Raw genomic sequence first — 112,705 nt, 5'->3', positions numbered from 1 at the left:
TAGAGAACATGGACATGTTACCAACAATTCTCATAATTTGTCATCCCTATTTATATATAATAATTATTTTTTATAGAAAAATACTTATTGTAGGGGAAGTACTCATTTCTTCATACAAGTTGTTATATTCCTTTTTGAATAAGTTAAGTCCCCAAAAGAAAAATATTTATTCCTTAAATATGAATCCTCCTAAAGAAGAAATTGTTGGGGTTATGGGGCCCTAACAATTCTTCTGCGCAGTTGTAGGTGTAACATCTTTTTGTGTAATTTTATTGAGGTGGCAGTGAGGTTTCCTAGGGCGTAACTGCCCGGCCCATTGGCACAATTACAAATGTATGCAGCCCCTCATATCCACCCGCCACTTAGTGTAGGGCTCTGCGATTCCATGGTATAAGGAAATAAAGTTGCACCTTGGCTATCGGCTTAAACTTTTAGCCTAATGGGATTGATCCTAACAAAAACTATATTAGAAAATCTTTATTGAAAAAAGTTTGACATATGTTTTTAATAAAAATAACAATATTTGAAGGATAAATAAGATAAAATATTTATTTTTATGAAATGAAAAGCTACAAGTTGCAAATAATATAAAATATAGGCGTAATTTACATCATTATAGTTTAATTGTCCTTAAGAATAAAATATTTTAGGAAATCTTTATTGGAAAAATGAGACAAATTGCCTAATTAAAAATAACAATATTTGATAGATAAATATTTATTTTTATGGAACAAAAACCTATAAATTACAAATAAGATAAAATATGTGTAATTTGCATCATTATAATAACAGCACAACTCAACTAGGTTGGCATCCACTTAACTATCTATTAGTTGCATATAACAACTGTTTTAAACACTAAAAGCATTAGTAAATTTTAATATTCGTTGTTGTTGTCATCGTATTAACTTTAACAAGAATATAATCATTGTCACCGTCAATTTTAATTCATAAGTTATATTTATTTTATCCAATATCAATATTTGTTATTGTTGTTGAAATTATTTAAAGGGATATTATCATTTTCCCACCAAAGATATTCTGACACATCATGTTAGTACCACGATTTGGTAAAACCATTAATTTACCACCAAATGTTTAAACTGTTAGCATTTTCCTACCATTCCGTTAAAACTCAGTTAATATGTAACCGAAAATTCATAAAAGGTCAATTTTACCCCTGGAGCGTAAAAGACGATTTTGCCCTTCAAGAAGGAAGAACAGCAAATGATGATTTAATTACAAAATTCATAAAAGGTTAATTACATGGTCTTTTAAAAGGTCAATTTTGCAAAATTCATAAAGGGTAATTTTTGCCCTTTAAGAAGGAAGAACAACAAATGATGATTTAATTACAAAATTCATAAAAGGTTAATTAGATGGTCTTTTATGCCCCAGGGGTAAAATTGACATTTTATGAATTTTCTGTTACATATTAACTGAGTTTTAACGGAATGATGGGAAAATGCTACCAGTTTAAACGTTTGGTGGTAAACTGATGGTTTTACCAAACTGTGGTACTGACATGATGTGTCAGAATACCTTTGGTGGGAAAATGATAATATTCCTTATTTAAATCATAATTAATTTAGTGACTTTTTTAATATAATTAAATTTAGTAGCTTTAACTCTAATAACAATTCGTCAAATTACAATTAAAATTGGATTTGTATAACTAATTCGTGTTTTATATTTTAAAACTATAAATTATGCTATTAAATTAGAATTAAATTTATGATATTAATAAATAATATGACGTTTCTTCTACACTTATTGAGGTTATGTTATGTTTTTTGTTTTATTTAAAGCAATTAATATTTTTTAAATTAAAGAATTAATTAAAAGCACTGTAGTTTAATTTAGTTCTATATATTATTATTATTATGCTAACTAACAATCAAATTTGTCTAGCCAAATGAATATGGGTCATTAGCTTACAATTAGACATGGCAAAAATTCCACAATTTCTTAGTCAAGGAAATGACAGAGATGAGTAGGAATCCCTATACCTCCCCATTTTCTTATTTCCCCACTTTAATTTTTAATTTATTTTTCTATAACTATTAATGAATAGATAATAAAATTAAAATTGTAAAATATTAAATATTAGAGTAAATAACAAATATTAAAATATTTATACAAATAATATAATTATATAAATACTAGACTTAATATAATTATATAAAAATATTTTTCTAAAACTTTAATGTAGTTTAGACTTAATCACTGCCCACAATCCCACAAACCACAATCCACAATCCACAAATCAAAATTTAAGACACTCTCTCATAGTCTCACTTATCCTTGGCAGATTATTCATGCCGTACCAGGTACCAATTCATCTTTATATCATCATAACGTAGTAGCATGTCACATTGTCAATGGCCAAACTTGTCACGACGTCAGCCAGCAATCCTGCTTGCAATGTTCGTTGAGCTATAGTCGGTGGCCAAGAGATATCATTACTCATGGACAATACTCATGTCAATATTGTATAAAAATTATATTATTTGAATATTATACATACCAAAAATTTGATGGAATAGAATAAATAAAATCTATTCATGATCATTCTCATTTTATTTGTATATTTTTACGTTAATATGATTAAATTCATTTCAAAAATTAAAAAAATCAATTATTCAGAGATCGGAGATCTCCTGTTATTATTCGGGAGGGCAAATTCCTCTCAAGTAATTCTAATAGAGACAAAAAGGAGATTGAAATATATGCAGGATGGGTACGGGGAGATGCCATCCGCTGCCCTCCCTCCCTTCCCCGTTGCCAGCTAGCAAGCCTAGCATACTTGAAAAAAAAATTTTGAAATTAAGGCTCACGGGTTGGCCCAAAAACAGCCCACGTGGGACTGTGGGCCGGCATGACCATGCCCATGGACCGGCCTATGCCTAAAAAATAATTGTCACGCCGGATTCTTCTTAACGGGCCGTGCCTAAGGGCCCAAAACATATCTTGGAGGTGTTCACCCAAAACTATTCGGGAGGTATTCGCCAATTTGACTTGCGTAATTATGACCCGATTCGTTGCTTCAGCGAGGCAGAGTTTATCACCGATAATAACATTACTAAATAGCTTGATGGTAGTTCCTTTTCCCTACCTCCCTTATGTTCGGTCAAGGAAATTTATAAACTGAGCTAATTGGCACCCACTACCATTGTGAACTTAAGGTATGATGGTCTTATTCATTTTAAAAAAGAAAAAAAAATGATCTTCAATTAAGAAGAGATAATAAATAAAGCAAGGCCATAATTAACTGCGCCCATTGCCCATTCATGATATATACGTATCACATGGACATGGTCGCCTAGAAAACTCTATGTGGACACAAGAATAGCAAGCCAGGATAGATAGGATTGCCGATAAATAAATATCAGTCTGCATACAGCTTTCTGCTTCGTTCAGCTTTTTGCCATCTTTTATCATTTTTCTGTAAGTCTCTCGTTCTTACTCAAATCTTTCATAAGTTGGTTATTCCATTTCACTAAAATTACGTGCATTTTTGCTTCGTTCTTGTTGGATATCTTAATTATTTAAACTTTTTTAGCTTTGTTGAATTCAATTCATGGTCTCAAAATCGCATTAGACAGGACCTTTGAACCGGAAAGGATCATAATAATTTTCATCCTTCTGAAAGTTTGATGACAGTTTTATTCTATTTCACTAATGCGAATTTCTTCTGGACTAATTTAATTATGAGTTTGAGTGAACTGAACAGCTAGGTTTAGTGAGACAGGTACACTGATTCATCTAATATATTTATATATGTCAAGAAATATATCTTCTTTCTCATTACGAATTTGTATCCCAAGTAACTTACAATTTATACAAGGTTAGGAATACTCCCCTACTACAAAAAATCATCACTGGGGAGATTTGGTTTCCTTGTTAATTGCAGTTTAGTTTGTTTGCGAGTTTCTAGTGTGATAGAAACAGCAGATCTATTAAGGAATTGGATATTATTGGCATTTTTGCGTGTGCAGAAAATACTAAAGTAACAATTTTTCACATACTGGATTTTTTTTTCTCATCATCCTTTGAAGCCCTGGTTTTTCTTCAGTATAGGAGTTTTCCATGTAAATTAATTGGTTTTATTCCCTATCTATATTTTTTGCTTATTATTGTTTGATATTTTTGAATTTTTGCTTGTGAGATCTTGGATAGGATTAAAAATTGCCGACAATATACTTGTAATCTATCATAGATGGATATATATTTTGCTAGGTTTATTGTTTTTATACAAAATCCTTATGTCATTTCTATCTAAAATTTTTTTTTTCTGTACTTAGTCCAGAATCACAAGAAATTTTAATGTTTAAATGGGTGATGATTTAATCTGATGTTTATTTGATTAGGAATCAGTTCATTGATATCTGCATAATGGGAAAATCTGCAGCTGATGACAAGATCCTAAGCTACAACGATGTTGTTCTTAGGAGATCAGATTTGGACATCCTGAGTGGCCCATATTTTCTGAATGACAGAATCATCGAGTTTTATTTTAGCTATCTTTCATCATGCCTTGTTTCACAAGACATCCTACTGGTTCCGCCTTCAATTGCTTTCTGGATATTAAATTGCCCAGATGCTACATATCTGAAGGAGTTCATAGAACCGCTTAAATTGCCGGAGAAGAAACTGGTGATCTTTCCTGTTAATGACAATGATGACATGAGTCTTGCTGAAGGGGGAAGTCACTGGAGCTTAATTGTGTATGAGAGAAATGGTAATGTGTTTGTGCATCATGATAGCAATCACAGGATGAATAAAATAAAAGCAAGAAAACTTTTTTCAGCTGTGGTGGGATTTATGGGTGATTCAACTTCAGCATCTAACGGCAAGTATTTGGATTGTGTTGATTCACCACAACAAACCAATGGTTATGATTGTGGAGTATATGTTATTGCCATTGCAAGAGCTATATGTTGCTGGTATGAGAGTAGTGAACACAAAGATGCCGAGGGTATGTGGTTTTCTTTTGTGAAGGAGCAGGTTACTTCTGCTGTTGTCTCTCAGATGAGAAAGGAGATTCTACAGTTGATTAAAGGCCTCATGGAAAAGAAATAGGATGTATGACCTATCTGTCGCCTTTTATTTGAACTCATACGAGACCTGAAATTGATGTCTCTTTTTTACAGACACCTGGCCAATTAACATTCTTAGATTGTGCATCTCAACATTCACCGATGACTACCTTTTGTTTTATCAACAACCTGAACAATCTTGCATGAAATAGAGATAGTAAGTTTACAAGAAAATAGTTTCATTCCTTACTTGCTTTCAGGCTTTCAGTAGTCACATTGTTGTGCAAATTGTTCTAAAGACACCAGAGTGCTTTCTGTGTTTTTGACCTTTGCTCTATCAGAATGTTGTGAGAGAGTGAAGCTTCTTGCTCTTGGATGTGTATGGAACTTCTATTTTAATATTTTCTAGAGTTCTCTTTACTTTTCATGTTTCAGGTTTGCATATTCGGAGTTTTCTTTTACAGTTGTTCTCAGTTGCAAGAGTATTGGTATGTTATCTGTATTATTTGATACCTTGCTTAGGACGTTGCTAGTTTCTTAGCAGAGAATATTGCTGACAGAAACTTGCTCATAACAGTTCATGTGCGTTTTGATTTTAACACTACACATCCAAGCAGTTCAGACACCTAGAAAACTTCTCATCAATTGGTGTAACAATGAGTACCGGCTTGATCTTTCACAAGATCGTGCATTTCCAGCCAGGAATTAGGATTGACCACACATTTCATAGCGAAATACATTTCGGAAAGTTCATATAGTTACCAAATTTTGAAGGTTTCTTACTGCCTTGAAGAATTAAAGGATAAATTTTTCAGATTTTGGAAATCCAAAACTGAGGATTATGTATTTCTGATCAATTCCGGACTTCCTGTGACTGTAAAACACAAAACCTCATAGAATACACTTCATTCCATTAGCAAGAGTTGCCATCCTCGTCCATTTAATGATGGTTACAAAGGTGCGCAAAAAATCAGAACTACACTCGTGAAAGATTTCCACCAGTTTACTAAGGTGCTAATTGCATAATATCCACCAGGTTTGTCTCTTTTCTTTTGTGCGATTCAGGAATAGTACCCAATCCATAAGTCTATGGAGTTTTAGATATCAAGAAACAAATAAACTGCACTCGTGAAAGATTTCCTTCATACACGATGAGAACAAAGAATACACAAAATAAGAATATAACAAATAAGAGAGTAGAAAAGAAACCCTTGTCCAACTCAAATTCCTATAAGTAAAACAAGGCTACAAAATTGCATCAAATCTGGCAATAAGCGAGAATCTGTACTAGCAGGAGCATCCAAGCACCAGATGAGTGATTGCATCACCTCAATACCTTTTAGAAACTCATACCATAACGAAAATATGAAGAACTGTGCATGGCAATGGTTTAAAGTTTTATATCACATTATTGACTCTTCTTAGGGCCCTGCATCAGCATTACAAGAAGACAGAGAAAGTATTAGAAATTAAACCACAAGTTGAATTCATGGAACAAAAATATCAGTAATCCAATTTGATGGAAACAATCAGGTAACTTTTGATCCAGGAAGAAAGTCTAGCATAACCCTTTCCTTTTCTAATGCTGCCAAAACATACGTGGGGATGCAACCTTTTGTACATTTAATGTATATCTACATAGATACCTAGACTCAAAAACAAGTTCTGAACTCCGAAAAGTAATAGTAATGAGTAAATATACCCATGATGGATAAGAACAAAGTCTCTGCAACCACTTTCATGAAACACGATACAGAATGCATCCAGCTTTATAAAAGCAGCTCTAAAATATTCAGAAGACCAACTTCAATCTCTTTCCATCATGTTCATTGTAATGATTAATTTTTTTAACTGTAAGGATCCCAGTTAAGCATCTCTCATCAAATTTTAAAGATATTTTAATCGGTGCTCCAAAATAAAAAATTCTTCATCCTAATAATTTTCAGAACTTTATTTTGATTCCTGGATTTTGATTAAATTTGACGTGGCATTCCCACTCTAAACTACCTGATAAAAGTACTTAACCAATACATAACATACACTGCAAAACCTCCTTATTTACAAAGCCAATTAGAACCTGCTACCAGATTGAACTGCGATGTAGACAGGAGTTTGCCACATGGGTCTGAACAAATCCAAATTTGCCACCTCAGGATGTTGTGGAGACTGTTTGCCAATGTTTGATGAATAATTTTTATTGCTACTGTCATCAAACCCATTCAGAAAAAAGGAGTAATGCTATGCTTTCTCGGTAAGGATACTGAGTAGCCCAATTAATGTGACATCTTATGTCTCAACAATTGATTGGGTTTGTAAAAATAATTAGCAATAAAATCAATTATGCCAATGCTTGGCAAGAAATGATTGGTGACATATCAATTGGGATACAAACAAAGTATGACAGTAAGCATAGCATTACTGTTCACAGAAATGAAACCTGTAATATTAAGCACTTGCTAACATTCTCAAAAATTGGATTCTTACCATAATTACAAGCTTTCATATCATGGTACTATGGTAGTGTCGATAGGATAGCTCCCCAAAACTCGTAGGAAAGTAGCAAACTCCTGCCAAGTGTATCAATTCCTTTATCCATAATTAAAATTCATTGTCTTAAGAGGGATAAAAAGTTTTCGAACGAAAGAAAAACAAAAGAAACCTTCAAATGCCTCAGAGCATTTTGTGCCTTCTGATCAGCCATTGATGCTTCAAAATCCACATAGAAAAGATAATCAAAGTATCTGCAAAAGAATAAGACAACATCATTAAGCTGGGGTGGGGGGAGGGGGGAGGCAAACTGTTCATACAGCACTGATGTCAAAATTGAAAATATGACAATTGAAGGAACAAAATATATAGGTGCCATGGAAATAAAATGCAGCTAAAATATTGGTAAAATTACTTTCCAAACCCGCTGTTGTCATCAGATGATCGCAATGGCTGATTCCTCAAAGGACGGCTTTCAATCTGGTTGAGGAAAACATAGAAATGCTATCAGCATATCCAAGCTACAGATATTCAAATGCAATTTCAAAGAAGACAAAGAAATAATAAATAACAAAGAGACGTGTAATCCAAGATGAAAAAAAACAAACCTTTGTAAGGTTGATTTGCCTTAAAGCAAATACAGCAAGTGCCTTGAAAAGCACTCCAGGACCCTCCTCTAATGAGAAAACTATACTTGTCTATGAAATCAAAAACCACATTAATTACACAAGCTCCGTTGGTAATATGTAAGCATATTGATTTGAAATGATAGCATATTGAGTAGAAATGTAAGCACTTGTATTATCCGGTCTAACCTTGAATGGTCTATCCGTGCCTGGAATAATGGGCTCCCTAGCTAGCATTAGAAATCGAGTAACATTATCACAATCATCCTATAAAATGAGCTCATTTGAGTTACCCAATGCATTATCCCACCAGCAAGCTAAGATAATCAATAGAATTTAAAATTCTGAACACATACCTGAATATCCTCAGCAAGTATATTTAAACCATAGATCGCTGCAGCAGAAGAGCTAGCAACAGCTCCCGCATCTTTTAGTTGCTCGAATGATACATACTAAATGTAACAACAATTTCAGCTACAACTATAAACAAGCAATTAAATTTGAAATATCTATGTCTTCAAATGATTATAGAATATAATTGACTCTGACTAGGTTGACCAAGAGGACAACCAGGCTGTGACTAACAAAAGTGGTTCCACCCATCCCCTAAACAGACAAATATGTCCACATAAGATACTTTTTTGGAAGGCAGGAAAGGTAGAATACACCATCTATAATCATTGTATCTCATTATTTTCAGCTCCACAATTAAAAAAAGGTAGAAGACTAGTAACTGAACTGTCAAATCTAGGCCTACCTTTGCTGCACCTGCAGTATCGTCCACCGCTTCCCTGACTAACCCTAATTTCGTTAGTGTGTTCTCACATTGAGCAAGAGCCTGAAAAGTTGCGAAATAATTAAAGACATAACCCCAAAACAAAAAAATAAAACATCAGTCAAAGAGTACAGTACAACAAACCTGAGGATGGCTTAGAACCCTTTTCAAGTCCTCAACTTTAACACCAGGATTGGCTAGTAGGCAGTGTCGGACAGCAAATTTAACTTCCCCTACTATGTGCAACCTGTGCCGGAGTAAGAGATCATAATTTCTGTGGATGCTGCCACCCAAAGAATTCTCAATGGGTAAAACTGCTCTGTCTACAAGCCACCTCTCGACAGCCTGCAATTTAGACCAGAGATTTAAAAAATAAAAAAGACAGAAAAGTTTACACTATCTGAAACCATATTTATTTTCATTCATTCAAACATAGATTCTTTTAATTATATGAAAGAACTTATAACCAGTGCTCTTGACTGTTACAAACATTTCAGCCACTCTTAAAACATCTATTTTATTCATATCATATATGCTTGTTATTAAAAAAAAAAAAAAAAAAAAGGCATTTCAAATGCTTTCCTAATTTCACCAAAATTTAAACTAATTCAGCCTAATTTAATAAGTAAATAAATGGCAACACAGAAACCAAACAATTACTTCAAAAGCAGTGTCAAATTGCTCGCAAGGAACCGCTTCGCAATTTGGGTATGCTTTCTCTGCTGCTGACTCGCTGTAAGCTCCACGAACTCCCTTCAATTATAATTATCAATCAAATATTTACAAAATCTCATCAAATCATAAAATTTTCAAAATTATACATAAGTGGCTGCGGTTTTGCGGAAATGAAACAAATACCTGGTACGCAACTCGAAGGCGGGACCCGTTGGATACAAAATTTGAAAACTGAGCCGAAGACAAAGGCCCTGAAACACAAACCAAACCTATACAATAATTAAAAAAAGAAAGAGAGCGAGAGAGAATAAAATCAAATAAAAGCGAATAAAGGAGAAGGACAAGATGGATATTTCTCATACGGGGAAGCGAATTCAACGAATCATTCGAAGCGGCGTCCTCTTCATCATCATCGAGAATGCTCTGCGGGTGAAGCGCCGGAGCGGTTTTGTTATTGTTACCGCCGATTTTCTCATCGTTTCGGTTAATAGAGGCCTTAACGGCAACGTTAAACCGCCGTGGGATGTTAAGCGGACGGAATCTGACGATGCATTTTGGTGTTTGATCCGACTGAGAGGGTTTAGCAGTGATCTGTCGCGAAAGTGGGGTCAGCTGTGATCGCGCAACGGAGGCCGCCATTAATCAACGCGTGAGACAGCGAGACTCAGCCACGGGTGACTTGCCAGACGAAAATATATATGTGTGTATATATAATAAGGCCGGGCGCTGTTTGAAAACAAAGGAATGTAGGGTACAGTGTGAGTGGGTCCATTTTTATTTTATTTTTTCAGAATAGATTTTTTGGGACTGTAGTGTCTGCGATGAATAATAAATAATACGAGGTTGTTGAATTTTATCTTTTCCTATAATTCGTTTCTTTTACCGTTTCTGTGCGCTTGGTGGCTTTTTGTATCACCAACTTTACCCGAACCGCCCCCAGCAAATCTTGGTTACCAACTTTGGGAAAGAGAACGAAAAAAATATGAACATGCGTGCGTTTTTTCTTTTTCTTTAAATTTTGTTACACCAAACAAAAATTACACTGTGATTAAGAATAAATCTAGAAACAGGTTAAGACCAATTTATCAATTTATAAAGGACTCAGGAACTTAATCTAGATGGACTTAGCACAAATACAATTAAAAAAATTTTAGGAGACGACAATAAAAGGAAATAACGATGCTGACACGTCAGTAGTAGTTGTGTCGAAGTTTTTTCATCATGATCAAATGAGAATAAGAAAAGATTTTTTTTTTTAATTAGTGATAAAAGGTAATGATAAAAAGTGGGATATCAAATTTTTTTAAGGAAAAATGAGAGACATTAAATATAATGGATACAAATAATAACTAACATAAAGAAATTAAAAATAAGAATGATTTGTTTAAGTAATGTAAACCAAAAGTTAATTGACTAGAGTATAAAAATCATTAGAAGTAATAAGGGGAAAAATAGAAATTAACCGTATATATTTAATAGCTCCATCCATCCAATAAATCATGAATATTGAACCAATTTTTTTTTAAATATGTTGAACCAATTTTTTAAAAGCCTAGAAGACTCAAATGTAATTTAAACAGGCTATCATCGAAAATATTTTTTTTTTAAACATTAATGCTATCGGCACCCCTCTATCATCCTTTTCAAATCCCTTTCTATTTACATCCTATTTAATTTTTAAAATAACCTTTATTGTTCTTCTTCCTCAGTAAACCTAGTGAGCTACTTTCTCTCACCCATTTCAACCTTTTTTAACTTCTCTGGTCTAGTATTTATCTGTTGCTTTTCTTCTTCAATAAACTACATTCTCCCTCTCCCATTTCATTTCGGAAAGAAATAAAATATTACATAAAATTTGACTGTCCTTTAGCATGCTCATAAAGTTAATAGTCTATGGAAACTTCACAAAATCATCTTTTTTGAAAAACAAATTATAAATAAGTGAATGAAACTTATTTAAATCAAATTCTTAAATTTTTAATTGACTTCTTGTTTGTTTGCAAACTTTGTAGATTTTGATGGAGAAAGACACTGAGAGCAAACTGTATGCGGAGTTTAATTAGATAAGTTTTAATTTTTAATGTAATTTAGGATATAGAGAATAAAATTATAAATACATAAAAATAAGGGTTTTATTAAAAAAAAAAAAGAGGGATGCCAATAATATCATTCTTTTTTAAAAATTGAAAAACTTAGAAGATATTACAAATTAAGATTAGGTCATTCTTCAAACAATTTAAAAGTTCATCCTCTTTCGAATCTTCATTAGATTTGTCATGAAGATCATGATAAAATATCTTCAAAGTACCTCTATAACAAATATCTCACCGACAACATTGTATATGTATCCAATTTTAGCTCTATGAGATATTTCATCAACTCTTTCAAGCATTTCCAAAAAAGAAAGGGGGGGGGGGGGTCCTAACAATTATTTAAAAAAAACATTGGGGGTAAAAATGGATAGTCGATGACATGAAACCATCCAAATATGGACCTCCTCGTCATCTTCGATTTCGAATAGTAATTGCAAACCCAACTCATAATGGTTAAAAAAAAAATTATTTTTTTTATCAAACCAAACTCATCCTATCAATATTTTTGTAGCCATAACTACCTAAACTGTGTAATATGTTAATCAAGTCGTATCAATTAAAATTTATTCAAAAAAAAAGTTAATCTTATCAACTATTTATTTTCTTTAATTTATCATTCTACACAAATATAAGAATTGCATTGTATAATCAGTCTAATGGTTGGTCGACAGAATAACGAAAGATTAGTTTGAATCTAAATATATCAAATTTACAGCATAAAAATCTACAAAAATTTATTTCATAAATTTACGCCTATTAGAGATGAGATCAACATGTCTTATCATTTGAAGTGATGAGATCTTTAAATATCAAAATTGTCTTTAAATATTGAGGCATAAATCTATCAAGATCATCATGCCCATCCGTTGTGCAGTTAGCTGGGCCTGAAAACAAGTGAATAGTCTAGACATTCATGAAACACCGAAAGGCCGAAGCTTGCTTGAGCCTTGAAGCCTACGTGAGCCTAAAAAGACAAAAGCAAAGCAACGCTGAGACCCTGGGACCTTACGTGGTCCTGGACTCCGAATCCAGCCAACTTTGGACCTAACTATGCCCTATATGATAATGATTGATTAACGAATGACCTCGCAAAAATCTTATCGTGTATGCCAAAGTTGTTGGGCTTAGGCTGCAAGTTTAGGAGCAATTACTATGTCAGTCCGTGAGAGTAAGCGGCAATAATTTAGAAATGATTTTGGAGATTTGGTTTTGGTCATTTTCAAGGGCTAATACTAGACATTGACGCCGAAAAAGTAGCACAAAAATAGACGGTCTAAAACGGTGCCAAACTTGTCTACGAATCATGTCATGTCCCTAGGCGAGGACGATGTTGAAGTTTGTTGCTTGAGTTAAAAGGATCGAATTTGGATGATGTTGAATTACAAAGACGGTACGGATATTTTAGAGTGATTTTTTTTATATATAAAAAAAAAGCTTAAGAAATTAAAGATGTGATTGACATGGAATTGGAGGAATAGGTACTAATAATAGCAATTAACAAAGACTAGTCTTAATAGTATACATAATTAAAAGTAAAAATGCTATTCTCGAATAACATTAATTTTTTTTTTTTCCAAATGGATCAAATGCTTCTCGAACTATAAAATCATTATAAAAACTACCTTCAAGGATTTTACAATACATGGTTATTGATATTTACAATTAGAACATCGTTAAAAAATTTTATAATAGTCGATGCACACAATTAAGATATGTAAAGTTTAAATGGGTCATATCTAATTTCAAATATTTCGTAGTAAATAAATTCCCACCATGGGAGAAGTTGAGGAAATGATTTTCAATCAAGCTACTGAGTGGATTCTATTTAAAAATAGTTTTAATATTATTAAAAGTACACCCAAGCACATCACAAGTTAAACTTGTTCCTAGGCCAATATTTAGCTTTATGCTTGTGACATTCAGTCGTTCATGGAGGGTGTAATTCAGCGATAGAATTAAAGCCAAGTGTACTGACTCCATGCACGATCTGTAAAACAACAGTTCTCTAAATATTATCCAAAATCTAGTAGATTGGGGCAAAGTCTTAATCACGAAGAATACTATTCTCTCTCGTGGACCTGATTTTAATCACTTATTGTGGAACATGTAATTGACGTGGCTCCATGTGCAATGTCACTGTTTGCTACTTTTTTGTCACTGGAATTCTCGTGTAGCTGAGACCAGGTGAAGCAAAGAATCTTTGTTTTTACTTTTTATATTAAAAAAAAAAGGTTTTAAAATTTTAATTGTAATGATTGGACTTCACATTTAACCTATATATGACAATAATCTATGTCTTAGAAATTGTTGATATATGGTGTGATAAATACACACACGCGCCCGTTAATATTATAAGTTAAGCCCAAAGCAAAATTCTTGGTTGCCCATTTTCAAATTTGAAATTCTGATTCAAAATGGCGGTGATACGATTTGATCCATGTGCCATAAAGTTGCAAATGAGCTAGGCTATCATTTTATATTTTTTTCTAGATGAAGATCTAGAACAACTGTGATTGAAGATTGCTGCATAGAATATTCATCATAGTTCCATTATGAAGATAGGTGTAACAAAAATTTATTTATTGCCAAAAGCGTACAAAATAGTTAAGACTAGGTATAATCCTTTTTGTTCCCTCCCCCTCAAAAAAAAAAAAAAATCAGCAAATTATTCAAATTGAGTAAATTCTTATGTATTGCATGTAGAGGCGAGTATCATGGGCGGACCCAACTAAGGATTAAGAGGGGCTTCAATCCTTTATGAGCCATTAATTTTTCTTTTAAATGTACCTTAAGTCCCTTCTAAAAGAGTTAAATAAAAAGAATTTGAATACATTTTTTATATAACAAAAAGAAAAATTTGATGGTTTTCAAGACTTGATTCAATGGTAAGAGTGTTATTTGATGGTTTTAAAGACTTGGTTCAAATCTTAATAGCCACGTTATTTTATTTTTTTGAATATTTTGTGTAAACTACTTAGAAAAATGATACTTTCATGCTTTTAAAATAAATAATTTTTTTATTATTTAGAATTTAAAATAAAGTAATGGAAATTGAGTTTATGAGACTTAAAATGCATTCAAGTGAACATTAAAAAAAAAAAAGCGTCCCAAATTAAATAAAAATTTTTAAACTAAACCCCCCTCATTTAAGTGCCTAGGTCCACTACTGACAGGTATAGATTAGGTTCGACCAGGTTTATAAAAATTCAATCCAACCTAGTATTGATTGGGTTGAGGGAAAAATCATCTCAGCCTAACCCTTAGATCATCGAGTTAAGATGGGTTGGGTTGATTGAAATAAAAAATTCAAAATTTAAACATAGACAACGATTGAAAAATAACTATTTGATAATTAAAAGTAATTTCAATGAAAAAACATATTAATTCTCTTTCATGACATTAAATGTTGTCCATTATATATTTGTGCCAAACATCTATTAATAAATAGGGCAACAAAAATAAAGATTGTACAAAAAAATTATATAATGTGATATTTGAAAATCTATCAACTTACTTTTAGTGAAATTTTGGGTTTGATTTATAAATTTTGAATCTAAGGAATTCAATCAATATCAGGTTTACTAAAGAGAAATTGAAAAAAAAAAGTCTCTTTTATAAAAGAATAAAAAGTGTTAGGTTGACAGATAATATTAATTTTACTATGACTCTTATTGTTCTTGGGTTAAGATTGGGTTTGGTTAGGTTCATGTTAATGAATTCAACCCAATCATTAATTGGGTTAAAAAAAATTAATCCAATCAATCAATCTAAATTTAATTGAATTGGGTTGGATTGGATTTGCACACTGTAATTAAATGTAGATAATTGATATGAATATAGATTACGTTATTACGTAAACGTTATTAATCACAAGCTAGAAACAATAAAAAGCCACAAATTCTCATGCACTATGAAAACAAATAAAACTACATTAAAATTTATGATTTTTAGTTGTTTTTTGACTAAATATCATCAATCAACTCTCTCTCTCTCTCTCTCTCTCTCTCTTTCTCTCTACACACACACACACGTGCGCGCGCGCACACGCACACACTCACATATTTATAATAAGAACATTCTTACGCTTGGTAATGGACATGGTTAACTCACATAATTAGTATAATAAAATTATTTAAAAATCAATTGACAAAACCTTTAAAAATTTAACTTTAAAGAGTTTTATTTATTTATTTAACGCACGCATACTAGTCAACCTCAAACATAAGACTTGAGTCCTTCAAAAACCGCTTTACCACTAGAGCTAAACATTGTCTCACTCAAAGAATGTAAACATTAAAACTTAAGTTTATTAAGAGAATTAGTTTAGGGCATTCAAATGAAATAACAATAATAATATTATTATAATAATATAGTGGTGAGACGAGAGAGAGGAAATCGTTGCGTCTATATCTCTCTCAATGTGGATACCTGCGGTCATTCACGTTGAAAGTCCCCCCTTCAAATACGTTACCGAACGCAAAATTGGAATCTAGCATTTTTGAATAACGGCCGATTCATGATTATTACTTATTAGTTTATAATACGACCACTTCACCGTTTCGTGTTCCTTGTCCTAATTCCGGGGCCTGGACAAAACCAATCCATTACCAAACCCCACAATAGCCAAGGACCATGACGTCTTTGGCCCTCCCCCACCCCATACTCCCTCTCGTGCCTCGCGTGATAACCACACCCCATAATTTCTCCCACGTGCCGATTACCCACTTGGCCATTTCTTTTTTCAGTAGTTAATAATTAATTAATTTACACTCTTTTTATGTTTTATCGTTATCCATGTATAACCACTCCGGATAACGAACTACCATCAATCACGTGTTTTTAAGTTATTATTTTGACAATGGATTTATGATTTTTGGTAATAAATGTTGAGACACAAGGAATTTACTCGATCCCACTTGTATTTCTGAATATTAGAATATTGACTTAATTCAATTCCTATTTTCGCCGAAATTCATTTTTTATTTATTAGAGTTTGACACAAGCTAACAAGACTTTTTGACACAAAATGGGACAATATTTTCAACATCTAATCTTTATTTTATTAATAAATCCTTTAAATTACCTTCATTAAATCCAACATTGAATAGGATGATACGACTTTAGGAAGCAAAAAAATAATTTGAAATCTAAAATTAATAGGTCCTCATTACTTTTTTATTTTAATTTTAAAAATTAGATTCTACTCACCTATTTCATGGGTTCAAATCCAAGTTCCTTTTCTTTTATGAGTGCGAGCATTTAAAAATGCAGGCTTTGAGTTCATTATATGAATTTCAGAACAAGATAAGTTCATCAAACTCATCAAAATATTGAAATCACTTAAATCGGATTGAATCCAAGTGACAACTTGTAACCATATAAGCTTATTTTGTTCTTTTTCTATACCTTTTATAAGGGTTATTTGTAAACTAATAATAATAATAATAAATATAAGCTAATGGATGAAAGATTAAGACTTAATGGATGAAAGATTAAGACTTAAGAGCGACGCCATTCGGACAAAGCCCAGGTGGTGGACCCTTGCTCTCATAAATATGAGAGCATCAATTCAAATTTTTATGAATTCAAATTCACTCTTAATAAAATATGATTGAGTGAAATTAATTTGTAGTTATAGGTAGAGCAGACATTTCTCAAATTGTAATCTCAATAATTTGTTAACAGATGTAAATATCTAATGTAATATTAATTGTAAAAAGGAAAAAAAGAAACTTAAGAGAGATCGTTGTAACTCAGTGAGAACGCTCGTACGGCAACATTCCTTAATTTTGCAAATAAATAAATAAAATGAAATGTGAAACTGGGGATGATACTTTGCTTCACGAAGGAGGAGAATGGGGAGTACGGGGCCCACAATCAGCCGACTACAGAAGCTGGAGCCCACCTGGTTGTGGGAGATTTTGACAGTGTCGTTAAATGTTAATAATCCAAATCTCGTCTAAATTTGCTGTTGTGTGTTAATGTTCCATCTTTCCTCGTAAACTGAAATATTCGTCTCTTAGCCGCATTTTACAAGCCACGTGTTCGGTCAGACAATCTGGCATCTACCTGCGGGTCCCGCCTCCCACCGACCAATCACTTAGCTCTGTCCCTTCTTGCTCGCTTGTCTCTGCATGGCCCGGCCCCCACCCTCCCCAGCGAGTCCTCGCCATCAGCTCTCTATTTCCTCGTCAAGCTACGCGCCTACGGCTTCCCCTTTCACCTGTTGGGTTCGTATTTTGTTGTTTCTTCATTTTTCTTTTAGGTACTTATTTTATCTTCCCTTGTTTTTATTTTTTATTATCATATTCACACCTAGGATGGATATATAATATTTCAATTAATTTGAAAATAGTATATAAAACTTAGTTTTATCCTTTTATCTGAATGAGAAAACATTAGAATAGTGATATGTTTCTATAAAAAATAGCACAAGAACTCTAAAGACAAAAATATGTTTTATCACTTATAGCAATATATATATATATATTATCTTTTAGTGATCAGTGTCTTTTTCCGCACGTATCACTACCCAAACATAACATGTCATTACCCACTAGTGATCATGAGATAATGTTGCATGTTTTAGGATATCACCTAGTTATCCTAAAAGTATTTGAGTTTGGAATCGAGGTAAGGTGACTTTGAAATTAAGATATTATGATTTTGTTAATCAATAACCGTGGTTGAATATAATAATTAATTGTAACTTGAAATTAATATATTATGATTTTGTTAATCAATAGCCGTGGTTGAATATAATAATTAATTGTAACTTGTGACTATAAAAGAGATTGTGATTTACTAAACTAAATCCGACATATAATAGTGATCAGTATATATATATATATATATATATATATATATATTAAACTAATTAAAATTACGACACGACAATTCCATTAGGATCCTCGGATCATATCCTAACTTAGTTAGAAAATTGCTATCGTCACTAAGGAAATGACATAAAGCTCGGGACTCGATAAATGAAAACTTTGTTGGGCAAAAAATTGATGGTTAAGTTCTTATAAAATATCTATCATGACTGATGACACGACAATTCCATTCAACATTTTCTTTTTTCTAATAGAAGCCTTTACTAGGAGCATGCAGAGGCACGCCATTACCCTACCAACCTTAACTCAGTGAATAAAGCTTGCCATTCTTAGCAATGCATTGAGTCTGCTCAGTGCCAAATTGTTATAGATCATCAAACGAAACTAATCCTCTGAAAAGGAAAATAAATAAATAAATAAAACAAAACTGAGCCATCGAGATTCTCTTTGAGACTTGAGAATGGGAATGCTGATTCTTTTCTTAACAAGAGATGCTACCTTGTGTCTCGGGCACAGTTTCCTACATCATTTCTCACTTTTGCTTTTTTAATTATTCAGTGTTTTTCTTTATTTGACTGGACTGGTTTCTCATTTGACCGGTCAACTAAATTAACTTGACCCATCGCTAATCCCTATCTAGTATCCACTATCCACACTCTGTGACCCCACCACCACCAATTAAAGTGCTGTGTTTCCACATTCTTGTCACTAACAAAATTTCCTAATTCTACCTTCGTTTGTCGCTCCTTTGATTTTTCTTTTATAGCAATATATGCTTCTGTTTTATTGTAAATCATCCCAAAGGATTTCATATCAGTTGATCAAGGAAATCTCGAGTATTGCTTATGACTTGTATATCTCCTCTAGGACATTTGTGTCATGTATACTTCTTAACTATTTAATCACAAAAAATTAAAAATTAAATGATAGAAAAAAAAATTATTAGGTGCAATCAATACATACTTTTTTTATATATTGAATTCACGTAACATGTGTATTTTTATTGGTTGAGAGCGTTGAAATAATGCAATTAGAAAGAAGAAACTTTTTCCTATACATAAACATTGTAATTCATCATTGAGAGTAATTAACAATCTTTTTGATTGTCTAATTAACTTGGACGTTACACTGTCTTAAGATGAACATTTTATTTATTTTTTTGTTTAGTTATTGTTGGATAGGATCTAAGATCAATATTGGTATTAGTAATGTTTCAAAACTCAAAATACTATAGATCCAAAACTAGCATATGATATCGTAAATTCGCTCAATAATTTTTGTGTACTTGAAACGGGAGAGGTGCCGAAGCAAATTCTTTTAGAATCCAAAGGAAATCTAAGTGGGTTCAATCATTGATTGTTTATTATTTTCATTTCTGACAGAAGATGACAGGTTAGAATTCCGGTTGGTGGTCACATTGATTTTCTCGCCATTCCAAGAATCTTGGTCCATAAATGGGATTTATATTTAATTTCTCAAGAAAAATAAAAGGTGGCTATATGTTAGCCCTCTGATCTTTATTTGATTGCCTGATGATCATAATTTGATGAGTGGATCGCATGTGGATTGATTGCTTCTTTTATGTGTTCTCATTCTGCTAAAATACAGAAATGTGCTTTAATGACTTTATTATATTTTATAAAACTTTCTTTTTGATGTTTTAATTATAAAGAATTGGGTCTTGATAGAATTTAAGCAATTAAATAGAATGAAGGTTAATGGTTTCCAACTTACGAAGAAAAAGACATCATGTTATCATTTTGGATAGATGGGGTTTTATATTTATGATTAGTTAAGGTTTATAAAGAAGATGGAATAGAAGATAACAAAAAATTCTATGGACCCATGTGACATACAAACATGTATTAAATTATCTTTTCATAATCGACTGTACTGACAATTTTTTTTAAAAAAAAATTAATTCAACATTTGGATTTAATTATCTTATAGTATATATGTTCCATAACAATAATAATATGCTTACAAAATTTATATCCCTACTAATTGACATATGATGTGATATTCTGCTACATGTCAAATAGTTATATGCATTGTTCATGGTGATTTAAACTTCAATCCTGACTTTATAAGTGCAGCTGCAGCATTACTAATATCGTAACTATATTTGAAGTCTTTTTCAATAAATTTCTAGTCTTCTTGGTCTGTATCAAGTCATAGTTGGTCAATGGCATGTGTGTTGAAAAACCCTAAAAGATTTCATGAACATAATTATTATGCAAGCTGGAACAATTTGTGGAGACAGATGCATGGATCAGTCGCAATCTGGCATATAAGTATCCATGATGTGACCATGTAGATGTCATCGATGATAAAATTGGCTGCTTCGCTATTCCTTTAATTTGATTAATTTATCAAAATTATATAAAACTCAAATAAATCTATTCAAATTACCAATGGAAACATGAAAAAGATTGTAATACAATAACCTCTAAAACATAACATAATGGTAGGTTAATTTCAAAATTGAAGGGGACCAAGACTAGTCACAAAAATTTGTGCCCCAGAAGGAGCAGTAGTGGGCACAGCGAGAATGACACAAAGCAATTAAAGCCATGCATGAAAGCAAATTCCATGGTGGTGCTGGTTGTTAAATAAAATATTTTGTAATTGAAACCCACAAGATGAAGATGAAGACGAAATTCTTTCTATCATTTTCACTAGTGTCCCCCTGCTGTCACTCACCATCATTATAAGTCCACATCATCAGAACCTTCAACAAACAAACAGCAATTCAGCAACAGCAACTATTGGCATTGGGATCCAAATCAATCTAACCCGTCAGATCTTCATCATCATCATCACTCCACTGGGCCCCCGTACATAATCTCTCACCTTGTACACACCTAAGGACCAAATCTCTGTTTTTATTTATTTATTTATATTTTTTTTGTGTCTTTTTGTTTCGATAAACATGGGGTTTATGCATTATTGGATTTATATGTAGGATTAATTTCACTCTACTCTTATTATTGTTGAAAATCATCAAAATACCCCAATATTAATGTAAAGTCATCAACACAGCACCCCTGATCATAATAGACACTCGCGTATAAAGATTTTTTTTATCTTAAAGGGATCGATTTCTCTTTACACATTCATTATAGAAGAAAATAATTTACTTTGTATTTGTGCATGATACTGAGGTATGTTAAGGTGCCTAAATGGCTAAATTGATAAAAAAAGAAAAATTGTCTATGACAAACAAAGGTGTCCAGTAACTGCTGCCTGCTGGGGGCACATTGATGAGTAACAATAATAATGGGGCAATGTTGAGCTGTTTCAATAATAATGGAGGTGGAGTGGAATTAACCATAATGTTATTTGCCCAAGTGAATAAATCGCAGAGTTATTGGCGACTGGGGATGGTGGTAGTGGTGGGGACCACATGAAGTGGGACCCCCAAAGTATAGTTGCATCCACGCGGGAAGGGCCCACTCAGCTAATAGAAGCGAGCTGGCTCGTATGTCATATCCTATGATATGAATCCGTTGCATAAGAAAATTTTATTTTTATTTAAAAAAAAGAAAAGAGAGAGAACTGGAATTTTCTGATAGCAATTGCTTTGCTTTGCTTGCTTTCCCTGCGTGCAAGAAAATATCACATCGATCATCTCGTACGAAAACTCATCATTACAAAACTCTCTCTTCTCCTTTTTTATCTCTCTGTCTAAAAATTTTAAAAAACAAATAAGTTAGTTTAAATCCCACCATTTTGCTTTATATATTAAGAGCCCTAGTCCTTATTTGCTTCACTTTGCATGACTCTCAAAACCATCTCTCTCTCTCTCTCTCTCTTCCTCTTGAGTCTTTCTCTTCAGCTAAGCTAAGCTTGTCACTCTCTTAGAAAAAAAATTATAAAAATTCAACTTTGTTTCAATTATTCTGAAGACTGTTTGATTATTGTTGCATGGATGGATGCTTCAAGTGGACAACATCAGGTAGGATTTGACAAGATTTTATTATTTATTTGAATTCTTCATTGTATTTTGTTAACTTTGATTACCTTTTGTTCATTCCCTTCTTTTCCTTTTCATGGGTTCTTTTTAACTGCACTAGTGATTCTGGATTTGGGTTTAATTGGAAAGTTAATTTTTTTTATTTGGTTATAATAGACTACTTTTAGTTACTATTTAATGTCTATATAGAGGAAAAAGAAAAGATTTTTGAGCTTTTTTAATTTTATTTTCTAGGGAATTTGTTTCTTTTCCTTCTTTTTTTTTTGGAAGTGGGTGTTGGTGTTTATGTGGTTATGTTTATATTCTAATTCATATTTGTTATTAGTCTTGATTATTCTACCTTTCTCTTGTTTACTTTCCCTTATGGGATTTGTATACTCTCCTTTGAAAAAAAATCTTGAAATTAATCATGTGATTATACATAAGGTTGGGGAGAATATTGATGAAGACCTTTCAATTTCACTTTTTTTTTTAATAACTCATTTCGGTTGTCTGTTAAATTAAATCTGAGAAGATAATTTTCTCTTCATACAATCGGTTTTTCTATTATACATTAGTATATAGCATTTTATTGGTGATTAATTTTAAAGTAACCAATATCATGAGGATTTCAAATTAGGGTCTTCCAATATTGAATTCAATCCGATTCCCTATTATCAACTTGGAAAATTGAGATCAATTTATATATATATAACATTAGAAGTTACAAGATCTTTCTTGAGTATTTTGATAAGTTTTTTTTTACAATTTGCCAATTTAAAGTGTTTTAATTTGAAATTGTGTTGTTGTCAACTTGTCATCAATTCAGGAAATGGCTACTCATTCATTGGAAAGCATGTTGGTTTGCTCAAAAGCACAACAAGAAAGGAAGCCAAGGCCTCAACCAGAACAAGCTCTCAAATGCCCAAGATGTGACTCCACCAACACAAAATTCTGCTACTACAACAACTACAGCCTCTCTCAGCCAAGATACTTCTGCAAATCTTGCAGGAGGTATTGGACCAAAGGCGGCACACTCAGAAATGTTCCGGTGGGTGGAGGGTGCAGGAAAAACAAACGGTCGTCATCCTCGTCATCAAAGAGAAGCCAAGATCAACCATTGATGAGTTCCAACACAAGCCCTCTCACCAATTTCCCTCCCTTGAGTTATGACACCAATGACTTGAGTCTTGCATTTGCTAGGCTCCAAAAGCAAAACGGTGGGCAACTAGGGTTTGACGATCAGCATGATTTTTCTATTTTGGGGAACCCAGTAAGTAGCCACTGTGACATTCTTGGAAACCCTAGCATTAGCAGCAGCACTTCAGCTACAACAACCCCAGCATTTCTTGATGCACTAAGAAGTGGATTCCTAGACACCCACAACAATTTTCAGAATTTGTATTATGGGTTTGGTAATGCAAACAGTATGGGTGAAGTTGATCATCATCATCATCATCATCATCATGTTAATCACAATCATGATCATGGTGCTAGTGCAGAAATGTTAATGCCATTTGGAGACCATCAAATGAGCGCTACAAATGCAACAACAACAGCTGTCACAGTAACAACAATGAAGCAAGAGTTGTGCAACAGCAGAGAAAGTGAGAACAGCAAGGTCTTGTGGGGCTTCCCATGGCAGCTCAACAATGCAGATGCTAGCATGAACAATGAACTTAATTCAACTTGGCATGGATTACTCAATAGCCCTCTAATGTAAACCCAACGCTGCCGCTCACCATAATGTGAGAAGCAGCATCACCCACTAGATCAAATCACGTTTTGTGTTAAAAAGATCTAATTTAAGTGTTACATGAATCGTCATGTGTCCATTTCAATTTGTAATTTTTGTTCTTTTCATTATGTTTTTCGCTATTGGTTGATAAGCTCTATATAGGGAATTGTCAGATTTGTTTTTGCTAACAAAATAGTAATTGGAAGTTGCAGAAGGGATATAACATATTTTGTACTAGACCTTGAGAGTGATGTTTCATAGTTGGTGCAATATGAACTCTGAAACACTGGGCAGTGATTTTGGATTTTATTTTGAATTCCAGTGGTGGTTTCAATATGTTCCACCATGATTGCTTCTAATTTTCAGGTAGATTCTAAGGACCATATAATAATAAATTATTTAATTGTAAATAAATAATTGTACGATAACGGATTTGTTGGGTTTTTGATTCTTAGTCATTCTCCCCAAGCAATAGAAATTTCAGTGATAGGCATGAGCTCTAATTTCGGTAAGGATTTCGCTCTCTAGTCAAGGACCAAATCTTGGTTAAGATTTTGGCGTGACAAAATTGCTCAGTAACAGTTTGAATATTATAACATTTGCCAAGAAAATTTGAATATTATATTAATCCTTACTGTCAGTCTATCACCCATTTGCATTAGCATTAAACAATCAGCTAAAACCGGATTGGTAATACAATTAGGTGGGTCAAGGATAAGGAAATCATGGTAAAATTCCATTTGAATTAGGGCTAGTTTCGGTATGAAATAATCAACCGAATATAAAAAAAATAAAAAAGTGTTCGGTAAATTGTGTTATTTAAAATAGAATATTATTGAGAGTATTGTGAGTTTGAAAAATAGAGTATTACTTAAAAATTTATAATACAAAAACGTTAAATATACAATAATATAATAAAATGTCGTTAAATTAATATTTGATAGATTGGAAACTTCATTAAATAATAGTTTTTTTTATCAATTATGACATAGGATCAACATATTAAATTATAATTCGATCAATTGATACTCTTTTAATTTATATAATTTTCTCAATTCCAAAAGAATTAATTTATTGAACGTAGATCAGTTAGTTCAATCTCTTTCAATAAAAGTAAGAAGTCATGGGTTTATGTTCAAGGGATGTGTTTAATTAGGGGATCGGTGCAAGGCATTACAAAAAAAAAAAAAAAATCGTCAATGAAAAATATTAATAGCATAAAGTAAAATGCCAATAGATGAGTTTACCAGATAAAAAAGTTAATAATGGTAAAACTTGGTTAACTAATTGTTGTAATGATGTATTAGAGCTATGGTTAAAATAATAAGGTGAAACTAGAAACTCTAAAAGTGTGTTTAGTTATTTGATTGATTATCTTGTAAGTTGCTTTTTTTTAAAAAAAAATTATGAAACAAATAGATTAAAAAATATACTCCACTTTGTTTTTATTAAAAAAATAAATAAATAAACTGCTTGTCTCGTTTTAGCATCAATTCCAAACGATGCCTTAAACAACTTAATTATCATTGTTATTTTTTAAACTAGTGTGTTTTTTACGCTTGTTAAAAAACACTATAGCATGACATCGCCAATCACATGCTAAATTGGTAATTTACACTTGCGTATTGCGTGGAAACATAAATTAGTAAGAATTCCAATGGGTCAGGGGAAATGTGGAACGGCGGTGGATTATATTTGGGTTTACGGTCAATGACATTTGAATTTGATGAGGAAGAAGAATATTCGGGTAGTAAACCAATTTGAACACTTCATTGTCTCAGTTTCTTTAGTGTGTGACTGTGACTGTGACTGTTAGTGTGAGTGTGACTCTGGCACCGGGCAATTAGCTGCCGCCACCTGCCAGCTACTGACGAAAAGAAGAGCCTTCGACGTAAATGACAGTTCTGTCCCACTCAAATGTCGAAAATCACAAAATTAATATTAAAAAAAAAGATGAAATGAACTTTCCTTCAAACTTCTCCTTGACTTTGGGCAGATAAGGGCTGACCCAACGCGCGTCGTTGCCAACGATACGAGCCATATTGTGAGACCCACAGCACAGATTTACCAATCATGAGCTGCCGCGCCCGATGTCGCCCATGTTATCAAAATTCTTAGGCAGACAAGGATTTTGAGGTTATTTTGATTTCCTGTGGACGATCAGGCAGCATCATAATTTGTATGCACCCCACCCAGGGTTTGGGCCCGATTCAAAAGAACAGTTTGAATGAAGATCAACAATGCACTTTCAAGTCATAAATCAGAACTTCGCTTTTGAGGCAAGGAAGATACAAATTTACTGGTTAATTTTCCATGAGATCTGAGCCTTTGCAATAATAATACCAAACCTGCATGAGTTACTTTTCACACCTTTGAATGAATTTACAAAATGCCCTTGTTGTTAAGTTTGTTTAAGCAAACCTTATTTGATTAATAAAACACTTGCTGGAAACACCTCTACTTGATTGCTGATACACTATTTTGCATTCTTAAAACTTATATGGCTTAAATTCTTAAATCTTGAACAAATCAATCATAGTGATGAATAAGATGTAACAGAGCACAAGCTGCATCTCACAAGACTCATCAAACAGAAGAAATACCAAATAAAGAATCTAGCCAGAAAGTAAATGCCTTTCGCATGAGAAGCTTCTGCCCTGGTGGGACCATCAAACTCACTAGAATAAGCGGTATTATTGAACCAGAAAGCAACAAGCAATGAAACCAAAAATAAAGAAAGCATCTAAACTATAAGACAAGTAAGCCTCCCAAACCATACAAGGGCACGGTAAGCCCATGCAAAATGCTTGGTTAAGATATGCCAGATTCCACCTTCATTTAATCAATTCTATTGGTAACTTGTATAATTACTACTCTTCGGCTCTTACCCATGAATTTTCTAGTAATAGGTCTTTCATAAGGAGATAGATCTTATACAGTAATGGTATTTTTCTAACAGAACAACGGCAGTCAACAAGCCACTCAAGTAGAAGAGACAGATACTAATTTACTAATAGTCTCAACAGAGGGAAAAAAACCAAAAAGTTCTCTCAACAGCAATACATGATAAAGGAAAAAAGTAATCAACAGGGATTAATGAAAATAAAGTGCTAAAAAAAGAAAACATGGTGAAGTATCTTGAATCAGGAGTTTAGGATCTTGGTTTCTCCTTCTTCTCCTTGAAGAGGGCCAGAAGAGACACGCCTGAAACCTTGACAACCTTAAATCTAACACCAGGAATATCTCCCACAGCATGCCCCTTTCGACCAAATCCTGCAATAAGTACCTCGTCCTGCAGCCCGAGGCAAGACAGTCCGTAAGCATAAATTTATATTAAAAAAAAAAACTATAAAAAAAAAACAGCAGTGCTCACATTTTCTTCAATGTAGTTCAAACAACCATCGTTTGGTACGAAAGCTGCAATCTTCTTTCCATTCTTGATCAGCTGAACTCGAGCGCATTTTCTGATAGCAGAGTTGGGCTGCTTTGCCTCGATACCGCTTTACAAGTCAACAATGTTGAACATGTCAGTACTTATGCAGCAACTTCCAATAAAAAAAATTAAAAATAATGGATAATACATAAAACAACAAAAATAAATATCAACCTACATTTTCTCAAGAACAATGCCTTTTGCATGGGAAGAGCCAGCAAATGGCTTCTTCCATTCATTGCCAAGGTGGGATTTCTTGTATGACTTATCAGCCCACCTTTGTCTTCTGCGGTGGCTCTTCAGCTTGCGACCAGCTCCCATTCCACGTGTCTTCCTGTAAACAATTTATCGCAGATTATAAATCTGTCAGAACGTATGAACATATGCCTAATGCTAATCAGCACATATCCAAAAACTTCAGTAATCAGCTTGGGAAAAAACTGTAAAAGTAGCATATCTCCAACAAGATTTCGTATATTAGCGACAATAGATAGGACAACACAAAAGCAATGTCTTTAACTCATGTATGTTTATAATAACAAACAAAAAGCTAGCAAACCAAAATTAAGGTTTCCCATAAACTTGGAAATAAAGTCACCAAGATGATATCAGAATTCCAATCAGATTGGAGGATCATATTCCAAAACAGCACGGAAACTTCAGATGTGGAACAGATAATACTTCACAAAAAAAAATCTTAAGACAGACACATGCATGCACAATTTGAAAGAAGATGAAACTTAAAAAAGAAATTATGAAGAGACCTCAGAGATCTTGGTGGATAAGAATCATCAGATAGATTTAAAGCAAACCCATCAAGAGTAGCAAATATAAATTCTCACATCACCGGCCAATCCATATTCTTTATGAAACACTTTCACTACTTAATTTTTTTTTAAAAATAACAATCAAATTTAGTCATTAACAATAGCGATCTCTATAATAAAAAAACACACGAGAACAAACAAAATTTTCTCAAAAAGTTTTGAGCTTTCTAGAGAAACAAACACTATCAGAGGAAATGAGAAACCTTACCCCATGTTGGCGTTACGAAGAGGATTTTTTACTGTAACGAACGACTTTGGAGCTTGAGAGTTGCAAGAGGACGCCGCGAGTAAACAGCCAAAACCCTAATTTTGGATTATAAATGCTCACTGGTTGTTTTGGTGCTGCTTGCAGATAGGCCCTTCCAATTGACTGTTTTTACAAAATTGGTACTCTTTTGTTTTTGTTGGGCCTTGGTTGGTCCATACTAGGAGCTCGGCACTTAGGCCTAATAAGAAGCCCTTTTAAAAATGAAACAAAAACAAAATCTTCTTCACAGCTGCGATTAGGTTTAGGGTTACACAAACCCAAGATTTTTATTGCAAAATTACAACTCCAAAAATGTGATATTAATTCACTAATTAGTGAGATAATATATTTAAATAACTTACAATTTATAAAAAATTATCAACCACTTAATCAATTGATATATCACATATCACATTATTTAGGATAAAATTTTATGATATTGATAATTTTTGTATAATTTTATATATTATTTTAATATTACATGAAACATTTATTGAGAAAGTTTTTCTTAATATTACAGCAGATTTGTTTCGCATCAATTCATATTGTAAAAAATTTTGTGAAACACACGTTTGGCCAAACTCTAAACTCTAAAGGATGCAACCAATGGAAACATGAAAATGGTAAGAGTGCCAACGGCACAAAAATTAACCTTGAGAGGATGATGGCTTAAAAAAGATATTAATCATCTTAAGGGTAAAATTTGACAATTATGTCATGAATTGTACGAGTAATACAATCGTAACTAATTTATTTTGCTTCAGTCCTCACACTAATGACACTTGACTTGGGTTACAAGAGGGGCTACATTAGAAGCAGGGTGTCGATAGATTCATAGAAGCTTTAGATTATTGCATCACTTTTGCAGAGAAATAACTGAAAAGTTATATGCAATGCTTCCATGGCTAAATCAAGTTAAGAAACCGACAGGCATTTAGAAAGCTTCAAATTTACTCAAGTCAAAGACGATGCCGGGTGGGAAATTTACAGGGGAAAGATTACTAAATAGCAAAGAGCTGTACAAGGCACAAACAAGTTGACTACTGTGGAGAAGCAAACTTTTCCTTTTACAGCCACATAACACTGACAGGAGATCAAAGGAAACCATCAGCAGATGGTTCAAAATCCAGAATCACGTCTCAGCATTAATGTTTGATACTATCATTCCTAACAACATACATATATGTTGTAATTCCAAACAAGTGAAATCCAATATTAGCAAACCATTAATGTGACATGTATACTTTGCACTACTACAAGATAAATATCGAGAACAAGCTATTAAATACTGCCATCAAGTGCCCATTTTCACTTCGTAACAAAATGAATTGGCTGTCCCTATCAAAAGAAGCTGGGAGCATCTGTCAATGAATCAAGAACAAAGTGAAATATACAGTTAGGATTAGGAAAGGAAGATATAAAGAAATTTTCGTAAACATATTTGACCGACTCACATTGATTCTATTTCTGTGGTTTCTTCCACAACACGCCAATCTTCTTTAATACGTTTCCATTCTTCTTCTTCAGCAAATCATCATCTATGTCATCCGAATAAGGTAAAGGTATCTTTCCGGTAATAGGATTATAGTTGCTGTCAATTGATCCACTTCTCTCCATACATTTCCCATTGTTTCCAGTTGAAAGCATAGAGGCAGCCGCCTCAGCAGCCTTTCTCCACTGGTCGGACTGCACTTTTAGCCTTCTCAACTCTGCCTCGGCTTCACAGTTTGCCGACTGTGCTGCCTCAAGCTGCTCAGCCATTCTTGCGGCTCTCCTGTTACTCTTATCAGCCTCCTCCATTAGAAGCCCGAGCTTCATCAGTGCCTCTTTCTCAGCAGACCTAGCTGCCTCTACTTCTGCAGCCAAATTACTGTTCCTATTAGGAGTGTCCAATTCCCTTTTGCTGATTTCCAGCTTCAGCATCTCATTCTCCTCAGATATATTTTGCAGTTCTGTCTCCTTATCCATTAAATTTGCCTTCAAATCTTCAACAGCTTGTGCAAGTTTCCGCAGATCATTGTTCAGTTGAGATTCCCTCTGGCACATTAGATTTTTGTCGAGTTGCATGTGTAGCCCCTCATTCTCTTCTGAAATACCCTGCAGTTCAGTTTCTTTATCCATCAGGTTGGCCTTCAACTCCTCAATGTCAGATTTTGCCTTCTGTAGTTCTGCTTCCAGTTCAACCTCCCTTAGGCCTGACTGATGTTTTATCTGCTCCAACTGTTCAAAAGCACTTTTTATCTTCACTGTGCTCTGGATTTGTCCTTCATTCAGTTTAGTCTCAGCAATTTCTAAAGCAGATCTCAGCCATCCTACTTCTGACTTCAAAGAAGAAAGCTCCTCTTCAAGATGTTTTGACTCCATGGTGTCTTGATTTTCTTTAATTTTTTGCCCAAGGTCATAATCACCAGAACAATTTTGTGAAAGATTTCTATTGGCATTACTGGTGTCAGCTTCAAGTTTACTAACAAGCCCTTCTAACAAGTTTATGCGCGTCCTCGACCGTTCTAACTCTGAAGCAATGGAGCTGTAAGCTTCAATGGCTTTCATGCCTTCTGCTCTGAGTGCCTCTACAGATAGTTTTGCAGTTTCAAGTTGAAGCAGAGTTTCCCTGGCCAATGCTTGGGCCTGAGTTTCCGATTCTTTGCTTTCTCTTAGCTGATTTTTCATGTTTTCCATGAGAGAAATAGTTTCTATCAGGTTTCCTTTCAAGCTTTGGAGCTCCAAATGTGCTGATTCTGCATTCTTGGTCTGTGCAGCCTCAGATTCAGCTACCATTTCAAACTGAGCCTTAAGTTGCTGGAGCTCATTCAAGGCAGAGGCCAAGGCTGCTGAGTCAATTGAATGCTGATTCTGGATAGCCTGAAGCTCAGATTGGCATGATTGATCTGTTTCTTGGGAGACCTTTTGAAGCTCAACTGCGCGAGCTTCCTCAGAAGCAGAGAGTTCCTGAAGCTGCTTCTGGGATTCTTGCAGCTTTGAGGACAGTGCCAGTAGTTGTTTTTTGGAGTCCTCTGCATCTTGCTGAGCTTGCTGCTTCCATGATTCAGATGAACTTAGCTGATTCTTCGCCTTCTTCAAGTCCTCCTGAAGTCTAGAAACCTGAGATTCCAACTCAGATATTCTGCTGGGCCGCTTCCTCTGAAACAAGACAAAAAGACAATACGGTCATAAAATCATCAAAGGGTTCCCACTTCCCACTTTAATAAGTGATACATACAGCCAGCAACACAGTAAAAAGTATTTGTATTCTAAAACTATGATAATGATATTAATACAAAAAGAACCAAAAGGTAGGAATTATGCTTGCATTCTAAAACTATAATCTTTGTAGAAATTATGTTTCATGAGATAATGAAAACCAAACATTAATCAGATCATTTAAAAGTAGGCATATGTTATATAGGGGAAAAGAATTGAATACTTTCTCTTTCCCAACCTCTCTCAACTGACTTGAGTAAATATGTCACCTAACCCTAGAAAGGCCCCATAGGGTTCATAATCAACTCAATGCTACAGATGATATAAATCTCAATAGGCCATAAAAATTAGACTACAAGGTGTCATGGAAAGGACCAGACTAGATCTTTTGCAGTCTTGCTTTCTTTCTAGGATCAAGCAAGAAAATTAATGAAACAATAAATTCAGTAAAGCCATTTTCAAAAGGCAACTAGATTCAAAAAGCCTAAGAATTTGTCAACAAGAAGGCAACTTTGACAGTTCTCATCATATGTATTAATGTTCATCAGCCTCATCATATGCATTAACATTCATCAGATTTTAATAAATGCATCTGGTTAAAGTTTAAATGAAACATCTAAAACACAATTCTAAAATTCTAGAACGTGTTCAGATAATGTAAATGTAAACACAATCAGTTAGCTCCACTGTATCAAGTACCTCAGACACTGGGCTTCTGGGTGATCTGCGATCAATGACCTTAGGGCTTTTATCTTTTGGTGTTCTACAAGTTTGATTTGATGACGATGCTGACTTGGACTCTAATGCAGTTGTATTGAGTTGTCGAACTGCTCGAGGGGAGACTTTTAGGGGTGCCTCTGAGGATCCACTTCTATTATCAAAATCAGTAAGAGGAAAATCAGGTACATACATAAAAAAATAAAAAATAAAAATTGTCAATAGTTACATGCTTCTAGACAAAGAAGAACCACATTTCTTGGTTTTAGGAAAAGAAAAAGCACTTCTAGTCTATCATTTACTTTGCATTAAACTCTATGTTGACCAGCAATAACAAGACACTTTTTTCTCATGAGAAACTGAGAATAATGTGTTAATTTGAAAAAGAAATAACAGCTGCTCTATGAATCAGCCGACCAAAATAAGGAAGACTAACTACTTAATCCGTTCTTGGTAACAAACTAAGAAATAGGGAACTCCACATTGCTAGAAATCAAAAGGACAAATGAACGAATAGCACATTCAGCAAGAGTAGGTTCAAAGTGTTGATAACATCTGAAATTAACAGAATTAGCACGGATACTTTGCATGTATTATGAATTAGTAACACCATCTGCGGATGGATGAATGATTTAAGAATGGTCTATTTATGACTGATAGAATCAGCTAAATCTAACAAAACCCTATCCCTTACCATGAATTGGTTCACAGAATTGCAAATTTCTGGAAGAAGAAAAAAATCACATAAATGCAGTCATCTTAAATAACAAGATTCAAACTATGCTCCTCCAATTCCAAGAAAATCAATTTTCTACCATACAACTTCCAATTGATAACAGTTGTCTATAAGTGATAGTTGTCTATAAGTGATGTATCTGAGTCTCAATCAACCAAAAAATAGGAAAACCTAAATATGTATATATATATGTATTATTTTCCTTTCTGAGAAAAAACCAGCTTAGGTTGTAGAAGAATTTAGTCAATCACTATTGAAGTTCCAGCTTTTCTCAAAATCACAAAGGAAAAATTCTGAGTAGGCATAACAAAAAGAATACAACAAATTAGCCTGGCTGAACAAAAACAAATTAATTATCTCTGTCATAGTAAATCCACCAACAAGTCTCACCAATGGGACCCGTCATTGGCTGGAGTTAAGGCAAGAGATAAGGCAATATGACTCAATCTTTTTTCTTTTTTTTTTTTGATAATGACAGAAAACAGTCACAGCTCACAACTGATAGCCAAGTATTGCCTCTAATAGCAACTTGATAGTGAGTGAAACTTGCATAAATTCACCAGTTAGTCAAACACAAGATCTAAGTAAACGGGAAGGAGGGTGAAAGAAAAATCTAGGAGAGGCCCCAGCGGCAAGAAAATAAGTACATACAAACTACAGCCGTGAATTTCCAGCAAAGAACTCACTGTACCCATTAAGCATTCATTAAACAAGTTACCTAATATGCAAGATGAGATAAGAATTGACAACTTCAGAGATGAGAGTGAATTAACAGTCACGAGGCGTTAGAAATTACTTGCCTTGCTTTTGGAGTCTGCATAATGTATGTAACAAAGCTTCAAGGTACAAAGTGCAAAAGAAATGAGTTAATTTTTTTTGGTTTCACCACTTCAATGCTCCCTGTCCCACTAAGCCTGTAAGAGATCAGAAAATATCACAAGTTCAGACAAGAGAATCCAATGCATCCATGAAAAAATTAAATAAGCATATGGAGGACAACTACCACTTATCATAATATGCATGAAGCGATAAAGGCACAAGATACACACTCATCATTCGCATCACACATACCAACCCAAGAATAAAAAATGCAAATGAATAAACAAGTAAAAGAGATCGTCAGGTGAGTAAAAATCAAATTGTCAACAAGAGATTAAAAGCAATCATCTCTAACAATTGAATGCTATCACAATTCTACCACGCTCATGACCCCATTATTGCGGTCCAGGGGACCTACAGGTACAAGGACAACAATGATAAAGCGACACAAATACCCCTACTAAAGACAAGGGATAAAACATTGTTTTAGTGTCTATTTGTTGTAAATTCAGTCCCGTGAAAGGGCGTTGTGGTAATTTAGGAAGTGAGGTTCGCTCCTCCATAGTTGCCGTGAAATAAGGATAACAAAACTGTGACACTATAATGACGGTCAATTAAATTTGAAGAACACAACACAACAAGTTTTCAGGAAACCACTCAAACCTTTTCTATTTTGTAAAGCTTGAAAACGCCAGCAATTAGTGTGTTTGTTTCCTAAGAAAACATGTTCTCGGAAAGTTGCAGCATGAGAGAATTAAAAAAAAAAAGAGAGAGAGAATGAGTTACATCCAAGAGTATCATACGCATCAAACTAGAGCATAGAGATCTAAAGCAAGCAAGAGAAAGAAGAAGCAGAAGAAGCAATGCAGCTTAAAAAACTAACAAAAGGGAGCAATGTGTACAATCACCATTTTGAGATTCGCTTTCCTTTCGGCAAAAAAAAAGCCTGCAACTTTAAGCTCTGAAGCTACAACACCAAGGCTCATTCTATTAACTTTTGCATTACTAGAACATTTTTCAAGAAAAAAAGGAGTTTCAAAAGAAACATCATTACAATCAGCCAAAAGCAAACAGACAGATAAGACCCAAGAAGCAAGAATCTTGACTGACCCAACAAAGTTTTTAAAGCTACTAACTAAAGAAGAACCAAAATGAAAGGAGTGGCATTGTTAAGAGTTCAAGACTTAAGAAGCTTAGTTAATAGTTACTCACTCCAGAGCTTGAGTTCGCACGTGGGGCTTTGTTTATGGAGAGAATCTAAGTTTAAGAAGCAGAGAGAAGAAGAGGGGAGGACAGATTGGAATTGGAAGCTTAAGTTGGCTCTGTTTGTTCTTCAAAGTGTGTAAGTAAGCTGGATTGGATTAGTATGCGCTTTGACCAAAGCGCTGTTGCTCTTGCATTATCTCTTTTTGTTTTGTTTTGCTTTGGACAGTGGTCTGAGCAAGTGGTGTGCACACGCTTGTCGTTTTGTTTTTAGATTATGCATTGTCGATTATATAATATCTTTGTGAACGATCTGTGAGGAACATGACTAAACACTGTCGTTTTGATTTCAATATCGATGTCCTGTCCCCAACGCCAAGTCAATTTTGTCCCGCCTTGGCAATGCTTTCAATTGATTTCACATTTTCACTTGCGAAGTTGAAGTTGGGATCCAATCAATCAAGGCTCCCTTATATATACTCTTATTTGCACATCAAACTGTTAATAATGGAAATATCTTAGAAAAGTAACAGATTATTTGTGTTTGATCTTTGATAAAATGAGACATGTATTGTAGTTACGAATAGTCTAATAGAAATGATGCTTATTATACACTCACACTAATGTATTATACACCCGTATCCATAGTCTAACAAATAAGTGAATATACATAATTTTTCATTCTAATGAACATACGTGCATCGATAATTAAGTTGTAAAATTTTTATCTTAATTTTATATGTAATTTACTAATACTACTAACAATGTAAATTCTTTGTATGAAATGATGAGACACTATTACTAGATAGTTCAAATTATGTATTTTAATTAAATGGATTGAGACAGAGAGTTAATTTGTTGGGATAAGTAGCGGCAACGCTCTTTGAATATGTATATAGTGATTTGATTAAGATTCGACAATGATTGATGGCTTAGAGCCTAAATATTGGGAATCAAAATCATAATCCAATGGGTCATGCGTGAGACGACAGACGGGAGCGCGTATCAGTCAATTTATTTTATTTTATTTTATTTTTTTTTTCAGTAGAGTATTCGAGCTAACATGCTATAAAATAAAATAAATGTGTTACTTGCCTAGCCTAGTGAATATGGCAGCTTAGGTGGACCACAATCTGTGCTCTGCTCCACATTATTTTTGTCAAACAAATTGGTCAAGCAATTGTAATAACTAACAAGGGGAGCTGGCTAAGTTACAGATTCTGTAACATACAGATCCAACTTAGCCAGCTCCTGATTGGTTAGCTAGCTACCAAACAAAAACAATTGCATGCTTTTTCTCCATACGCAGGACAGGTGTGGTGCATGCATTGGGTGCGTATGTTACAGAATCTGTAAGGTAGACAGGTCCACTAACAAGGTCCAGCTCGTTCAAATTGACTTTCGGTCAGACCTTCATTTATTTATATTTCTTTTGCCACTTCGCACGTCTAATTTTAGGGTAAGCTTATGTTACATTTGGTGTAAGTAACAGCGACGACGCGACCAATTGACCCACGTAAGAGCAACACGTGGCGGTAAGGATCGACACTGAAAACATGTTGAAACCGGTTGGAGCCAGTTGCAAAAAGTGTTAAAAGTAAAGTTAAGGACTCATTCCTTAGAATAGCCGGTTGAATATTAGTGGCATATTAATTAAAATTTCAAAAACAAAATTAAAATTTGAAATTTAATTTTTTTTCCATCCCGATTGAAATGTGGCTGTCAAACTTCTGGAATCCATTTTTCTCTTGCTCCGTTTATTGAAGAAAGCAACATCTCCCTTCTCTAACATAATCAATGAAATATTCAAAATTTTATATTGGAATTCATTGATTAGAGGCTGAGAAAAATAAGAGATTATTTCTAGGTCTGTATGTTATTACTGATTATTAAAATGAGGAGGACATGCAGTTTGAGAAACTATGAAGATTTTCAAAAATTGTTAATTTGTTTCTTTAGCCTTAAACCATGCGGTTCACGCCAACTTTTGATTCGCTTCACTCTGACTTTCGTTAGGGTCGATTTTGGGAGTTTTCTAAATAAATGCATTAAAATAATAAGGAACCAGCCATAACAATGAATCATGTGTGTGAAATTATTTAGTCAAGACAACTTGCGAAGATGAGGTTTCAAATTTTACCTTTTTCAGTGATATTCGGACGACTCTAGCTTCGGTTTTGGTGAGCAGCAATTTGTTAGGTTTCCAAATTTAAGTGAACCTGCAAAATTGAAAGCGGAAGCTTATAATATCCTTTGGTGCTACTGTTATTTTCCCCTCTTTCAAACCCTGATTACTCTCATTTTTCCTTGTTCTATTTTTCATACCCAAAATATGCGCTCATCACTTTCCTTCTCCCTCCATCAATTTCATTACCCATTACCCCGTTAACTGCAATTTTCCAGAACCGTTTCGGGAGGTTGCCCATATTTTCTTTATAATAATCGTTTGACCATTGCACATGTACCTCATTCTGTGTTAAATTTCTTCACATCCGTTGGATTTGAAAAATTACAAATCCAACGGCCCATATTGACCGGCTGTTTGTTGCAGCAAATGTAACATAGGCGTTGCCCTAATTTTAATCTGAGCAATGATGTAAGACAATTTTAAAAGATCTTAGATTTTTTTTTTTTAATTTTAGTCTAATTTTCTATTTTCATTAGTGTCTAATTAGGTATGTGTTTAGGTAATTTATTTGAGATTTTTTTTAGTTTTTTTCTTTTTTTAGTGGTGGATTAGATGGGAATGGATGTCGGTGGTTGAGAAAGTTGTACAATTTATAGAGAATTGTTTTGTACTAATTAATGCAACAAACGTGAATTGTTTGAATAAATCTCTATTTTAATTCAAACGACTTAATAAATTTTTAATAATGCTATGAGAATTATAAAAGAAGAATTTTTATTGAATAAATGAATTAAATTAATAATGATAAGAGTATATTACTTTCTAAATTAACTCAGATAAAAAACTAAATCACAATTATATTTTTTTAAAAGAAAGCTTACCTTCCATTAAGGACCAAAAATAGCCCAACTATAAAATGCCACAGGGGTATAAATATATGATCATCAACTTCTAATAATAAATGTAATTACAAGCCGAAAGAGAAAAAATGACTTCACTAATTAAACCTACTTAGTTACCATCGGGAGGAATTTTACAGACTGCTACTTACATCAACTAATGCAGATAAAACCCTTTTCTCAATTGGGGAAGGAAAAAATAATATAAAATTGACACAATATACCATGACACAACACTAAGTACCAACTAAAAACACAACAAAAACTCAACAACGTAACAACCCATCTAGATTATCCCAGCAAGTCTCTTGATTAGCCCTCAACCCAAGCAATTGATAACTCGCACCAAATCATCGAAACATGGATGCACCACCATTAGAGTCCTCCATCAATTCAATGCATGTATACCCTTAGATTCGAAAATTGACATGATTTCGATCCGTACTCTATGAGTTGAAAAATAAACTACTTCAAATAAAATTTTGACACTAATTAAAATAGGGAAAAAAAAAAGACTCAAATAATAAAAGTCTAAAATCGTCCCACGGCAAACAACTTAGTGACACTGTCACAAAAACCTTACCCATTCAAATGTAACACGCCTTCCATTGGTTATTATTGCACTTCTTTTTCTTTTTTTTCCAAATAGTTGCCTAATAATTTTAATTGTTTCCACGCGGCCTTTAGATCGCCCATTGTTAGCATGGCCATAAATGGCCCATCACTGAGCCCACTTCCTTTCCAAATTATACCCGAAGTCAATTTCTCTACACACTATTCCAGGTTTACAAAAGTGACAGGCCTTTCAATTCATGAACCATCCCGTGAAATGCGGGGACTGATTGGCACCTTTTTTTTTAATACAATTTTTATTTTTTTTCCCTACCGAAATTCGGAAATTGTGATTAATAACCGAACAATTAATAGATTTCCTTTATAAAAAAAATTAAATTAAACTCAATTCCGATGGAACCACGAGCATTTTCATTTATTTGCCGGTGATATGGAAAACATAGAATTATACTAAGAAGCAATACAACCATCGATAATTTAACCAACAATTCACCTAAATCGAATTACGACACCTGTTGATGCGAGATTCCGGTTCTCCTCGTTCTACGACCAGGATCCCTGCTCGATCAACTCTACCACGACCAGGAGGTCTCCTAGTAATGCTTCTTCTCCGGATGTCCCTGCACACACAGACAAGTCAGAGTACGCCGGTTGTTCTCCCGGCGCAAACCCTCCGACGCTCAAGTCAGATATGAAGGTTCGGGGAACGCTTGCCACAGGTCTTATGGCTTTTTTGTGGTTTTCTCTTTTATCTTAAAAATGCTAACCCTTTTACCTTCGTTGGCTACCTTTTTATAGGCTTCCTCTGAATCTCAGTCTTCCGCTCTTTTCGAGACGGTATGGGACTCCAACTGCTGCGTTATGGGCAAAACATGGGATCTAGCGTGTTACGCCACGGTTCAGGGGAAAGCGTGGCTGCCACGGCTCTGTGAGACCTTGCGTGTTACGCCACGGTTCTGGGGAAAGTGTGGCTGTCATGGCTCCGTGAGATCTTGCGTGTTACGTCGCGGTTCTGGGGAAAGCGTGGCTGTTGTGCCTAGGTTCTCGTGCTGGAGAGCGCGTCTTGCCAACTGCCGTCGACCGGGTCTCCTTGCCTCTCGGTCTCTAGCCGGAATGGCCTCATGCCTTTTATAGGAATTGGCCTCGCGGACGACAACATCGTGGACGAGCAGGATGTTTCTGCTCCTGTTCTTCCACGCGCCAGGCTTTAACGGAAAACACCGGTGCGCAGAACTCCGCCATCAGATGTCTGCTCGTCATTCCTGGTCCCTTCGACGCATTTGTCCCAAACAGTATCCCTCCCAAACACCGGTCCCCCAGTTTCTGGTGTTGGGTAATGTAGTGGACCAGCAGTAGAAACTCGATAGTACTCGCTCGCGTGGGTTTGGAAAAGGCTGCCAGGAGTCATGTCGCATTTAATTGCGGACGAGGTGACGTGGCAGAAATCCCCCCCTCCATTTGAATTTCAAACCGACGGTTACGGGATTCTCGGAATATGCGTCATTAAATGCTGGCAGCCCAAGAGTTTGCTTCTCAGTAAGGAAACCCAAAATCTTCAAACACGAACTCGTCATTTTCTCCATTCTTGTCTCTCCGGCGAATGAACCTCGGCGCCAAAGCTGTCATCCCTGTCTCTCTCTGACCGAGTCCCTGCTTCAGGTATTTTTTCTATTTTTTTTTTTTTTCGGTATCGGTTAGTTGTAGGTAATCTCCTTTCTCTCTGCTTTGCTTGAGGTTGTAGTTGGCGGTGGTGTTTTGGTTAGAACTTAGGATATGTCGAAGGGTAAGGAGAAGGTCGTTGAGGTTGGTGACGACGAACTAGGTTTTTTGCCTAGTCTGCCCGCTGATTTTGCTTTTGATCCCGGGATCCCCTTAGAGCCCATTAGGTCTAGTGTTGGTACTAGCGCTAGGAGGATGTCTCCCCAAACAACCTCCTCGAGCGACAGTAGCGATGAAGAAGGGTCTTCTGGATCGGAGAACACTTTGAGTGAGGGTCAAGGGGATGATTCTAGTGAGGCGTCCCCATCAGGAGCATCACGACCAGAAGAACGGGGTACAGTAGGGGGTAGAGCCTTGTCGCGTGATTATGCCATTGACTACATGTCGTGTACGACCACGTTTGACGAGCTCAATGACCTCCGACTTAGGTATAGTATTCCTGGTGAGATACCTCTTAGGATCCCAGGAAAAAAGGATACACCTAGCCGGCCTCCCAGGGGACACGTTACCCTGTATCTGGAGAGCTTTAAGTATGGGCTGAGGTGTCCCTTGCAGCCTTACTTTGCCCGGATACTTAACGGGCTAAATCTGGCTCCTGGTCAGCTGAACCCCAACGGGTGGAGAGTGCTCTCTGGTCTGTTCATATTGTGGGACAGATGTTGCCAAAGCGAGCCCACGGTTGATGAGGTGAAGCATCTGTACCAGCTGAAGAGCAGCCCTAAAGATGCCGGCTGGTACTACTTCCAATCTGGTACCAAGAGCAGGAAACCCATAACTGATCTTCCAACTGGTGGTGGTGGGACTTGGAAGAGGAAATTCTTTTTTGCTGGGGGTCCCTGGGGTCAAGTTGCACAAATAGACGGGAAGGATTGTCGCGTCCCACCCCGTTTCACGGTCCCAGGTTGCCTGCTCGCTTTAGATGTCTTGTATCCATAATTGTTCCTGCTGTATTGGTTTGTCTCTAACCAAGTGTCTGTTTGTGCTGTAGTTTCCTGGGGTGTTCACTTCCCGCTCCGACCTGGTCTGCTTAAACGGGTCGAGGCTGTATTGGCCAATTCCTGCTCGAGCCGAGAACTGCTATCTACATACAACTTCCTCGAGTCTCGGTTGATACTTCCTGGCCATAAGATGGAGGACGCAGTGATTGGAGCTCTGACCAGGAAACGCTCTCGGCCTCCAACAACCGATAGGGACCAGGACAAAGATGCTCCCGCTGCGAAGCGAAAGAACATCGTGCAGCAGGTTCCTCCCTTGCAGGCTCTCCCTCCTGCCTCTGCTAGAGTCGGGGAATCCAGTAGAGCGGCCACTGATCCTGCTTCCTCTTCTCCACCTGTTGTGCCTCGGTCCCGCTTACCCGACAGCCGACCAGAACACTTGGTTCCCTATCTCAATGAGTTGTCTAAACTCGTGAGCAAGAAGGACCTGGAGGGCTTTGACGGTTGTACCCTGGGCGAGCTGGTGGGAGCCATGCAGTACAGTGCTTTCCATCTCAGCTGCATGGCCACCTACTATAAGGCCAAGGTTGGCCGTTACGACAGGAAGATGAAGGAGGACATTCAATCGGCGACGACCAGAGCTGACGTTGCCGAGAAAAAGGCGGGGGAGCTAAACGTTGAGAACCTCAAGCTGATAGAGCAAGAGTCCCTTGCTCAAGCAAAAGCCATTACACTCGAGGAGGAGCTGACCAAGGTTAAGGAGGATCTCCAAGGGCAGAGGGCTATGTATGAGGCTCAGCTCGAATCTCTCCGCGATTCCCACCGAGCTCATGTAGAGAACTTGGAGAGGGAGGCCGACAACCAGTACGACCAGGGACTTCGGCATTCGTATCGTTGTATCATGGCCGTCCTCGGGAAGCAACACCCTGATCTGAAGATGGATGACCTTGCAGCTGGTGTTGCTCAACATATGGACGAGGAGGCGGCCAAGGAAGATGCCGAGGGGTTAGAGCCGATCGTGATTGAGGAGGGTAACTCTCCTCCTCGTGCAGTCCCTGCTGATGTTGGCGAGGCGAGCACCCCCCCGGACGCAACTGGTGATACCCCTCCCGCACCCGAGGAGGTCCAGCCAACCGATGCTGCTCGGCTCACTGACCCACCATCTTTTTGATATATTTCTTCTTGTATTGTAATGAACAACGTTTATGAAATTTATCCCCTCTGTTAGCCATTAATAAAAATGTTGTTGATTACTATCTCGTGTCGTACTCATGAATTAATTTTCGTCTGAAACGCTGATCGCTTCTGTCTCGCCGTAAGACAGGCTTTGAGACTTGGTGAGGCCTTTGCGTGCCGTAGAAAACTTTCCAAATGCTTTGGAGCCTGCTCGCCTTCTCGCGAACGAGCAGATCCTTGCATGCTGGGCTTTTGTCTGGCCCTAAGACAGGCTTTGAGACTTTGTCGAGCCTTCGCATGCCTTAGGATTTTCTTCAAACGATTTGGATTCTGCTGCCTTCTCGTGGCCGAGCAGATCCTGGCATGCTTGGCTTCTGTCTCGCCATAAGACAGGCTCTGAGACTTGGCGAGCCTTTGCATGCCTTAGGATTTTCTTCAAACGATTTGGATTCTGCTGCCTTCTCGTGGCCGAGCAGATCCTGGCATGCTTGGCTTCTGTCTCGCCATAAGACAGGCTCTGAGACTTGGCGAGCCTTTGCATGCCTTAGGATTTTCTTCAAACGATTTGGATTCTGCTGCCTTCTCGTGGCCGAGCAGATCCTGGCATGCTTGGCTTCTGTCTCGCCATAAGACAGGCTCTGAGACTTGGCGAGCCTTTGCATGCCTTAGGATTTTCTTCAAACGATTTGGATTCTGCTGCCTTCTCGTGGCCGAGCAGATCCTGGCATGCTTGGCTTCTGTCTCGCCATAAGACAGGCTCTGAGACTTGGCGAGCCTTTGCATGCCTTAGGATTTTCTTCAAACGATTTGGATTCTGCTGCCTTCTCGTGGCCGAGCAGATCCTGGCATGCTTGGCTTCTGTCTCGCCATAAGACAGGCTCTGAGACTTGGCGAGCCTTTGCATGCCTTAGGATTTTCTTCAAACGATTTGGATTCTGCTGCCTTCTCGTGGCCGAGCAGATCCTGGCATGCTTGGCTTCTGTCTCGCCATAAGACAGGCTCTGAGACTTGGCGAGCCTTTGCATGCCTTAGGATTTTCTTCAAACGATTTGGATTCTGCTGCCTTCTCGTGGCCGAGCAGATCCTGGCATGCTTGGCTTCTGTCTCGCCATAAGACAGGCTCTGAGACTTGGCGAGCCTTTGCATGCCTTAGGATTTTTTTTTTTTTTTTTTTTTTCGGTTTCAAGCGAAATAAATTCGTCGACGTTACATTAATGGCAGGATTTGACTTACATGAAATTGTTCGGACATAAAACATAAAAATAAAAGATAGACAGCATGAGCAGAAATTGCTTTAAAATGTGAGCAAGTCTTACTGGAAGTATTTTCGGAGGTGTGCTGCGTTCCATGGGCGTTTCACTTCGTGGCCGTCCGCGCGAACCAGCTTGTAAGCTCCGGGCCCCGCTATCTGCTTGACTCTATACGGCCCTTCCCAATTCGGTCCCAGCACTCCTTGAGTCGAATCTTTGGTGCTCTGATTCACTCTTCTCAGTACCCAGTCTCCGACCCTGAATTGCCGTATGTTCACCTTCTGGTTATAATACCGAGCAACCCTCTGTTGGTAAGTGACTGATCGCTCGGCTGCTTGTTCCCTCCTCTCCATTAGCAGATCAAGATTCAAACATATCTGCTCGTCGTTCTCCTGCTCATTGAAATGATCTGTCCGGTGTGTGGTCGTTCCTACCTCAGCCGGCACGACCGCTTCATGTCCGAAAGCCAAAGCGAACGGTGTCTCCCCCGTTGCGGTTTTGTGGGTTGTTCTGTATGCCCATAGCACACCTGACAGCTCGTCAACCCACGCACCCTTTTTTGCTCCGAGCCTGGTTTTCAGAAGCCTCTTGACTGTCTTGTTGGCTGCTTCTACTTGTCCATTCGATTGGGGGTGAGCAGGCGAGCAATACTTCAGCTCTATCCCGAGATTCTGGCAGAAATCCCTGAAGCTGTGATTATCGAACTGCCTGCCATTATCCGTTACCAAGGCATATGGGATCCCGTATCGACAGACCAGGTTTCTCCACACGAAGTCTGTTGTTTTCTTCTCTGTGATCCTGCTAAGGGCTTCTACCTCTATCCACTTCGTGAAGTAATCTATAGCGACTATCGCATGTGTTGCTGCTCCTCGTCCCTTTGGCAATGGGCCGATCAGATCAATTCCCCATTGAGCGAATGGCCAAGGGGAGGCCATGGAGGTGAGCTTCTCTGGTGGTTGGTTAGAAAAATTTGCAAAACTCTGGCAGCTTGCACAGCTCCTGGTCTTCCTTTGCGCATCCTGGTGCATCGTCGGCCAGAAATATCCCTGCCTTAAGACCTTGTGGGCCAGGGACCTCCCGCCAGAATGATTTCCGCAAATTCCTTCATGCACTTCCCTCAGCACGTAATCCGCGTCGTCATCGTCCAAACACCGAAGGAACGGTAATGTATATCCTCGTCGATACAGTACCCCATCGATCATCGTGTATCTCGAGGCCTGAGCTCTAATCTTCCGAGCCCGTAGCTTATCTGGTGGTAAGACCCCGTCTCTAAGGTACGAAACTATCGGGTCCCTCCACGAGCTTTTTTGTTCTATCCGCAACACCCCCAAATTTTGCTCGATACTCGGGCGAGACTTTACTTCTAGGGGGACCGACTTTGGCATTTTTGGGTCGGCGACGGCTGCCATCCTAGCCAAAATGTCTGCTCGACTATTCTGCTCCCTGGGGATTTGTATCACCTCCACTGCTTCGAACTTCCCCATCATCTGCCTGACTATCCTTAGGTACTGTTCCATCTTCTCCTCTCTTGGTTGGAATCTTTCACTGACATGATTCGCAACCAGCTGGGAATCGGTTCTGATCTTAACTCTGTCCGCTTTCACGGCCCTAGCCAATTCCAGCCCTGCTATCAAGGCTTCATATTCTGCCTGGTTATTTGTGGCTGCAAATTCCAACTTTACAGCATAAGAGATCTCCTCCCCCTCTGGGCCTTCCAGGACAATCCCTGCTCCTGAGCCCCGCTCTCCTGATGACCCATCCACAGATATCTGCCATACTTGAGTTTCGTCGTTGCCTATATCTGCATCTTGCTGATCCAAGCATACTTCAGGCTCCGCGAACTCAGCTACGAAATCGGCCATTGCCTGGGCCTTTATCGCCGCGCGGGGTTTATAGTCTAAGTCGAATTCGCTCAGCTCTACAGCCCATTTGACGAGCCGACCAGAGGCATCCGGCTTGTGCAGAATTTGACGCAATGGCTGGTTGGTGATTACCGAGACCGGGAATGCTTGAAAGTACGGCCTCAACTTCCGAGCAGCAACCACAAGGGCCAGTGCCCATTTCTCCATCGTTGGGTATCTGGTCTCAGCGTCGAGCAGGGCCTTGCTGGTGTAGTATATCGGATACTGAATTCCTTCTTCCTCTCTCACCAGAACGGAACTGGCGGCCCGATCAGATACCGCCAAATACAGATTCAACTTGTCCCCATCCCTCGGTGTGGACAGTAGCGGAGCTTGCTGCAAGTAATGCTTCAAGTTCCGGAAGGCTTCCTCGCATTCTGGGGTCCATTCCGTTTTCTTTCCCCTCCTTATCACTTGAAAGAATGGCTGACACTTATCTATAGCCTTGGATATGAATCTGCTCAACGCCGCCAACCTCCCCGTGAGGCTCTGCATCTCCTTCAGGTTTCGAGGAGACGTCATTTGCACAATCGCCTGGATCTTCTCGGGATTTGCTTCAATCCCCCTATGGCTCACCATGAATCCCAGGAATTTCCCGGACTCGACCCCGAAAGCACACTTCTCCGGGTTGAGCTTCATCTTATACTTCCTCAAAAGCTCGAACGTCTCCTCGAGATGTCTGACATGTTCCTTCGGGACTTTGGACTTGGTGATCATGTCGTCCACGTACACCTCCATGGTTTTCCCGATCAAGGGCTTAAAGACTTTATTCACCAGCCTTTGATAGGTGGCCCCAGCATTCTTGAGACCGAATGGCATCACCCTGTAACAGAACAGACCTTGGTTAGTGATGAAAGCCGTGCTCTCCTCATCCGGCTCGTACATGGGGATCTGGTTGTATCCCGAGAATGCGTCCATGAAGCTAAGCAGACCATGTCCAGCCGTTGAATCTACTAGCTGATCGATCTTTGGTAAAGGGAAGCTGTCTTTTGGGCACGCCTTATTGAGGTCTGTGAAATCCACACACATCCTCCACTTGCCGTTCGCCTTCTTTACCAACACCACGTTCGATATCCACTCTGGGTAATTAACTTCCCGAATGAACCCTGCTCTCAGAAGCTTCTCCACCTCATCACTTACAGCCTCATACCTCTCCTGGTTGAAGCACCTCCTCTTCTGCCTTACTGCCCGAGCACCTTTCTTTATTGCCAGCCTATGACATGCTACCTCTGGGTCAATCCCTGGCATGTCCTCATGTGTCCAGGCAAACACGTCGGCATGAGCCTGTAAGCATTTCACCAACTCCTGCTTTTGCTCTCCCTCAAGTCTCGACCCGATTCTGATCGTCTTTCCCGGGTTCTCCGGTCCCATGCTTACTGTTTCCAGATCCTCTACGGGTTCTTGTCTGCCAGTCTTGTTTTCCACTCGGGTATCGAGGGATGTTATCTGCATCGCCTCCCTCGCTGCCGAGGAGTAGCAGCTTCTTGCGATCCTCTGGTCTCCTCGTACCACTCCGACTACCCCATTCACCCGGTACTTTAGAGACAGATAATGGTTGGACAGCACCGCTTTGCTCATCCTTAAAAATGGCCGACCTAGGATCATCTGGTAAGGACCTTCCTCGTCCACTACGACGAAGTCCAGTATCATTGTTCTTTCTGTCGGGGGGCTCCCGATTGTGATAGGCAGTTCGACCACGCCCAGAGGGACCAGCTTCCCTCCTCCGAACCCCTTCAAGGAGGTGTTGGTGTATTCCAACTTCCGGTCGGCTATTCCCATCTCTTCCAAAGTTGATTTAAATAGCACATCAACTGAGCTCCCCGTATCAACCAGTATCCGGTCAAACTTCTTGCTAGCGATCGTGGCCTTGATGACTAAAGCGTCCTCGTGGGGGTATAGAATCCCTTCCTCATCCTCATCCGTCCACATGATTGGCACTTGCCTGACCCTTGCTCGTTTGGCTGCTGGGGTGTTGAAGAGTATCTCTTTACTGGTCATGGCGTATCTGGCATAATTTTTTCTCGATCTGTTCGAATCTCCAGCCAACGTTGGGCCCCCAGCTATCACCCTCGCTGCGGGCGGCTCGCGTCTCAAGATTCCATCACTCTGCTCCCCTTCATCCGTGGTGGCCACCATCGGGAAAGTCCCATCCATAAACTCGTCCAGGTACCGATTTCTCACCAAATCTTCGACCTGGGTCTTGAGATCTCTACACTCTGCTGTGGTATGGCCATGGGTGCCATGGAACTTACAATAACGTCCTCTATCCCTCCTGTTGGGTAGCTTTGTTATTGGTGTGGGGAGGTGCAGCAGCCCTCGACCCTTTATGGCCTCGTACACCTCATCCAGGGGCATCTTCAAGGGAGTGTACCGCCCATAGTCCTGGTTCTGGTCGACCAGATGCACTGCTCTTTCTCTGTTTGCCCCACTGTGAGTTGGGGGCGGTGGGAGTGCTTCTGGTCTGCTCGTCCTGCTACCGTGGGAATGTTGATGAAGGTCGCCGGATGCCGAATCATGTCTTCTCCAAGGCTCCCTAGCTGGGGAGCGAGGAGGTGGCGCCCTGCTGCGCTGATACTGTGGCGGCCTCTGATGAGGCTGGTAAGCAATTACCCTACCTCCTGCTCCACTACCGGAGATCTGGTGGTCCCTCCTCCTGTTCGGTCCATTAGTTGGTAATGCTTTCTTCTCTTTCCTCCCTAACCCTTCCAACTGGTCTGTCTTGATCCGTGCAGCCTTCTCCTCCTCAATCTCGATGTCTCTTTTAGCCTGTTCGTATGTGGCTGCATACGTTTGAATAGCTGGGCTTCTCAAATTGTACCACAGCCTTCCTATCTTCACCCCTTCTTTCAGTCCCCTTAACGCCTGAGGGTGGTTGAAGGCTCCCAAGTCGAGGACAGCCCGATGAAACCTCTTGATGAATTCCCGAAGGGTTTCTTGCTCCCCCTGTTTCATGCTCTTCAGCTCCATCATGTCATCTTCCGGCGACATTGCCCCACTAAACTGCTCTGCGAATTCCTGGCACATCTGCTCGAAGGTTTTTATGCTGCCCCGAGGAAGTTTCCTGTACCATTCTCGTGCACGTCCCTCAAGGGATAGTGGGAACACCCTGCACCTTTGGGATGGAGATAATCCCTGGACCCCCGTTATGTCGTTGAAGCGCTCTATGTGCACCAGCGGGTCAGTTCTTCCCGAGTATCTGAGGTCGGGGAGGCGGAAATCTCTTGGAATAACTGCCCTCATGATCTCTGCTGCGAGCGGTGATTCCCCGTCCAGCATTATCCTCCAACCAGGGGCTCTGTTCCTCCCTTGCATGTCATCAATTATTTGCGCTAGCCTTCGCACTTCCTCCTCCAGCTGTCCTGCGCGACCAGGGTCGCGCGCTGCAGCTTGATCCCGCTCTCGCTCTGCATCATGTAAGTGTTGCCTCAGTTCTGTTTCCTCTGCGTTCACCACCCCGTCGCCCCCGTCACAAGTCTGTCTTACCGGGGACTGCTCTCTTTCTCTATGAAATTCTCCCCGCAGAGGTACGTTACCTCTCTCACCGCCAAATCTCCCAGCGGTTCGACTTCTCTCCGCACTATCGGTACCTGGTGCCGCTCCACCGCCTCTCACCCTTCCCTCTTGGGTTACCCTTCGCTCGTTCCGCAGCTCATGCAGGATGGTTGTCAAGGTTTCCATCTGCTTTTCCATTCGCTCCATCCGGTCGAACATGACTTTTTCCCGTGCTTCGCTGATCACCTCCCTCAGCGTCACGGAATCGTTAAGCCTTATGTCACCCCCTTGTGCGCTACTTCCTCCTATCTCCATTGACTTTCGCTTACTCCACCCCTCTTCTTGCTACCGACAGAAGCTTTTTGCTCTGGATCCCCACAGACGGCGCCAAAATGTTGATGCGAGATTCCGGTTCTCCTCGTTCTACGACCAGGATCCCTGCTCGATCAACTCTACCACGACCAGGAGGTCTCCTAGTAATGCTTCTTCTCCGGATGTCCCTGCACACACAGACAAGTCAGAGTACGCCGGTTGTTCTCCCGGCGCAAACCCTCCGACGCTCAAGTCAGATATGAAGGTTCGGGGAACGCTTGCCACAGGTCTTATGGCTTTTTTGTGGTTTTCTCTTTTATCTTAAAAATGCTAACCCTTTTACCTTCGTTGGCTACCTTTTTATAGGCTTCCTCTGAATCTCAGTCTTCCGCTCTTTTCGAGACGGTATGGGACTCCAACTGCTGCGTTATGGGCAAAACATGGGATCTAGCGTGTTACGCCACGGTTCAGGGGAAAGCGTGGCTGCCACGGCTCTGTGAGACCTTGCGTGTTACGCCACGGTTCTGGGGAAAGTGTGGCTGTCATGGCTCCGTGAGATCTTGCGTGTTACGTCGCGGTTCTGGGGAAAGCGTGGCTGTTGTGCCTAGGTTCTCGTGCTGGAGAGCGCGTCTTGCCAACTGCCGTCGACCGGGTCTCCTCGCCTCTCGGTCTCTAGCCGGAATGGCCTCATGCCTTTTATAGGAATTGGCCTCGCGGACGACAACATCGTGGACGAGCAGGATGTTTCTGCTCCTGTTCTTCCACGCGCCAGGCTTTAACGGAAAACACCGGTGCGCAGAACTCCGCCATCAGATGTCTGCTCGTCATTCCTGGTCCCTTCGACGCATTTGTCCCAAACAGTATCCCTCCCAAACAACACCTATTATATTTCTTAAATAAAACGCCCACGTGAAAATTTTTTGTTTGATATCGAAGCATTTTACGTAGTCTTGTAATTGTGGGCAACCGTTGTTACATACACTTTAAAGTAATCCAACATAAAGTTTCATATTATTAAAGTCAATTTAAATTATTTACACGGGATTTTAGATTTGAGTTTCATGAAAACCTACGTTTTACTTAAATTGGAAATGAATATAACTTGATTAAAAAAATCAAGTCAAGCGTTTGCACGAAAGATAGAAGAAAATAAATGTGGAAAGAAGCAATGGGACAATAAATGTGTGGTCAGTGGTCATGGCCGCCCATGATACTTGATGCGTAAGGTAGCGAATAGCGATTGTGCAAATCGCAATTGATGCCTAAATCCTGGACGATCGGTAGCCTGTGGTGCGTGCTACATGTGCTTCGATAATTGGCAGGACATGGGAACACAGTGGTTAATTTAAAAGTCATTAGAACGTATCATAACTTTTGTCCTTTTATGCCTTAACAAATGTTAAATTTTATTGAGAACCTTGTACTGATTTTTATTTATAATTATTTTCTATCTAAATCCTTCGTTAAATTTCATTTGGCACTTGTTCTTTTCGACTTTTATTTTTCTTTTCCTCTTCTTCCCCGGTTGTCAACATTAGCAACACACCTTATAAGGGATGCTGGATTAAATAATAGAATAAAATAAGAATATGAAATAATAAGATATTAGGTTATTTCTTATAATAAGGTGTTCAACAAAATTTGATATATGTTAAGGTCTAAATGACGATAGTATGGTACATACGGTGAACTCGTTACACTATGGTTGAATTTAGAATGTAAGGTTATTAAGTTGACTACTCATAACTTCATCACAAATGCAATAGAACTGATAAAAATATATTATTAATCCCAAGATTTCTCCCATATATATATATACACACACATAATATTTTAATTCAAATTTCAGTCATTTCATTTTTCTAGTTCACTTTATTTTATTTTATTTTTTGAATTATTGATACGTTTTATAGATGTTATTGATATTTACATTAGATATCTATCAACACCACTTAAATCAATTCTCTTATAGCATATCCTAGTTTGTATCCTCACAAATAGGATAAATGCCCACTTGCACCTATTTTTTTTTTTTTTAATTAAGAAAGGAAATGAGAGTGGCCAAGAATTAACTTTGATAATTCTATGTATTTAATCATTATTTTATGTTGGATATTTATAAAATTCATTGTTTTTTTTTTTTTAAAAAAAGACGCTCGTACAGCCATGAAACTTCTGAGACACATTTTTACCAGATCAACATATACAAAGCTTCAAGTACCAATTTTTAAGCAAGTCGTAGCTTTGTAAAAGGCACAAGAATAATTTTAGATTTATTAATTAACCAATTTAAAGAAATATATATTTTTTTCAATTTCAGTTTGACTTTGGCCGCAGACAGTGGAAATCAAAATCTCACAGCACCGACAACTTTACAAAGTAGATCCGTTATGTATTCGCCACGTGTTATAAATGGGATCCACCAGTTCACGGATTATCGAAGTGCACTGTTTCGATTCAAAATATCACATCAAAACTTTTTTCTCAAAACTATTTTTAGATTTATTTAAAAAAAAAACTCTTTTTTATTAATATATTTTCAGATTTATGTTTTAAAAAAGTACGTTTGTGTTTTTTTCTTTAAATTTTTAAAGTTTGAATAGATACGAATTTAACTGAAATTTGAATAAATTTAAATGAATACCTGAATAATGTATTTATTTTTTATTTTTTAATATCTAAATAGAAAATTTTAAATTATAATGGTTTGATATATATATATATATATATTTTTATGTGGCACATACCTTTATTTTTCATAATTTAGAAATTTTGTAAGTTGATAAGTTTGATAGAATTGAAAATATGATACTATCATTGTTTCTTAATTTAATCTTATAATAAAAGATTTAATTATAATATCAACTTTCATTATAAAATCAACACTGATGTTTTAGTTTTTATTTATCACAATTGATACAATCGGATTCGTTATATATTTTGGTTGTGTTAATGTTACCATGTAAATAAAAATTTAAAGTAGATAAAAAAATAACTTCAAGGATAATATGAAAATACTAAATTTATCATATATTGAAAATATATGAATTTTAAAGAGTATTTTTTAAATTTAAAATTATAACTTTTCATTTAAATTTCAAATAAAAGTAGACTATTTTTACTTCTTTTATTAAGATAAAATTATCTACTAATGAGTGATAAGTTAGAAAACAAATAACTAAAAATAAATAAATGTTAAAAAAAGAAAACCCCTACGTGTGGGTAAAGGAAATATAGTAAAATATTTGAACTGCACAATTTACCAACAGAAGTCTGTCCAAAAGGTATCGTTTTAATAACAACATCTAATATTTTCTCATTCGAATAATTTCCATCCCATATTCACTTAAATTTATTTGAATACTTTCACATGTTGTATTAATGCAATTTTTTTACTACAATATAATAACTTTAAATTCAGAAGTTCACCGAGAATTTAAATGCATACAATATATGACAACCGAGCTCGGTATGTACTGAACACAATTAAAAAGTATGCACCAAGCATTCAAATTAATAATCCAACGATTTTTATCTCCACTTATTTTTGAATGGGATAATTTAATTTTGAAAATATAATTTTAAAAAATTTAAAATTGGCAGCTGATGCTTTGACTAAGTTTACTCTTAGTTGTAGTCAGTGTCTTGTATGGGTGAAAAAATTATTCACAATATTTAGCTTGTTTTCTTGAGTAATGATATAGTCACAAATTTTTGTACAAACTGATGTGGCGTTAATTCATTAGTTGAATTAAATATCTCTTGACCTACATGATTTATTTATATTATTTTATATTTCTATTTAACCAATGAATTAATGCCACATCAGTTTGTACAAGAATTTGTGGTTGTATCATCACTCGGTTTTCTTTGATCTTTTTCCTAGAATAATAAGTATTAATTTATTCCACCCCAACCCTCTTTCAAAACGAGAAATTCTAAAATACATTATATGTATCATGTCAGTCATATAATAAGAAAATGTTATTATGATATGTGTAAATTTATTTTAAAAAATCATCATGCGAATGGTGATTATATTAAATTCAACTATACATATCATACATACATAAATTAATTATAATACATTAGAGTTATTCAATAATTTCTCCTTCAAAGCAGTTTAAAAAAAAAAAAGGGAAATATCGTAATGAATAATATTTTAAAGAATAATGAGCGGCCCCGCCATGTTAAAGGTTGCTGGGAATCAGGAGGCAGGGACCATAAAGAATGGGTCAGTTGGGCTCCCATCAATTAAGCCCATAATTTTTATTTTGGACCTTTTTTCTGTATAGATTATATTTATTTTTTAAATGATATCTACACTTTTTTTTTTTGGTTAAATGAATACATTAAAGTCAATCTACATCATCAAATTTATTGGATAATATTTAATAGGACAAACGTTTCGATGTCAATGGGGGTACCTTTCATTGTCTCGGAATGATGTTGTACGAAGAAATTTCTGGAAAAAAAAAATATCATTAGTCTCATACGTGTCACATGCGTTGTGTTACATAATTGATAAAAAACAACGACAACAACAATATCAACATATAAAGTAACTTTATTATTTGGCCACTTAAACCTTCGGATTATAAGATAGTATAAACAAATTATTATAAAAAGAATTCCCACAATTTTTTTTTTGAATTAAAATTCGCACAATTTTTTAATAATGAACCAGACGCCCCCATCTTTTAAATTATTATTTTTAATGTTAATACGCCTTTATATGCATGGCCAAAAAAGCAAAAAAAGAAAAAAAAAAAAAGAGTGTTAATGATTATTAATTCTTATTAGCACAGTGAGCAGATGAGTCAAAACCTAACAATTTTGGATACTAGCTGAAGGTATTGGAAAAAGAAAGCAACTTCATAAATATCCAAGCACCCACCAATTTAAAAGCCAAAATCAGAGGAAGCACTTCGAATTTATTACAAGGTGACTCCAATCTTAAAGTATCCAGCACGTGCCAGAAGAGACGGATAAATTCAAACTGCGAATAATACGGAAGAAGACTGGTAATTTCTCTGCGACACTAACTTGTAATAATAGAATTATTATCTATTGCTTTACTCCATCACCTTACTCAACACCCATATCCTTCAAGACAAGCAAACAATTCAAAACTTCACTATCTCTCCTTAATAATAATAATAATAAAAATAAAACCCATTTCGATTATATATTTGTGTGACACGTGCTCAGTTCAAAGAATTTAGAGGAGTTATTTGCAAATCATTCTTTTGTTTTTCAGAGGGAGTATCTGACCGTATAATAATTTTAAGAGAAAATTGCAAAGTCGTAGTTTATAATTTCATAGTAAAATGTACTGATGCTAGTGATATTTTCTTTTCTTTATAGCTCAGAAAATGAAACACGCTATGCATTTTGGAAAATAACCATGTGGGATGAAAACAAAAAAAAAGATAAGGTACATAATATGAACCAAACACATGTCATTTCTCAGTACTACTACAAGCTGCAATCACATCAACATCAATTCAAAAATAAATTTTGTATCTCAATTTTTGTAATTAATATTGTACTCTTAACTTTATTTTAAATATTGATTATTTATTAAATTATTAAATTATATATATATATATATATATTTATAATTATTATTATATAATATATTATACTGGTATTTATAATTAAAATTTATATTATTATATTAAATTTTATAAAATAGATGCATAGATAAATAATTTTCATAAAAAAATATTGCTATTTTATTCGTATTTTATAAAAAAAAATTATAAATATTTAATTCTTATAATATTTTTGTAAAAGCTTGAACCGCTACCTCACGCTTGTGAGGGCGGCAGCCGATCACTTCGGCCAAACTTCAGTGGCTACTGTACTCTTAACTTGATGATAGGTAGAATAGAGTGTTTTTGCTAATGCACCTGGTGGATGCCACATGGGCAGGCCAAAGCTAGGTGATTTCTTGCGTAAATCTCATTTGAATTGAATGCAGATTTTAAGCTATCCTAATAAACCCCTGAGTTACGCAATAATTACTTGACTTTCTGTACTATTCCGGATAAAGTGATAAACCAAAACCTGCAGTGTATCCGGACAAATCAACCTATGAAACCACGCCACCTATACACGGTTAGGGGCATTTGGGTCATTTCATTGATTTACTGTTCTTTCCCAATATATATAAGAAAACAAGCTCTTTGTACACCTGACCACCCCACCTGCCACCCGCATCTCTCTGTACTTGTCAGGCTTCCAAAAGCAAGTTCTATGTATATTATTTTGTTTGTTTATACATCAGCTTAAAGAAGAAGAAACTCAAGAACCCATAACCAAAAAACATCCAAAAAAAAAAAAAAAGGAAAATGAGAAATAGCAATCACTTGATAGGCCTGCTAAACTTCTTCACATTTTTATTGTCAATACCAATTATCGGAGGGGGCATATGGCTAAGCAGCAGAGCCAACAACACCGACTGTCTCAAGTTTCTGCAGTGGCCGTTGATCGTCATCGGAGTCTCCATCATGGTCGTCTCCCTGGCAGGTTTCGCCGGCGCCTGTTACCGCAACACGCACCTCATGCGGTTTTATCTATTTGTCATGTTCTTTATCATTGCTGCCCTCATCGGGTTCATTATCTTTGCCTATGCGGTGACGGACAAAGGGTCGGGCCGGCCTGTGATGGACCGGGCTTACTCGGAGTATCATTTGGAGGACTATTCCGGTTGGCTGAAGGACCGGGTAACTGATGACAGCTACTGGGGGAAGATCAGTTCTTGTATTAGAGATTCTAAAGTTTGTCCCAAGATGCGCAGAGTTATTAATGGTGCCCCTGAAACTGCTGATATGTTTTCTCTCAGGAAGCTTAACCCTGTTCAGGTATATATGCTTTATTCACATATATTTTTAATTTTTTGATTCTATTTCCATTTTTTTGCTTCATTTGTTTCTGCTTTCTTGTTTCACGAGCATTTACTACAGGATGGCCTTATTTTTTTTTCCTGGGTATTTGGGTACAAACTTCTCTAATGATGATTTTTTCTTGTCAATCTTTTGGTTAGTTATGGTATAATTAGCTTGAAATCTTTCTTCAAAACTTTTTTTTTTTATATTTTATTTTTAAAGTAGCACGACTGAGAACTAAACCCTTAAGCGGCCTTGGTGTTTAGATTTCAAAATTTTGTGTTACTTTTAGATGTTCCTAATAGTGGCTTAGTGTTTGAAAAAGGTAAAGGTTAAGGAGGAAATGGGATTTATTAATTTATCTGACTATCTAAGGAAGTGAATCACACACTTTGCTCGAAGGTTGATGTAGATCCAGTATATGCGGCGAGTTCTGGTTGGGAGTTATTTGATAATATTTCAAACTTAATCCACCCTCTGATTTGTCTTTTAGCCATATGATGATATTTTGTGGAATTTAATAATAAGACAATTAATTACATATAATATTGGTTCTTGATCATTATAAAACGCCAGTGGACCACAAAGGGCGGTGGCCTAATTAGCCAAGTTCCTCAAGGCCCAATAATTGTGTTCCCATAACCAAACCATCAATAGCCTAACAATAGGCAAAATTGTTATTTTAGAAAAAGAAATTATATGATTGTGGTCTAGAAACCTAAACGGAGTCGTTCCTTTATTTTGCAATCTAAGAAAATCTCTTTTGCTTTCTTGCGGTCTTGCCGTTAATTATTTGGGGTTGGCAAACAAAATATCATGCATAGTAATACTGTAACAGTAGTAGCCCCTTTCTTATTTTACTAGATGGCCCCAAAATAACTAGTAACAGAATGTTCTCTTGGCCAATTATTTGAAAGTGTCGGGTGGCTTTTCTTTTGCTTTTATCAAAACAGTGGTGTTTTTGTTTTGAGCGGAATATCCTGTTTGCTTTTCCATTTTCCGTCGGTTTGCTAGAAAAAGAATCTGAAGATAAAAGTTAGATATCTTATCTTTAGAAATTGATTTTCTCCGGTACCAAACGTTTTTAGCCGTTATTTCGCTGCATGCTTTAGCTAGCAAGTGACTTGGACAAGGTACCAAATCTTAACCAGTGGTGGTAATTGTTGACATTCTTCAAAGAAATTTCAATTTACCTTGAATATAACAAGGGATCTAGTGGCTATTATTGAAATAAGTTATGTAAATGGTAAGCTTAATCTATTGCGTCATGTTTTCTTTCCTAACTTATATTTGTTATCAGTCGTTGTCTTCCTATATTGCAACTATAAACTATTATGTAGTAATGAATAGGCAACATTTTTACCATGACGTGGCCTGCTGTGCATAACTAGGTTATAGGAATCATACCATCAACAATTTGCATCGAAGTAAGAATCTGAAAACCTCATCTTTCGATTCTCAAGTAGACCTTTCCGATTTTAAATTTCCGATATATTTTATAACATGTCATTTCCCAACATAAAAGATCTAGATCCTTTGTATGACACAGCAAAAGTGAAGTTCAAGATATGTATACAGATCCAGACATCCAGTTCCAACAGTAAAGTTCTCATGGAAACTGTGTGCTTTGCTTTTATCATCTTCCACCAGAAGAGATACTCAGAACTATTCCAATTCGAACAATTTAATTTATCTACAAATGCAATATCTTCAGTAGATAATACCTTTGATATTAATTTTCCTGTATGATACCTGCAGTCCGGTTGCTGCAAACCCCCAGCAGAGTGTGGCTTTGTCTATGAGAATGAGACTTTATGGAACCCTGGAGGGGGGCTGGTGGGAAGCAACCCTGACTGCACAAGGTGGAGTAACGATCAAGAGCAATTATGCTATCAATGCGACTCATGCAAAGCTGGTGTTCTGGCCAGCCTCAAGAAGAGCTGGAGGAAGGTCTCAGTGATCAACATTGTCGTGTTGATAATCCTGGTGATTTTCTATGTGATTGGATGTGCAGCTTTTAGGAATAATCGTCGTATTGATAATGATGAACCCTACGGTGAAGCTAGGATGACAAAATCACGACCTAGTAGGATTCAGTTTTAACAAAAAAGTGCAAGACATGGAAGGTTAGTTTGCTAAGTTTTGTAATTTATTTTAAGGTTTCGGCATTCCGTTAGGACTGGTTTGTTCAGATAAGGGAACTCAAATTTTTGGTTTTAATAAAACGTTGGCTGTATATGTTGTGTTCACAATGTACTCTCTCTTTTGTCAATCTTCCATTTGGAAATAGCAAAAGACACTATTAAGTATCAAGACTAGTGGATTGGAGAATGAATTTTATTTTATACTGAAATGTACATGTGTGGTGGTGCATATTGATCAAGCAGGAAAAAAGGAACCCAATAAAAACAAATCCTGGATTTAGACAACTGATCAAAGATGGAATGCTGCAGATCTGAAATCACAAATGTTTTTTAACCAAGAAATGTGTTGGGATAAACAAATGCAGTGCCTCATTCTATTTGAAGATTTGCAAGAACCAGTAAGGGACGGCTACAAATTTCAACTTAGAACTACTTACGCGAATTCTTATCAAAAGGAAAGATTCTTGTATGCGATCAATGTTTTGGGAAAAGAAACAAATGGTTCGGACTAATGGTCGTCCGTAAACACCATATTTAGTTAAGTTAGTCTTAGGCGTCCGTTTGCAAATTCCAAGTTTCAACCTCACAAGGGGACATCAAAACTGGAACTAGCACAAGTATCTAGTCAAACCCAAGATAAGAGAACATGATTGCCAATAAAGAATCAGATTAAGAACACGAGACGAGTTGCTCAATGTGACATCATAATCCACATCATGCATGTGCATTAAACTCCAGAAATGTGTAAAGAAAGACGAGGAAACCAGATTTTGGTTGTTGGAGCGTTGTGCTCTGCCCATGTCTCGCACAACTGACAAAACTACAGTTTATCAACCGACCGGCCATTTTGTCTTCCTCGCAAACAATATTATTTTTTCAGACTTTCATATACAAGACAAGAATCTTGGATACTCCTGCTAGGCTGTGACAGAAGCAGGTTATGCAAGTTCATTTTCCTTAATAATTATGAAAAAAAGGAATCCGTTTATGTGTTCAGGCTGCTCAACACACGTGGCCAACCCACATTTAGATTCCATTTAACTAAAATTGTAGCATCATGCATCAGAAGAGTACAAACTTCAATCCTTCTGGAAACAGACATCCCATCCCGTCCCCTTCTTCGCTCCCCATGTCAAATTCCAATTACAAGACCTGAAAGGAGAGCGGGGCAGCTGGAACAGGGGCAATGTAAAAGTCATTCTAAGGCAAGAGAATGATTTTAGATGATAAAAGAAATTGAATAGACCTGGAAAAAGCTTCCCTTCCATAAAAAAATAATACGAAAGAGACCAAAGCTTCCATTTCATCAAGAAAAAATAAAATAAAATAAAATACAGATGGAGCATCCAAAACTAAAATCAAGATCCTTCTTATTTGATTCCATTTGCAACTGTTGCTGGATCCTCTCGGCACTGTTCTGGACTCCATCTCGAGATTGTTCTTTCTTCAACAGCATACTGCTCCAAACATGAAGGAGTGGCAGTACCCTGGCCATTTTTATTGATGGTGAGAATCAACAGTGTTTTTGCAACACCTCCACAAAGTCGAACTGTGCAATGAATATCCGACCACACCCTTAACCGTCCATTTTCACCATCTTCACCTTCTGCTAAAACAAGCACAGCATACTCAGAATGAACCAGAGATGGATGATGACGGTAGGCAACAAAGTCCACGCCATACTGTGATCCTGACCTCACAACCCAATTTTTCTTTCGTAGATGTGAATAAGCCTTGTAAAGTAAAGGAAATGTTTCCTTCTTCGCTTTCATGTACTGCCATAGCTCGTCATCATTCTTCGTAGAATTATCTTCACCAACAATCTTAAGGCATTTTAACGAATGGCATAAATAAAAACCTTCTTCCATACCTAGTTGATACCATTGCTTATCCTTTTCAGCTGTAACAATAGGTCGGCCAAAACATGCACGGTTGAGAAGCTCGGTTTGTTCTGCTTCCACAGCTAGAAGCGCGCTATACCCAGCGAGCACTGCATGAGCTTCTGACTGGACTAGAGAAGAATGTAAATCTGAGATGATTTTGGACATGGGATCTGCCAGAGCTTTTGCTTCCGAGGCCCTTCCTTTCCATCTCGGCCCCATGCTGTCTTTCAATAGATCAAGAACCTAACATTTAAGTAAATGCATTTGGTTGAAGTTCAAGAAAACAGTCTTAACAGCTAGTTTACACTCTTCGTTCTTGATTTGTTGTTTTTGACGAGATTATATTCATTCAAATCATATCCAAAACAATCTAAATTCTACTGCAGCTTCAAAATGTTTTTCGGGATTATGAACCAAAATCCCACAGGGTTCATCCAAACTTGAATAAATTCAATTGAACTGAATTATCCAACTAAAGCTAAGCAGATTATTACTTTTAGTTAGATGAGGCATTTCTTCGAACATGTCCAATGCATATCATATAAATATTAGATTATCAACAGAATCTGGAAGTTCAATTGTCATGTGGCTTGGTATACTAATTAAAAGTGCTGTAATTTCAAATAAAATCAATAAAATTTTTATTCTTAATAGAATGACTGCTACTTCAAATTTGCTTTATTGAGAAGAAAAACGATTGATACCTTTTACGTGAAGGAAATTGGACAAGGAAGGAACAGCACCCCCAGAGAGAAAAAGCAGCAAAGCCGTTTGGAATTGGAGTTCTTTGATTAATTGACTTACAAAATAGGGCCGAGTTACTGAAACTTAATACCCAAACTATGTACTTAACGAAATCTAACTCATTCAAGCGCATGATATGAAGCCCAAAACCAAAAGCAGTCTCAGTGACGAATTACAAATTTTTATTTGAGCTTTGCAAATTGTGCTTCGAGGGTTCCTCCAATTCTAACAATCGCCAATCAACTGCAAACAACTCATCTGTGCCTTCCCGAAAGCTAATAACATGCCAAACCCTCAACACAGCGATGGTGGAAGATGAACGAAATTAGAGTCGATTACATATTTAAACATATAACGACATGAAATTTCCAGCAATATCTAGTAAACGATACAATAGTCAATTTGTCATCACCATGACCTCAACTAAAATAGAAATCATGGGAAATACTGCTGAACCTGAGACCCCTACTTACAGAATAAATGAAATAATTAATTATTAATAATATTTTCAGAATTTTCAATGTGGACTTGGGTAATCCTAATTTGCAATCTGTTCTTGTAAAATCTGTAGGCTTTGCCAAATACATCTGCAGAAGAATCATTTGACTTGTGGCTCAGAGCATAAACCTTTAGCTCATGCACCCCAGAAATATTGGGAGGACTTTTAGTCTCAAATTTTCTTCATCACAAGAAACATCGACTTTCAAATCCTTCCTTGGTTGTCATCGAGGTTGGCTTGCCAAGTCTCTGTTTTAAAGTGCAAGTTAAACATTATATCAGTGACTTGAAATAATTAGCATCACAGTGTTTTCAATGAATAACTTGAAAAGAAAAAAAACTTGAAATTCCCCCCTAATTGCTTTTCTTAAAAGATATTGATACTTCAGAAGATAAAAATGAGGCCTTATTGCTTAGTTCTGATGTCACCAGTATTTTAGCCAGCTGACAATATATAATTTCAAGAAATTTTATTCATTTGATACAATGTTGACCAGTTTCGAGAAGTAGGACCTGTGACTTGCTCAAGTTTTGATGCTACGACCCACAAAATTTGGCAAGCAATGAAATCTTTTTGAAGCATGAAGGTTTCCCAGATACACATAACACAACTTCTAAAGTTCGATTCATATGGAGAGATGTTATGAAACACGCTTACCTCATTCAATGAGGAACCACTTTGTTGTTCAATCTCACGTATTTGTTGCATTGTCATTCCAAACCATTCATCAATCCAGCCAAAACAATTCCGATGGCTTTCAAGAAAAAGCGCACGTTCGCCCTGTGAAAAAATGATCAAGTAAATAAATAAAGACAATAAAGTAGGTCAAAGTGTCACAACACAATAACCAATATCATTCTCTTTTCAGTTACTCTTCCTCCCTGCTTTACTCTTCTTATTTCGATGTTTCGCACTTGTTAGTTTTGAATTTTCCTTCAAATAGGACCATATGACTTTCTTTTAAAGGCAACTGGTATTGTAATCCTCCAACCATTTTTCCTTATTGAATTGCACTATCAAGAAGGAAGCTTCTATGACATTTAAGGATTATTCCTAGATTTTCTTTAAGGTGCATTAGCCTCAGCTAGTAGGCAGCAAAAGGATTTCTTCAATGTCTACTCAGAGAGATGGTACTTAATGCCCCAGCAGAGGTACAAAGGGAATTGTAGCATTGCTTATCACAATAATTTTTTCCTTTTTGTCCCTTTCTCTCTTATTTTGTACATATAATCTTTTACCTAATACAAAAGCTTGAACTTCCAAAAAAAAAAAAAAAAGGAAGTAGGGAGCATCATAATGGTGAGTCTGAATAACTAAGACCACATTTCTCAAAATAAGATTATTGATGTCAAAGTCTTGTTCTTTTTCTCAAAAGTAATTTTCGCATTGTCGTTAGTAAAGTAATCTGCACTAAAAGTCAAATATTGATAGATTGCTTAAGTCCGAGAAAAATTACTGCCAATAAAGCTTGTTCGAGTCGATAACCAAATCCCCAGTATGGTGCATCTATAGTCACCAATTTATATGCTGTCATAACAGGATTGCACCTATCCTGTAAATGTTATTGTCATGTCACTGATCGTCAATATAAATCAAGGAGCAAGACATTGAGTGGAAGCAAATAGATTTAAACATAATGCAATGTTTATTGTTAAGGAAGATACAAACCTGCCAGCCCTCTGAAAGTGGACCACGTCCAGTTCTCTTTGATTTGAATTTAGAGAAGTCTACGTTGTTACTAGCAATGGCATAGCTCCAATAATCCCTTGCAGTTGAAGCAATATCAAGAACTTCAACCTGTCTGGCTGCTAGTTGTTCTTCGCTCAAGTTATGCACCTAGTTTATCATCTTCACAGTCAAGAGATGCCGAAAAAACAAGAAAAGATCGACAGGGAATAGTGCAACTTCACATTGATGAATAATTAAAATCCATTCTGACAATAATGTCTCAACAAAAGTATGGATTTCAGTGGTACTTGGTCACAAACTGCAGAAATATTAAGAGGAACTCACATTGTCTGACCGCCCATTGTCAGCTTTATGAACAGTTTCAATGGTGAGACTGAATTTGGTGAAATACGGGCACTGCAGAAATAAGTCGATGAACGTGTTACTGACTATAATATGAAACAATTGCATCCAAAAAATAGAATTTTGCAACAAAATATTACCTTGATTACTGAGGAATGAGGCATTTGTGTACAGAAGAACAAAATAACGTGTCAATACAAGTTTGAGAAAAGAAAGAGACAGACAGTATATGCAGAAAGTGAAACAGGAGAATATGGTAACCTGTTTTGCATCTTGGATATGAATTCCAGGCTTCCTCGTGCATTACAAGAGCATCTGCTGGCGCAAAAGTTTTAAGCCAAGCAGGAGCTTTACTACAAACAGAAAATGTAATGTTAGGCAATCATAACCCCCAATTTTGAAATCTTCTATCTGCAATGCAGCTGGTAATAAACTTATACTGACCAAATAAAATTTGCAACTCCTTTTTCTAAACCCATACATAAATAGTAGTGAGACTAAAATAGACTATAGTAAGCTCATAATCTGGTAGAACCAATCATCAAATAATAAAAACAACTAAACTTTAGCAGATTAAGATTATTTCTGATTCATTGAATTACCTTTGGAAACGATACACTTTAAAAGTGTATTGACCTCTTCCAAATACATCGTGTTCAAAGGGTCTATTCTCCAAGACATCAACACCCTCATCACCATTTGAATTCTGTTGCTGCATCTTTGCGACCATGTACATCTGAGCCACCTGATACTGAAACCCGAAACAATCCATAAGCTCTGTTATGAACTAACCAATCTAAATAACAGAAACTTAATCAAATTAACCAAAAAAGTTGCTTAAGTGGGATTACCTCTTCTAACGACATGGGCATGACAATTCGACTTCACAGAAAAATCCCACATAGAAAAGTTGCAAGTTAAGGGCTTTCCAATAGGTCCAATCACCGGAATCATAGGACAGATGTATGAAAATAAATAAATCAAAGCTTATAGATGAAAATTTGGTCAACTTTTATGTATCATAATAGCTATGAACAAAACTTAAATATTAGAGGATACAATTCCTTGATTTGCACCATTTTCAGCGACTCCTTGTTGTATGCAGAAACAAGAAACTATTGAAGTAAAACGGTAACGTTAGACTGCGCAAAATTCTAATGAACAAGCAGCTGAAAGTTGAAACGGGAAGACAGAGAACAGAAGAGAATAAGTTTTGCCAAACTGGAAATTATTAAATGAATTTAAGCGTTGGAAAGATCAATGATGGGGCAGAGTGGGGTTGCTTCAGCCTGCAGGCAGGGCCAGCAAATTTTTTGTTTGGACAGGATTCGACAGTTGACGTGTAAAAGCTTAAACGCGAAGTCCGTGTGTTCAAAATCAATATATCAAAAAGCGAAGTCTTTTGTCACGCCTCTTGGTCAACCTTGGCTTCCATTTGACTTTTACCGACGTCGATTGTTTGAGTTAAAACGCGCAAATGCTTATGATTGGCTCTCGTGCGATCTGTCGGCTTGAATTGAAACTTCCGTCGAAATGAATTTGTAAGAAGGTTATAAATCTATTATTCGTGGAATTGTCATCTTTGCTTCTATTTTTAATAGAATTCAATTTATTCTTCGAGGGATAATAATTCTTTTTCGGAAAAACTTTAAGAATTTTGATGATTAAGCTTTAATAATTAGAAGACTACTATTGATTTGAAGTTTAAATGATAGTTGTATATAAAATTATACATTATTGCATTTCCACCTAAAATTGGGTCAATATCAACTCCATTTACACAAAACAAAAGTGATCCAAACTTGATGCTACTAATTTGAAAAAGGAAAATTCACACTATCCACCCATGAGGTATCAACATAATTCCAAAAGGATTAGAATACAGCATCGCAAACTAAATTCACACCCCGGAATAAGTTTGAAGAAAATTTGATAGTGATTTCATAACAAAACCTCACAAACTTCTTTGCCAGTCCCGGGACTTCTTCTTGCCTTCTAGATCCTTTAGAAAGTCTAGAAAAACAAGTATGCCGAAGAGGAATAATCCACCTGAGCAGTCGCCTCCTCCTCCTCCACCACCGCCGCCTCCACCCCCACCACCCCGGGGTGGAAATCCAGTCCCTCCACTATCCAGTTTTGGTGATTTCTCCTTTGCTGCAATCAATTCAATTATCTGTTGTTAAGATTATTAACGAAAAAAGAAAAATTGCAAACAAAACTTCCTGACAACATTTAGTCACAGAAAAAATAAACAAATGTTCTATACAAATTAATTTCAATTATAAGAACACTAATAGCATCTACTTGAATCCCCAAGAACAATGATCAATAGTGAAACGGGAACTGCAAAAGCATTATTCATGAGAAAGAGCAGCTGCAGCTCAAAAACATATGAAAATGATAAGCCTCACCCTGGACAGTGGACACCCTCATCATCCAGTAAGTTCTAGCTACTAGCTAGGCAGGTGGCCGGTCACTGGTGCAAGCAGCTGAATAAAATGCTGCCTTGACCTCACTATGACTACACTAAATGGTAAATGGAAATGGCTATTACCAGGAGGATTTGGGATTGTTGTTGGTGCCTCAGGGGTAATTGTCTGAGTCTGCCCTTGCTGTAAAAAGAAAAGCAACATCAAGATTCAAGAGTATCTTTGTCGCAATGTAAAATATTAACATCAAGGAAAAATGCCTGTGTGATATACATTTTCAGGGGGCTAAATCATTAAGAAAAGGGTGCCCAAAAAAAGATTGTATTTCAAGATAACAAATAACGAATAACAGCCTGTAGCAGGAAATTCAATACGAAATTACCAAAGCAGAAGCGCAGATCATAGAAGCAGAGAGTGGTCTTCTCCTTCTTCTTCTGTGAAGAGAATGAGATGAATGTAAATGCAACCCCAACCCAACTGGAACTGGAGCACAAAGCTTAATTTGCGCACAATAAGTTCCAAGGGAAGGTTGAAATTCCATGGAGACTCTTGCCGGATGAGATTCAGAAAGCTTATTTAGCTCCTTGCACCAGTACTTTCTTGTTTTTGCTGTACTCAAAAAGTGTATCATAGTAACTCTATATATGTATAGGTGAGTGTGTATACACAATCATTCTCAGCCTGTCAAGCCGTACGGCTTAATAGCACTAAAATCTGACTTTTAAAAATTTGTTCACGTGAAAAAAAATTTGAGAGCGTCGGTACTAGATAAAGACTATATAGGAAAGAACAATAAGATAATGTCATAAATTAATTAGGCACTCAATCAAAAACTTATTTTGATATCTAATGGAGAGGCTCCTATTTTGCATTGTTAATCAATGTGTTGATCCGAAATCAAATCAAATCAAAGTGGCAAAAAGTTACAAAAGGCTACTTATATATACGTAATATGTTGCTAACGAGCTAAGGAACATTCTTGTCATACCTGGTGTCAACATTGGCGATGTGGCAATACTACTAATTACAATAGACTCAGCCATTTTTCTTGACAGCGATGGAGAAAATCACCTGCACATATAGCTGCTTGTGTTAGAACATGATTTCTTTAACCCAAAAATAAATAAATAAAAATCCCTCGAATCATAACTTGTCAATTAAATAAACCAAGTTGGGGTGAAACCGAAACCAGAAACAATCGCGAAAAAAAAATTGCACCTTTGAGTATTATAGACAGAATTAATGGATTTTCCACAATTTTGAATTTTAATAGCGGCGGCTCTGCAGGGTCTTGTGTTGAGGTCGTGCAATCTGTGGTGAAGAAGGAATAAGAGTTTGTTTCTTCGATTAGCGATGAATTTATACCCTTATTTTCTGGAGTGTGAATCTCTTGTATTATAAGTAAACCCAATAACGTTGGGGATTCTATAATCGAATTCAATCGTCATGTGTCACACGATAAATTTTTGCTCTTTCTAGAATGAATACTCCACCGTAAAACAAATGAGATTTCATTTAGGCATTAAAATATAAGATCCGTAGCGTTGGTTAAAGAGCCCAATTTCAAATCTTGAAAAGCTGAACCGGTGATTCCATTCGGGTTTTTCACGGTGTAATTGGAGTATAACTGGGGTGCTTTTCAAGAGAGTTTCCAACCCAAAGGTTGCCGGACTATGAAATCTGTTGCGGTTACTTGATGACTAGTAATATTTGACCCCTCGCTTATCACTTTAGCCCCCAATTTTCAATTAATTCATCATATTTTCAAAATTACCCGAAATAAAAATAAATAGTCTTTTTCTTTTCTTTTCTTTGTCACACACAAACTTCTATTGTTGCCACAGAACCTCAGACCATCGTGCCCAATACCGTGGAATGAAAATATTTCGATGGTGCAAAATCCGTGAGCTTAATGGACTCACTCCAGAAGTCACTTATTTGGTTGAATGAATATAAACATTCAGCGAGCAATATCATTAACCGCAAGAAATATAAAAATAATGGAAAATTTACACCAATAACCATAAAAATTTTGACTTTTTCCATCTTCACCCCCCAAACAAACTTCTATCAACATTAGCCATAAAAAAAGCCTTTGAGACCAAAATACCCCTCTCTTTCATCTCTCCCCCAACAATCTCTCTTTCTCTCATCTCTCCCAAACCGAAGAACCTCCCATCGTCGGCAGCAACTTCAGCACTCGTCGGCGGCGGTCCATCCCTCATCGATTTTGAGACTAAAATACCCATCTCTCTCATCTCTCCCCCAACAATCTCTCTTTCTCCCATCTCTCCCAAACCGAAGAACCTCCCATCGTCGACGGTGTCGGCGGCAACTTCAGCACTCATCGGCGGCGGTCCATCCCTCATCAGTTTTGAGACCAAAATACCTCTCTCTCTCATCTCTCCCCCAACAATCTCTCTTTCTCCCATCTCTCCTAAACCGAAGAACCTCCCATTGTCGGCTGCCTGTTGCTCCAAGGCTTGCTTGTTGCACCAAGTTTTAGTGCAACAGGTTCCCTGTCGCGTGAAGCTTCGTGCGATAGGCAGTCTATCACCAGATTCACCCATGACTTGTAGTTCACTGAAACTCTCAAGTAAGTTTAGAAAATAACTCATACCACTATGTGATACCGATTAGTGTTGGATCCGGATAGATTATGATCGGATTTCACTTTTATCGTTGCCTTTTGCCATCGCCGTTGGTTGATGATTCAAGAGTGGAAAGCTGCCTTTGGTTTGACGAAAGAGGAGAAAAAAAGTTACTTTTGGTTTGTAAATAAGGGTAATTTAGGGAGAAAAGCGTGTGTTTGACTAATATTGATAGAAAAAAATTAAGAGGGTTAATTGTGAAAATAGCAAAAGTTTTATGGTTATTTTCATAAATTTTCCAAAAATAATTTGGAGGTTTTGAAGTTAAATAAAAAGACGCGAACCATTTGTTGTTCTTCTGAAGGTTTTCCAGCTAAGCATCTGTCGTTAATTCGTTTAATTGCAACACTAGCGCCTCCCCACTTCCCTTGGTAAACAGTCTTGAAGGATCTTGAACCCCAGTCTTGCAAATCTTCAAGGTTAGTATTTTTTATGATCTACTCAAGTGATCAAGTGATGTTGACGGTGACGATGGATTTGGTGGCAACGAAGATATGTTCGTGGTGATGGTACACTAGAAATGATATTTTGGTGACGGTCAGGGGCAGAGCGGAGCCAAAAATTTTGGGGGCTAATTTTTTTCTTTCGAAATATTGATTAATTTTTAATAGTGTTCTCATCTTTGTTGTGGTGAGATGGTTGGAAATTTAGGGTATTGGTTGTGTAGATTTCAATTTTTGGAAATTTATTATTTAGTGTGAGTTTTAGAGGAACTGCAAAATAACTTTATTATCCAATATATAAAGTTTGAGTTCTGCTATTTGCCCTGGGTCAAATCCCGAAAACTAAAGCAAAACGACGTTGTTTCCTTTTCTATTTGAAACGCTACCGTTTCACCCTAGCAAAAGCTCTCCTATTCGTTCTTCGTTTTTGTCTTCTCCTCTTTGTTTCATCTTCCCCTCTTCGTTTCACCAGGGAAATTTGCCATTCGTTTTGTCCTCTTTGTTTTCGTCTTCCCCTCCTCTTCGTTTGTGATATCCTTCCAACTGGCCTGAAAATGACATCAACATTTATTGGAAACTCGACTTCAATTCAGGAGATGTTCAGGCGTGTGAGCAAGCAGTTCACAACTATGTTTAGGAGGAAGGCTTTCCTTCATTGGTACATCGGCGAAGGTATGGATGAGATGGAGTTCACTGAGGCAGAGAGCAATATGAATGATTTGGTTTCTGAGTATCAGCAGTACCAAGATGCTACAGCTGAAGAGGATTATTATAAGGATGAAGAAGAGGAAGTTAATGACATGTAGACCTGATCATGTTGTGTCTGATTTGGTAATGGTTGGTTAGAAGTTTTAATTTCTGGTTGCCAGTCTTTGGCAATTATAGATCCAGAAGGGGTATGCCAATTATGTTATCTAAAAGCTTTTGGTTTTGTTCTTTCATTTTCCATTTTGCCATTACAGAAAACTGAGCAAGAAACTTAGTCTTATGTCAGAAAATATTAATAGCTGCTGAAAAATCAAAGAGGAAGAGCTAAGAGTAGTTGTTTCTCTGCATAGCGTCTTCGTTTCTCTGCCTTAGGAAAATGCTTTAGTTTATTTTATTTTTACTAGATGAAACGAATACGTTTCATGCAACCAAAAAGAAAAAAAAAAGTCAAAATGACGCCGTTTTGAACTAATTCGGGGTTTGACCCAGAAAAAATAGCATTTTCCATAAAGTTTATATATCAATTGTGTGCATACTCATATAGATCTTTTACATTAATTTTTCATATTTTATTTGGAAACTCCAAAATTTTTTAAAACTCTACCGGTACCATAATACTCCCTAATCTTATATACCCTCTGCCACTAATGATGGATTGATGTGATGCTTGAAAGTGTAAAGTAATTTTTTTAAAAAAAAGTATTTTTATTTTTTTAGTGGGGTATGAATTATATAAAAAATGGGGGCCGTTGAGATGAATTAAGGGGTTTATATATCATTATTATATGATTATATCAGTACTCTTACTAGATTGCCCACCGGCCGTAGCCCCTAGACCTAATTCCGGGTACTACATTTAGGTTTGACCCGTGAACGGCCCATGAATCGAATCCGTTTGCGGGCAAACGGGTAGGGTCTAGTCCGACGTCACAGCGGTGCAATCTAAGTAGCAAAAACCCTAAACTCTCAGTGGAGTATTATTGATGCCATTGCACGTTTGCCCTTTACAGTCAGCATACCAAACGAATATCCTCAGCAGACAAGAACATCCCCAGTGTCCCTCTTGGATTCCCAGAAGCCCTAATTCTTCCCCAAAACAGAAACCCTCACCTAAAATTCTCCAGTGCATGTGATTCGCTCAAAAAAAGCAAATAAGAAAACTAAAACGAAGTAAAAAGGTGGGGGAAAAAAAGATGAGCTATTGCTTGAATCATTGTAAAAATCTCTCTCCGTCGTCGTTTTTAGCCCAAAAGCCTTCATTTCCTTTAACCAGACACATTGATTTTCGGTCATTTCTCTACTCCAACAAAAAAACAGGTTCTTTGAGCCTACGTTCATGGCCTCCGCAGCTCACTCGCTACTCGAGGTCACGCGTTCGTGCCAGCTCGGCGAAAATAGATTCGAGCGCTGAGTTGAGCAATGGAGCGGCGAGTAGTAAAGATCAAAAGCTCGGGAAAAGAACCGACTTGAGGAAGATTTTGATTCTCGGTGCGGGGCCCATCGTGATTGGCCAAGCTTGCGAGTTTGATTACTCCGGGACTCAGGCTTGTAAGGCATTGAAAGAAGAAGGATACGAAGTCATTCTGATAAATTCTAACCCGGCGACTATTATGACGGACCCGGGACTGGCGGACCGCACCTACATTACCCCCATGACGCCGGAATTGGTCGAGCAAGTGCTCGAAAAGGAGCGGCCCGATGCTTTGTTGCCTACAATGGGTGGGCAGACCGCTTTGAATCTTGCGGTGGCTTTGGCTGAAAGCGGTGCTCTTGAGAAATACGGTGTTGAATTGATTGGAGCGAAGCTTGATGCTATTAAGAAAGCTGAAGACCGAGATTTGTTCAAACAAGCTATGAAAACTATTGGTGTCAAGACGCCGCCGTCTGGAATTGGTAATACTTTAGATGAGTGTATTTCAATTGCTAATGAAATTGGGGAGTTTCCGTTAATAATACGCCCCGCTTTTACGTTGGGTGGCACCGGAGGCGGCATTGCTTATAACAAGGAGGAGTTTGAAGCCATTTGTAAGGCGGGGTTAGCTGCTAGTTTGACTTCACAAGTGTTGGTGGAGAAATCCTTGTTGGGTTGGAAAGAGTATGAGCTTGAAGTTATGCGTGACTTAGCTGACAATGTGGTGATCATTTGTTCGATTGAGAATGTTGATCCTATGGGCGTGCACACAGGGGATTCCATCACTGTGGCACCTGCACAGACTTTGACAGATAAGGAGTACCAGAGGCTGAGGGATTATTCAATAGCTATAATTAGGGAGATTGGTGTGGAATGTGGAGGGTCTAATGTACAGTTTGCGGTGAATCCTGTTGATGGGGAGGTAATGGTTATCGAGATGAATCCTAGGGTGTCGAGGTCCTCTGCTTTGGCGTCTAAGGCTACAGGATTTCCTATTGCGAAAATGGCTGCTAAGTTGTCGGTGGGATATTCTTTGGATCAGATTCCGAATGATATTACCAAGAAAACACCTGCTAGTTTTGAACCTTCTATTGATTATGTTGTGACTAAGGTTAGTAACTTATTTGCTTCTCTTTTGTTCGATTGTTAATATTTTCACTGTTATTTTTTTAAGTCAAATTAGCTTGGTTGTCACTTTTTAGTCCAAGTCACTAAGTGTGTGTTGACAGTACTTTCAAAAGCACTTTTTGTTTTAACAGATGTTGTGGTTAGTTCACTGGTCAATCTCGCTTAAATTATCCTTTGGGATGATGGTTAACACTTCATTATCCCTGTTTTTACCTAGCATTTTCAGAACAAATGTGGGATATGTTGGTGGCAAGCGTGATAATTTTGCAAAAGAATCACTAGTGAACAACCACCTATGGTGCATCCACTGAGATCCCTGCCTCTTCTGAGCTATATAATCTCAATATCTTATTGTACAGTTTAATGTACATTTATAACAACACATAATTCTAGTTTGAAACCTCGTGCACATATAATTGTTCCTCATGAACATGTGTATTGGTTTATTGGCTACATCAGCTGATACTTGATTTTACATTAACCATGCAGATACCTCGATTTGCATTTGAGAAATTTCCTGGGTCTGAGCCGTTATTGACGACCCAAATGAAATCTGTTGGTGAAGCCATGGCCCTAGGCCGCACCTTCCAAGAATCCTTTCAGAAGGCACTTCGATCCCTGGAATGTGGCTTCTCTGGATGGGGTTGCTCTAATGTGAAGGAACTTGACTGGGATTGGGAGCAACTCAAATACAGTCTTCGAGTCCCTAACCCTGATCGCATGCAGGCCATATATGCTGCAATGAAGAAGGGAATGAAAGTAGATGAGATCCATGAGCTGAGTTTCATCGACAAATGGTTTCTCACTCAGTTTAAAGAGCTGATAGATGTGGAACAATTTCTTCTTACTCAAAGCGTGTCTAATATGACTAAGGATGACTTTTATGAAGTAAAAAGACGAGGTTTCAGCGATAAGCAGATAGCCTTTGCAACTAAGTCGACAGAGAAAGAGGTCCGGGAGAAACGGCTATCTCTGGGAGTTATTCCATCATACAAGCGGGTAGATACTTGTGCTGCAGAGTTTGAGGCCAATACTCCTTATATGTATTCATCCTATGATTTTGAGTGCGAATCAGCCCCGACCCAAAAGAAGAAGGTTTTGATATTAGGTGGAGGACCAAACCGTATTGGTCAGGGGATTGAGTTTGACTACTGTTGTTGCCACACGTCCTTTTCCCTTCAGGTTTATCTGCATTTGCTTTTTCTCTTTCATCTTTGCATAGAAATAATGGTAAAAAGAACATATCCATGCTTGTTTTAACAATACAAAACTGATGGAGTTGCATTTCTATTATATACCATTTGTTTATAGAAGCTAAGACTGATGATCTAGACATCACAATAACTTACTTACCTTGAAACTCAATTCTTTCATTTTACATACTAGTATTTGCAGAATGTTGATAAAAGCAGTTATCTTACTTAAACGAACATGATATGGTAGATGGAAGGATAATTGTTTAATGCATGGAAGATCAAATTAAAGATTATCTAAATCTGCTCTTCCTCTAATGATTTTTTTAATTCGATCTCTTTGTGCCAAGTTTGTGATGAGACCTATTTCTGTCTATCTAGAGTAATTTTGGATCATCAACTCTTACTAAACTGATTTATTGATATAAAACTAAATTGAAAGTTGGCATTTTACGATTTTGTTGCACATCTGCAAAGAAACCCTTTTCTTTGCGTCGTTGTTACAGATTGACCCCTCGCCTATCATTTCCTACTTTCTTATCCCTTTTTTCTTAATTATTATTATTACTTTTTGGCATCTGCAGAGTGCTGGATATGAGACAATCATGATGAACTCAAATCCTGAAACTGTATCGACTGATTATGACACAAGTGATCGCCTCTACTTTGAACCCCTTACAGTTGAAGATGTGCTTAACGTTATTGATTTGGAACGACCAGAAGGTATAATTGTACAGTTTGGTGGTCAAACACCCCTGAAGCTCTCTCTTCCCATCCATCAATACTTGGATGAACACAGGCTGCCATCTGCCAGCGGGGATGGCCTCGTTCGCATTTGGGGTACATCACCAGACTCCATAGATGCTGCCGAAGATAGAGAGAGGTTTAATGCCATCATTAAGGAGTTAAGTATTGAACAGCCAAAAGGAGGTATTGCCAAGAGTGAAGCTGATGCTCTTGCCATTGCAAAAGAGATAGGTTACCCAGTCGTCGTCCGGCCTTCTTATGTGCTTGGTGGACGGGCAATGGAGATTGTATATACTGACGAAACGCTTGTGACTTACTTGGAAAATGCTGTCGAGGTAGACCCAGAGCGTCCTGTATTGATCGATAAATATTTGTCTGATGCTATTGAAATTGATGTAGACGCACTTGCTGACTCATGTGGTAATGTGGTGATTGGGGGAATAATGGAGCACATTGAGCAGGCTGGGGTCCATTCTGGGGACTCAGCTTGTATGATTCCCACTAAAACTATTTCATCCTCTTGCTTGGACACCATAAGCACGTGGACTATCAAATTGGCGAAGAGATTGAATGTGTGTGGACTCATGAATTGTCAGTATGCAATTACAACATCTGGGGATGTTTACTTGCTTGAGGCAAATCCCCGTGCTTCCCGTACCGTCCCATTTGTGTCAAAAGCAATTGGGCACCCATTGGCCAAATATGCTGCTCTTGTTATGTCGGGGAAGTCACTTAACGATTTAGGTTTCACAAAAGAGGTGATCCCCAAGCATGTGTCTGTTAAGGAAGCAGTTCTGCCCTTTGAGAAGTTCCAAGGCTGTGATGTGCTGTTAGGGCCTGAGATGAGAAGCACTGGGGAGGTGATGGGTATAGACATGTCCTTCCCTATTGCATTTGCCAAGGCTCAAATTGCTGCAGGGCAGAAGCTACCACTTTCAGGCACTGTGTTCCTCAGCTTAAATGACTTGACAAAGCCCCATCTTGAGAGAATTGCAAAGGCATTCTTAGATATAGGATTCAAGATTGTTTCAACTTCTGGGACAGCTCACTTTCTTGAATTAAAAGGTATTGCTGTGGAAAGAGTGCTGAAGATGCATGAAGGCCGGCCACATGCTGGTGATATGGTTGCTAATGGGCAGATACAGATGATGGTGATCACAAGCTCTGGTGATTCAATTGATCAGATTGACGGGTTGAAGCTGAGGAGGAGGGGCCTTGCTTACAAGGTTCCTGTCATAACAACAGTTTCTGGAGCTTTGGCGAATGCAGAGGCAATAAGGAGTTTGAAATCTAATACTGTTACAATGACTGCACTTCAGGACTTCTTTGATGTTGAGACAGCATCAGGGAGTAGTGAAAATTTGCAATCAGTCTCAACCTCTTTATGATTGAGTAGGGATTGCTGGTGAGTAGCTGTACTTTGTTTCTTAGCCATTTTATTGTTCTTCTAATGTGTTCACCGTCCTTTTCCAGAACAAGCTCTCTTAAGTTGTTTTGCTTCTCTATCTTTTTGTATGTGAGCTTAATCAGATTATGAAGAATGCAATGTAGGGCATTTTTGAGCATTGAGTAATGTACTGTATAGTATGCTGAAACAATAATCATTGATTAATCTTATTATGGTATGTTTTCATGCAACGGGAATCATGTTTTAGTTGAGTCGCTCCGCAACATGGTGTATTTATTTTATGTACACAAAGGAAATGAAATCAGCTTTATCTGGTTTCTTTCTTGTAATTACATTCCCACTTTTTGATATTCAGTCATTTGTGTTTCAATTTTTTGAAGCACGGGGAGAAACTAATGTTTTTCTTTCTGTGATGTTGAATGATCATGTCTTTCTTTTAATGTCGTTGGCACACCCTATAAGCCACTGTACACTTTGTAGCTTCTATATTTAGACGTCTATTTCAAAGTCTTGAACTTGTGCATTTGCTAATTTCCAATTCATGGCAAGTGATCCATCCCACTTGTTAGAAAATTGGAGTCATGTTTACTTTTCTGCCGCTGATTTCTTTTTGGAATTTGCTTCTGCTGTAATTTGAATCTTCTAAGCATAATAGTTCTATAGATTCAAGAAAGTTGTGGGTATGGCCAGCTGAAGAAGTTGCTGGCTTTATAGACTGTCAATAGCGTTCTTATTGAATTTTGTTACTAGTGGGAAAGACTCGGACTCATGTTTTAGTTGAGTCGCTCCGCAACATGGTGTATTTATTTTATGTAAACAAAGGAAATGAAATCAGCTTTATCTGGTTTCTTTCTTGTAATTACATTCCCACTTTTTGATACAGTCATTTGTGTTTCAATTTTTTGAAGCACGGGGAGAAACTAATGTTTTTCTTTCTGTGATGTTGAATGATCATGTCTTTCTTTTAATGTCGTTGGCACACCCTATAAGCCACTGTACACTTTGTAGCTTCTATATTTAGACGTCTATTTCAAAGTCTTGAACTTGTGCATTTGCTAATTTCCAATTCATGGCAAGTGATCCATCCCACTTGTTAGAAAATTGGAGTCATGTTTACTTTTCTGCCGCTGATTTCTTTTTGGAATTTGCTTCTGCTGTAATTTGAATCTTCTAAGCATAATAGTTCTATAGATTCAAGAAAGTTGTGGGTATGGCCAGCTGAAGAAGTTGCTGGCTTTATAGACTGTCAATAGCGTTCTTATTGAATTTTGTTACTAGCGGGAAAGACTCGGCATTTTCTTTAGATAATTAGTAGGGAATGTTCTAAGCTTGAACAAAAAAATCTTACATAGAATTATTTAAATGAAGCACGTAGTCTAAATTATTTGGAAGTACATAAGACTTATTCTACTACGAAAACGAAACTCTTTTGAAAAATAACATCATATTTTATAAAGAAAGTAGTCAAGCCGAACCTAACCCAACTAGCTACGGAATCAATTGAGGACTTTGAAGTGACCGTATTGCTTTTGTCTGTTTCATTGTTCTGAACCACCCCAATTAACATAACAGGGATAGTTAACCAATGGCCTTTGGCCTAGTGAGACAATTCTTGCACTCACAATACGTGAGAGTAAGGGTTTGAGTTTGAGTCTCCGTAAAAGTATTATGAGAGTTAGTTTCAGTTCTTCTTTAATAATGAAATAATTAAGTCGAAACAATTTTCTTTCTTATGAAATTTGAATTGAGTAAACAGCCTTCGAATAATAGAAAGTGTTGGAAAATTTAGGCAATACTTCAGAAGATCAATGTACACGACAGGAGGGATCTCAATTGTGTAATATGATTGTAAATACTAATTGTAATCTCACAATTGTATAATAAGAATATAGGATTGTAAATAACAATTGTAATCTCTGATTTAATATCAATAATAGTTATGTATATCAGTATTAAAAAAAAAATAGCAAGGATAGTTTTGAAGAATATTCCTTCAGAATCGTGTAAGTGTTTCTTCAAAGTAGATTAGTAGAGTCTCCTCGGTTATGTTTTAAATGCGATGCTGTCATTCTTTGGCCCCCCCGTGTAGTAGAAGAAAACTCCTGGATCAAGAAAACGGAAAAAAACGTTTATTTGATTCAAGACCTGGAAAGGTTGGAATCTTTGGCTCTTTATCTTGTGAGGAAACTCACATCATTTATTTGTTTTCCAATTCGTAGACAGAGTCACATAGCTGTAGTGCTGCTGTACCCCATAAGCCAAAAAAAGTAAATCAAGTATGCACAATTTCTCTTTGATTCCGTATGGATGGAGGTGGGCTGTGACACACACAAACGGACGTGTGGGTTCCAAATTCCAATCCTCCATCTCCTGTGCAACTTTCCCCTGTCAGCAACATCATCAATCATCCATCCATCCACAGAAAACGAGTAAGAGACTTTCTTCGTGATGGCATTTGGGTTCATTCTTAGCTGGAGTCATTGCTTGTTCGTTTTCTTTCTTCTATTGCTAGCGGGCTCAGTGGGAAACTAACTTTGTAACAAATACATTTTCTGCCAAACACCGTGTGGACTTTTAAGTAGCGCTAAGAAAAATTAGAAACAGATTAACTGAAGTTACTGGAAGATTGGCAACTTGGTAATAATTTTCAGGAACAATGCCTTCAAATTTTTTGTAAATTTTTTGTTGAAAAACCTATTATATCTGCTATTGACACTACGAGTTTTACAATAACGTATGTTGTATCATGAGTTTGGGAATATGAAAGGAAATTTTAGAGGGATCAACAAAGAAAAGCTTTAAAAATTAAAACTTTTAATGGAAAGGGATGTGGGGGTGTCCAACCAAAACAACCTTGTACTACAGTCATTCTCTTAATTTTTTGCCCTTTTTAGCCCTTATCTTATTGCCTCGAAATTCTTCTAAGAGTATGTATATGCTTGATTTTCCAGTCTCCCAGTTGAAAATTTGGTCAATTGGTACTCCATTTTCTTCTTCCTTTTTTATTTGTTTAATGTGTTTCTAGAGCCTTACTTTTGGCCACCTGTGCATGCACATTTATTTGGTTTACAACTTAGGTTAGTGCTATTAATCCTGGCGGCGATAATCGTTTTTGAAAGTTCTTGGTCAAGTTTCAAGAATGTTAGCTATCATCTTAATTTTGATGTCACAAATTTGGCTATCGATTGGGGTGCTTTGCCTTGACGACCATGGCAATAGAACTTTCATTTCTATTTGATAACACTAACCTTGACTATGAAATATCATGAAGCAAAGTACTTCAAACTATAAATATACTCAAAAATACTTTCGGAAAACGTAATTATCAAGTGTTTTAAAACATCTAACGCTTTTGTTCGAACCCCCATGTATATTTCGGTAGAAATTGATTGGCTTTTAAATTTTTAGAATTAGATTCAGTACGTTTTAGAAATCAATATCGGAAATGCATCAACAAGTAAACAAATAATGAGTATCAATGAATTTCTAATTGTAACAATAGCAGTAAATTTGTAATGTAATATTAAAGGTGGTCACGCTAGAGCACTACTTTTTTCTCTTTTTTTTCTTTTTTCACAGGTGAATGATATAAATGGCATTCAAATAGATTGCAAGCTACTCTCATCATGAATTTATTAGAAGAATTGAAGCTACAAAAGACCGATGACCGATGACTAAATGAGTTAATGCTCAAAGTACCACTGCCGTCTAATCGATGTACACTTCATTATGAGTGAAATTTACGATTCCACCTTTGATTTTAGTTTCAAGCCATGGTTGTTAAAAGAATCACTCAAATCTCAAATGATCACTTGAACCGGCGGCTGTAAATTGCACTCCTCATCCTCTAGAGCCGTATGCTCCTTTCTAATTCAATTCCTCTCATGCAAAAACATAACATGCAATTTCCCTCATGCAAAAACTGTGCTTTAATTCCCCCCCCCCCCCCTCCTTTTACTTTAAAACTCTCTTTCTTTAGTCTATATTTCACGCAAGAGAATCTATAAAAAAGAATTTTCTAAGACCATCATTTTACATATTTAATATGCATGCAGATTTCTTTTAAAATTTAATAAATGTCTCTATAAATTAATGCATCGTTGATCATGTGGGCGGTTCATAAAATTAGATTGCTAGCAAACATTTAAGGAAATCGCTACATACATTCTCCATCATTGCTTTCCCAGCTGGACTTCCCATGCAAAGTAAATAAAATCATCTTTATTGCATCTTTCATGGCATGTGAAATGACTCGTATGAGTCAGGTTAATTTGTTTCACATATCATTCGACTAGCTTATCTAGATTAGTCTACGGTGCTTCAATTTTCATCGTTACATGCGACAAATATTTTTACTTTTTATCTTTGTTAGTAAGATTTTCCTTACATATCTTAAAAAGGAATTTAAACTCCTTCTCCTTTTTCTTTTTTCTTTTTTATTTAAATAACAAGAGGGTAGGTAAAGTCTAAATTAAATTTTAGTCTCAATCTCTTTTAAAATTCAAACTCGAGTGATTAGTCTAAAAAAACTTCTTAAAAACCACTCTACCAAATCAAAAGTCCCTGTAATTAAACCTAAAAAAAAATTCAAGTATATAACCCACAATCTTACCCATATTTAACCATGAGGTCTCTTCGGAACTGAAACTATATTGATTCATATATATCATGTTGGAAGTCTTTCATGATCAAATTGAATCACACTCCATTAAATTCACTGCCCTTATTTGACCAACACCAATCGATAAGATATTTAAATAATTTTCATGCAAACAAAATTGTCAAAAAAGGCATGGGAGCCCACAACACAGTGACTGAATTCTTGCTCCATTATCAATCTACAATTTTGGGCGGGAATTGAAGTTGCTGCATTGTGTTTACATCGCATGCTTAAAACTATACAATGAACTCATTAATTTCTAAAAAACGACTTTATATGATAAAAGTGAAAAATAACCAATAAAGAAATTTAAAAAAAAAAAGATATAAGAGATCGGCTTTTATATATTCATTTCATCTTTTACAAAGGTCCACACGCATATGACTGATAGTGGGATTTAGAGAATGTTGCTTGTCCAACCACTACCACCGCAAAGCTAAGGCTTAGATTTTTCCAACACTTGGAAAATTTTGTCACTCAGGATTACAACTTAATTGTTATTAAATTATAATCAGACAAAAATTTTAATTTTTTTTTTAAAATTTGTAAGTGATGTTTTCTTTTATGAAAATGATTGTACCTTACTGTTATCTTGTTTCTGGATGCCTAGCAAGTCAATTTAAAATGTTTTAACACCGTTAATTTTCTTCTTAATCAAAACATTTGAGAAGTTCGATGGAGATACAAGATGATTTTATTTATTTTTATTAATGTCAATAATTCAAAAATTCTATGCCGGCATTAGAACAAACTACATTGCATTTATAAACTCTAGTAAAAAAATTTTTATGATCTTGTAACTAAGTTAAATGGCATAATTGTGAAGGCAGCAATAGGTTAGGGCTAATTAACTAATTAATGGAGAGTTAATTTTTCTTGCTTCATGTGGAGAACGAGCGACCGGCTCTCCACCAACCTTAGACCCAATATTTGGGAAAGACAGATACATTTATTTAAAAGCGGTGTCGTTTTCAATGGGTGGGCAGGTGAGTCACCGGATGGTGGTTAAAAGAGTAGAAAGATGCAGCAGTGTCTTGGTGCTGCGGCGGCAAATGAAAGCTCCCCAATTTACTCTCAAAACCAAAAGCTTATCAACTGATTTGCTAAAACGTGGCATCTCGCTAAAGGGCGAGGCACTAGTTAGTTATGAGTGGACCATCTTGGATTTTGAATTTTGTTTTCAAATTTCTTACTCTTGTTTCAATCTCTTTGAATTGTGATGGATAAGACTTAAGAGAGCATAACAAAGGGTACTGATTTTGATTTTGGATGTACATGGGAAGGGTTTTATTGATTAATCTTTTTTTTCTCTTTGGCGTTCGTCATTTGTTATTAGATGCTTTTAAAATAAATTATTCTAACTCGAAATCATCTTCTTGTTCCAATTTAAAAGGGAAAAAAAAGGGTACAAAAAGACTTAATGGGTAAATTATAATTATAATTAATCTCTATAGAACGCGTTTTCGGAAACACAAAGGATTATTCACACTATGCTATGCTAATTAAAGTACGACTTTTTCTGCTGCATAGTCCAATCCAGGAAAGCTGGAGAGAGAAATTATGGCAACTAAAGAACCATATGTCTTGTTAGAAAGCTCCTTCTCGTTCCGCACTTGATAAGTTAGGCAACCCACAAAGAATTCTGCTTGAGTAACAACTCTTTTATTTCCGTTGAATAATTGATATTTATGAGGGAAATTAAGGAGTAAGATTGTGAAGTTTATATTAATAAATGAGATTTTTTTTTTCCCAAAAACAATTGAGGTTTTGTTTGGTATCCTTTATGTGTGTGGTTTTGAACTCACAAGTGCCCAACACTAATACATAGAGTTATGCTTTGAAAGCATAGTTGCCGAGCAACAAGTAGGGTGTGTTAGGGATTGAGATTGGACAGAGTTACAGCACTAAAGTGTTTGGTAAATACTAACTGTTGTAGTTTGAAAGTTATATTAATATGATTTTTTTACTTGTATAATGGAAAATCTATTATATCTTTAATAATTTTATCAAAATTATTATTTAAAATTTATATTTATTATATATTATTAACTTTTTGTTTCATAGTTACAGTTTTTTTTCCACAGCAGCTATAACTTAAAAATAACAGCACCTCAATCCCAATTCCCAAACGCACCCTAAGTGTGATTATAATTAGCAAACTTATTAGACATGTTATGATATTAAGACATTGAACAAAATATACATATGCATGTGATTGGTGGTTATGAATAAAAAAGTAAAAATAGTAACTGAATTTTAACAACATAACATAAATGCACGTGCGACAAAATCTTTAAAGATCATACAAATTAAAAACATATTGGAAGGGACCCAAGTTCATATTAGTAAATGTCGTCCTGGTTAAAGTCTTTCTATACATTTATTAGTCTTGCGGGGCAGTTTCTATGTTGCCATAATTTATAAAGAGAAATTACTGATGACTACCGTAATTCATAACCGGCTCCAAATGAATTTTTTTTTTTTTTTTTGTAGGGGTTTTTTTAGTTTCCATATATTATATATGTTAAACAATAATTTTCAAACCCGAAGAGCTTTCATACAATAAAGCCAAAAAAAATGTAAACCTAACGGGAACGAATCAACAAAAAAGAAAATGGCGAAAAACACAGCAGCCACGCAACCTAATTAATTTTCAACTCGAATAATCATGATGACGTCCAATTTCTTTACGATGACGTTCTCTTTCCTCTCGCTTTTTGCCTATTTATACACATCCCATTTTCACTTCTCAAACCCTGCCCCGCTCCCTCTCTCTCAGGTCTCACTCTCAGCTAATCCCTCTTAAATAAAAATATATCAATATTAATAATTACCAAACCATATGCTAAAAATGGAGAACTATGAGGCCGCTGCCACAAGAAATCCTAGCAAAGTTACCAGTAGCCGTGCTGGTTCGTCATCTCCTCCTCCAATATCAGCTAATTCTTCTGCTCCGCCGCCAGTTATCATGAGCCCTTGTGCTGCATGCAAGATTCTGAGACGTCGATGTGCTGACAAATGTGTTTTGGCTCCTTATTTTCCTCCAACCGAGCCTGCCAAGTTCACTATTGCTCATCGTGTTTTCGGTGCCAGCAATATCATCAAGTTTCTTCAGGTACTCAATTACCTGGTTTCTTTGTCAATTTTTCATACTTCAGTGCGTGTTTCGTACTTCCGTGAAACTTAAAAGGGTTTGTTAATTAGTCAACATGTTCATACTGATCTAGCTGAGGAGACTAGGCAGCAGTAACATGTGTTATATGTCAGAGGTGGGGTGTCGTCGTGCTTTAATGTTTTTAGTGGACTAAGCAAACATAAAGCAACTTTTAAAGGGGGTTGAAGGTAATTTTCGCAGCTCCTGGTCTCAACGCCCCTGTTTATAGTAATGGGATTGTGAGTGAAATAATGAGAACACCGGTGCCGTGGGCTGCTGGCTAATTAATAAATAAAAGAAAGTGACAACTCTAAAATGCACGCGCAGGCCATAAGCGCCTCACATCCGGCGGATAGATAAAGCATATGCCGTTTCTTGATTTTGTTGTTCACATGTATATGAATATATGTAGTGGAAATGGACATAAAGATTTAATTTATTGACTTGTGGATGCAGGAACTTCCAGAGTCTCAGAGAGCAGATGCTGTGAGCAGCATGGTTTACGAAGCAAGTGCAAGAATCCGGGACCCAGTTTACGGATGTGCGGGAGCAATTTGTCAGCTACAGAAGCAAGTGAGTGAGCTGCAGGCACAGCTAGCTAAAGCACAAGCCGAGGTTGTGAACATGCAATGCCAGCAAGCAAACCTTGTGGCCTTGCTCTACAAGGAAATGGGAAAATCGCCGCAGCCCAATTCGCCACAATCTGTTGACCACTTTATTACAAGCCCAGAAAGCCCTGAAGCAAATCCCTGCAGCTTCTTTGAGGATAACAACTTATCTGGGTCATTATGGGAACCAGCTCTTTGGACATGATCTTAATTAAAGTATTAGTTAGTTATTTAATTATAATTAGATAATAATTGAGAACCATATTTAATGGTACGCGTCCGACGAAATTCTCCTAACTCAAAGCCAATGGGAAGGAGGAGTTGGAGGAAATTAAACGAGCAGTCTCTAGCTAGCGGAAAATCCTCAGAGTGTTCCAAGGAAACATTGCTCTTTTTCCATTTACTCCTTGTTATGTGTGTAACTTAACTAGTTATGATCACATGTATTTACATGTGGTAAATAGTAAATCGATAAGCAGCAGTGCTACCGGTGCTCCTAAGTAGCTAGACTGATTTAGTCAATATTTAACTTAGTTTTGTTGGAGGAAACCGAAATTTGATTAGGATCTAACTAATCTCTTTGTTAGCTTGGCGAAGTAGATTATGGGTCTTTTCTTTCTTTTCTTCCTTCAATAAATATATGTACGGTTGAAAAAGGGGTTAATTTTTTTGTTTAAGTCCAATATTTGTAAGCTTTATTATTGAATCAGAAACTACTTTTTGGTCACCTACTATCATTACTTAACCTTATGACGTGTGCGTTTGATATGTAATTAAATTCCTTGTCGAAGTAACTTTTGACCATCACTTTCTTCTGGAATTGCTTACCATGCATGGAGACCATGGTGATCACTCAAAATCTTCATAAGACTAGCTACTTAATTAACAATACGTAAGCAAACTTGCATATGGCTGCGTTTCAAATTTGCTTATGATTAAATCACTACACCTAAAGTGTTTGATAACTAAAAACTTGCAACAATTAGCAAAAGACACTGTGAATCTATGGTAATTATGTTTACGTTCAATCTAGTTAATCTTTATGGTACACTAAATCGCATTTGTTCTATCAACAGAAAAAGAAAAATGAGCATCTCTAATTATATATATAATGACCTATTCACGACTAATAAGATTTATATTATCTATATCATTTACCTTCGTGTATTTTATCTTTTGTTAGTTAGAAGAATGTCATTCCAGTTAAAAGAATATCACTTTAATCACTCATATCGTTTTAAGTGATGTAACATCTCACGAGTATATAAATAAGACGATACATCAAATAAGATATTAAATAAGATAGGATTTCGTTATCTTTTAAGATACTACAATAATATGCCAAACAAGATAATAACAAAATCGATCAATATAATTCAGTTAATCATTTTTATATTCAATAATGCTCGTACGCACTTCCTCCTACCACTTTTTTTTTTTTTTTCTAAGGGAAGAACTCACCTTTTCATAGAGCCAACTTTATTTTTCAACCTGTCTAGACTTCAACAACTTCCGACACGTAGCACTCTTTGCTTGCATTTAATTTCCTTGGTCTCAACGAAGGCTTTTGTTTTTCCCTTGTTTTATAAAAAGCCTTAGTAATACTTTTTACTCGCATATTCACAAAAAAAAAAAAAAAAATTGTTTGTCACCTATTTAATAGATTACATTTTTCTACCTTGGATTTGGATGGATACAAAACGTATTGCTCTGCACGTGCATATCCTCATCTTTAATCAACTTTTGTTGGCAGGTCATGATGGTTTTAGCTTTTAATCTTGCCTTCTTAGACGCGTTTTTGGCTTTAATTATGGCGATTGAATTCACGTGCACCCCACGTGATTATGCTCTGAAATAAGTCTACCCTAAACTGCATTCTTCATGCCCACCCGTCGGCATTTGATTGGGAGCCCTGCCCCCCGTTTTCTTTCAGACAAAGCTCTCCATCGCTCACCCAACGTGTCGTAATTTTTCCATGCTTGAGAAGGAAACACATTGTGTTTTGTTGACTCACTTTGTACCTATGATCAGCGGAGGATTCATATTTACCAAAACCTATTAATTTTCGGGGAAAAAAAACTATTAAAATATAACATTGATTATTCTAAAAGTCAATAATGATAGTTTTGGTGAACATTAATAAGGAGCCAATAAAATAAGTATCAGAATTCTCTCCTAATATAATCATGTCCTAAGCAAACAACTCAATCACTGATTGGTTGTTAATAAAAAATAAAAAATAAAAAATAAAAAAAATTAAATCTTATCCATACACTATCATTAAAAAACACATGATAAAATATCGTTAAAAACTCAATAATACTCAAATCAGGAGAAAATCTTATCCCATAAAATAAACCTCACAAAATAAAATCCGGTGTAAATTCCTCATTAGATTTTCAGTTGCTCTATTACTGTTTCCTTTTTAAGCTGGAAGTACCAAATGTACCAGAGTGCGTGTGTAAATAACGCGAACTGATGATAAGTCAAGAGATTAGTAAAATTATCAACAGAAATATCATAAATGTGAATCATATTTATTTGCCACAAAGTTAGATTCATTTAATGTGGAACTTAATAGTTAATTATTTGTTTTAAATCTTGTAAACACGTAGCAAGAAATGGCCAAATCGGGCATCATGCGCAGGCATTAATCATCATTGTGACATTCGATTAAGTATTTAGAACGAGCAAGTTGGTGCATGCACCGTACTTAACCCGTGACACGTAGTTTCACCATGTGACATTATTTTCAAAAAAAGTCTACAAATTTTTTAGGGGCGCTGGTAAGAATTATACCCTTGATTAAAAATAATTTTGATCTGTCTTTGGAATTTTAATTAGAAGAAAAAAAAGAATCAATATCGATATTAATATGTATAAATTAATATTTGTACTCGTGTTTTGTAATTATTATTTATACATATTGAATTGGGATCTCCCTTTTCTAAATTAAAAACAAATTTGTTTTCACTGTCTAATTATAATATAAGAGCATCACCAAAAAACTCTTCAAATAAGATTTTATTACTTATTTGAAGAGTCACATTAATATTTAAATCTTCAAAAGACACTCTAATTAAAATTTTTCAAATAAGAATTGATTTTTTTTTTAAATTTGGAGAGTTAATTTCTCCCTCTTCAATTTGTATTTTATTACTTTTTATTGAAGAAAGAGAGAAAAGTGCTTTAATTGCTATTGACTTTTCATTTAAAAAAATAATTATTTGATTAAAATAATATTAATTTATTTTTATTTAAAGAGTCTTTTGGAGAATATCATATTTTTTTACCCTTCTATTTACCACATAGGTAAGCAAATAAGTATTTGAAGAATAAAATTTATAGAGACTTTTGGAGATGCTCTAAGAATGCAAAGCACGCTTAAAATGCAAGTTTTTTTTTTTCAAAAAACACTTTTCTAAGTTCTCAGAATTTGAGTTAATTAGAGCATTTCCAAAAGGCTCTTTAAATTTTACTCTTCAAATATGAATTTGCTTGCTGATATGACAAATAAGTGGATAGAAAAATACAATCCTCTCTAAAAAACTTATCAAATAAGAATAAGTTAACATTATTTTAATCAAATCTTTCCCACTATCAAATTGAATTGTTGTTATGTTTTTGAAAGAAAACATAAATAATAATTATTGCAATCTTATCTTTTCAATAAATAATAATAAAATATTAATAGAAGAGGGAGAAACTCACTCGACAATATTGAAGAGTGAGAAATAAATTTTCTTTGAAAATTTAAATTAATTTATCTTTTGGAGTGTTTAATATTGATATGGTTCTTCAAATAAATCCATTTTATTTGAAGAGTTTTTTGGAGATGCTCTTACCTTGTTAGTTTTTATGTTTTTAAAAATTATCCAAAATGTCCAATATATGCATGTACACATTACTAAAATCTCCTTAATTAGTTTTAGATTTTTATCTATTGTGTGTTAAATTTATTATATTTATATTTTTTAAGTTATATTAGGCAAAATATTGTCTCCATCAAAATGTACTTAATAATACACTTTTTTTTTCACCTATTGCATGTTAAATTTATTTAAATTTTTAGTTATATTATACAAAAAAATCTTAATGAAAAGTTAGATCCAAAATAAATAGAAATGACAGTGGGGATGTTTTCCATAACTTTAGAAAATACATAGAGTGAGTGGGTAATTGATAGAAATGATGGTGGGGATGTTTTTCATAACTTTAGAAAATACAGAGTGAGTGAGTAATTGATCTGAATCCTTAAAAATTAAAATATAGATCCCCGTCCAATATTAAGTGAGAGTCAACCTTCGGACTGTACCATAATGAAATTATTAAGGAGAGTCTTGATCGATTTTTAATTATAAATATCAGTAGAACTCTAATTATAATGTATTAGTATATATATATATATATATATAAAAGAGAGTAGAATTTACCATAAATTTCGATTTTTGAATCAAAGGCTATTGGAAATTAAAGACTTAATTGTTGCGAGAGAGCCAAAAACTCTTCTCTATCATATACATAATTAAGTGATAAGCTCTTGACTTATTTTCTTCTGCTAAATGATGGAGATGTGAATGTGTAGATGCAATCTGTTTATTATTATCATTTTAAAATTTAAAGTATGCAGTACGTACTTAGTCAAAATTAACAATAGTTGCAAATTCCAATAATGGAAGCACTTATGGACCATTAACTTGCTGTAGTAAATTTGGAATTGTGTGTAAGTCATTGGTTATTGTGTGTATATCATTGGTTATAAGGTATTAGGTTGAACTTAAAAATAAAACTATGCCACCTAACCAAAATAATGAGTGAAAAAAACTTGATAAGATATTGACTTAACGATAATGACAGTAACACCCCCTCTTTGTGTAAGCATAAGTTAAGTCATGAAGCATGGGCAGGACAAATAACTAATCATCATGCTAGCTTAAATACAAAGGAATCCAAGGACTCGTACGTCAATGGGATAAAACCAATTTCATTTCACCTTGTCCAATCGGTTCTCCAAAACAATCTCCATTTAGTTTTTCTTTTTCAATTTCACACTCGATCAACAAGTACAGGTTCCGTTCTCAATGAGAACCAAGGCATTGTTTTTGAAAATGCGAATGTAAAAACGGAAACACTTTCATACAACATTCATTAGGCCACGCTAACTAGGGCTAGTAGCTTTTTGCTAATTAACAACGCAGCCATTTGAGCTTCGATTCGATTCCTCTTTTCTCATTGTACCCAAAAATGGATCCTGCATTACATAAAGTGAAATTGTCCGTATCACACAATTCACTATCAAAAATTAAATGTCGAAAGTGAGGTGCTTTTTCACTTCAAAAAGAAAGCAACAACGATCGAGCGTATGCGGGGGGGGAGGGGGAGTTATCACAGGCGTTGGCCGCCAATTTATGAGACAATTTTATAGAGTTGACGAAGTGGGCTTGCTTTTTTCGACAATTTAACGCGCTATAAATTATGACCTTTGTATGCACATCATCTTTATCTACACAACAAACTAAATTCTGACCGATTAAAAGTGTTTCTCAATTAGTACAAAAATTTATTTTTCTTAAAATTAGATATGTATTCAATTGACAATTTGATTTTGATTAATTCAACGTGAGTGCTCAGTTTTTTCCAAATGCCCTTCTTTTTTCTCCTTTCTTTTTTTTTTTTCCTGGTACAGTGGCAGCGTCGTTTTCCTGCGGAATTTCAAGTATCTGAGGGATTTTGTTTTGAATGGGAATTTAGTAAAGTCAGCTTGCATTTTGAACAATTGATTGCAGAAATTTTTGAAATTAAGATTCGTAAGTCTTTTTTTTCTGGGTTTCATTTGTTTACTGATTCTTACTAGCAAGTAATTAAGCATTATAATATCAAAAAAAGAAAAACAAAGTAATTAAGAATTATATTTCTGAGTGACCAAAAGGATAAACATTAGTCATCGGTTGTTTGATATTTTCTTATCCACCGCATCTAGAAAAGACGAAAGAATTTTTACAAAGTCAACTAAAAGCAATACTGTCAAAGTTGCATGGAAAATAACTAAAGGAAAAAAAAAAAGGAGAGTTGTTTAATAATAATAACTTTGGTCATTCTATCAAATAATAATAATACTCTATAATATATAATAGCTATGGTCATTGGTCAAGTTAATAACAACTACACTGTTCACTAGCTATACATAATTGATGATAATAATGGACGATTATGATCGTTCTAATTCAGTAACAACATTTTTTGTTAAAAGAAATATTAAAGATTAGATGAGAATTTTGATTTAATCATGTTGCACTTTCTCAATGATCAATCAACGAGTGTTTGATATTTTAGATGGCTGATTTAGTTTATTGTTCAACAATACAATCATCATTAATGATCGCTAAACTTAACATTTGTTGATATTGTTATATATAATCATCATACACAATGATCAATAATTGTTTTTTTTTTTTTTTTAAGTCTATACACGATTATTGTCTACTGCCTTCATAGGCCATCTTAATCACAGTTTAAGATAAGTTCATTAGAAACAATTTTTAAATATATAATGGATATGACAATTATTTTCTAGAGGTGATGTATTAGTAGTAATCACGCTCTTAATTTGAGCCAAAATCAAATTAAATATATATAGTTGTGTACATGTAAGGCTATATATATATATATATATATATAGTTATGTACATGTAAGCCTAAACATTTGGTACAAAATTTCAACTTTAAAACCTAACGGTATAAGAATATTCAAGATAGTCAAGTAGTCAAAGTAAAAATAGGCATCGTGCTTTATATATTTTATGTTACAAAATCTTGTTAGGTGATGGAAGGTGGAAAACAAGCACATTAGGATACAAAACTGAACAGACACTTTGATGGGTAATCCTTTGAATTTTAAACTTTTATCCACCATTTAAGTATATGACTACAGCTACCGTCAAAATGGAAAAGAAAAGACCAAAAAATAAAAAATAAAAAAAAATACAACTATAGTATTGTCACTATTAATCAAATCACTAATGTTTGATTTCTTAATGCTAAGAGTTGAATACGTGCGTGCAATACGTTGTATGTATTCGGAAAATATGCGGCAATCAGCTGATTCACAGTCAGAGACGCATGTATCATATATGTAAAAAAGTCACACAGACATGTGTATTTCAAATTAAATTAGGCGATTACTCTACTAGTCTAACTACTTGAGCTAAACGAGTATTCTATTTATGAAAAATTTCATTATTATATTTTAATGTCGGCTTACTAGAGGCCCATTTTCGGGCCTTCAGCTCGGGCCAACAAAGTGAACAAATAGAGCAGTGAACAAAATTATTGCCCTTGTTTATCACAGTCTTTAATTTTCATTACTCTGAAAACACTCGAAGTTCAAGTCTCGAATTGATCATTCATTAGAATTGTGACATACTAACATTATTGAAACATGAATAAAAGATGCTTCATGACTAATTAGTTATTTATGCAGTCTTCATCCGCAATTATATGGCTTCATCCAAGAGCTTTGTCTCTCTTCTCAATGTATTGAAACCATCGGCTTTGCCCCCCGTTTTTGCTTCCAAAGTTTCTCTAATTAAGGATTTATTCTATCACTCTTTGAGTATTTCGATCATCTCCTTACATAACTGGATAGGGGTGCGCTCTCAATTAATTATAGAACTAATTGCATAAAATGCAGTACTATGTTCTGCAAATGATTTACGGCAGACTCAATTATAAGACCAGCATCTTATACATATTTCAAGTGTTTTTTTTTCTCATTAAAAGTGATGTTGCGCTTAAAGGATTAATGGAGTTTCTCCAAAACTTTGATAATGGTTTGGGAAACATAAAATTGATAAATAAGGGTTATTCTAAAAAGAACTAAGTTTAATTTAAAAATGGATACTGATCAGATAAATTGAGGGGTTATATATCATTACTCAAATAAATAAATAATAAAAAAGATAGTTTGAAGATAATATTAGGTGTTTATATTAAAAAAAAAAAACAATAACACCACCACTATTTATGGATGAGTAATGATAGTCAGTCAACCCTTCATTTGATAGCTTGGATGAGTAATGAGAGTCAGTCAACCCTTCATTTGATAGCTTGTCTGGCATGATTTGTGGGTGCAGATAGAATTTGTAGCCAAGAAATGAGTAAGTTTGGGCTTTGTAGTCTCATCGGCCATCGGGCCTTAATGTAAATTATAAAAATAAAATAAATTAATTTTTTTTTTTGAAGATTATAGAAATGATTAACTTTCAGTAATTTGTTTTCAAACTTAAAAGAATAAGAACCCTAAAATTTGACAATAGGATCAACGCCTAGCCCAAGGTCAGACACTTTGTAAGGTATATGGTTGTACTTGTATGGTATGATTTCTTTAATGGACCCAAACTATTATTTGGACAATTACGTGTAGCTCAGGTGTGGCAACTTTGGATATGTCAAGACCTGATATAGATTGCATCAGAACCATGGCTAAGCTACATGAACACTTAATCTAAAAGGGATGACATTGTAGTTTAAAGACAGATAGAATCCCATATACCCAAATAAGAAACCTTCTATAGAATTTAATTCTATAAACCCTAGCTAATATCGCCTACTTCAACTAGTAACATAAAAAAGTTCCGGCCTGAATTTTTGGTCCGATTGACCCGACCTAGACTTTTTAGGTTTTTTACCCAAATTTAAGGGTTTGGGGTATAAATATTAGAGCCTGATTAAATTCTGATCAGGTTCGTTCCCTATCTACCTCGACCTAACTCAACCCTTAATTCAAAAAAGAAAAATAATTTAATTTGTATAACTTTATAAGACATGATTTTGAATTATCTTTGTTTTATTATTTTTATATAATTATATGGTTGAGACCTTAAATAATTTTTATATTTATATTAAATTTTAAGATATACGGGAGGTTATACACATTTTTTTAATTTAAATTATTTAAACATTAAAAAAAATCTTTAAAAAATTATGGACTTGGGATTGGACAAAAACCTGACCAGACCCTGACTTGAATCACGCTTGACCTGAAATTCAATTTTTCTTTTAATTTAATGTTGGGCTCGGGCTTGGCTCCATTACCATCCCTCATCCCTACCCTCAACCAAAACCACGCTTTTTAACTTTTAAACGAGTGAGGATTTTCTCAAAACTAAGATCTAAGAATCTTTAAGATTCATAGTGTAACCTAAATCTCTCTCTTTAGGAATATTGAGATTTATGTCATGATTCAATCCCCTCCGACAACGAGAATGAGTGATTTTCATCCTTATTCGGTCATATGCCACCGTAGTTATGGACAGAGTTGACCATAACGCACAACTCTAATCACTCTATAATCTTCTAATGCACCATCCATACCTTCTTGATTTCGAACCTAAACTACAATCAAAGTATCAAACAAATAACCATTATTCTCATTTAATTTTGTTCCCCATACCATGGTCAAACCCTAAGGGTTAATTTCATGTTAACTCTCATGAAATGACAAATTTTAAAACACCTCACGTATTATTATAAATCTCAACTTTCTGCTTTCTATAAAAAAAAAAAAAAAATCTTACATGATCCACCTTAATTTTTTTAATTTTTTATAAATAAAAATAAAAATAAATTAAAACTTACAATAATTTAGAAGATATTTTAAAGATTATCATTTCATAACAGGTACTCTGAAATTTATCCCAACCGTAAATATGAAGTTCTATAACCAAAATCGCCCAAGGTCTATAGACACGCAGTGGCCTCCATCCATATATAATACCATCTACTTGATATAACATCGAGCAGTCATTCATCAGCCAAATGCTCTTTTTAATTTTTCTATTTATTTATTTATTTGTCTATTTTTCCTTTGACAGACCTGAGGTCTCCCTCTCTCCGCTATTCATTGGACATTACAACCCAACACTTCAGAACCTTTAGCGAAAGACGTTAGTAAATTCCGTTCCTAAGTAGGCCAACCTTGTTACTTAACTCACCCCACATGCACAAACCATAATAAGAAATCAAAACAATTAATGTTATACACTTTTACGTACCAATGATTTCACAGTACGAGGGGAAACTCTTTAAATAATATTTGTATGTTGGCCTGTTGGCAGCGGGACTTGCTTAAAATAAAATACAGCAGAGTGGTCCGTCTCATTTCATTAACAAAATATAAAATGGCGTATCACATGTTCAATTCAAAAATTTCTTTTATTATATAGTATATATATTATTAGTTATTATATCTTTTCATTTTTATTTATGGCCTTCTTGCTGCGTTAATATGTAGATTATCTTATCTGATTTCCTCTAATCTCTTACTCATAGACTTTTATTCTAACTCAACAACAATATTCATAATTTAATCGAGATCATAAAATTCCTTTATCTTAAAACAAAAAAACCGGAGGTCATAGTTGAGAAGAAAATAAAATAAAATAATAATAATAATAACTCGACAACAATATTCTTAAATCTTACATGAGTTTAGTTTTCTTTTTTAAAAGAAAAAAGGTTTATTCTTACCATTAAAAAAGAAAGTTTAGTTTTGAATTTTGACTGATAAACTTTTTCAAAATTATAAAAAAATGGAATTTAATTTTCCAGATGAAAAGACGATTTTGGCCCTCCGCAAAAGTCCAAGACTACGGACGAAATTCAATATTTTAATTAAGTAATAATCATTGTTTCCCTCTCAGAGCCTCCTCACTCGCTAATTCTCCACACTCGCATAACGCCTCCTAAACCTCTAAAACCGCCGAGGCCACGTCAGCAAAGACTCTACAACTACAATGGCCACCACCAGGGCTGACGCTGACGCCGGGGACGACCTCTACTCCGTACTCGCTTTGCAGCGCGTCGAGCTCACTGCCGCCGATTCCGTAGAATCCGACCTCGATTTTGCCTTCCGGCTCCAACTCCAAGAAGCAATCTCCGCTTCCCTCGCTCATGTCCCCTCCTCCTCCTCCACGTCGTCATTACCGCCCTCCACGTCGTCGGCACCACCACCACTGCCACACGACGCCGCTTCTCCCACCTTGGCCTCCCTCCAATCCGAAGAACTCATGAAATTGGACCGCGAACTCGCCGATAGCAGACAGGCGAAACTGGAGATGCAAAAGGCGAGGGAGGATCTGCAGCGTGCGATCCACGATCACAATTTCGCTAAGGAGCTGGCAGAAATTCCCGACGACGAGTGGGAGGAGTCCGGCGACAACATCGAGAAGCCGCTCTGCGCGAGAGATAATGGTGATTACTTCTTCAAGGTTTATTCCAAAGGACTGGTGATCGAAGAGTTGGTCAACGGGGAGAGAGTTTCGTTGTCTGCAATTGGAGTGGCGATATGTGATCAAATGGATAATTTGATATTCGAGTTGAAAAAGCCGTTGATTAAGAGTGGATTGAACAAGAGCGCTGCTGAGACTAAGGCCTTGATCGAAGGACTTAATGCTGCGCTTTCCATGGAGCTTGATCGTGTTAGGGTTTTTATTGATTGCTTTCCCCTGTTCCAATTTGTGAGTCATTCTTTTTCTTATTGAATTGTGTGTTTATTTATTTTGTTTATTAGAGTTGTTGCACTTGTTTCACTAGAGACTGAATTGAATTGTACCACCCAGTATGCTTTCTGCTTGTAATTGTTGTGCTTCAACTTTGGCTCTATTCGATATTCATTAGCTTTCACTTAACAGTCAGTGCTTCCATTTCACAATCCCAACACAGAGCCTTAGTTTTAAAAACACAATATTTAGAGTAGTTTTGTGGTAAATTCCCCACTTTTTCTCGACTACTAACTTGCAGTTGACAATTAGTGATACCATTTCACAACATATGTGGATTAACAGCCATAAAACCTGAATCCCAAACGAGTTCTAAGCACTAGTATTCAAAGTTTTGTTGAGTTTTTTCATTTTTGGGACTCATATTAATTCCGCAGAAATGGACATCAGCGGAAAATTTATGGCATCTAAGTTATAAAGTGATCTTGAATTAATCAATAGAAGGGCATTAGTGCTGTTTGACTGGATTTCTCCCACCATTAGAGCTTGCAACACTGCTCACCTTGCTTGTATAACTTGTAAGATATCTTTGTTTTCTTGATTTTATATGTGGTCTGAATGCTTTTTGCTTTATTGAACTCAAATGAGGACAACTATGACTTTGCACTTCTTCTTTCCCTAGTTTCAGAGCAATAGGAGAATGAAGATCAATTTTTTAAGTTTCTCCATGCATTGCATTTTAATTGGATTGTTCCTCTTGAAAATTTATGATCCAAATCTTTGGAAAATCTGAAGAAGTTACATGCTTCTTCTACATAGATCATCTGTTTTAAGGGGATTGTTTCCACTCTTATAATTTTGATTTCATTGTTTTCTCAGTTTGCATATTCTATCTGAACATCTCAACTTATAAGAATAATGAATTTTAATTTTCTGATGCTCTATTGAGAAGCTCTTCATCTGATGACATAATCTTCAGTTAGCTATGACAAAATTCATCATCATTAGTATGTTGGGCATTGCATTTTATTAAAATGTTGGATGTTCTTTTATTGTTGTTATTTTATACTTATAATTCCTGGGTTTCTATCTTCAATCATTCCAAAATTGAAGAGTAAACATTGGAATTTGTAATACGATATGTTCCTAAGATCTAGTAGTATTTTAGAAGTGTTTTGGAGTTCTGTGTTTGATTCCTCTTATTATTGGAGCAATTATTGCTTCAGAAAACTGTGGCACTCTGTACTGATCTTCAGTTAATAAGAGATGGAGTTTCTTAGCACTTAATTTTGCAGTACAGGTTACTGGGAGATGGCCAGCAAAGCAACGCAAGATTTCTGTGCTGGTAGATCAGGTGTCCCTTCTTGAAAAAAGATTTAGCTATTTCAAACCCAGACATGTGGCTCGTAATGACATGAAATACGTCTATGAGCTTGCAAGAGCTGCTATTAATTCTCAAATGACAGTGCCTGCAGAAATTAGCCGTGGCAAAACCATTAATGAGACATGTGTTATCTGTTTAGAAGATACTGATGTTGGTCATATGTTTTCTATTGATGGATGCCTGCACCGGTACTGCTTTTTGTGCATGAAAAAGCACATAGAAGAGAAGTTGCGTCAAGGGATGGAGCCAACGTGCCCTCATGAAGGCTGTAAGTCTAAACTTAAAGTTGAAAGCTGTAGAATGTTCTTGACGCTTAAATTGTTTGAAATATGGAATCAACGCATAAAAGAAGCATTGATTCCTGTTACCGAGAAAGTTTATTGTCCATATCCCAAGTGCTCAGCATTAATGTCAAAAAGTGAGATTGAACGTGATGCTTCAAGTTCATCTTTTGTTGGAAGACGATTGGGAGCTCGTAAATGCACAAAATGTCATCGGCGTTTCTGTATTGATTGCAAGGTTCCTTGGCATAATAACATGACATGTATTTATTACAAAAGATTGAATCCTAATCCCCCAACAGAGGATGTGAAGCTAAAGTCTTTGGCATCTAGTAATCTGTGGCGCCAGTGTGTGAAGTGCAACCATTTGATAGAACTTGCTGAAGGCTGCTTCCACATGACTTGCAGGTACTTTATCCATCATTCTGAGTTAATTATCTTAGTAGGCATGTTTAGAAAGAATTTTTAAAACGAAAGCATAGAGAGGGAAGAAGGGTATAACATGAAGTCTCAAAATATACACAATCTGGTGTCCCAAAAAAAAAAGTTCTCAATCTTCTATGTTTAAATACCTGTTAAAATTTTGATGCTTGCTCCATTAACCTCAATACACAAAATTTGATCATTTCTTCAGTCTTTATCATGTTGCATATTTAAGTTTGGATTTATATATTAGTGTGTCGATAGCTCATCAAACAAAAAATGTGGTAAATTGAATTCATCACTTGTTTCTTTGTTTAGGATTTGATTTTGTTGTAAAAGTAAAAAAAAAAAAAAAAAAAAAAAACTTGTTCGCTGCTTGTATTTATCTTTGCAGATGTGGGCATGAGTTCTGCTATAATTGTGGAGCTGAATGGAAGAACAAAAAGGCGACTTGTTCCTGTCCGCTTTGGGATGAGGATAATATCTTGGATGATGATAGTGATTCCTCTTTTGAAGAAGAAGAAGAAGAAGATGATGATGATGATGTGATAGATGAGTACGAGTCAGAGTTTGAGTCCGAGGAGGAGTTCATTTGAATCTGATCCAACGTCGAAAGTTATGCCCTCCGACTTCCCTAGTATTGTCCCCTCTTGTTTATAATTTGTTGGGGCAACGTTCATATTTAAATACAGTATGGTGAAAAAGATGAAAGTTGACAGATGCTTAGTTGGTATTTACAGGGCAAGACTTCTAACTTTTGAGCCATTGTGCTATCTGTATGCAATTTGTGACAGCAGCTTTTGACATTTACTGGGGCAAAGGTAAATATTATAGAGTAGGGACCTTCCTACCTTACATAAGAACGCACGGTACATCTTAAGAAATGACAAGCAAATCAATAGTATGGCGCCACGTGTAGTTGGTAGAATGGGTTTGGCCGGTTGGAAATCGGTTGCAGAAATAAACAACGCGCGTTTAGTACCTTCTATAGCCGGTACAGTGTAAAACGGCATGGAAGTTGGGTTGTGTGTCTAATGTTTCATTGATGGCCGTGGTATGTATAAAAATGTGAGTCCTTATTTTTTTAGTTAATTTAATTAATAAGAATGGAAACTTAAAAAGGATCGAAATTTGTTAATGGTTATCTCGGCATCCTAATTGCTTTGGCTTGTTTCTTAAAGCTTCGACACTCATTAACTTTTTTCTGCCTCAGAAGTTGATTCGTGTTCCATTGCCCAAACTTGCATCGCCCTCTTCACCTAATTGCCCACTTAACGGTGCAAATATTTTTCATCCGTCTAATTTCACGCTTCTAATCTAAAGAATATTTGTTAAAAGTTATGTAAGGAATTTCTTGCTTGTAGAACAAAGTTTTCACATGAATCTCATTGCTTGTCAATCCCATTATTTGGCTGTGTTCGAGGCAATGGAAGTCTGATTGTGTGTGATAGAGCATGCATTAGAACTGAGAGCTAAGGTTGGCAGCAAGATGGGTCGGCTAATTCTGTCCCTAAGGTTGGCAACAAGATGAGTCGGCTAATTCTGTCCTAACTATCAATTGGGACAAAAAATATACCTCGAATCTTGTTTCAAATAGTAAATCAGGACAAAAATGTCTCGATCTTTTCCCGAACTCCAATCACTTCGAATTATTTCTAATGACATGAGTTTATTGCCATACATTTATTTATCAAATAGATTTGTTATATACATATGACCGACATGTCAGATCTAATTGATTCATCAAATCGACTTATCATACACTTCTGAAAACCTAAATTTAAGAGAATTCGAAATCTTATAAATTTTAAAACATCTTGAATCTCAAGTTACATATACTAAGTTACTAGCATATTTAAAATCTTGTCAAGTTACAGTTCACTTAAAACAATGCTAAAATTAAGTGAACTCTACTGCAATATCATTCATTTTTGCATATCTTAAATAGATTGTAAGTTATATTAATTATAACTTAATAAAATCCACATTTTTTTAGATGATAACGTCACTATATCCTTTCAATTCAAATGATAGACAAAAACAAAATCGAAAGATCATGTAAAGCTTCTATGTTATATCGGTAGTTGACCCTCCAAAATTGTTTTAATTAGCTTGTTTTTACAACCGTCCATCATCTTTGCACTCAATCACGCCTTTGAGTGCGATCTCAGGATCCTCATTCTTCAGCAACTGCTCACCAACATATGCAGGATTCACCAATACATTCTGCATTATCTCATTGATTTTGGATATAAGTGGATGGTCTGTGTCTGTGATTTCTAGATAATTGGCAAATAATGAATTGAAACCACAGGGGTGTAGTAGGACATGCAAATGTGGACACCAGGGTGAGCGCTGTTGGGTTGGGTCGAATCTATCTTTGTGATTTATCAAACATGACATGTCGTCTTTCAAGAAAAGACTTATCCGACATGTCATATATTTTCTAATCCTATAGAAATTAGAAAGTCGGTTTTCGTAACATTTTCGACTTTTCGTCCATGAGATGAGAAGTAAAACGACGTGGCGTCGTGTATTTAAAATATAACCAACCCAATCCAATCATGGACCCAGTCCAATTTAAATTTAGATGAGTTGATTGATTTGTAAAGGGTTTAATTTTTTTTAACCCAATTTAATGAACTTAAATAACCTAACTCAACTCAAGAACAATATAAGTTATACCTAACTTTTTTATTCTTTAATAAAATAGATTCTTTTTAATTTTTCTTAGTTAAACTTGACAATTGATTGAATTATTTAGATTTAAAATTTAATAATTAAATCCGAATTTTCACTAAAAATAAATAGATTTTTGTGCATACCTCCTATAGGTTTTATACAATCTTTATTTTTGTCACTTTGCTCATTAATATATGATAGGTACAATGGACACCATCTAATGCATAATAAAGAATTAGTGTTTTTTTTATTTGAATTGATTTTTCTATTTAAGTATCCAGTAATTTTTTAATTTATGATTTCTTAATTTTTTATTTTAATCAACCCTAGCCATTTAATGATTTAAGAGTTTTTTTTTCTTTTTTGAGAAGAAAGTAAACCTTTCTATTGATCAAACAACACAATTCAATACATTCACCATCTCTACTGGTATTGATTCTACCCAGACAACCGATTTATTTGTTCCTACAACATATTTTACTAAGGAGTGGGTACAAACATTACAAGTTCTAGGGACATGATTAACGCTAGCATCATGGAAATCCCTTTTTAAACTTTGAATTTTTTGCAATTATCCACCGAATTCCTGTTCTGCTACCCTTAGTTTTGTTTACTAGTTCAGCCACTTCTAGGCAATCTGTCTCTATAATCAAAGAGTAGAGAGCTACTCTTCTTGCTACCTTTAAACCCCATTCAATGGCCTCTGCTTCAGCAAAATTGACATTCTCCTTTAGCTGAGTTTGCTTGATGCCAGCAGCTACAATCTTGTTGTTTGAGTCTTCTATGACTGCACCTAATCCTGCCACTTGACCCTTGCTGTTAATAGTGTTAATAAAACATAAGAATATGGAGGCAAAGAACAAAGAATAATTTCTTAGGATTTGAGACGTGTTTGCACACTTTCCTTTAAGGTTTTATTTGCCCTCTCCAATCTTGGTTTGCTATAGAGTATTAATGGCAAATTACCCCCAAGATATATCAAATCCTGAATACAATCTCTAGCAAATAAGATTGTATTTCCAGAACATATATGAAACCTACAAAATCTGATAATCATTTCCAAAATATGTATATTTCTTTTATAAAGAAGATGTTAATTCAAAAGAATGCAACCATTCGAAATGGTACTTCTTCAAAAAACTCTTTTGGTTTGAATTTGCAATGATTAACACTTAAAATTTTCAAGCTTGTCAACCGTTTCTAGTTGACGCATTTCTGGAAATAAACGGTTAACCGTTTTCTCAATAAACGGTGAGCCGTTTTATTCCAGAATGTCAAATACGTTGCTCTCTGTACATAAACGGTTAACCGTTTTCTCAATAACCGGTGAGCCGTTTTCTCTAGACCATAAAACATGCTCTCTGGAGTTAAACGGTTAGCCGTTTTCTCCATAAACGGTGAGCCGTTTTCTCTAGACCATAAAACATGCTCTCTGGAGTTAAACGGTTAGCCATTTTCTCTATAAACGGCAAACCGTTTTTGTCCAGAATATCAAACCAAAAATTAAAAATGTTACAATCTCTCTTACAATCCCCACTAGATTGTAATATTTTTCAGATTTATTAATGATCAACTTATATATACAAAAAGGTGTCTTTCGATTTTAACCTTTAATTAGTGAGTGTATTTCAAAGCATTTACAAGACAATAGTGTGCTAAGCATTAAACTTTGTCTCTTAAGTAAATACCGGAGATACATCACATATAAGCTATCCCAGATTTTAAAGTTGTGTTCCAATAGTTAGCATTATTCCGGCCTTGTGCTCTATCTTGGATTCATGAACATTTACAAGATTAAACCATGACCTTGTTAGAAACGGCACCATTTCTTATGTTCACTTAGGTGAAGTTTCAAATCATGTCTTTAGCTACTATAAGACTTGAACTTCATTAAGAGTAAATACTCAACCTCAACCTCGTAGCTATTTACACCGAAACTCTCGAATGAGATTATTTATTACTCGGTGCCAAACCAGTCACATAACAACAACTTGTTATTACCCGTTTAACTATGGAGTAGTGGTATAACTACTACATAGTTGGGTTACCGTCGTTGGTGACTTTATTATGTAAAAGTTTCAATCCCATTCCAAAAGATGTATCCTTAACTAAGTCTCTTGAAAGACCTTTTGTTAAAAGATCTGCTAGGTTCTTATTAGTCCTAACATAAACAATATTAATAACACCATCTACTATTAATTGTTTCACATATTCATGTCTCAAGCTAATATGTCTAGACTTTCCATTATATACTTTATTATAAGCTCTAGACAGTGTAGCTTCACTGTCGCAGTACAAAGAAATAGATGGCATCGGCTATGGCCACAACATTATATCAAACAATAAATTTCTCAGCCATTCTGCTTCTTTGCCTGCAGCCGCAAGTGCTATAAACTCACTTTCCATTGTTGAATGAGTTATGCACGTTTGTTTCTTTGAAGCCCAAGAAACTGCTCCTCCAGCAATTGTAAAAATCCAACCAGAAGTGGATTTATTATCTCTTGTATTGGTTACCCAACTAGCATATGAATATCCTTCCAGTACTTCAGGATAATCATTATAAAACAAACCCAAATTAATGGTCTTTTTAAGATAACCAAGTATCCTACCAATTGCTTTCCAGTGTTCAACACTAGGGTTACTCGTGAATCTTGACATTTTGCAAACTGCAAATGCTATATCAGGCCTCGTACAATGCATAGCATACATCAAGCTACCAATAGCACTAGTATATTCTAGTTGTGCTACTACTCGGCTTGAATTCTCTAGTAATTTAATACTAGAATCATATGGGGTATTAGCTTCTTTAAATTTCAAATAATTAAATTTAAGAAGCACTTTCTCTATATAATGAGATTGACACAACGAGTAACCCCCACTATGTTTATTCACTTTGATACCTAAGATAGTATCTACTTCACCAAGATCTTTCATTTTAAATTGTGAAGTTAAATACTTCTTTGTATCATCTACTCCTTGCATATTAGTTCCAAAGATAAGCAAGTCATCAACATACAATCATATAATCACACCAATATCATTCGTAAATTTAAAATATACACATTTATCAGCATTATTATGCTTAAAACCATGTGATAAAATTACCGAATCAAACTTCTCATGCCATTGTTTTGGTGCTTGCTTTAAGCCATAAAGAGATTTGATTAACTTGCATACCTTTTTCTCATTTCCAGGCAAAATAAATCCCTCAGGTTGTTCCATATAGATTTCTTCATCAAGATCACCATTAAGAAAAGCTGTTTTAACATCCATTTGATGCACATACAAATTGTTCAATGAAACAATTGCAAATAGCACTCTTATAGAAGTTAACCTAGCTACCGGAGCATATGTATCGAAATAATCAATACCATTTCTTTGCTTAAACCCTTTGGCTACTAATCTAGCTTTAAAAGTTTGCAAAGAACCATCACTATTGTACTTTCTTCTAAATACCCATTTGCTGCTAATTGGTTTAGATCCTGAAGGAAGATCAACCAAGACCCATGTTTGATTCGACATAATTGAATCCATTTCATCATTTACCGACTCTTTCAAAAAAGAAGCACCTCTAGAAAACATAACCTCGCTAAATGTCTTTGGATCTTTTTCAATATTTAACAACAATGGTACTTTGTTAAGTACATTCTTTCTATCCCCTTCAACCAAGAAGAGTAGTGCTTGTGATGAAATAAAATCCGGAGCTAAAGTTTTTTCTTTCTTTTCACGTTGACTCCTCCTTGGTTCGAAAGATGTCATAGACTCTTTCCTTTTATTATTATTAGTGGAGGTACTAGGAGTATTAACACATAGTTGATCAATACTTGATTCTAATTCAATATTATAATCATGTTGAAATTTATTCTCTATAAATTCAACATCTCTAGATTCCACAATCACATTAGAATATAAATCTAACAACCTATAAGCCTTGGAATTTTCAGCATATCCTACGAAAATACTTTTTATACCTCTAGCACTCAACTTTGATGACTTAGGGTCATGTATTTTATAAAAAGCTAAACAACCCCAGACCCTTAAATACATCAAGTTTGGTTTTCTTCCTTTCCAAATTTCATAAGGAGATATATATGTTTTCAAAGATGTAATTTTGTTATGAATATGACATGCAGTGAGTAATGCTTCCCCCCACAAATTCTTTGGTAGTTTTGCATTAAGGATCATGGAATTTATCATATCCGTGAAAATCCTATTCTTCCTTTCAGCCAAACCATTTTGTTGATGAGTAAATGGAGCTGATCTTTGGTGAATAATTCCAACTTCTTCACAATAATTATTAAATTCAATTGAGAAATATTCACCACCTCTATCACTACGAACCATTTTGATTTTCTTATCTTTTTGGTTCTCAACTTCAGCTTTGAAAATTTTAAATTTATCAAAAGCTTCATTTTTTGTTCTAAGTAAATACACATAAGTGTATCTAGAACAATCATCAATAAAAGTGATAAAGTACCTCTTACCTCCTCTTGTTAACATGCCATTATACTCACAAATATCGGTATGTATTAAATCCAATATTTGAGTATTTCGTTCAGCTTTAGGAAAAGGTTTCTTAGTTAATTTAGCTTGGATGCAGATTTCACACTTATGACCTTTAACATCATTGCAATTAATCAAACCATGCTTAGACATGTATTTCAAAGATCTAAAGTTCAAATGTGCTAATCTAGCATGCCAAACATCACAAGACTCAACAATATAAGCTAAGTTTATATTATTATTATTAATGCTGAGTTTGTACATTCCATCACAAGAATACCCTTTCCCAACAAATAATCCATTCTTTGACACAATACAAGTATTACCCTCAAGCACAATCTTAAGCCCATGCTTGCACATACAACTAGCAGAAATAAGATTCTTCCTAACGGAAGGTACATGAAAGACATTATACAATGTGACTTTCTTTCCAGAAGTGAAGTTGATCTCAACTACTCATTTCCCTGCTACTATGGCTGCATTATTGTTCCCCATGAGAACCATTGGTCCTTCCGTTTCTTCTTTGTATGATAAGAAAAATTTCTTATCATTACAAACATAAATTGTTGCACCCGAATCGAGCCACCAATCATAGGACTTAGTTTCAGCCATATTTGTTTTGGTAATCATGCCAATTTGCATTTCAGAAACCATAACACAAATCTCTTCAGATTTGTTTTCAATCACATTAGCTTTATGGGAATTCACTTCTTCCTTTTTCTTTTTGAATCTGCAATCACTTTGGCGATGACCTTTCTTACCACAAAAGAAACAATTTCCAGAAAAATTTTGTGTGCTGGACTTTTTGAATTTCTTGTCATTCTTGACTTTAAAATGCTTTGAGAATTTACTAGCTTCAACAACATTAACTTTAGTAGAATCATGCTTATCCTTGGATTCGCGAGACCTAGTCTCTTCTTCAATTACCAAGTGTTTTTGCAATTCTTCTAAAGTTATGTTCTCTTTACTATGAAGGAGTTTCTTTCTATAATCATTCCAACTTTGAGGCAATTTAGCAATAATAGCCCCAACTTGAAATGATTCAGAAATTTCAACTTTTAACTCTCGAAGCTTAGCAACAATAATTTGTAACTCATGTATTTGATCAAGAATGGATTTTGTATCTACCATAATAAAATCAAAATATTTAGATACAAGGAATTTGTCGGTACCTTCTTTCTCCGTTTTGTATTTGTACTCAAGAGCATTCCAAATTTCCACCGGAGAAGTCATAGAATTGTAGAGATCATATAACCTGTCAGAAAGCGTATTGAGTATGTGACCCCGGCACATCAATTCATCATCTTCACGACGTTTCCTTGCAGCCTTAACAACTTCAGTATCATCTTCTCTTGGTTCTGGAAATGGTTCCAATTTCGGATCAAGAACATATGCCACTTTAAGAACAGTAAGGAGAAAAAACAATTTTCCCTTCCAACGAGTGAAATTAGTTCCATCAAAACGATCGAGATGGACACTAGGATTCAGAAATGATGTCAAACTCTTCTCAGCCTCCATTTGTACAAATAAAACCTTAAAGATTGTTAATAAAAAATAAGAATATGGAGGCAAAGAACAAAGAATAATTTCTTAGGATTTGAGACGTGTTTGCACACTTTCCTTTAAGGTTTTATTTGCCCTCTCCAATATTGGTTTGCTATAGAGTATTAATGGCAAATTACCCCCAAGATATATCAAATCCTGAATACAATCTCTAGCAAATAAGATTGTATTTCCAGAACATATATGAAACCTACAAAATCTTATAATCATTTCCAAAATATGTATATTTCTTTTATGAAGAAGATGTTAATTCAAAAGAATGCAACCATTCGAAATGGTACTTTTTCAAAAAACTCTTTTGGTTTGAATTTGCAACGATTAACACTTGAAATTTTCAAGCTTGTCAACCGTTTCTAGTTGACGCATTTCTGGAAATAAACGGTTAACCGTTTTCTCAATAAACGGTGAGCCGTTTTATTCCAGAATGTCAAATACGTTGCTCTCTGTACATAAACGGTTAACCGTTTTCTCAATAACCGGTGAGCCGTTTTCTCTAGACCATAAAACATGCTCTCTGGAGTTAAACAGTTAGCCGTTTTCTCCATAAACGGCAAACCGTTTTTGTCCAGAATATCAAACCAAAGATTAAAAATGTTACAATCTCTCTTACAAATAGCACATTAATCTTGAAAGCGCTCTTTAGAGGGGGTTCCCACTTCTGCTGCTGAACTTTTCTGGCATTGTGGATATGAGTAGCTCCAGCTTTCCTAGCTCTTTGAAAAGCTTGTACCACTTATTCTGCTTTAGCTGCTGAAAGCCTTGGATCAATCTTCTTGCCTTTGAAAATAAACTTATTTCTTGCATACCACGCAACCCAGCAAAATGAAATCATTAGCTTAATATCAGACCTTCTCAGATTGGAAGACAAGTCTTGAATGGTGCTGACTGCTGAGAATGTCTTGGCTTGAGGCATTTTGGTGATTAAAAGGGAAATGGGCATGCATCCAAATTTTCTTTGTTGCTTTGCACTCTAACAGGGCATGGTTAATTGTTTCCACAGTCCTGCAGCATCTCTGACAGATTGGATCTTGTAGGCACTTTCTTTTCCACAAATTTTCACCAGTTGGCAGAAGATTCTTCGTTGCCCTCCATAAGAAAATCTTGATTTTTTTCAGGTAAATTAAGAGACCAAAGAGCATTCCATCGATTAGAACTGCAGACTGAGCTGCTGGGCTCATTTGGGAGTTTGATTTTGAGCGCCACCTGATAGCCACTTTTCAATGTGTATTCACCTCTTTTATCAAAATGCCACAGCAAAACATCCTCATCGATTTAAGAGTTATATTAATTTAAATGGAATATGTTCCTTTAAGTTGATTTTTTTAACATCATAATAGGTTAGAATTGAATTTTCATATTTGTTCAAATCTTTCTCATTGGGGAAAAAAAAAATAATAATGTCACCTTCGTTTCGAAAATCTGAATCTTCAACAGTTCAACTCGGTGAAGCAGTAGAGATAGAGGAGTGACAGAAGAGGCGCGGAGCAAGGAAGAAAGTGGCTGGCGTGGCATTTAAGGCATCGAGAAGCATCAATTGGGATGGAATGGCGAAGATGCTTGTCTCCGACGAGGCTCGCAAGGAGTTCCCCACTCTCCGCCGCGCCTTTGACGAAGTCAACTCCACTCTTCAAACCAAATTCAGCTGGGTCTGTTTCTTAAAGATTACTCTTTTACGGATATATAATCTCAATCAGTTTGATATTTGCATCTTATAATTGTTTTTTAATTTTTTTAATTTTTGATTGATTGATTTAATTTAATTTTTTAATGATTAGTTTTTTAATATATGCAGGAACCCGAACCAATAGATTGAGAATATTACAGAAAGGGAATAGGCTCGCGCTTAGTTGATATGTACAAGGAAGCTTATGACAGTATGGTCTCATAACATTTCATTACCATTTGGTATCTATCAGCATTGATGATTTTGGTTTATGAATTAACATGCTTATTGCTTTTATTTTTATCTTTAATTTGATACTTCTTGTGGTTGGTTAATGGTTAATCATAAACTTTGGTGAGTTAGTGACTTCAGATTGAAACTGAGCCAGTTATAGTTTAACTCGCTTTGATTTGGCTCCTTTATTTTTTTTATGGATATGTCATAGTGTGAAGCGGTAGTTGAATAAAATTGAGAATACAGAAAGTATTGGGGGAAGCAATCTTGTCTTACATGACACATTAATAAACTCCATAAAAGAATGAGTGATGGGGAAGAAGGATGGTTGCTAATTCTTAATTTGATTTCAGTTATGAAGTCAACTTACTTGAACTTGATTGCATTCCTTGTTCTAATAGTACCCAACTTTATACTCTCTCGTCATATTCACTAGCAGTGTGCTAATTGAAAAACAGAGCCGTAATAGCTGAAAATGGGTGATCATTACTGAAAATCTGATAAATTTTCATGTTCATGAAAGTACTGGTTATTTTTAGAGGGTTTTAGTGTTTCAATATTGAGTGCATTCCTGGGTTCTGATATCTTGTTGGTAGCTTGCTTTGCATTGCCGTGTTTGAGCATCTTTTTGTTGCTTTTCAGGCATTAAGGTCCCCCAGTCTGTAGACAATGTTACTTCTCAGTACAAACCTACGTTTGATTCACTAGTGAGAACCAAAATTAGTTCTTGGTTTTAGTTATTTGCTATCTTCTTGTTATTTCTTCCTTGTGGTCTCTCCTTGGCACTTCTACAAGGCTAAATGGTTTTTCAATTACTTGCTGATATTCTCTGCTAATTTATTTGATAATGAGAGACACGTGTGCATGTCCTAATAGGTACTTGTATCGTTACAATTTTCAGAATAACAGCTTCTTTTGTACCTTTAGGCTGTATTAGGTAGTGTAGTGTCAGAGCTGCTCTGAAATGGAAGATTGAACTATGAAGTAGAAGTTTATAATGTTTGGTAAAGGGTAATTTTTAAAAACCTCCCCTGAGGTTTGGGCTTGTTGCAAGTAGATGGCGAGAATTGATTTATTTGTAAAAAACCCCCTACCGTCAGTTAAGTTTAACATTGACCGTTAGTTGACCGTGCAAAGACAATATTACCCTTAACAATAGTTTATAAACGAAAATAACTAAAAAAAAAACCAAAATTATTGGTGCAAAAAGCACAAACCCTATTTTTTGACAATTTTATCCTTGTCAATTCTAAAAATTTACAATATCATAGGTAAAGATTATGACTATTTCATTTTTAAATTTTTAATTTTATCTTTCTTGTAGGAATTTTAAGGAAATATCAATAATTTAAAGATGATTTTTTAATTTTTTAATTTTAATTTTTTATAAGAACTTTAAGAAAATATCAATAATTTAAAAAGTGTAAAATAGCTAATAATTTTAGTTTTTTTTTAGTTATTTTCGTTTATAAACTATTGTTAAGGGTAATATTGTCTTTGCACGGTCAACTAACGGTCAATGTTAAACTTAACTGACGGTAGGGGGTTTTTTACAAATAAATCAATTCTCGCCATCTACTTGCAACAAGCCCAAACCTCAGGGGAGGTTTTTAAAAATTGCCTGTTTGGTAAATATGACAAATAATAATTTTAATAAAAATAATAAAGATATTAAAATTTCTTTCATCAATAACTTATGGTAAAATCACATTAACTTCTTCTGAGTAATAGCTACGAGTGTTAAACAAGCACCTTAGAAGCTAGAATTATCAAACGGCTTAGCGCCTTAGCTTAAAGGACCCTCAGTATTAGTGCAAAAAAAAAAAAAAAAAAATTCTGCAAAAGAATGTTAGTTTGAAAATAAGAACTTTGTAACCTCTTTCTATAAGAGCTGAATGTCTTGAACTGTTAAAAATAATAGCAATAGTAGATGGAGACTTGAAATACGTATCAAATATGCTTTCTTTAAAGTTTTAATTGTCCCCTCTCGATAGAGATTGCATATGGGTTTACCGACAAGTCGCTTCCAAGATATGACAAGTCTTTGATGTGAATCTGCACCAAGCAAAAGTGAAGAATTCACTAAGAAAATATGAACACTTTATATTTAACAAATTTTTCTGGTGTTGTAAGAAATTGATAAGGACAAAATTTTTAAGGAATTAAATTAGTTTTTGACAGCCATCTCCCTTATTCTTATATAGAGTTTTAAACACTGATACATCACCAAATATTGTAAATTTTTCATAAGTGATTCGTCGTAACTTTTCACAATCAGATTTTTATTCTAATTTGACCAAAACCCACCATGATCTACAATTAGTGGAGTTGAAAGAGATCGCTGAAGTTCAAGAAATGAAAGTGAGATAAAATTACTTGTGTCGCTTCTTGTTTCTTCCCATTGTTTAATTCTTATATGGTTGCTTACTAAATTAACAGAAAAAGATCAGCACAATGACTACTGATGAATACTTTGAGAAGCATCCAGAGCTAAGGAAAGAAGTTTGATGATGAAATCCGGAATGATTATTGGGGATATTAATTCAGTCATGTGCATTCAGTTATCGGGAACATCTTCTTTCATGCAGACTCTCGAGTTCATCCCAACCATCATGCTGTTTTGGTGCATCATAAATAAGAATAAGCAAATTGTTTTACTCCAATTTGTTTGATTTGATTATCATGATATATTACATGATATTTGGACATTACTCCCCATAAAGAAAATCATCGTGATTGTGAAACAAACATTGATTCTTAGAGATTATGATTTGTTTCCATGGGGATTATTAGTGCTCTTCTCAGACTAGTGTTCTTTGGATGCTTGTTTGTTTAAGGGATTCATGTGCAATAAGATTTATGAAGAGTAATTGTGATAATATGCTCCTAGATCTTGATTGGAAGGCCGGCGGTGGAGGGACAAAGAAATGCGGAAAACTTCGTGTCTGAAAAAGGAAAGTGAAGACTGAATAAAACATCTAGGCAGCTGCAAGTTACCTCTATTGGCTTTGGCCCATGGGCTATGATTGATGAAGAGCCTGTATGGTATTGAATGATCATTAACTATGCTCTTGTCACTTTCATCACTAATCGGCAGCAACAGCAAGCAAGCAGACACTGGTCATTAAAGCAATTGCCGATCACAAAAAAAAAAAAAAGAAAAAAAAAAGAAAGAAAAGTACAGGAAATCGCCTTAGGCCGATTTGGGGATTTGCTTGAATGTTTTTTTTTTTCCATTGATATACTAATATATTACCGTAAGAGTTTTACTAATATTTACAATAAAAATCTCGAGATTTTCTTCAATAATTTTATTATGTCATAATTTAAAGTTTTACCCTCAATACTAAAGGAATATCTAATCTAACCCCAAGTGACGAGAAGACAAACATACTCTTAACTTTTATTGGAAGGGGAATGGAGTCCTAACAACTTAAGGTTCCTTGAGTGCATGGGTTGTGAAAGGGCTCGCGGGTTTGCTTAAATGTTTGAAAGTCCACGGTAAACGTATTTATTGGTTGCTGTGCTCATTCTTGTAGAGAGAGACTCTACTCTCTTGACCCATGGCCATGTGGCTTGAAGTCAACCATTAGGGGTGGGCGCGGTTCGGTTCGGTTCGAAATTAAGTAGAACCGATTTAAATCGGTTATTTTATAAAAAGAACTGAACTCAAACAGTTTTTTTCGAATCGGTTCGGTTCGGTTTGGTTTTTTCGGTTCTGGGCTTATTAGGCCTATTTTGAATTTTTAAATTTTTAGCCCATTGGGCCTCATGAATGTAATAATTTTTTTCAACAATTAATTTATCCTAATTTTATTACAAATATTAACAATAAATACAAAGTATTTAAAACACATTTTATCACTAATATCTTACTAACTATTAATAAGATACTCCCAAAATATGAAATATTAAAATTTCAAAATACATAACCAAACTCCAATACTT

The 112,705-nt window shown here is 35.9% G+C and overlaps 15 protein-coding genes, 1 non-coding gene and 1 pseudogene across 28 annotated transcripts; 9 read left to right on the top strand and 8 right to left on the bottom strand.

The window, feature by feature from the left end:
* The first annotated feature begins 3,120 nt into the window (after positions 1 to 3,120).
* On the top strand, positions 3,121 to 5,459 carry LOC102628280 (NEDD8-specific protease 1). 2 transcript variants are annotated; one of them, XM_025101975.2, is made up of 2 exons: positions 3,121 to 3,447; positions 4,378 to 5,459. In XM_025101975.2, the coding sequence occupies exon 2, from the start codon at positions 4,396 to 4,398 to the stop codon at positions 5,080 to 5,082; it is 687 nt and encodes a 228-aa protein (XP_024957743.1). In that variant the 5' UTR covers positions 3,121 to 3,447; positions 4,378 to 4,395; the 3' UTR covers positions 5,083 to 5,459. The 2 variants fall into 2 exon arrangements, with proteins under 2 accessions (XP_024957743.1, XP_006488190.1); XM_006488127.4 differs by having other exon boundaries at positions 3,125 to 3,447; positions 4,371 to 5,459.
* A 701-nt stretch (positions 5,460 to 6,160) lies between these two features.
* LOC102627790 (arogenate dehydratase 2) lies at positions 6,161 to 10,308 on the bottom strand. 2 transcript variants are annotated; one of them, XM_006488125.4, is made up of 12 exons: positions 9,965 to 10,308; positions 9,786 to 9,871; positions 9,588 to 9,680; positions 9,072 to 9,272; positions 8,910 to 8,990; positions 8,509 to 8,604; positions 8,342 to 8,419; positions 8,135 to 8,224; positions 7,942 to 8,006; positions 7,699 to 7,780; positions 7,524 to 7,606; positions 6,161 to 6,468 (listed from the first exon to the last, which is right to left on the bottom strand). In XM_006488125.4, the coding sequence occupies exons 1-11, from the start codon at positions 10,239 to 10,241 to the stop codon at positions 7,544 to 7,546; spliced, it is 1,212 nt and encodes a 403-aa protein (XP_006488188.2). In that variant the 5' UTR covers positions 10,242 to 10,308; the 3' UTR covers positions 6,161 to 6,468; positions 7,524 to 7,543. The 2 variants fall into 2 exon arrangements, with proteins under 2 accessions (XP_006488188.2, XP_006488189.2); XM_006488126.4 differs by having other exon boundaries at positions 9,786 to 9,853; positions 9,965 to 10,306.
* Positions 10,309 to 22,080: 11,772 nt separating this feature from the next.
* On the top strand, positions 22,081 to 24,463 carry LOC102627491 (dof zinc finger protein DOF2.1-like). Its single transcript, XM_006488124.4, has 2 exons — positions 22,081 to 22,489; positions 23,316 to 24,463. The coding sequence occupies exons 1-2, from the start codon at positions 22,463 to 22,465 to the stop codon at positions 24,207 to 24,209; spliced, it is 921 nt and encodes a 306-aa protein (XP_006488187.1). The 5' UTR covers positions 22,081 to 22,462; the 3' UTR covers positions 24,210 to 24,463.
* Positions 24,464 to 27,211: 2,748 nt separating this feature from the next.
* LOC102627205 (40S ribosomal protein S23) lies at positions 27,212 to 28,859 on the bottom strand. Its single transcript, XM_006488123.3, has 4 exons — positions 28,693 to 28,859; positions 27,836 to 27,991; positions 27,598 to 27,724; positions 27,212 to 27,516 (listed from the first exon to the last, which is right to left on the bottom strand). The coding sequence occupies exons 1-4, from the start codon at positions 28,695 to 28,697 to the stop codon at positions 27,376 to 27,378; spliced, it is 429 nt and encodes a 142-aa protein (XP_006488186.1). The 5' UTR covers positions 28,698 to 28,859; the 3' UTR covers positions 27,212 to 27,375.
* LOC112499454 (small nucleolar RNA SNORD24) lies at positions 28,419 to 28,509 on the bottom strand. Its single transcript, XR_003067049.1, has one exon. It is a non-coding gene; the product is annotated as a small nucleolar RNA SNORD24 (small nucleolar RNA).
* Positions 28,860 to 29,733: 874 nt separating the features above from the next.
* Positions 29,734 to 37,681, bottom strand: LOC102626539 (interactor of constitutive active ROPs 3). 5 transcript variants are annotated; one of them, XM_006488121.4, is made up of 6 exons: positions 35,417 to 35,635; positions 35,113 to 35,171; positions 34,186 to 34,299; positions 32,632 to 32,803; positions 30,186 to 31,872; positions 29,734 to 30,092 (listed from the first exon to the last, which is right to left on the bottom strand). In XM_006488121.4, the coding sequence occupies exons 3-5, from the start codon at positions 34,203 to 34,205 to the stop codon at positions 30,193 to 30,195; spliced, it is 1,872 nt and encodes a 623-aa protein (XP_006488184.1). In that variant the 5' UTR covers positions 34,206 to 34,299; positions 35,113 to 35,171; positions 35,417 to 35,635; the 3' UTR covers positions 29,734 to 30,092; positions 30,186 to 30,192. The 5 variants fall into 5 exon arrangements, with proteins under 5 accessions (XP_006488184.1, XP_052288431.1, XP_024957932.1 ...); XM_052432471.1 differs by having other exon boundaries at positions 35,113 to 35,165; XM_025102164.2 differs by lacking the exons at positions 35,113 to 35,171; positions 35,417 to 35,635 and adding an exon at positions 37,548 to 37,681.
* Positions 37,682 to 40,678: 2,997 nt separating this feature from the next.
* Positions 40,679 to 42,832, top strand: LOC127899424 (uncharacterized). The gene is made up of 2 exons (XM_052432810.1): positions 40,679 to 41,627; positions 41,715 to 42,832. Exons 1-2 carry the CDS (start codon positions 40,781 to 40,783, stop codon positions 42,830 to 42,832), a joined length of 1,965 nt encoding a protein of 654 aa, XP_052288770.1. The 5' UTR covers positions 40,679 to 40,780.
* A 7,081-nt stretch (positions 42,833 to 49,913) lies between these two features.
* On the top strand, positions 49,914 to 50,494 carry LOC127899443 (uncharacterized). Its single transcript, XM_052432973.1, has 2 exons — positions 49,914 to 50,057; positions 50,159 to 50,494. The coding sequence occupies exons 1-2, from the start codon at positions 50,052 to 50,054 to the stop codon at positions 50,492 to 50,494; spliced, it is 342 nt and encodes a 113-aa protein (XP_052288933.1). The 5' UTR covers positions 49,914 to 50,051.
* Positions 50,495 to 55,983: 5,489 nt separating this feature from the next.
* LOC102625667 (tetraspanin-3-like) lies at positions 55,984 to 58,998 on the top strand. Its single transcript, XM_006488117.4, has 2 exons — positions 55,984 to 56,661; positions 58,444 to 58,998. Exons 1-2 carry the CDS (start codon positions 56,149 to 56,151, stop codon positions 58,786 to 58,788), a joined length of 858 nt encoding a protein of 285 aa, XP_006488180.1. The 5' UTR covers positions 55,984 to 56,148; the 3' UTR covers positions 58,789 to 58,998.
* A 1,074-nt stretch (positions 58,999 to 60,072) lies between these two features.
* LOC102624537 (tRNA-splicing endonuclease subunit Sen2-1-like) lies at positions 60,073 to 61,619 on the bottom strand. Of its 3 annotated transcripts, none has more exons than XM_006488112.4 (2): positions 61,417 to 61,619; positions 60,073 to 60,932 (listed from the first exon to the last, which is right to left on the bottom strand). In XM_006488112.4, the coding sequence occupies exons 1-2, from the start codon at positions 61,587 to 61,589 to the stop codon at positions 60,200 to 60,202; spliced, it is 906 nt and encodes a 301-aa protein (XP_006488175.1). In that variant the 5' UTR covers positions 61,590 to 61,619; the 3' UTR covers positions 60,073 to 60,199. The 3 variants fall into 3 exon arrangements, with proteins under 3 accessions (XP_006488175.1, XP_006488176.1, XP_006488177.1); XM_006488113.4 differs by having other exon boundaries at positions 60,073 to 60,955; positions 61,417 to 61,565; XM_006488114.4 differs by having other exon boundaries at positions 60,073 to 60,936; positions 61,417 to 61,557.
* Positions 61,620 to 61,772: 153 nt separating this feature from the next.
* LOC102625212 (uncharacterized) lies at positions 61,773 to 65,346 on the bottom strand. Of its 3 annotated transcripts, none has more exons than XM_052431867.1 (9): positions 65,046 to 65,344; positions 64,838 to 64,868; positions 64,589 to 64,737; positions 64,127 to 64,339; positions 63,969 to 64,040; positions 63,624 to 63,791; positions 63,412 to 63,507; positions 62,613 to 62,735; positions 61,773 to 62,203 (listed from the first exon to the last, which is right to left on the bottom strand). In XM_052431867.1, the coding sequence occupies exons 4-9, from the start codon at positions 64,148 to 64,150 to the stop codon at positions 62,141 to 62,143; spliced, it is 546 nt and encodes a 181-aa protein (XP_052287827.1). In that variant the 5' UTR covers positions 64,151 to 64,339; positions 64,589 to 64,737; positions 64,838 to 64,868; positions 65,046 to 65,344; the 3' UTR covers positions 61,773 to 62,140. The 3 variants fall into 3 exon arrangements, with proteins under 3 accessions (XP_052287827.1, XP_052287828.1, XP_052287830.1); XM_052431868.1 differs by having other exon boundaries at positions 64,127 to 64,334; XM_052431870.1 differs by lacking the exon at positions 63,412 to 63,507 and having other exon boundaries at positions 65,046 to 65,346.
* Positions 65,347 to 65,778: 432 nt separating this feature from the next.
* Positions 65,779 to 67,923, bottom strand: LOC102623881 (protein FERTILITY RESTORER RF2, mitochondrial-like). 3 transcript variants are annotated; one of them, XM_025102446.2, is made up of 5 exons: positions 67,634 to 67,923; positions 67,404 to 67,486; positions 66,798 to 67,096; positions 66,541 to 66,598; positions 65,779 to 66,140 (listed from the first exon to the last, which is right to left on the bottom strand). In XM_025102446.2, the coding sequence occupies exons 3-5, from the start codon at positions 67,044 to 67,046 to the stop codon at positions 65,941 to 65,943; spliced, it is 507 nt and encodes a 168-aa protein (XP_024958214.1). In that variant the 5' UTR covers positions 67,047 to 67,096; positions 67,404 to 67,486; positions 67,634 to 67,923; the 3' UTR covers positions 65,779 to 65,940. The 3 variants fall into 3 exon arrangements, with proteins under 3 accessions (XP_024958214.1, XP_006488172.1, XP_006488174.1); XM_006488109.4 differs by having other exon boundaries at positions 66,798 to 67,024; positions 67,634 to 67,917; XM_006488111.3 differs by having other exon boundaries at positions 66,398 to 66,598; positions 66,798 to 67,024; positions 67,634 to 67,916.
* A 3,251-nt stretch (positions 67,924 to 71,174) lies between these two features.
* LOC102623589 (carbamoyl-phosphate synthase large chain, chloroplastic) lies at positions 71,175 to 76,334 on the top strand. The gene is made up of 3 exons (XM_006488108.4): positions 71,175 to 72,739; positions 73,246 to 73,938; positions 74,534 to 76,334. The coding sequence occupies exons 1-3, from the start codon at positions 71,411 to 71,413 to the stop codon at positions 76,082 to 76,084; spliced, it is 3,573 nt and encodes a 1,190-aa protein (XP_006488171.1). The 5' UTR covers positions 71,175 to 71,410; the 3' UTR covers positions 76,085 to 76,334.
* A 7,090-nt stretch (positions 76,335 to 83,424) lies between these two features.
* Positions 83,425 to 85,253, top strand: LOC102623288 (LOB domain-containing protein 1-like). The gene is made up of 2 exons (XM_006488107.4): positions 83,425 to 83,879; positions 84,375 to 85,253. The coding sequence occupies exons 1-2, from the start codon at positions 83,607 to 83,609 to the stop codon at positions 84,729 to 84,731; spliced, it is 630 nt and encodes a 209-aa protein (XP_006488170.1). The 5' UTR covers positions 83,425 to 83,606; the 3' UTR covers positions 84,732 to 85,253.
* A 9,955-nt stretch (positions 85,254 to 95,208) lies between these two features.
* Positions 95,209 to 98,918, top strand: LOC102623002 (E3 ubiquitin-protein ligase RSL1). The gene is made up of 3 exons (XM_006488106.4): positions 95,209 to 96,042; positions 97,325 to 98,097; positions 98,507 to 98,918. The coding sequence occupies exons 1-3, from the start codon at positions 95,320 to 95,322 to the stop codon at positions 98,706 to 98,708; spliced, it is 1,698 nt and encodes a 565-aa protein (XP_006488169.1). The 5' UTR covers positions 95,209 to 95,319; the 3' UTR covers positions 98,709 to 98,918.
* A 6,835-nt stretch (positions 98,919 to 105,753) lies between these two features.
* Positions 105,754 to 106,815, bottom strand: LOC127899423 (uncharacterized). Its single transcript, XM_052432809.1, has 2 exons — positions 106,149 to 106,815; positions 105,754 to 106,049 (listed from the first exon to the last, which is right to left on the bottom strand). The coding sequence occupies exons 1-2, from the start codon at positions 106,813 to 106,815 to the stop codon at positions 105,754 to 105,756; spliced, it is 963 nt and encodes a 320-aa protein (XP_052288769.1).
* A 1,460-nt stretch (positions 106,816 to 108,275) lies between these two features.
* On the top strand, positions 108,276 to 109,494 carry LOC102608759 (ATP synthase subunit d, mitochondrial-like; annotated as a pseudogene).
* Positions 109,495 to 112,705: the final 3,211 nt, after the last annotated feature.

Source organism: Citrus sinensis, chromosome 8 (genome assembly GCF_022201045.2).
Source record: "Citrus sinensis cultivar Valencia sweet orange chromosome 8, DVS_A1.0, whole genome shotgun sequence".
NCBI classification, from domain to species: domain Eukaryota; kingdom Viridiplantae; phylum Streptophyta; class Magnoliopsida; order Sapindales; family Rutaceae; genus Citrus; species Citrus sinensis.
Note: the sequence above shows the minus strand (reverse complement) of the source record. Positions and strands in the feature narration are given on the sequence as shown.

Excerpts from the sequence above, each read along its gene's own strand:
- LOC102627491 (XM_006488124.4), top strand. The coding sequence starts at position 22,463 with ATGGATGCTTCAAGTGGACAACATCAG. Across the intron at positions 22,490-23,315 it reads CTTCAAGTGGACAACATCAG|GAAATGGCTACTCATTCATT; the intron begins GTAGGATTTGAC and ends TCATCAATTCAG.
- LOC102623002 (XM_006488106.4), top strand. The coding sequence starts at position 95,320 with ATGGCCACCACCAGGGCTGACGCTGACGCCGGGGACGACCTCTACTCC. Across the intron at positions 96,043-97,324 it reads GCTTTCCCCTGTTCCAATTT|GTTACTGGGAGATGGCCAGC; the intron begins GTGAGTCATTCT and ends TTTGCAGTACAG. Across the intron at positions 98,098-98,506 it reads TGCTTCCACATGACTTGCAG|ATGTGGGCATGAGTTCTGCT; the intron begins GTACTTTATCCA and ends TTATCTTTGCAG.
- LOC102627205 (XM_006488123.3), bottom strand. Across the intron at positions 27,725-27,835 it reads GGCATTGTTCTTGAGAAAAT|CGGTATCGAGGCAAAGCAGC; the intron begins GTAGGTTGATAT and ends TGACTTGTAAAG. Across the intron at positions 27,517-27,597 it reads TGAACTACATTGAAGAAAAT|GACGAGGTACTTATTGCAGG; the intron begins GTGAGCACTGCT and ends CTCGGGCTGCAG.
- LOC102623288 (XM_006488107.4), top strand. The coding sequence starts at position 83,607 with ATGCTAAAAATGGAGAACTATGAGGCCGCTGCCACAAGAAATCCTAGC. Across the intron at positions 83,880-84,374 it reads ATATCATCAAGTTTCTTCAG|GAACTTCCAGAGTCTCAGAG; the intron begins GTACTCAATTAC and ends TTGTGGATGCAG.
- LOC102628280 (XM_025101975.2), top strand. The coding sequence starts at position 4,396 with ATGGGAAAATCTGCAGCTGATGACAAGATCCTAAGCTACAACGATGTT.
- LOC102625212 (XM_052431867.1), bottom strand. The coding sequence starts at position 64,150 with ATGCCTCATTCCTCAGTAATCAAG. Across the intron at positions 63,792-63,968 it reads ACAATGGGCGGTCAGACAAT|GTGCATAACTTGAGCGAAGA; the intron begins GTGAGTTCCTCT and ends ATGATAAACTAG. Across the intron at positions 62,736-63,411 it reads TCGAACAAGCTTTATTGGCA|GGCGAACGTGCGCTTTTTCT; the intron begins GTAATTTTTCTC and ends ATTTTTTCACAG.
- LOC102625667 (XM_006488117.4), top strand. The coding sequence starts at position 56,149 with ATGAGAAATAGCAATCACTTGATAGGCCTGCTAAACTTCTTCACATTT. Across the intron at positions 56,662-58,443 it reads GGAAGCTTAACCCTGTTCAG|TCCGGTTGCTGCAAACCCCC; the intron begins GTATATATGCTT and ends TGATACCTGCAG.
- LOC102627790 (XM_006488125.4), bottom strand. The coding sequence starts at position 10,241 with ATGGCGGCCTCCGTTGCGCGATCACAGCTGACCCCACTTTCGCGACAG. Across the intron at positions 9,681-9,785 it reads GCCTTCGAGTTGCGTACCAG|GGAGTTCGTGGAGCTTACAG; the intron begins GTATTTGTTTCA and ends TTATAATTGAAG. Across the intron at positions 8,225-8,341 it reads GCACGGATAGACCATTCAAG|ACAAGTATAGTTTTCTCATT; the intron begins GTTAGACCGGAT and ends TTGATTTCATAG.
- LOC127899423 (XM_052432809.1), bottom strand. The coding sequence starts at position 106,815 with ATGGAGGCTGAGAAGAGTTTGACATCATTTCTGAATCCTAGTGTCCAT. Across the intron at positions 106,050-106,148 it reads AGTTAATGTTGTTGAAGCTA|GTCATCGCCAAAGTGATTGC; the intron begins GTAAATTCTCAA and ends GTGGTAAGAAAG.
- LOC127899424 (XM_052432810.1), top strand. The coding sequence starts at position 40,781 with ATGTCGAAGGGTAAGGAGAAGGTCGTTGAGGTTGGTGACGACGAACTA. Across the intron at positions 41,628-41,714 it reads ACCCCGTTTCACGGTCCCAG|TTTCCTGGGGTGTTCACTTC; the intron begins GTTGCCTGCTCG and ends TTTGTGCTGTAG.
- LOC102626539 (XM_025102164.2), bottom strand. The coding sequence starts at position 34,205 with ATGCAGACTCCAAAAGCAAG. Across the intron at positions 32,804-34,185 it reads ATGCAGACTCCAAAAGCAAG|AAGTGGATCCTCAGAGGCAC; the intron begins GCAAGTAATTTC and ends TTTTGATAATAG. Across the intron at positions 31,873-32,631 it reads CCAGAAGCCCAGTGTCTGAG|AGGAAGCGGCCCAGCAGAAT; the intron begins GTACTTGATACA and ends GTCTTGTTTCAG.
- LOC102624537 (XM_006488112.4), bottom strand. The coding sequence starts at position 61,589 with ATGCGCTTGAATGAGTTAGATTTCGTTAAGTACATAGTTTGGGTATTA. Across the intron at positions 60,933-61,416 it reads CAATTTCCTTCACGTAAAAG|CATGGGGCCGAGATGGAAAG; the intron begins GTATCAATCGTT and ends ATTGAAAGACAG.
- LOC102623589 (XM_006488108.4), top strand. The coding sequence starts at position 71,411 with ATGAGCTATTGCTTGAATCATTGTAAAAATCTCTCTCCGTCGTCGTTT. Across the intron at positions 72,740-73,245 it reads TTGATTATGTTGTGACTAAG|ATACCTCGATTTGCATTTGA; the intron begins GTTAGTAACTTA and ends TTAACCATGCAG. Across the intron at positions 73,939-74,533 it reads ACACGTCCTTTTCCCTTCAG|AGTGCTGGATATGAGACAAT; the intron begins GTTTATCTGCAT and ends TGGCATCTGCAG.
- LOC102623881 (XM_006488109.4), bottom strand. The coding sequence starts at position 67,458 with ATGGCTGAGTCTATTGTAATTAGTAGTATTGCCACATCGCCAATGTTG. Across the intron at positions 67,025-67,403 it reads ATCGCCAATGTTGACACCAG|CAAAAACAAGAAAGTACTGG; the intron begins GTATGACAAGAA and ends TTTTGAGTACAG. Across the intron at positions 66,141-66,540 it reads AACAATCCCAAATCCTCCTG|CAAAGGAGAAATCACCAAAA; the intron begins GTAATAGCCATT and ends AATTGATTGCAG.